We start from the raw sequence: 128,360 nt of genomic DNA, 5'->3' as shown, positions 1-128,360 counted from the left end.
TCACAAGTGCTGGAATTAGCAGGTATGAGCCGCCTCACCTGCCCTTGCCTTTTATAACTTACTAGAGGCCAACTTTTGTAAAAATAAATAAATAAAATAAAATAAAACCCAGGGCCTGCTCAAGGACCTGGTGCAAATGTTTGGCTTGGGCTCTAATGGACAGGGTCGCAGGGTTGTTACTGTTGCAATCCTGCTCTACAGATGGCTTTTGTAAAAGGAAGCATTGGCGCAATCGCTGCAGAAAGATTTGCAAGGACAGGCATCCAGGAAGGATCACGTTGAAAGAAAGAAAGAAAGAAAGAAAGAAAGAAAGAAAGAAAGAAAGAAAGAAAGAAAGAAAGGGAAGGAAAAAAAAAAAAAAAGCAGGTCCCAGAGGGATGTTTCCAGGAAGCAGATCGATCACTCTGGGATTTCTGCAGTTCAGTTGAACTATTCCCATGTGTCTACACCTGCCTGGACCCTTTCTTAGCTGAAAGACCTGGACATAAGACGCTAAGGCTGCAGGGTGTTCACAGCCTAGGTGGCTGCTCTGAGAACCTGAACTGATTAGTCTGATGGTATTGTTTCTGGAGGAGAGAGAAATGACCACAGCCGCTGCTGAGATTCCCACAGAGGCCAGGCTCCTTCCCCTCCCCCTCAACAAACCTCGGGACCTCCTCACTGCGTTCCCTTCTGTTGAAGCTGGCTGGGTTGATCTTTGGCTTTAGCAATCCAAGGTTTATAAACATTTAGTGACTAGACATGGAGGCACACCGGTAATCCTAGTACTTCTGCAGTCTCTGAGGCTGCATAAGGCCTTGTCTCAAAAGCCAGGTAAAGAGATTCTGAATAGTGTGGAAGGAATCTTGATGTACTGTGACCTGAGAAATCAGGGCTAAGGTTAGAGCAGTTCAGCCTTTGCTGCCCGATTGTAAAATTCAGGGGATGGGGTTATACATGGTACCTGCCCATAACACAGCTCTCTAGAGCTGAGGGGAGGAGAATGAGCTCTGAGCCAGCCTGAGGGCCATACTGAAGTCCTGCCTAAAAAAAAGGAAGGAAGGAAGGAAGGAAGGAAGGAAGGAAGGAAGGAAGGAAGGAGGGAAGGAGGGAGGGAGGGAGGGAGGGAGGGAGGGAGAGAGAGAGAGAGAGGAAGGAGAGAGAGAGGAAGGAAGGAAGGAAGGAAGGAAGGAAGGAAGGAAGGAAGGAAACTCGGCAAGCAGTCTCATGGCAGAGCACTTGCTTACCATGATTCAAGGGAGGAACAAGTCCCATCCACCTCTGATTCAGATTGTCACCCTGAACAGGATCACAGCCTGCCACTGCAGAAGCAGTGACTGAAGGTTACAGTGTAAGACAAATATGCGTGCACTCTCAAGAGGGCTCTAAGGCTTAGTATCAAATTTTATATAAATAAAATCAGAATAGTCATTCCTAACCTTGCTCGTGTCCGGTTTCCATCCTTGAGTTGTATTTCTCTCAGCCCTTGGGAGGCAGGGGCCTATATGAACTTGAACCAGCCTGGCAAACCTAGTAAGACCCTATCTCAAAGTTAACAACAACAGAAGGATGATTTTCATTATTTGGGGGGATTGCTTTTTTTTTTTTTTTTTGAAACAGTTCCTGGTCTGGTTTGGAACTCCCTGTGTAGACAAGGCTGGCCTCAAATTGGTGGGCAATCCTCCTGAGAGCATGTGAGAGGCAGAAGCGGGTGGAGCTCTGTGAATTTGAGGCCAACTTAGTCTACATAATGAATTTAAGGACATTCAGGACTACATAGAGAGACCCTGTCTCAGAAAATATATTTAAGATATATATATATATATTTAAAATGTTTAATGTAGGTGGGCATTGCCTGTACGAATGCCTGTGCACCCTATGGATGCCTGGTGCCTGCAGAGGCCAGAAGTGGACATCGGAGCAACGAAAGACTGTAAGCCACCTCGTGGGTGCTAGGAGTAGAACCTGGGGCCTCTAGAAGAACAGGTAGTACTCTTTTTTTTTTTTTTAGAAAAGATGTTTTATTTATTTATTTTATTTATATGAGTGCTCTACTGTATGTACACCTACGTGCCAGAAGAGGGCATTTGGATCACATTACATACAGTTGTGAGCTACCGTGTGGTTTCTGGGGATTGAATTCTGGAAGAGCAGTCAGTGCTCTTAACGCTGGGCCACCTCTCCAGTCCCAGGTAGTACTCTTAACGACTGAGCCATCTCTGTCACCACAAAAACAAACAAACAAACAAACAAAAAACACCTGAGAAAATAACCCAGAAGGAAGGATTTCTTTGACTCACAGGTTCACAGGTTCGAGTCCATGGATGCTTGGCTCCATGGTTTCTGGGTGTGTGCTGAGGCAGACCATCACAGTGGGGAGTACATGATAGAATGGGGCTTTTCACCTTCTGGTTGACCACTGGCAGAGGAAGCAAGAGAGAACTTTAAGGTCACACCTTCAGTGATCAGCCTCCTCCAGCCACCTTCCATCTTCCCAAGCGTCCACCACCCCTGGAACTCATCAAGCTGTGCATGAATCCACCTGTGGATAAACCCCAGTGCATGCGATCCACTCACCTCCCAGAGTGCTGCCTCTAAAAACTGCAACATGGCAGCCCAAGCCTTCAGCACGTGAGCCTTTGAGGGCCCTTCTATCCCAACCTATCCAATGCTTTCTGGTTCAAAGATAGCTCAGCCCAGGATCTTAGTCAGTGTCCTTGGGACTCTGCTTCCCTGTCAGGGACTTCCTTCACACATTCGCAGAGTGACCCTATCTATCTACGACACAATGTCCTACTGCCCTCCACCTGCCCCCTTCATCCCTCATCACTTTGGTTGAGACTGATGAGTCAAGCTGAGACATCGCAGTCCACAAGCATCAAGCCTTCTTCATCGTGCAGACCCAAAGGAAGGGCTTGTAACTTGGCTGGGCCCAGCTAAGCTATGGCATTGTCAGGGTCTCCTAGTTCCCAGTACCTGAGGTCCCGAAAGGAGTTGGCAGAGCATTCAGATTGACCCAAGCAGCTGAATGAAAGCAAAGATCTTTGGGGCTGGAGAGTTAGCTCAGCAGTTAAGAACACTTGCTGCTCTTGCAGAGGCCATCGTTAGATTCCCAGCACCCGGCAGGCAGCTCACAGCTGTCTGTAACTCCAATCCCAGCGGATCCAACATCCTCTCCTGACCTCCTCAAACAGCAGGCATGTGTGGAGTGCACATGTACACTTGCAGACAAAGCTCTCATATACATAAAAATAATAAAATAAATGAATCTAAAAAAAAAATAAGAATTTTTAAAGTCCTCAATGACAGCTCAGAGGTGATTGGCTGGCCCCTTCCTTAGCCATCTACAGCAGACACAGTAGAAACAGTGCGGAGAGTGAAGCTCAGGACAGTGTCTGTGGCTCTGAGTTATCCCGATACCCTTATTTCTCCAGGAAAAATCAAGCTTTGAAATGGAAACACGTAGGAAGTCAGAGTCAGAATCTTCCCCTTCCAGCATGACCTGGACTCCTGGATATGCAACAGCCACAGATCCAACAGTGCCTGCATGCTGTCTCTCTGCATGCTGCCTCTGCAGCTCACCCCACACCCCACCCCAATAGGGGCTTTTGAGGCTCAAAGGGAAAACTGCCAGCAACCTTCACTCCCCCAGCCTGAGAGGCACAGATGTTCTATGTGGAGCCTGCCAAACTCAGGCTCTGTGTAGACTCTGCCTCTTCTCACCTGAGAAGCCTCATTTGGGACTGATGCCCCCAGAGACCCTATGCCTCTGCTCTCCACAGCCTCCAGTCTCTTATCAGCCATGACACTCTTCCACTTTTCTCCTCTGCCCTGCCTCCTCTCTTCCTCCCTTGTGTCTGCCCTCCCTTCTCTCAGTGCCCCCTCTCCTTTTACCCTCCCCCACTCCATTTCTACCTCTCTCTCTTTGCCTCCTCCCCTCCAAAGCCTTGAAGCCTAATGCCTCTGCCTCCCTCTAACCATTTCCCCCATACCCCACTCTTAGAGCCATGTAACAAAGAAACAAAAATGTCCCCAATTACTTTGACTACTAGATAATAAGCTGTCAAATGAAGAAGAACAGTGTGATTACCATGGCAATTTATCAGAACACAAAATTCTATGTGCAGCCTCATTTTGGCTGCACTAGAAACACCTGCTTTGAGAACGTGCCCAGATAAAGTTTCACTGCCGTCTTCTATAATATAGGCTGCTGCTGCTGCTGCTGATGCTGCTGATGCTACGGATGATGCTGGTGGTGCTGATACTGGTAGTACTGATGCTGATAATACTGGTACTGATGTTGATGATGCTGATGATACTGGTACTGATGCTGATAATGCTGCTGCTTATGGTGATGCTGATGATGCTGATACTGATGTTGATAATCCTGGTGCCGATGCTTAGCTTGCTCCTCTTATCTTGCATTTCCTTTTTTCTTTTTTCTTATTTTTAACTGAAAATTGGTTTTCATATATACAGCATATTTTGATCATGTTCCCTCTCTCAAAAAGAAAGAAACAAAAAAAGCAGAAAAGCAAGAAACAAAGCCTCCTCAAAAACAGAAAAATAAGAATCAAAAGAAAAAAGCAAAAGACCATTAAAATATAAAATGTCAAAACAAAGCAAAACAAAACAAAAAGTCCATGAAAATGGTGCTGAGTTTGTTTTCTGTTGGCAATTACTCCTGGGCCCAGGGCTCACCCTGGAGTGTGCTGACCCTCCCCGTGATGAGTCCTTAGAGAAAACTGTTTCTCATATGTTGGAGGCGGTGACTCATTCACCTGTCGCTGTGTGGATGTGAGTTCTTACATTTCCATGAGGAGACAAGCACCCCCTGCCCAGTGACTGCTCACAGCTTGGTATACCCATACTCCAACTCCTCTGCTGCCCAGAAAGTTGGCCCCCAGAGCTACTGGGAACAGGAGAACCCTTTTCAGGGATTACTAATGAACACTGTCTGCTCTGCTGCCATGGGTTTCCCTTGAACCAAAGCTGAGAATGTTCCAGCTGAGTTGTCCTTGGTTTAGAACCCTGGGTCCCCAAAAAATAGTCCACGAGCAACCATCATTCTTGGTCCACAGTCCCCTTTGTGAAGACCTTAGAAGACATTTATCTTCATCCTTTTTTTTAAAGATTTATTTATTTATTTATTTATTTATTTATTTATTTATTTATTTATTATATGTAAGTACACTGTAGCTGTCTTCAGACACTCCAGAAGAGGGCGTCAGATCTCATTACGGATGGTTGTGAGCCACCATGTGGTTGCTGGGATTTGAACTCAGGACCTTTGGAAGAGGTGCTCTTAACCACTGAGCCATCTCACCAGCCCCCTCTTCATCCTTGATTAATAAACTGACTTCCTTTCTACCTCTCAAGGAAAGCTTTTCTCTGTCCATCTGTCTGTCTGTCTGTCTGCCTGCCTGCCTGTTTGTCTATCTGTAGGTTCTAGTTATGGTTGGGCCTGGAGAAGAGCAAGACAAAAATACAAATAGAAAGCATCTGCATGGTGTGGTGGCACATGCCTGTCCTCCCAGCTCCTCAGGAGGTGACTCAGGACAGATCACAAGCCCTAAGGCCCGAACTACAGCGTGAGTCTAAGGTCAGCCAGAACAACTCTGTGAGAGCCACCTCAAAATAAACAATAGAAAAGGCTTGAGGACAGAGCTGAATCAGAGAGGTCTTGCCTAGCATGCACCAATCCCTGAGTTCGATCCCGCAGCGTATGGTGGTGCACACCTGTAATCCCAGCTCTGAGCAGGTGTAGACAGAAGGATCAGAAATGTAACGTCATCTTCAGTTACACAGTGGGTCTGAGACCCTGTCTCAAACACTAAGCACACACACACACACACACACACTCACACACACACACACACCCCAACAATTGTGATTATTTCTTGGGGCAGAAAGGAGGGAAGGGTATTAATTTTGAGTGTCCCATTAATCAAAGCAAATAGATAGATAGATAGATAGATAGAGATATAGACAGATGTATATATGTGTGTGTATATGTATATACATATATATGTGCATCTGTATATATGTGATTATATATTTATATGGATATATACACATATATGTGCATGAATAATCAAATAAAGTTTTCTTTGTCAGACTCATCTAAAAGTAAATGTTCTAGATGTTAGACAAGGATTTTAATCTTCGTAAGGGGAGGTCTGTCTTTACTCTAACCACTCCTAAGGAACAATTGCTGAACCTTTGGCATGTTCCTTCTCATAACAGGAAAACAGCCTGAGAGTAGCCATTGACCTTGAATCAGTAGACAACACATTCCTGCAACCCTCCTGGGACACATGCTTCTTTTAATTTTTAAAATTTTCATTTTTAAATGTACGTGCGCGTGCACGACACACACACACACACTGACACACAGACACAAACACGTGTGCATGAGTGTGTGTGTGCGTGTGAGTGTGCATGTGTGTGCGTGTGTGTGTGTGTGCGTGTGAGTGTGCATGTGTGAGTGTGCAAGTGTGTGCGTGTGTGTGTGTGTGTGTGTGTGTGTGTGCAGTTGCCCATGGATTCCAGAAGATGGTGTTGAATTCTGTGGAGTTAGCAGCAGTTGTGATCAGCCTTGTGCTGGTGCTAGGGACTGAACCCCAGTCCTCTACAAAAGCAGTATTTGCTCTTAATGTCTGAGGCATTTTTCCAGCTCCTCCCCCTCCTTCTCTCCCTCCCCCACCCATGCCCCCTCCTCCCCCTCATGAGATGAGCTCTCACTGTGTAGGCTAGTCTAGTCTAAACTATATGACAACCCTCCTGCCTTTCCAGGGCCTCCAAGCTCTGCCTGTAAGCGTGAGTCACTCTAGTGAGCTAATGCGTATTCTTCCATCCTCACTGCTCCAGGCTGCTGTCCGAATCGGCTTTGGAAACTCTGTAGGAGACAGCTCGCTAGACCTTTCCTCTAACAGTACAGCTCTTGTCCTCTTAAAATGGAAGCACACATGAATAATAGAGGATCAGAGGCTGGAGGAGGAGGGGAGGCAGCATCTGCCTCAGAATAGAGCACTTTCTGGTAGACTGGGATGATTGCAGCTGTGAAGGGCTTCGAGGATCTCTCTAAGGTACCAGGTTGACTGAAACAGACAAGTGACTCCATAGCAGAGAGCTTGCTTGGTACCTGACCTATGGAGACTGAGTGCTGTTACTTGGTACCTAACTTGTGGAGGTGGAGTACTGTTACTTAGTACCTGACCCATGGAGGTGAAGTGCTATTACTTGGTTCACTAACTTGGTTCACTCGGGCAGACCGAGACCACTGTCTTCCCAAATCTGGAACAGCACGAAACACCCTGCATCCTTCAGGCCTTTGAAGCCTCTGTTTGGAGACAGAGGCATTCATTAGCAAGCCATTTTCTTTGAATGTTAGAGGTTCCAGGACGATTAAGTGAAGTCCCTCTCCCTAGTGAAGAGGGAACAGTTGAAGAGCCATGCCAGGCCTAAGCCCCTCTTTCCCCTCTCCACAGTATACACGCCCCCACATGGGCGTCAGGATACGTCCTTACATATGGTGCATTCATTGTTGGCTTTTGTCTTGTTCTTTCTGTTGTTTGGACAGGGTCTTACTGTGTAGCTTTTGCTGACTTGGAACTAGGTGAGGATACCTTGGAACTCACGGAGATCTGTCTGTCTGTCTGCCTCTAGAGTTTTGAGGCTAAAGGGATGTGACACTGTAGGGATGTGACACCGTGCCCCAGTGCATTTGTTACTTTTTAAATAAAAGAGTTAAAATTGCATGTGTGCATTAAACATTGAAGTTTAGCATGCTCAGCATGAGATGCTCCAAGACCCCTACCTGTTCTTCTGGCCCTTGGTATCCTTAGGCCGGGCACTGTTCTTGGATCTTCAAATGCAGGTGGCTCAGCAGGCAGGGGAAGGAAAGTCACTTTCTTCTATAGTGGCCAGTGGTGATCTAGTTGGTGCCTTCAGAAAGCAGGTCGGGACTGGGGGCAACTTTAGACAGCTGTGACACAGTGTGGGTCTGTCTGTCTGACTCTCTAGTGCTCTTTAACAGAGATTGCCAAGAAGTCTTCCCATCTCACTAGATCTCCGTGCAGAGCTGAGGATGTGACTCAGTTGGTAGAATGCTTGCCTAACACAAACAGTCTGGTTTGATCTCACCCATACCACATAAACCTGGCACGATGGCCCAGCCTGCAATACTAGCACTCAGGAAGCAGAGGCAGGAGGATCAGAAGTTCAAGATCACCCTTGGCTGTATAGGACATTCAAAGGTAGCCTGGGCTACGTAAGACCCTGTTTAAATAAATAAAGAGCCTTAGTGCAAATCTGGAAATTATATTGGCTGATATTTTATTTTACCTGTACATATGTATATGTGTATGTGTATGTGTGTATGTGTATGTGTGTATGTGTGTGTGTGTATGTGTGTGTATGTGTGTATGTGTATGTATGTGTGTATATGTATGTATGTATGTATGTGTGTAGGTATGTGTATGTATATTTATGTGTGTGTGTATGTATGTGTGTGTGTGTATATGTATGTATGTATGAGTACACAGATGCCACAACAAGAGTGTGGAGGTCAGAGATGATTTGTCCTCTCTACCATGTGGGGCCCAGGCATAGACTATAAGTTGCCAGGCTTGGCAGCAAGCACCGTTGCCATCAGAGCATCCCAATGGCTCTGAACCACCATTTTGTTGGTTAACCTGAGCCCACAGTTGGAGGCTGTTGAATTTGAGATACGGGTTTGGCCGTTGTCTAGAAATTTCCCAAAAATTTGGCAGGTTTTCTACTTTCAAACATTGAGGGCCAAGAACACAGCATTAGCAATATCGTTTTTAGAATGTAATTGTTCAATCACCTGATCTTTTGACTGACAAATTTTGCTAACACATAGCCCACAATATAGTATACACAGGTGCCTTATGGATTTCTCTTTTTTTTTTTTTTTTTTTTTTTTTGGTTTTTCGAGACAGGGTTTCTCTGTGTAGCCCTGGCTGTCCTGGAACTCACTCTGTAGACCAGGCTGGCCTCGAACTCAGAAATCCGCCTGCCTCTGCCTCCCGAGTGCTGGGACTAAAGGCGTGCGCCACCACGCCCGGCGGATTTCTCTTTCTTAACTTTATTATTATTTTATTATTTGTGAGAGGCCATGCATGTATAAAAATCAGAAGACAGCTTTGTGGTTCAGTCCTCCCTTCGCATGGGTTCTGTGGTTAATTTTTTTAAAAAAGATTTTTATTTATTATTATAGATAAGTACACTGTTGCTGTCTTCAGACACACCAGAAGAGGGTGTGTCTCATTACAGATGGTTGTGAGCCACCATGTGGTTGCTGGGATTTGAACTCAGGACCTTCGGAAGAGCAGTCAGTGTTCTTACCTGCTGAGCCATCTCACCAGCCCCTCAAATTTTTACCATGCAGTTCAGTAGCCAGCACCTTCACTACTGAGTCACACTGCCATATCAACAACAACTTGTGGGTTGATCGATTTGTTTGTTTGGTTTGGTTTTTTGAGACAGGATTTCTCTGTGTGGCCCTGGATGTCCTAGAACTTGCTTTGTAGACGAGGCTGGCCTCGAACTCAGGGATCTACCTGCCTTTGCCTCAAGATCGCAGGGATTAAAGGTGTGCGCCACCTTGTTTATGAATTTCTTTGCTGCTCTCTGCCAGGTTCCTTTGAGTGATAGCTGAGAATGGCATGCATTTAACTTGATGGACTCGTTGGGAGTGAACACAATGTGAGGTCTGAATGGATCCCATAGTTTCTTATGTGTGAATGCTTGGCCACCACTTAATGGAACTGTTTGGGAAGGATTAAGAGGTGTGGCCTTAGTCAGGCAGTGGTGGCACACGCCTTTAATCCCAGCACTCGCACCAGAAGAGGGCATCAGATCTCATTATGGGTGGTTGTGAGCTACCATGTGGTTGCTGGGATTTGAACTCAGTACCTTCAGAAGAGCAGTCAGTGCTCTTACCTGCTGAGCCATCTTGCCAGCCCCTGTATAGCTCTTAATAGGCTGAAACTTGATATATAGATTGGGCTGACCTCAAACTTGCAGCAATTTTCCTTTTTTTCCTGCCTATGTCATTCGGAGATTACAGGCTTGAGCCACCAAACACGGCTTCTGTCTGGTACTTGCCTGAGCCCGGTGTGGTAGCACAGTTTTAATCCAAGAGCAATGAGTTTGAGACCAGGCAGAACTATACCATCTCAAATAAATACAAACATTTGTCTCAAAATAAATGGATAAATAACACACACACAAACCTTAAACGGTCTCAATTATTCCCGGTAGCATAGAGTATGCCCTAAAGGCCTATCTGAGGTCCCTGGTCAGAAGCTACAGCCAGTCACAATGTCTCATCCTGCCTGAGTGAATGTGGTATCCATTATGAGTAGTGAAACTCCCTTGGTGACACAAACAGACACAGAAATTCAAACTGCTTCCTTTTCCATGTTCAGCACATGCGACAGGCCCAGACTTTTCCAAACCCACTAGCTGGGGCCCTCAGGGACTGCACCTTCTGTTAGGCATCTCCTGGGTAGGAGCCACGGTGGATTAGGTGGTAAGTGATACCATGGCCAGGTCCACATGCCCAGACATCCAGCCTTATGCAAGCGTTCATCAAAGCCTGCGCAGTGTGTCCGAGCTATAAATGGCTCTCCAGCCCCTGCGCTAGGTTCAAGGTGTTCCTGAGAGTAAAGGGCACCGTTAGGGTGAGGGGAAAGAATGTCTTTATAATCTCAAGAACATCAAGCCAAGCCTATATAGAATCCAGGATTTTCAGGTTAATTTCCTGTAGGATTAGTTTTAGATTGGGTTTTAGACCAGATAGCAGAAAGCCAGAAACCTTAAAGGTTGGGGCACTGACTGGGTGAATGGATGGAGGAGGAAGGGACCCGAGACTTAAGTTTTCAAATAGCTAAATGATCTAATTTACTGAGAAGCAGATAAATGCCACTATGCAACCCAGCAGGGCCTCAGCAATCCAGCCTCTGTAAGGAAGGGCTCACAGGCTGAGCCTACCTCCGGTCTGTCCACTGGAGGGCTCAGGGAGAGAGGTAAGCCTTGTCTCTGCTTAAAGAGTTGCCTGGAGGTGGGCAGTGCTGAGCAGTGCCTCAGGCCCGAGGGAAGGGTCGTAAGGATGCTAATAGTCCAGACTGTGGCCCTCTGAGGACAGCCTAGCTCAAAGAGAACACTCGCTCACTCTTTTTTTTTTTTTTTTTTTAAAGATTTATTTATTTATTATATGTAAGTACACTGTAGCTGTCTTCAGACACTCCAGAAGAGGGCGCCAGATCTCATTACGGATGGTTGTGAGCCACCATGTGGTTGCTGGGATTTGAACTCTGGACCTTCGGAAGAGCAGTCGGGTGCTCTTACCCACTGAGCCATCTCACCAGCCCTCGCTCACTCTTAAGAGGAAGAACATGTATTCAGGACTTTGTTTGGCTGGTTGGTTTTTGTTTGTTGTTGTTGTTGTTATTCTTTTGGGTTTTTTTTTTTTTTTGCTTGTTTGTTTTTATTTTTGAGGCAAGGTTTCTTAAGGTCCAGGTTGGCCTCAAATTCTTGATCCTCTTGCCTCTATGTCCTGGGTGCTGGAATTCTACCACACCCAGCTGGGACAGTGGATTCTAAAGAAGTGTCTGCAACTGCTCTCTGTCCAGTGGCTAATAAGACATCCAACCACGGACAGAGGTTTCTGCCGGGCAGTGTGAGAACACAGGCCAGCATCCTGTGTGGTGAGCTGGCTGTGCACAGCGTGGTCACACCAGGGTGACCGCTCACACCGGGGTCTTCATACTCCTCCCAACCCAGAACCAAGTCTGGTGTCTAGTCAGAGTCCCGGAAGCCACCTCAGTTACACGCTGATCACCTCTCCATTTCTCTCACATCGCCACATTCTCCAGGAAAGGGAATTACACACTCACTCTCCATGCTTCAGAGCCTTGTGGTGATGACAACCTCTGTGAACATGGAATAGAGACCAGGACTGGCTCCCAGCTCCAAGCGACACTCAAGCCCTACTCGGCTCTGAGTAGTATCGGCAGCCTTTTGAGGCTGCACTTAGCCCTTGGCTGGCTTGATTTCTCTCTCTCTCTCTCTCTCTCTTTTTTTTTTTTTTCTTTTTTCTTTTTTGGTTTTTCGAGACAGGGTTTCTCTGTGTAGTCCTGGCTGTCCTGGAACTCACTTTGTAGACCAGGCTGGCCTCGAACTCAGAAATCCACCTGCCTCTGCCTCCCTCCCAAGTGCTGGGATTAAAGGCGTGCACCACTACGCCCGGCTTGCTTGCTTGCTTGCTTTTCTTTTCTTTTCTTTTCTTTCTTTCTTTTCTTCCTTCCTTCCTTCCTTCCTTCCTTCCTTCCTTCCTTCCTTCCCTCCCTCCCTCTTTTCATTTGTTTCTTTCTCCCTCCCTTCCTTCCTTCTCTCTCTCTCTCTCTCTCTTTCTTTCTTTCTCTCTCTCTCTCTATCTCTCTTTCTTTCTTTCTAAGATGGGGTCTTACTATGTAGCCTTATCTGGCCTGATACTTAGTAACCAAAATGAAACCCTGTTAGGCCTCAAATTTGTCATTCTGTCCCAGCTTCTCAAGAGATGGGATTAGCAAACCTACCTCATCATAGCTGGCTCTGTTTCTGTATTTAATAGGATCTAGGTACGTAGCCCAGGCTGGGCAGGAACTTATGATTCTCCTGCCTTAGCCTCCCGTTGCTGAGATTATAGGCATACACCGTGACGCTGGGCCTACTTCTCCCTTTCCTGATAGGAAAATATGGACTCCTCCCATCATTATCATTCAGAGTGCTGAGTTACCCATCAGTCGCGAGCCCTGTCCCTTGGGAATGGGCTCCATCCGGCTAGAGAGCTATATTTACAGGAAATGCTTAAGATTTTGCTTCTGGAAGGCCCAAGCCAGACAGAACGCATGCTATTTTTGTTGTTATGTAAAGATGCAAACTGTTCTCCGTGGCTCTTGGAGATGATCTTCCTGCACACAGGAGGAGGGAGGGCCGAGCTGCGCATCACTGAGATGAATCATCTGTAGCATTGTTATCCATTTTTCTCCCCGTGGCTGCCTCACTTCAAGTCCTGTGAGCCATCAGACTCGGCGTCACACTCCTGAAAGCACAGGGTCTTTTGTTCAGATCAGAAGGTCACAGGGACCCACAGATGCAATGACAGGATTTCACGCTGAAGGTAAGAGGCCATGATGTTAAGGTTATTCCTGTGTGAGTGTGCACGGAGATGCTCTTGGGCTACATGGAGGTCAGAGGACAGGTTGTGGAAGATTCCAGCGGTTACACTCAGGTTTGTCAGGCCTGCTGGCGAGAGCCTTTACTGCTCCATCTCACTAGCCCTCAGCGCTGGTGTCCCATACTTCTTTCCGGAATTCCTTTTAGGACACACGGGTTGGGCTGGAGAGATGGCTCAGCGGTGAAGAGCACTGACTGCTCTTTCAGAGGTCCTGAGTTCAAATCCCAGCAACCACATGGTGACTCACAACCATCTGTAATGGGATCCAATGCCTTCTTCTGATGTGTCTGAAGATAGTGACAGTGTACTCACATATATAAAATAAACAATCTTAGAAAAAAAAAAAGACAGCCGGGCGTGGTGGCGCACGCCTTTAATCCCGGCACTCGGGAGGCAGAGGCAGGCGGATTTCTGAGTTCGAGGCCAGCCTGGTCTACAAAGTGAGTTCCAGGACAGCCAGGGCTACACAGAGAAACCCTGTCTCGAAAAACCAAAAAAAAAAAAAAAGAAAAAGAAAAAAAAAGACGGGCTAGTGAGATGGCTCAGTGGGTAAGAGCACCCGACTGCTCTTCCAAAGGTCCAGAGTTCAAATCCCAGCAACCACATGGTGGCTCACAACCATCCGTAATGAGATCTGGCGCCCTCTTCTGGAGTGTCTGAAGACAGCTACAGTGTACTTACATATAATAAATAAATAAATCTTTAAAAAAAAAAAAAGAAAGAAAAGAAAAGAAAAAAAAAGACACACAGATCATGACACCTGCTGACCTAGAAGCGGGAGAACATTTGTGGACATCATTATTCTCAACATGACTTTCTCACTGCAGTGGTGGCATGCCCCTGCCTTGGCTTCAGTTTGTAAGACGGGGTCTTAAGACACACACCAGAGGCAATTTCTAAAGCCAACACTTTTGTGGGCAAGCATCTGCCTTTCTGAAAACGTTGTGTGTGATATCCTCTGAGCCTAGCAACCTCCATCATGGGGGCAGGGGGGTCAGCTGTGCATTCGTGCCAAAGGTTTATCCCAGCTGGGCATTGACTGTTCACACCCACTCTTGGAGGGCCGGGGAGACTCATACAACCCTCATCTGTGGCTCTTGCCTCTCAGTACCCCCCAACATCTTCCATTCTACTTTGCTTTAATTGCAGTGTGGCCTGGGGCAGGGGGGTAGGGGGATGGGGTGTCAAGTATGAACCAGAGAAGACTAGAGGGAGGGGCTCCATCTAGGTAGCTATGGAGAAGCCCTCATCCCTGTTAGAGATGAGGTAAAGGCTTTCCAGGAATAGCTTTTGGGGGAAGGAACACCCCATTGTATTGTATGTAACCTTATGCTCTATAAATGAACCCAATAAACTCTTTGCTTCCCCAGGGTGAACTTTGTGAAATCGTGCCTTGGTTTGTCATTGAGACCTTAGAGGAGACCTCCCCTAGGGAAGGACTTTCAGAAAAGGACACTAATGGAGCCGTTGCATTCCATTAAGACTCGGGGCTGGGACTGTATAGCCGCATCAACACGCGCATGCACACTGGTACACGTGTACACATACATTCTTGTGCACATAAACTTACAAACATGGACAGACAATGTCTGACAGGACTCCTCCATCTCCCTTCCACTCCAAATGAAGAAGCCTTTTCAGGAGGGAGCTGGGCCTCTCTGTCCAGACCCACCCTCATTCCTGTCCCTCTTGCCCTCAGCTCTGCCTTTGCCCACATCCACTGAACAAGCAATCGCTCCTGTCCACTCACCCCTTCCAACACAGACTGTTAACATGGAATTCCTGGCCCACAAGGAAAGTTCCAGAAAGAATCTGAGTGTATCTGTGTGTCAGGCCGATGGGAATGCCCACTCTGCTCTGTTTCTTCATTGTTGAGACAAAGTATCTAACAGGAAGCTCCATAAAGAGAGGGGCTGGAAAGATGGCTCAGCAGTTAAGATTAAGAGCACTGACTGCTCTTCCAAAGGTCCTGGGTTCAAATCCCAGCAACCACATGGTGGCTCACAACCATCTGTAATGGGATCCAATGCCCTCTTCTGGTGTATCTGTAGACAGCAACAGTGGACTCTCAATAAAAAAAAAATCTTTAAAAAGAAAGAAACAATGCCGGGCGTGGTGGTGCACGCTTTTAATCCCAGCACTCGGGAGGCAGAGGCAGGCAGATTTCTGAGTTCGAGGCCAGCCTGGTCTACAAAGTGAGTTCCAGGACAGCCAGGGCTACACAGAGAAACCCTGTCTCGAAAAACCAAAAAAAAAAAAAAAAAAGAGACAAAGGAAGGAAGGAAGGAAGGAAGGAAGGAAGGAAGGAAGGAAGAAAGAAAGAAAGAAAGAAAGAAAGAAAGAAAGAAAGAAAGAAAGAAAGAAAGAAAGAAAGAAAGAAAGAAAGACTCACTGGGTGTGTGGGTTCAGGGCAGCAAGGCCTGTGGTGGGAGTTCTTGGTTTGTGGCAGCAAGAAGCTGCTTGCTTATATCTGAGCAAATCAAAAAGCAGCGGTGAGATGGAAAGTGAGGCTTGCCCGTGATTGCTTCCTCCACTAAGGCTGCTGAAACAGCACCCAATCCAGGGAACAAGTATTCCGCACAGTCCACAGTCACCTGTCGGAGGTTGCACTTCATATTCAAACCATAACACCCTCAGTTAAGCCAGCCAGGGGGGAGGGGGACCAGAGGAGAGAGCTCTAAGCTGCCTGTGTTCCTCTAAACCAGTCCTAAGCCTAGATCTCAGAAAGTGACCTTATTTGGGAAGAGGGTCTTAAATGTAATAAAATTAAAGAGTTGCTAGGGAGAGGGCTAATTTATGAGTCCTGTGTTCTTACAAACCATGCAATCGGAATTAGATACAGGGGTAAGGAGAACACCGTTAGAAAGGAAGATGCTATTTAAAAGTCAAGGCTCAAAAGAAACCCCTCCGCCGCCATGTCTAATAGCTGCACCTATTTGTACTGGAAATAGAAACATCTGGCTCTCAACACAGTAAGTAACAATCATGGCAGTACAGCCCTGTGATCCCAGTACTCAGGAGAGTTAGACAAGCCTGGGCTGCATAGTGAAACGTGACATGAAAAGTTATCAAAATCAGATTTCGAAATACTTTTTCTTTATTCTCCTTTATCATCAACAACAAAAATCCTATATTCACCTGTCTCAAAAAGTGGGGGGACTATACTCTTTAATAGGGTACTTGTGGCACTCACTTGTAGTTCCAGCACTCAGAAGGCTGAGGCAGGAGAATTGCCATGACTTTGAACCCAGTCTGGGCTATACTGTAGGTAACAGGCCAACCAGGGCTACATAGCAAGACCCTGGGTCAAAAAATAAGGAGGATATACCCAGAAGATGTCCCAACTGGTAAGAAGGACACATGTTCCACTATGTTCATAGCAGCCCTATTTATAATAGCCAGAAGCTGGAAAGAACCCAGATGCCCCTCAACAGAGGAATGGATACAGAAATTATGGTACATTTACACAATGGAGTACTACTCAGCTATTAAAAAGAATGAATTTATGAAATTCCTAGCCAAATGGATGGACCTGGAGGGCATCATCTTGAGTGAGGTAACACAATCACAAAGGAAATCACACAATATGTATTCACTGATAAGTGGATATTAGCCCAAAACTTAGGATACCCAAGATATAAGATACAATTTGCTAAACGCATGAAACTCAAGAAGAATGAAGACCAAAGTGTGGACAATATGCCCCTTCTTAGAATTGGGAACAAAACACCTATGGAAGGAGTTACAGAGACAAAGTTTCGAGCTGTGATGAAAGGATGGACCATCTAGAGACTGCCATATCCAGGGATCCTTCCCATAATCAGCTTCCAAATGCTGACACCATTGCATACACTAGCAAGATTTTGCTGAAAGGACCCAAATATAGCTGTCTCTTGTGAGACTATGCCGGGGCCTAGCAAACACAGGAGTGGATGCTCACAGTCAGCTATTGGATGTATCACAGGGCTCCCAATGGAGAAGCTAGAGAAAGTACCCAAGGAGCTAAAGGGATCTGCAACCCTATAGGTGGAACAACATGATGAACTAACCAGTACCCCGGAGCTCTTGTCTCTAGCTGCATATGTATCAAAAGATGGCCTAGTAGGCCATCACTGGAAAGAGAGGCCCATTGGACTTGCAAACTTTATATGCCCCAATACAGGGGAATGCCAGGGCCAAAAGAATGGGAATGGGTGGGTAGGGAAGTGGGGGGCGGTATGGGGGAATGTTGGGATAGCATTGGAAATGTAATTGAGGAAAATATGTAATAAAAAATATTAAAAATTTAAAAGAAAAAATAAGGAGGAGAAGATGGACAGTGGCGCACACCTTTAATCCCAGCACTCAGGAGGGAGAGGCAGGCGGATCTCTGTGAGTTCGAGGCCAGCCTGGTCTACACAGTGAGTTCCAGGGCAACCAGGGCTACATAATAGAGAGACCTCATCTCAAAAACCAAGATGATGATGATGAGTCCAGATTTGTTTTTGGTTTTGAGGCAGGGCTTCTCTGTGTAGTCTGACTGTCCTGCAACTCACTCTGTGAACTAGGCTGGCCTTGAACTCCTGCCTCTGCCTTTTGAGTGCTGGGATTAAAGCCATCTACCACCACTGCCTGGTGCAATGTTTAGATTTCTAAATATTGAAAGATGACAGCAGCAAAGTCCAGTCCTTGCCCCTTCCTGCTCCCTCAGCCCTTATTTTAACTCTTCTATTTTTTTGCAGCCAGCAGCTGGCAGCCCATCTGGCTTCTGTCCCTATTTTCTCTGGCCCCAGAAGTTACTTGTGGTTCCACAGCTGAGAATTTATCTATGTTTGGGGAAATGCCAGGGACACATTAGACCTGTCTAGAGAATGACATGGGCAGGAGGTTGGTTCTGCAGGAATTAGCACAAGCATCACGTCCAGGTAGAGACCTGGTCCAGAAAAACCTGGTGGATAAATAGCATCCTCTAGTGAAAGCACAGCCTTCCCTCTGCTGTGACTCCTTCACAGCAAAATGTGCCTACTGGGGGAGGGGGACGAGGAGGAGGAGGGGGGGGGAAGGAAGAGGAGGGGGAGAGGGAGGGGGAGAAGGAGGAGGGGAGAAGGAGGAGGGAGAGGAAGGAGAAGGGGGAGGAGGAGGAAGCGGAGGAGGGGAAGGAGAAGGAGGAGGGAGGAAGGGGGAGGAGGAAGGGGAGGAGAAGGGGGAGGAGGAAGGGGAGGGGAAGGGGGAGGAGGAAGGGGAGGAGAAGGAGGAGGAGGAGGAAGCAGAGGAGGGGAAGGAGGAGGAGGGAAGAAGAGGAGGAAGGGGGAGGAGGAAGGGGGAGGAGGAAGGGGGAGGAGGGAGAGGAAGAGGAGGAAAGCATGGTTATATCTTTCCCCTCAGGACCCCGGTAGCCTTCGAGTTGGCACTGTCTTAAAGTCTGTGACTCCAAGACGCAGCCATTCAGACTCACGCAGAATGTGGCCCTTGACTCCAGCGGCTGTGATAAGCTTCTTGCACTGCCACAGCTGTGGGAAGGCTCTGCAGCCTTCACCCCTAGGGGATAAAGCCGAATCTCCTGCCACCTGCACTCTGACACATGAGATAATGTCCTGAGCCTCTGTGGACATGACCTGGGGGGGATGAGCAGGCTGAGAGCATGAGGTGACACTGTAGAAGTCTCTCCGAGATGACACACTCTTGCCTCTGTCCTCTGGTCAAAAAAAAAAAAAAAAAAAAAAGTCCCCTCAAATCTATTCCCTGCTGAGCTCTTCATCAGGGCTCAGCAGGGAGCAACCCGAAGCCTCAGCCACGATGCAGAAGCTTTCTGTGGGCATCAGGGCTCCCCTGACTCAAATGTTCATGGTGGGACCAAGACAAGCTCCCCCTCTTCCTGCCCCATATGGATGGAATCCAGGACCTCAAGAATGCCTTGCCTCGGGGCTGGAGAGATGGCTCAGTGGTTAAGAGCACTGACTGCTCTGCCAGAGGTCCTGAGTTCAATTCCCAGCAACCACATGGTGGCTCACAACCATCTGTAATGGGGTCTGATGCCCTCTTCTGGTGTGTCTGAAGACAGCTACAGTGAACTCACATACATAAAATAAATAAGTCCAAAAGAAAAGAAAAAAGACTGCCTTGCCTCTACGGGTACTGCATGGCTGTGATGCACAGATACACAGAGGTGAAACACCATACACATAAGTGGTTTTGTACTAAAAAGCAAACAAAACTGGCCAAGGCTACAGAGTAAGTTCAAGGATAGCCTGGTCATTAAATAAAGAGGAGCTGGGATTATAGCTCAGCAACTGAAAGCTTTCTCAGCAAGCACAAGGCTCTGGGTTCCATCCCCACTACCACTGAAGAGTCCAGTTTTGTACTTCGGCATGTAGAGATCCAGCTACCCTCAACCCATTTGTTGAAAACGCCGTTCCTCCTTTCTCTGAATCACCTTTTTGCAGATGATTAGTTGACCATCAGCCAGCAGACTCAGGCGACTGTAAGCAAGATACTGACTTGAACACGAGTTGCTAGCCAAGTACCAGATGTAAACCTTCCAGGCAGTCACGTGGGCTCATGTATATCCCAGCAACTTTGGAGCATCTTATTCTGTGGTATTCAGTAGGACTGTAGTTTTCTCTTACAAAAGGAGAACTAAGCTTTAGAGAGATCATGAAATGTAGGAATGGCCCTGTCAAGCTCTCAGAAAAGAAATGACAGTGGCTGACCTCAGTTGGCCAAGTGCTTGCTTTAGCACTGCCTGGATCCCCAGCACTAAGTACAACAGGGTGTGGTAATAGAAGTTCCAGGCCTGCTGCAGAGTGAGACATCCTTGGTCTATGTAGTGAGTTCAAGGCCAGCTTGAGATACGTAACAGCTGCATACCGAGGAAGAGAAGGGGAAAGAAGGAGAAACAAGCACTGTTGTTTGTAAACAGAATAATGACTTCTGCCCTGCAGGTCTCCAGTGGCAATGTTCAGGGCTGCCTGGTTCACTCCAAAGGCAGCATCCCAGACTCTGGGGAGCTCAGCCTGGCCTGCAGGGTTCAGCATAGCATTTGCCTGCTCCTGGCCATGTCTGCAGCCTCCAGGGCCTCCTGGAGGGCAAGAGGGCCTGTGTCCAAGACTACTTCTGGCTCAATCTTGCACAAGCCACGGTGCACAAGAACTGCTAAGGCTTTGGGTTTGGTTATTTTGGTTGTGTGTGGGTTTTTTTGTGGGGGAGGGGGAAGGGTTTCGCTTCCCCAATCCTGCTGAAGATTTAGCTGTCTATTTCTGGTTAGATTTGGAACACACACACACACACACACACACACGGAGTGTACACGCTCACAGACACGTGCACATGAGAGCTGGACTGCAGTTCAGCCCCAGAGAAGCTGCTTCCCTGGAGACAGATTCTCAAAAAGGAAAAGCCCACGTGTGAATGCAAATCATTAGGTTGCCTAGAGCCCGTCTATCCGTCACAGGATGCCGCAGCCACCTGATATTTAGGAAACGAAGATGCTCCAAATGGCCACACGGAGAGGTTCTTCCTTCAAAGGAGAACTCACAGGGACTCCAGAGATAGAAGAGCGAGTCTGCTTCCTCCCAAAGGGGCCAAGAAGCCCACTAGTGACTTTGACAGGCGAGTGGTAGAAGTGCAGCATAATCTATATGCTAACTACCCCGGGGTTGATGTGTGTCTGCTACACCAACCTCAAGGAAACACGCCCTCCTTCCTGCAGGACCCTATTGCTTTGTAGATTTGGTCCATGCTAGGATGGGGGGTGGGGCAGAAGGGATACATCTTCCCATAACCAAATACTTCTGTGTCAGTCTACACAATATGAACGGTGACTGGTTAAGTCCATAAGTGGCTGAGATGGTAGCTCCTGGTCCAAGGTTCTGATTGACACGGGTGACCACTTCCTCCTCCAGCAGGTGGAGCCTATTCCCAAAGTGCCTGGGCTCCAGAGGAAACTGCAGGAGAGACCCAGCAGACGATGTGCACATGCACCACATAGTGAGGGTGACCTCCCAGACATGCCTATTTTATTCTACAGGAAGTCACTCTGTCACTTCCATGTCTGTTCTTAGAAGGTAATGTCAGGGAATTGAAGACCACCCTGTAAACTATGTGACCGGAGCCAGGCATCCTACGCCTGTGATCCTAGCCCTGTGAGGCAATGGTGGGAGGAGCCTGAGTCCTTAAGGGTATCCTCAGCTATATATTGAATTGGAAGCTAGCCCAGGCAACATGAGATTATGCCTTAAAAATAAATGAAACCAAATCAAGATGAAAGCATTTGACCAAGGACTTCAGTACTGTCAAAATCATTGAAGAACAAGAAGAGGTTGGGATGCTGTCACAGCTCAGAGGAACATCAGCAAGCATGCTAATTCCATGGAGCCCTGCATGGGTTCCCGGAGTGGGGCGCTTTGGTGTGCGCAGCACATATCTTTGGATATGGGAAGAACTGGAACATTGTGACAGAATGGGACCCAGGCTTCATAGTATCCTCTGCCTGCACCCTTCCTCTGCCTCCTCAACCCAGACCATGGCAACCCTGACACCAAGGGCTCAACCTCTTTTACGACTGTCTCCTGTCCAGTTCAAGGATGGTGAAATTGTCTCCATAGAGACTCTATTGCAGTGTGTGTCCGTGGCCAGAGGCTGGAGTCTCCCCACTACGAAATTCGTGGGAAAAACCCCAGCTGCAAAAGGCACCTCCTGGTGTTTTCACATCTGCCAAGACCAACAAGGGCAGACAGCTTTAGGGTGCAGATGGCAGAATCCTGGGTGGTCACTGTGGACAGAATTTCAGGCCAGATGGAAGCCATCTTGGAGACGACAATGCTTGTTTGCTGCATACACTGCAGATGAGCCATACGGGAGTAACTCTGGAGGACAGGCAGCATCACACCACAGTAAAGAGAACATTAAAAGGCTGGTAAAATGGCTCAGTGGGTAAGAGCAATGACTGCTCTTCTGAAGGTCCTGAGTTCAAATCCCAGAAACCACATGTTGGCTCACAACCACCCATAATGAAATTGGATGCCCTCTTCTGGTGTGTCTGAAGACTATAGAGTACTTATTTATAATAATAAATCTTTGGGCCTGAGGGGTTGGGTCTGACTGGAGTGAGTGGGGTTGACCAGAGCGAGCGGAGGTCCTAAATTCAATTACCAATATGAAGGCTCACAACCATCTGTACAGCTACAGTGTGTTCATATACATAAATAAATAAAGCTTTAAAAAAAAAAGAAGAAAGAAAGAAAACACTAGAGAGGCTGCCTAATAGCTGTAGGCTCCAGGGTAACTCACTGAGAAGGGTATGTGGTCTCACAAGAGGCCACAAATCTTTGCCAGACTGCCTGGGATTGACAGAACCAAGGGCCCCACACTCCCCACTGCTTTGCACCAGCTCCCCAACTGCTTCCTGCAGTATTCCACCTGGGCCAAGAACCACAAACCCAACCAGACACTCTAAGGCAGTGAGGGCTGCAGTCTCTCACTCAACACCACCTTTGAGGCCCCTGTTCACGGGGCTGGCTCTGGAGCCCAGGCCTGCCGTGGACTCTTCTTGCTTATGTGAGTGAAGGGAGACAGGTGTGCTTGGGAAGATGCCTGGCATATTCTGTCACCCCCTCCTCATTCCTCCAAATAGTAAAGTGGAATACAGCATACATTCCTCCCAGCCCAAACTCAGCTGGCTGACAAGCCCTTGGCATGGAGCAAGGTGGGGCCTGCCCTACCCAGACCCCACTGAATTACCTCCCGTTTCCAAAACTAACCCCTCTAGTTGAGTTACATTGATGACCCTGGTAAACACATTCGCATAACCACATGGGGGAAGTAAGAAGGCCCTGGCCAGGCTCCCACCAAGCTAATTTACAGAACAGAAAGAGTTACCAGGAGCTGGAAACAGTCAGGTAAGCAAGGCTGAGTCTTGTGGGAGTCAGAAAAAATTGAAAACAAAAAATCAGGTATCCCTCTTTCTGGAGGCCTTGCATCTGGCTTCCTGCAGTACTTGAGGACCCTGGGCAAGCTCAGGTTCTGAGATAGTGCCTATAGTGAACACCCCACCCCACCCTACCATACCCTACCCTACCCCCATGCTTCTGGGCTCTCCAAGCTGTGGAGTTCCTAAGACCTAATAATACACACAAATCAGAAGGCAGGCCACAGTCCCTAGCCATGCAAGGGCAGGAAGAAAGTTGATGCCTGCCCTGGCCTGTCCCCTGGCTTTGCCCTCAGGCAGCACGGCTGCCCAGGGCCAGCCGGGCCTATATTGAGAGCATGAGCCTGCTGGTGGGAATGGCCGGCATGCATGCAGCTGTCACAGCAGCCCTGCCCAGCCACCCAGCAGAGCTGAGCTCACAGGGACACTACTGCCATGACAGTCACTATTGCTGTCTTCCAGCTAGAACCAAGTACTGCACATGGGGAGGGGGATGCCACTTAGGGCATGACAATATGTACAAAGGAGGTCATATGAACTCAGAAGACCTGCCCAGTTTGAAGTGGCACCCTGCACCTCTCATGGGAAAGGAACCACCTGAAGCCCCACCATCCCTGCAGTCACCCCAAGATCTCCTGACTCAGGGGGAAGCTGCAGGCAGAGACAATGATTTGATACAATAGTATCCCAGCAGTCACCTCAAGATCTCCTGAATGGGAGGAGGGGTGTCTTGATACAATAGTATCCCAGCAGTCACCTCAAGATCTCCAAACTCAGGGGTGGAAGCTACAGGCAGAGACAATGGATGTCTTGATACAATAGTATCTGTGATCATGCTCCACTTGCTCTCTGTAGCCACTAAGTAGGACTCCTGGAAACTCTCTTCCCCAGGGGGCAGCTTCCAAGATAGTCCCTTTACCCCAGGTCACACAGAGATACCTCCCTGAGCTGAGCCTGGTCTCTACTTTCCCAAAGCAGGTCAGAGAATGGTGTCTCAAGGAGAGTGTGTAGAAGCTTAAAGCAGGGTCACTTGCTTCAGGTCAGAACCTGAACCCTGGATATCTGGACTGGTGAGAAGTGTCTATCAAAGCTGCTCTCAGTCCGGAGCTTACATTTTAGGCTGTGCTCACTGGCCTAAGGTAAGCCACGAAGCCAGAGCAGGCTTGTCAGTGTCCTCTGCTTCCTGCTGGGGACAGGCAGTGTTGAAGAGAGGTCAGCTGCTGCCCGAAGCCTCCCTCCAGAAGGAGGACCTGTGCCAGGGAGAGAGCACTCTTAGGAAGCTTCAGTGTGCTCGGAGCCATTTTTCTGAATGTGGGGTTCTTCTTGAAGACAGACCAACAGGCTTTTGACTCTTCCCTACTAGCTCCACAAGCTGGCAGCCAGTGTCTAGCCTGAGGACATGGGACACGCACTCACTTCAACCGTCCACCTCCCGGAGCATGGCGAGGAGGTGGTTGTTGCTCCTATCTCCCCTGGGATCCCTCTTCTGGGGTGGACAAAGCTCCACTCAGTGTGGTCTTTACAGATGGGATAGTGGAAGCTTAAAGACAAGGACTTATCTGCCTAAGCTGCCATCCTTCCCAGGAAGGCAGCCCTGGGGCTTCTGTCTGTGGTACCCCAGCCTGTTGCTGCGCTTGTAAATTCTCTACTCTGTTCCCAGAGCCTCTAATGCAGCCAAGGGCCTATAGCTCTTTGGCCCTGCAGGGTAGGGGCCTAAAGCACTGACTAAGGAGCTCCTAATAACAGGAATTGCTCTGAAATTCCTGCACAGACTTCCAAATGACTCCCTCAGTCCTTGCCCTCCGCCATCAGATTCCCCTCCACCAACTGGAAGGCTGATTTCACGCAAGATGTGAGCAGGCGATGGTATAAAAATAGAAGCAGGCAGTGGGCGCTGCTCAGTGACTCACTGAGGATGGCTCTGTCGACAGCTGCTGCCCAGCTCCTCCTCCCCACCTCACCCCCGCCCCTCTTCAAGCTCCCCTCCCAACCAGCACCCCCCTTTCCCTCTGCTGTCCCTCTCCTGCATCTTGAGCTCTCCTCTCCTCACTCACTCACTCCCTTTCCTTCCCTCTCCTTCCTCTGCCCCTACCCCTACCCCACTAAGGATCAGGCAGGACTATTAGCTGATGCACAGGATAGGAGGGGACTAAGAGAGCAGGGGCTCTCCCACTCCGGTTGTCTTGGATTTTCTGCACAGCACATTTTAATTCCAGTTTCACTTGAACTTCTCCACTAGCCCCCAAGGCTTCAGTGGACTGAAGGGAAATGAAAAGCCTTAAAGCCAAGCCAAGTCACATGTCTCCCAAGGAACCCAAGCTGCACCCCTCCCCACACCCGACACAAGGCAGTGATTTCCCTTTGTGTTTATTTATTGTTTACTTGTCTATTTCATGCAGGTGAGTGTCCTGGCAGATGATTGGATGTGGAAACCAAACCCCAGTCCTCTGGAAGAGCAGCCGTGCTCTTAAAGGAAGTGCCATCTCTCCAGCTAGCGCTCTCTCTCTCTCTCTCTCTCTCTCTCTCATGGTTCTTATAATGTAGATGTGCACACCAATGAGGTTTACACAATGGGGTGGCCACCCTCAGCACCTTCCTAAACCTCACACCTTCCCCAGCCACAACCTTCCTCGAAGGCCAGCCACAGCCTTGCAAGAGCCTCCCCTCCCAACACATCAACTCCTCCTGCCTCTGAGAACCCCTTCCCCAGCATTTGCCTGGGTCTAACCCTTTCTCCTTTGCAGCCTGTGTAGAATCTTCAAGCTAATGAACACATCTCCTTGCTAGGCCCATCAACAGGAGGAGAGCATTCTCTGGTCCCTATTATTTCTCCTGCACACGGCAGGTGCTCTGCAACATTTATCATCTCTGGTTGCATCCATTTTCTTGTAAATAGTGCAACTTCATTCTTCTTTATGGCTTAAACTCCACTTGTGTATATACCCTGCTTCCCTTGTCTTTTCCTGACGATGGATACCAGAGTTGGTTCCATAATTTAGCTATTGTGGATAGTGTGGCAAAGCATTGATGTTCAGGGAGTCCCTGTGGTTTGGAGCCCTTTGATGAATCCTCAAAAGTGGAAGTGTGACCATCTGCCAGAGCACAGGGGACTAACCAGAGTAGGGAGAAGAGAGAAGGGAGAGAGGAAGGGCGGGTGGGTGGAGGGGATACTCAATGTCTGTTATATGTGCAAATGTCCTTATGTAACCCTATTCCCCGTGCAATGAACATAATGCCAATTGGAAAACCAAAACAGCCCATTATTCCCCCCAGAGCCTGGCTGATCCTTTGAAAGTGTCACCTCAATACAACAGGAAGAGGACAACCTCACCTGGAACTGAATAGAAAGGTAGTGACAGCCGGGCGTGGTGGCACACGCCTTTAATCCCAGCACTCGGGAGGCAGAGGCAGGCGGATTTCTGAGTTCGAGGTCAGCCTGGTCTACAAAGTGAGTTCCAGGACAGCCAGGGCTACACAGAAAAACCCTGCCTCGAAAAAACAAAACAAAACAACAAAAAAAAGAAAGGTAGTGACACTCAGGCTTCACCTTCCCTGGCATATGAGTGACCTTATGGGATTTCTTTCTTTTTCTTATATATTTATTTGTTTGTTTGCTTGCTTGCTTGCTTGCTTGCTTATTTATTTTGAGGCAAGCTCTTACTCTGTAGCTCTAGATGGTCTAGAATGCTCTATGTAGACCAGGGTAGCCTTGAACTCCCAAAGATCTGCCTGCCTTCTTGTGGGGAGCGGGTGTGGCGGCAGTCCCAAAATCAGGAACCTTATCATTACTTTGTGCCTGCTTCCTGGCAACTTTATATTTGCCTCTAAAACAACAAAACAAAAACAAACACGAATTGACAGACATATGGACAATTTGGTGCACCAAAAACAGATAATAGACAGGCAGGGAATAGAACTTGGTGTCTCAAAGGGACCCAGGTATCCTAACCAGAGCTAAGAATATCTCCATAGGAGCCAGAGAGGAAACAGGACGTCTCCCGTTTTCCTTCTGTCCCTAGGAGAGCTCTGAAATGGCTTATTTTCATTTTCTCTTATATTTCTTATTTTACTTATATTTCTGCGCATGCCTTCTTTTTCATTTCTCTGTTTCTGATATGCTTCCCTGGTGCTCCTGCAAAAGTTGCTACCCTTATCAAGGCAAGCGACAATTACCGGACCTACTGTGTAAGAAAGCATACCTCTCAGAGACTCACATTAATTTCTTTTTACTTACCGGTACCACTGTTCCCCAGCTGAAGAGTTCTGAATCCACACAGTTGAATCCTTCTCAACAGTCTGTGTTGCGGGAACACTTCATTAACCGCTCCTTCCCCATGATGCAGTTCTGAATCCTCCCTGTAACAGGGGGTCTTCGCTCATGCCTGAAGATGTTACTTCCTGGGTTTCGGCACCATTATGCCTGACTCACCAGCAAGAAAGACACCACAGTAGGATCCTTCTGTATACGTTTATTGGGAGAGCATTGACTGTGTAGGCAAAAGACCCCGAGCCCTGGGCCTCTCACTCTTATATACTATCAGTTCCCATCCACTCACAGCAGGCCACATCACCTCACCAGGTACGCAGCTTCAGCTAATCAGGGCAGCAGGGGCATATCTCCACCAAAATGGCTTCGCCAGTAACCTGGTACACCTGCGCAGCTCTCATGATGTTTGTGGTTTATATGAGGAAGTCAGGTGCAAGTCATACAACTTAGCTGCAGTCCCTGGCGCCTTTGGGACCTCCGCCACACCCGCTCCCCACACCTTCTGCTTCCTGGGATTACAGGTGGTTATCACCACACATACTTTATGTGATTTCTGAGGGACTGTGGTCCTTCTCCCAAATTCCTTCTTTGTAGGGCAGGGCCAGCACAGTTGGGACAGAACATGGCCCTCTCCCCCTGTTGTCTCCTTGGCCTGTCTGGGAACTCCTAGGGACTCAGCCAACCCTGCCTGGACCTTGAGGAACCCGAGTCCTGGGTTCCCTGCCTGTCCTGGGCTGAGCACTAGAAGCTGGAATGAAGATTAGAAAGCTCGGGGCCGGAGTGATGGCTCAGTGGTTAAGAGCACTGAAAGGGGCGTCAGATCTCATTACAGATGGTTGTGAGCCACCATGTGGTTGCTGAGAATTGAACTCAGGACCTCTGGAAGGGCAGCCATTGCGCTTAACCTCTGAGCCATCTCTCCAGCCCAATGTGTATAGATTTAACTTTTATTCTCCAGATGTAATTGTCATCTCAGAGGCCTACTGCTGAATAACCTCAACCTTTCTAGCTCTTTCTGAACTGTGGCTGGCTGGTTCAGTTCAGCTGTTCTGGTCCAAACTCCTCTCCGAGCTGACTGATTCAAACTGGCTTCTCTCTCTAGTCCTCTCCCAAAATGCTATGCTTTGGCCTCATGCTAACTCTAGCAATATGTTCTAGTCTTCTGGCTCATTCTCACTCTCTGGCTTCAACTGCCTCTGCATGAACTCGCGAATAAACTCAACTCCACTGCACTGCACACACTCAACTGAACTGCCTTGCCTGAACTCAAACTCCACTCTCCCCGTGCGGCTCTTTAGTAGCCTCTCTCTCCTATCCTCATGAGAGTTAGGTTATGTCCTCTTTCTGACTCATTCTAGCACATATTTCTCTGATTCATCACTTTGTCTGCCCCTCAGTTCGACATTACTTCCTTCTATAACCTTTGTTGTTTGGGATTAAAGGTTTGTACTAAGGTCCTGTCTGTATCCCAGCCAGATCACATAGAAGGTCTTTGGATGTGATCTCATTCCAGAGCAGCCGTGTTGCTGGATTAAAATTCTTCTACAGAGGTGGAAAGACCTACCCTGATTGTGTGCAGCTTCTTCTTCTTCTTCTTCTTCTTCTTCTTCTTCTTCTTCTTCTTCTTCTCCTTCTCCTTCTCCTTCTCCTTTTTGGTTTTTTGAGACAGGATTTCTCTGTGTAGCCCTGGCTGTCCTGGAACTCACTTTGTAGACCAGGCTGGCCTTGAACTCAGAAATCCGCCTGCCTCTGCCTCCTGAGTGCTGGGATTAAAGGTGTGTGTCACCACTCCAGCTAGCTCACCTTATTTTTTAAACATTTGTCTTCAAATCATTAAAAACGAGTTTGATGTTTTCTTTTCCTATCATATCTTATAGTGAGAAACTCCTCTAGGGAGGGAGGGAGTGCCCCTTGAGTGTCTGGCTCAGTAAGCCCTGAGTTAGGCTCTACCATAAGGGATTAATTATTCCATTCATTCATTGGCCTGGTTTACAGGAAACCTGCTTTCCTAGGGGTGGTTCCTTGGCCAGGAAACTGACCTGACCCCATTGGAATGTCTGCAGTCTGCACCCAGGCCAGAGATTCTATTCTCTTGACTAGGAGTTTTCTCTTAACATGCTGTTTTAGTCAGGGTTTGTATTCCTGCACAAATCATCATAACCAAAGCAAGTTGGGGAGGAAAGGGTTTATTCAGCTTACACTTCCACATTGCTGTCTTATCACCAAAGGAAGTCAGGACTGGAACTCAAGCAGGTCAGGAAGCAGGAGTTGATGCAGAGGTCATGGAGGAATGTTACTGGCTTGCTTTCTTATAGAACCCAAGACTACCAGCCCAGGGATGGCACCACCTACAATGGGCCCCCCCCCACCCTTGATCACTAATTGAGAAAATGGATCTCAAGGAGGCATTTCTTCGAGGGAGGCTCTTTTCTCTGTGATAACTCCAGCGTGTGTCAAGTTGACACAAAACCAGCCAGTACACAGGTCTTCCTTGTTACTTTAATCTCCTGCTCCTCCCCCTACCTCCATCTTTTGGGCTCCTCCTCCTCTAGTCACTAAGGCTGTTCTCCAGAGTGACAAACCCAGGACCTGCTTTCAGGCCCTTTGATCGCTGTTGAAGTGTCTACAATCAAGAGTGTGAGGTACCTCTCGTAAGGCTTTCAGACATGGAGAGGAGAGATATTTAGCCATCGTTTAATGTTTAGGTTGAAACAGGAGCCATCTCTCCAGCCCTACTCAGACCTTTTTTTGTTTTGTTTTGTTTTGTTTTGTTGTTGTTGTTGTTTTGAGACAAGGTTTCTCTGTATAACCCTGGTTATCCTGGAATTCACTCTGTAGACCAGGCTGGCCTCGAACTCAGAAATCCACCTGCCTCTGCCTCCCAAGAGCTGGGATTAAAGGCATGCGCCACCACTGCCTGGCCTTCTCAGAGTATGGATGAGGGGTTCTTGACTAGAATGTTGGATACTCAAAGAGCAGCCACACTGGAAAGTCTTCACCCTGTACATGAGGGCTTCCCCAAAGCTTCATAGATGGTGCCCTCTCCCTAGTCTTTCCCAACTATGTCCTTACTGTGACAGCTCTTCCTCTCAACTGTAAGGCCACATCTAATTAGGGCAGAATTACACACCACTGGCTGGGAGGAAAGGCTGGCTGCTCAGATGAGCATCCAGTGACACGCCCTAGCCACTACAAAGGACCATTTACAGTCACCAAGCCTAGCAGCCATGACCTGTTGTGACAATCCTCTGCTGGCTTTAAGAGGACGTCAGCTGTTTGACTTACAAAGTAGTGTTATGTAGTTCCATATCTGTGAAGAGAGCTGGCTCCAAACTATATACATAAGGTAGAGTAATAAGTTAGTGCTGTGTACACGCCATTAAGCTAGGAGGCTTTGTAAGTCCCCAGATAACTCTCGTAGAAAACACATGACAATCTTTGTATGTCTGTTCATCCCACTGGTCTGTTTCTTTGGAGAACCCTGACCAACACATCCTCCTGGCCCCTGAACTGGAACCCCCGCAGCTGGGGGGAGCGTGGTCTCTTTCTTTGCCCACTTACTTGCTTTCCATTTCACTTTAATATTTTAATACTAACATGACATACATATGCAGGGAATATTAAGTTGGATGGAACATGGAAGAATTTGGGGGGGGGGTCAGAAAAGGAAAAAACCCCCACAAACCCAGCCCTTGTGCTCCCCATAGAAGCTTTGTGGTGATTTGTTACTTTGACCTAATTTCTTTGTCCATTTTGCCCTTCATTTTGTTCTTTTTTTATGGCTCAGATGGTCCATGGACATGTTATGTGTCAGCTTTAGTCTGCAGGGCCTCCAGGCCCCCTGGCCTTCCAGCTGGTGTTGTCCTCTGGGGACTTGTGCAGGACAGCAGCTTGGAACAGAGCACCAGGGCTGGGACTGGGCCTCGGCTGGTGGGGTGCTTGCATAACATATGATGTGCAAAGCATTGGTCCCACCCCCCAGCTCTATAAACTAGGCATGCAGGATATCAACAACTTTCTCCAAGGGCGTGAAAAGATGCAGAACACTTAACAAAATGTATGACATTTGCTCCTTTTCAAAGAAATATCAGGAAAAGAAGGGAAACTTTAGGCTTGGTACACATCTTGAGTGAAATTATACAGCTCATAATTTTTGTCCCCTTCTCGGTGGTAAACTGAGTCTGAGACTCTGACCGGTGCTCAGGGAAGCGATTCTATTTCAGAGTTCAAACTTCTGTCAGCTTCAACATATCTTGAGCTGCTTGGTGATTGCCACTGCAGGAGAAATGGGTCGTTACTCCGCTATGTTCATATTTAAGTCCCTGGCCCCAACATGCTTAATACGGCAGCTAACTTAGAGAATACTGATCGTTTCCTGGGTGATTTGCTGTGCAAATTACTCAGGCTGTGGATGAGGTTTGTCCAGCATTGGGTCTCAGCAGGCCAGACATCTTTATTTATAGTTAATATTATCAATGCAATCGGAGTTCCTATATAAGGCTAGAAATTGGTCTATCTTAAACTCTCCTCCGTGCTGAGTAGGACAGACATGTGGCTTTCAGTAAGTCTGGCACCGTGTGCTCATTGTAATAAAGTCGGAAGCTGTATGTAGAAGCCAGATCTTCTGAACAGTACCCTGGGGTCCTCAGACATTTCTGGAGTCTGTCAATAGGAAAGGAAGAGAGAATAAGCCCTCAGCTTTGTGGCTAGCCTATCTGCGAACATGCTTCTAAGTGAGCTGGTTTCCTTTCTTAAGTTGGCACCTGTTTTATTTAGACCACTGCCCTTGGAAATAGTGACTGGGAATAGTAAGATACTTTTAACAGCAAGTTGAGACTGGTGATATTAGTGGGGTGCCAACTATAGAGAGGCCGGGGAGGAAACGTGCCTGAGAGTTCAAGGCCAGCCTCTGCTACATATGAGATCATGTCTAAGAAATAGATGAAAACAGGTGTGGTTCTCTCCTGGGGAATCTCAAACTGTCGTGGTTTGTATCTTTAAAACGTTTGGTGGTGGCTGGGATGTAGCTCAGTGGTTGTGTGTTGTCCTAGCATGCTTAAGGCTCTGGGTTGGGTTTTTAAGACGGTAAGAGGTGACCAGTTCTTGGGCTTATGTCTTCTATGAGCCTGGCTGCCAGCCTTGGACTTTGTGAGGTGCTTCCATTCGGGATTGACCGGATTCTTCTTTGTCCTCCCTCCCTGGTAGCTTCTCCACAGCCCTGCAAGAAGAGCGTTTCTCTGTGCCACCAGCATTTGATTGAAAGGAAGAGATGGTGACTGTTCTCATTACACACTTGTTAGGCTAAAGGATCCAATTTCCAGCCCTGGCAAGAGGCGCTTCGGGCAGCACCACGGCCAGCGCCCGCCAATTCGCAGCGGGCAGTGGCCATCTCTTAAAGGGGAAGATACTTTGCCAAGCATCCAGGGACCAGGCAAGCCACTTAGATCCCCTATAAGGGAACTGGCTATGATTAAGAAGGGAAAACCACGGAGTTTGGGTGAGAAGACCGAACTTTCTAACTTCGTTTCCTAAGGAGTTCACCCAGTCTGTGAACAGTGAGAGGTGGAGACGGGTCCTTCGCCTGCCCACTGCCTACTCCCAGTAAATAAAGACGACACACAGTTTATTGGAGCAAAACAGAATGGCTGGCTTTAATGCTTCAAGTTTTCCATTTCCTTCCACAGGGCTTTGTTTGAAAAATAACAAAATGAGGTAAAACGAGTCAATCTATGTACACGTCAAAAACAGGCGCAGGCTGCAGTGGCGGCGATGGAGCCACGGCAGAGGACAGGGCCACCCTGCAACCACAGCACGATTGTCGATTGTTGTCCTGAGGAGAGAGAGCGCGAACGCAGACGCGGGTGCGCCTAGAAGCATTTGCGGTGCACAATGGAGGGGCCAGCCTCGTCGTACTCCTGCTTGGTGATCCACATCTGCTGGAAGGTGGACAGCGAGGCCAGGATGGAGCCACCGATCCACACTGAGTACTTGCGCTCAGGGGGGGCGATGATCTGCAAGACAAGAGTGTCACGTGCCTGCGTGTTCCCCCCGCCCCTGGGCTCCACCCACACCAGGCACGACATCCACCTTGATCTTCATGGTGCTGGGAGCCAGAGCTGTGATCTCCTTCTGCATGCGGTCAGCGATACCAGGGTACATGGTGGTGCCCCCTGACATGACGTTGTTGGCGTACAGGTCCTTCCTGATGTCGATGTCGCACTTCATGATGCTGTTGTAGGTGGTCTCATGGATCCCCGCAGACTCCATACCTGGTGTCCGGGGGAGAGGCAGTGTGAGCAACCGCAGAGTCGGGCTAAGGGACCGGTGGGTGGAGACCCCGTACTCTGTGGCATGGGACGAGGGAAAATTGATCTCCGCACACCAGCGGATCGGGCGGCTCACCGATAAAGGAAGGCTGGAAGAGCGTCTCCGGGCAACGGAAACGCTCATTGCCGATGGTGATGACCTGCCCGTCGGGCAGCTCATAGCTCTTCTCCAGGGAGGAGGAAGAGGCAGCGGTGGCCATCTCATTCTCGAAGTCCAGGGCCACATAGCACAGCTTCTCTTTGATGTCGCGCACAATCTCACGTTCAGCTGCAGGAGCAAAAGCAGTGGGAGGCTTCAGGGCAAGGCCTGGGGCGTGTGCTCACCCTCTGCCCGCCCACCCTCAGCGGGCATTGGGAGCACGCACCTGTGGTCACGAAGGAATAGCCACGCTCAGTGAGGATTTTCATCAGGTAGTCAGTGAGGTCGCGACCGGCCAGGTCCAGACGCATGATGGCGTGTGGCAGGGCATAGCCCTCATAGATGGGCACGTTGTGGGTGACACCGTCCCCAGAATCCAACACGATGCCTGTGCAGGGGAGAGGCAGTATGTGAGTGGAGGGGACCAGCAGGCGGCGCAGATCGGGAGACTGCAGAGGATTAAAAAGCTGGACTGGAATGTTGGAGCAATCCTACCAGGGCCAGTGTGGGCCACGTGTGAGCGCTTACCGGTGGTACGGCCGGAGGCATAGAGGGACAGCACCGCCTGGATAGCCACATACATGGCAGGCACGTTGAAGGTCTCAAACATGATTTGAGTCATCTTCTCCCGGTTAGCTTTGGGGTTCAGGGGGGCCTCGGTGAGCAGAGTCGGGTGCTCCTCAGGGGCCACACGCAGCTCATTGTAGAAGGTGTGGTGCCAGATCTTCTCCATGTCGTCCCAGTTGGTGATGATGCCATGTTCAATGGGGTACTTCAGGGTCAGGATACCTCGCTTGCTCTGGGCCTCATCACCCACGTAGGAGTCCTTCTGACCCATACCTACCATGACACCCTGCAGATGGAGACATCAGACACTTGTTACTACGGCCGGGGGCGAGGAGAACATTAGCTGGATTCAGAGAGCCTATCTTTCCCTGCCAGCAGCCTGACCTGGTGACGGGGTCGGCCCACGATGGATGGGAACACAGCCCTGGGGGCATCATCCCCGGCAAAGCCAGCTTTCACCAGGCCAGAGCCGTTGTCACACACAAGAGCGGTGGTCTCATCTTCGTCACACATGGTGAATAGTTTCTGCAAAGACAAGGTGTTGAGTGTGGTGTATATGGCTCCGCTTAACCCATCTTCACTTTAGAGGTCCAAAAACTCCTTTCCCCCTTCCCCTTCCTTGCACAGGGCCAGAGGATGTTCTTTCAGCTTAAGGCCGTGCTTTCGCTATGGGGAGCTGTCTGTGGATCACACTAAGTCCTCCAACTAGGCATGCAGGGGATATCCTGAGACCCTCTACATTCACTGTAGGCCACCACACACACCACAGCTAGCACTAGTCCTATCCTCTCTGCTCACAATTTCATCTGTGAAGTAGGTATTAAGGCACGCTGCCCACCACCTGCCTGTCCTGTGAGAGGGTCAAGGATTCTGCCCGGGGAAGGGTGATATTGTCCCAACTATGGGAAAGCTGTTGGATTGAACACTCACAGCATTCCAAACTCAGAAGAAACCCTTTCCACCTGCCTCCCATTTCAGAGAAGACTAGCCAGGGTTGCTGCCCTTTAGAAAAGCCTTGAGCTCAAAGGGAGTCGCCCCAAGGCTAAGACCAGGCTTGACTCTCTTCAAGCTCATCTTCAAATCAGTCTCCCAGGAGCTGGGGTGTAGCTCAGTGGGAGATCCAGCCAACCTCTTGCATCACAAGAGCCCAGATTTGATTCCAGCAGAGAAAGGGGGGAAAGGAAGGAGAGGGGAATGAAAAGCCGGAAAGAAATCTCAACCAACCAGAGGCTGGTGTGTGGCTCACTAGGAGAGCACCGGCTTGTTCACTTGCAGGACTTGGATTTAGTCCCCAGTAAGAGGGGAGGGAGGAGTCTGCGGGTGGTAATGGATAGATGTCAGATCCCCCAGGCATATCCTAAATGCCCAGTAAGCAGTCCAAATGGGCTGGATATGAGTTTGGAGAAATTTCCAGAACTCGGTGCTAAATACAAGCCCAAGGCTCAATAGCTTTCTCTGCTGGGTCTCCAGGTCACCCTCCCCACCTCCACCCTACCTGCTGCTCTGACTCTGGCCCTGGGTGCCGAGGGTAGGAAGTGAGGCTTCACGTCCGTGTGACCGCCTGTCCCCTTGCTCAGGTTTTTATATAGTCCCAGGAGCTCTCCCCACACCGCCCCGAAGGAATGTTGCTGCCCTTCCCAAGCCATATTTGGGTGTCGGGCACTAGAGTCCCTTCCTTCGGCTGGTTCTCAGCCTGGGTCCCCGCCCGGGTCTCCTGCACTGACCAAAGAAGGAGAGGACTGGCCCTGGCCCAGGTAGCTAGGACCGGACCAGGCCGTATATGGAGAGTATCCCCAGCTGTCTGCCCCTCCCAACTGACTCCAAGGCTCACTGAAGGGCTGTGCTGGGCAAAAGGTCACTGCTTTGCAGACCGCTGGTCTGTACTTCCCAAGATTTACCTGTTTGAAAGGTCTCCCCAGATCTGCCCACCTGGACACACGATTGCTGACCTGCCACAATGCACCCCATTTATGGGTTCTTAACTCAGACTACCAAGCCTTGATGCTTGGAGGAGGGAGCCCTGTGGTCAGGTGAGCCGGGAGGGGTCATGGGCTCCAGGTAGGGATGGAAAATAAGCCCCACATTTGAACTTCATTTTCTTTCCCATTTTGAAGCTCCCCCAATCCAGAGATCTGACACACATCGCCCCCACTCACCCCCACAAGGCTGTCAGTCAGTGTAGGATACGCAGCTGTCACTGGGCAGACAACTGGTGGGAGAGAGGGGAGGAGGTAGTGAGAGGAGGCATGGGGACTATGTGGCCCTGGCACACAGAATGGGAGGCCAGGGCATTAGAGCTGTCCCGGCATTCTGCAGTGTACTCTTGAAAGGAATGGAAGGGTCAGTGTGTGTGTGTAAATCCCAAACTCGGGATTGACCGTCATCGAGTTGGCTAGGCTGAGCAAATGCTACCCCATTCTTTGGTGGCACTAAGCTTCCCTCCCCTGGGTCTGAAAGAAGGATCATACCTGGAACTGTTGGGACCTAGAGGGGGCTGAGGCAGAGAGAGGTGCTGGTGAATATATACCTTCTAAGGAGCACTAAGACCTTACACTGGTGCCCAGGAGCGGCCCCTCCCAGGCAGGCTCATCTTTATATTTAGAGGATGATGCCCGTCAGCCCGGCTGCTTCCCATGCACCTTGGGGCCACCACCTGCCAGGCCTGTGTGGGTTCTATTTATACCGCTGATAGATAGGAATCTGCCTTTGGGTTTCTAGAAGGAGCAACTTATGGAAGCTGGGGTGGGGGTGGGGGTGAGTAGAGGTCATCTCTTGGCGCCTGTCTCAATTTGGGCAGGGAGAGGGATAAGAAAGCCCAAAGGAAAAGCGTTCTGTGACCAACCAGGCTTTGAGGGGTGTGCATCAGAGCCAAGCCACCATGGAGCCATTCACTTTTCTGATGGCTTAAGCGCTCCCAAAATAGCTGTTCCCATTTGGAGTGGAACTTAGCAGCTGGGACAGGTGCAGAGCCTCTGAGAGCAGAGGCTCCATGAAGCGATTCCAGGATCCCACACAGCTCTTCCTAAACCTGAGCTGCACTGCCTAACCGGCATCAGCTCTGTGGCTTTGCCTATGGCCTGTGTCAGGACCCGGAACTGTTAAAAAGAAGCAAGCAGCAAATGCATACTATGGTCAGCTTTGGGGGTGTTACATTTGGGGCATGGATGTAGGGAGAATTGTCCAGGTGACTGGACCTCATCGGGCCAGGCTGTACATAGCGCAGCCCCAGACTCGGAAAGCTCTTGCTTATCCCACTATGCAGATTTCTCAGCTTTGCATGACAGCACATTCAAAGTGGACCGTGACCGAAGTGGTCTGCGAACTACAGGAAACCTGCGGCCCCACACCTGGCGCAGCAGCAGGCAGGTGAACTCTAGGCTCAGCTGCACCCTTTCCTTTCCTGACAGTTTTTCTCTGGAATCCTGGCTAGGCTCTCGCCGGCTGTCTTCTTGCTGGCCCCTTAAATGCTTGTGTGCAGGGCACTTATGCCACCATGCGACACACCCACACCTCTTCTCAATCTCTCTCTCTCTCCTTTGCCCCTTCACCCCTCACATTCTGTTAGCCCTTGCAGTATCTACCAGAAGCAAACAGGACAACTAACAGGCAGCACGGCAATCCCTTAGTCCTGTTGTAGCCTAGGCTTGTATTAGCATCAGTCTGTCTTTCCCCAGTGAGCAGCAGCACAGGTCGGCTCTACCCTTTCAACCCTTGCAGCAGTTCTGGAACCACAGAGCCTGACAGGGAGGGCACAGGTGTCACAGGACAGGACAGGGAGCTGGTCCCCTCTCCACTCACACTGGGGACTGAATTCGGGCTGCGCAGCCTGCAGTGCTTCCCGGCCGAGTGTAAGGAGCTGGTTCTTACAAGTGAAAAGCAGACAAAAAGAAAACCTCGTTTTTATTAAGGCAATGCAGATGCATGCAAGGACCTGCCATCCCAGCAGGAGAAGGAAAACTGGAGAAGCTCCTCTGAGAACAGAAGTCCAAAGGTGTGCCAAGTACTCACCACTCCCCACACAATACAAAAGGTGGTCGGACGAAGCTCATTTCAAAACAGAAGCCCAGCTTCTAGGTCCACCAGTTATTTGTGTTTATTTTGGATATGAGCTCAATGTCAGGCTTCACACACCTTAAAAAAATTGTTCTAGCCAGGGCTGGTGTGTACACTTGCAGTTTTAGGACCTGGGAAGCTGAGGCACAGGGGCTGAGAGTTTGAGGCCAGCCAGAGTTTGTTTATATGTACATATCATACACATATGATAAATATATACAACATATATACACACATTGTTTTTCAGCATATATTGTATTTTACACATGAATATTGTGCCATTCTGAGGACAGACTGGAAGTGGTGGGGGAGGCCACACTGGGAACACCCAGAATGTGGGACTGACCATGACAGCCCGAAACACCATGAGTTTGTCTTGCAGACCTCTGGATCTCCCCATAGCATTCAGTCAAGAGAACGAAGCAATAAAACCTTTCCCCCTGTGCTCCGTACAGGTTGCCAGGGCCCTTTCAGGTCCTGACTGACTCACACATCCTCAGAATACAGCACACTCACCTAAGGGACAAGGGTGGCTGCTGCCATTCACAGTCCTAACTAGTTCATGCTGAACTAACGGATAGGCTAACAAGGGAAGGATCCCAAGAATGTACACTGGGTACCAGGAGACAGTCTTTTTTTTTTTTTTTTTGGTTTTTCGAGACAGGGTTTCTCTGTATAGCCCTGGCTGTCCTGGAACTCACTTTGTAGACCAGGCTGGCCTCGAACTCAGAAATCCACCTGCCTCTGCCTCCCGAGTGCTGGGATTAAAGGCGTGCGCCACCACGCCCGGCTCGCCAGGAGACAGTCTTAGCTACCTGACTTAGAAACAAACAATTCATTCTTCAGAGATGGATTATGTGACCAGTTTTTAAAACTTAGGAGGGAAAGATATTCAAAACTGAAAGTCTTAATTTCATTTTTACTGCTGGGGTAAGTTTACATGCCAACCATTCTAGAGCTGCGGTAGTTGCTATAAAGGTTTAGCCCCCTTCTTCAGACAGGGAGGCCATGGCCAGAGCTCTCAGAGCAGCATCTCTGGGTAGACCAGCCTTGGCTTACGATGCTTAGGAAGGGACCGTCTACGGTGAGACTAGAAAACCATCCTAGGTTGATGGGTCAATACTGGGATTACAGACAATGCTAGTGCCATATCTGCTAGCAGTGACAACTTACTGACAGCTCAGAAGCCACACAAACATCTTACTAAAACACTTTCACTCAGACTCATCCATTATTGATGGGTGCAGTGGCCCACACCTTTAATCCTTTAATCATATATATATATATATATATATATATATATATATATACACACACACATACATACACATATATACATATATATACACACACACATATATATATATATATGGCTTTTTTTGGCTTTTAAGCTTTATCTTTTTTTTAAAAAAAGATTTTATGTGAGTACACTGTCACTGTCTTCAGACACACCAGAAGAGGGCCCTGGGTCCCATTACAGATGGCTGTGAGCCACCATGTGGTTGCTGGGAATTGAATTCAAGTCCTCTGGAAGAGTAGACAGCGCTCTTAACCACTGAGCCATCTCTCCAGCCCCACCCCCTGCTTGTAATTTTTAAATCATGTAGGAAGTGAGGAACATTCCCAGTGAATTACCAGCTGCCAACCCTCCTGAGTTAGACCCAGTGTTTCGGTTTCTAGGTCACAGTATAAATCAGTGAAATCTCATCTTCATTTTGCTAAGTAGGAACTTCCCTTTGGCTCTGAGACTCCCAGAGTACCACATGCAGAGGGCAGTCTCTGTTTTCTCCTTCCCCTGCCATCTCCAACACCTCCTCACTCCCACTGCCCTGCTCTCCAACCCATAGCCTCTTTTAATTGCTGACCCAAATAAACAGACACAACTTGCTCAGCCCATAAAACGTTACTTGCATGTATATTCATGTATACTATTATACACATCCTTATATTTTCCAGGGCTGGTACTGGACAACCTGTTTTGTTTTGCTGCCTCTTTGGACCAAGGGAGGCTGGAGAAGGGCAGCTACACAGAAGCAAGGGTGACTTCAGGTGCAAGAGGAGGAGGAAAAACCTTACAGCTCAAAGAGCATCAGGGTCCCCCCTCCTTTTATATCATGGCTCCCACATAAAGCATAGAAAACCTGCCTGCTGCAGACAAAACAGACTTCAGGCTGATCCAGACCTAAGTTTTTTGGCCTCAATATTTTTTTTAATAAGCAAATATTTACACAAATTTTAGAAACAACCATTTCTACAAATGTCACATCTGTCCTTGAACATAATACTCATAATTTGCTTTCAGAACAAACTCAAAGTAAGAGTTGGACTTGAGGCTTCCCAGCTGCTCTGCTCGCAGTAGGTCCGTCACCTCTGGCAAGTACTCGCTGAGCTGGATGCCTGCAAACAGAAGACACGGTCACTTCTGACGGCCATTCCGAGCCTTGCAGGTCCCTATTGGTCAGAGCAGATGCTCCAGAGCAAATTTTCAGTAGAATATGAAATGTTTCCCCTACAGTTTAAGACATTTCTTCAATGTGTAAGTTTTCAACTAATAGTCATTTCTATGTTGCCCTATTGGGGGAATAATTTAATAGAAACACTGTCACAAAGCTGGCCACAGGCCTGCAAAGGTGTTAAAACTTAACCAGGGTCCCTGTCCTTCCAGCACTCGGGATGCTGACAGAGAAGGGTGCCTTGAACCTGACAGCCAGCCAAGAGCAGCCTGGGCAGCACAGGAAGCCTTTGTCCCAAAGAAATGAATACACGGGCTGGAGAGATGGCTCAGTGGTTCTTCCAGAGGTCCTGAGTTCAAATCCCAGCAACCACTTGGTGGCTCACAACCATCTATAATGAGACCCAATGCCCTCTTCTGGAGTGTCTGAAGACAGCTATAGTGTACTTACATATGCATTTTAAAATCATTATGCTTGAGTATTTTGCCTGCAAGTCTCTCCCTGTGTGCACCTCACATGTGCCTGCTGTTGGCAGAGGCCAGGGGTTCTACCGTGTGGAAATGGAGGTAGAGATGGTTGTGAGCCACTGTGTGGCTGCTGGGAATCAAACCCCGCTTCTTGGGAAGCTAACTAACTGTCCAGCCACCTCTCCAGCCCCAATTTTTAAATTATATTTTCTTTAAAATCTATTCATTTAGTTATTTGGATTTACTGTGTATGTCTGGGTGTTCATGTGCCTGCAGCCTGTAAAGGCAAGGACTTCAGAGTCCCTGAGACTGGAGTTACAGATGGCTGTGAGTTCCCTGTGGGGGCTGGGAGAGAACAAGAGTTCTTAGCTGAAGAACCAACTCGCCAACCCTGTCCCATGTCATCTTGGTGTGTGTGGCGGTCAGAAGACGACTGCCGGGAGTTGGCTGTTTCCTTCCACCCTGTGGACTGTGGTGGGGATTGAACTCAAGCCCTCATAGGTCTGGCGTCTCTACTTGCTGAGGTAGCCCAGCAGCCCTTGCTCTTTTCACACACCATGGTGTGACTATGGAGGCCAGAGTGGGTGCTGCTTACTAAGGAGCCGCCTGGCACAGGACCTAGGAGCCGAACAACCGTCCTCTGAGGAGCAGGAAGCACTGTTAGCTGCCAAGCCATTTCTCCAGCCCTCTTGTCATTTATTCTTGAGCAGCTCAAGAAAGACTACACCAGAAAGTCTGCCTCTCAGAGGAGATAATTACTTCAGTCACAGCCTTGTGCTGTTACAGCCAGAGTCTGTGTCATGGGGTGGAGGACTTCACCTGAACCTTGTTTGTTAACCCTGGGTCTCCAGGGCCAAGAGCACAGAAGCAGCTTCACTGAGATCAACGCTAATCTGCACATCATCTCGAGTCACCTGAGCCCCTGGCACAGGTCGTGTTGGCAACACACAATTCCCATGATGTCCAAAATCAGCTAGCAATATTCTCTGTGTAACAACTTTAGTTGTCCTGGAACTCACTCTGTAGACCAGGCTGGCCTCAAACTCAGAGATCTGCCTGCCTCTGCCTCTTGAGTGCTGGGATTAAAGATGTGCGCCACCAAGCCCGGCTGCAACATTTATCTCTAATAGTCAATAAACCACTTACCGTCTTTTATAAGTTTCTGCAAGATCTTTACAAACACACTGTCTTTAGACACTTCGATTGGATCATCTTTGCCATCCGAACCAGACCAGCTGAAAAAGAAAATCATGAGGGAAACAGAATCATCATAGCAGACAAGACACAGAGTTTTGTTTGCTACTGTGGCCTTCTCCTGATGGCCATAGGATGACGGAATCGAGTGTCAAGTTCTGTGGCACTGCTCCAAGTTTTCGATGTAACGGACTTTAAATGTGGGACCTATCTAGATCTGAATTGGCCTGAGCTACACTGGCAGCACATGCCATCAATGTCACTACCACAGAAGCTTTTAAAAGACTTTGGGGCTGGAGAGATGGCCCAGCGGTTAAGAGCACTGACTGCTCTTCCGAAGGTCCTGAGTTCAAATCCCAGCAACCACATGGGGGCTCACAACCACCCATAATGAGATCTGACGCCCTCTTCTGGCTTGTCTAAAGACAGCTACAGTGTACTTAGATATAATAGTAAATACATTTTTAAAAAAGGCTTTGTTTATTTGGACATAGCACTTTGCTATGTAGTGCAGGCTGACCTCAAACTCTTCATCCTATTGCCTCATCTCTCAAGCGCTACTAGAATACAGGCGTGTTCTCATCATAGTGGTTGTGAGGCATCTTTTTGAAGAAAATGCTTCAAGTAACACATCTAGTCAGCATCCTTAAATGCTGGCTTCCCAAGCACAGCAGTATGAACAGTTCTCAGCAGTCTCTGGTTTTCCCGACCTTGAGTGCCCTACATCACAGTTTGGCAGCAGGAGTGGCTTCCTTCCCAGTGGCTCATGAACACCACTGCTTTCTGGTGTTCCATGTACACAAGCCACAGCCAACCTAAGACTCAGACTAGAGGCTAGGACCAGGGCTGGCAAGATGGCTTAGTGTGCAAACATGTTTGCCACGCAGGTCTGATGGCCCAGGTTTGATAGCAAAGGTAGAGGCAGGGAAGGAGAGAACTATTCTAACGTTACTCTCTGACCTCTACCACGCCCACACACGATGCTGACAATTTTAAACCAGGACAGGGAGTTGTCATCAAAAATTATGCAGAGATTAAGTCTGAGAACGGGGAGCTGGTGCTGCTCCTCACTCAGGAGAGCCTGCCTTGCACTTTGCCTGGGCAGCAGAGTAGAGAGAGAGCTGGCTCTGGAGGGCATGACAGCTGACCTTGCCTCTGGCTGACTGTAGCACTGGGCGGCCTAGCTGGAGCAGTGCTGGAAAGCCTGCCTTGGTGGCTCACTGACCAGCTCAGCTACCACCCAGGCCCAGATCTAGGGCTCTGACTGGCCCACCCCAAAATCTATATAATCTTCGATCAGTTGGGATGTATGTAAGGACCAGTCCTGCTGCAGGATCCCCATGACACAGAGTAACACCAGGATAACCAGGAGGAGGTCCATTAAGGATACAATACGGATGATGTCACAGAAGCCAGAGATCTGGAACCAGACCAATGACTCACTGCAATGAACATAGCAACTGAAGATGTGCGGAAAGAGGGACATACTATGGGACACACGGTAACACACTATAGCTTCCATGAAGGGATGTTTTCTAAGCTTTTGTTTTTTGCTTGTATGTTTTTTATTTTGGGGTTGGGGAGAGGTTGCAAGGGCAGAGGGAGGCTATGAAGAGATGGGAGATGAGCAGGACTGGGGTGCATGATGGGAAACTCACAAAGAATCAATAAAAAATAAACCCATAGTGTGTTATGTGAAAAGCTGAAATACCCAGAAGCACGTAAGCCGTCTTGTGTACCATGTCACAGTTCATCTGGGATCAGTTCCTGCTGGTGGACCTGGTGCCCAAGCAAGGACTTACTCATCTCTCTGCAGTGCTCTGCACAGGATCTCCAGCTTCAGGTCATCAATGCTCACATCTTCTTCCTTCACAGCAAAACAGAAAAACTCCATTAAAGCTCGACTTTAGCCGGGCAGCGATGGCGCACGCCTTTAATCCCAGCACTTGGGAGGCAGAGGCAGGTGGATTTCTGAGGTCTACAGAGTGAGTTCCAGGACAGCCAGGGCTACACGGAGAAACCCTGTCTTGAAGAAGAAGAAGAAAAAAAAACTTGGCTTTAAAAATAAAATGTACATTAAAAATTTAATTATACCGACCCTTAATTAACAATGATTAACATTAACCCCTAATTAACACTGTAGTTATTAATTCATAACCACTACCATCTATAAACTTTATTAATGTTTATGAATATTTTGCTTCTATGGATATAAATGTACTATATGTGTGCATGATGCCCAAGGAAGAGGGCACAGGATCTCTTGAAACTGGAGTCACAGAAGGTTGTGAGCTGCCTGCCAGGCGGGTGTGAGGACACACCTGGGTTCTCTGTAAAGGTGGCAGGTGTGCTTTGCTATGCCGCTCCAGTTGGCTTCACCCTGTCTCTGAAGTCAGTTCTGCTGACGTCTGTGCTGGTTTCCGATCACCGAGTTCACAGGAACACTCAGAGGTTAAGATGGCAAAGGGTGAGGCAGGGAAACCCTAGAGTCAAGTGTTGCCTTACGTGTGAGGACCTGACCCCAGTGTGAGGGGGCATCTGTAGTCCTGCCAGGGAGGGAGAGAAAGGAGGATCCCTGGGTCTCACTGGCCGGCCAGTCTAGTTCACTTGATGAGCTCCAGGCAAACAAACGTCTTGTCCCAAAGGATGAGTGTGGACGGTGCTCCTGAGGATGGCACTCAAGGTTGCCCTCTGACCTCTGTACCCAAGTGCACAGATGTACATGCATACACAAACATGAATGCACATAGGATAAAAACCAAGATGGCTATATAGCCAGCCATGGGGGCTGTGCAACACCTGTGAGCTCAGCAGTTGGGAGGTGGGAGGCTTTTAAGTGAGAGGGTTTCTATTATACCAATACCCTACCTCAAAAACAAACACCCCCCCCCCCCAATCTTAAAATAGGCTGGAGGGATGACCCAGCAATCAACAGTACTTTCTGCTCTTACAAAAGAATGGGATTTGAGCCAGGCGTGGTGGCGCACGTCTTTAATCCCAGCACTCGGGAGGCAGAGGCAGGCGGATTTCTGAGTTCGAGGCCAGCCTGGTCTACAAAGTGAGTTCCAGGACAGCCAGGGCTATACAGAGAAACCCTGTCTCGTAAAACCAAAAAAAAAAAAAAAAAAAAAAAAAAAAAAGAATGGGATTTGGCTTCCAGCACCCACAATGAGGTCACAGCTGTCGGTAAATGCAGTTTCAGAGACTCTGACACCCTCTTCTGGCCTCTGTAGGCATTGCATACACATGGTGCACTTAAAACGCATGCAGACAAACATACACACACATAAAAAAAGGAGTTTCCCCCACCCCCCAAAGTGAGAAAGTTATCACCATGACTCTAAAACCTATCGAGAAACTTTTCATGACACAGCCAGGGAACAACTTGGAGTCTACTGAATGTGCATTCTGACCTTTGAAAGCTGAAAGGCAGCTGCTATTAGGTGGCTACTCAAGACCTTGAAAAGCTCCATTAACGTTTGTCTTGAAGACCAGTGCTCAGCAGGTAAGGGTACTTGCAACAAAACCAAATGGCCTGAATTTGCTCTGGGTAAGGAAGAGAGCACTCTGGCAAGTTGCCCTCCACACAGAAACACATAAATAACCCATCCCTAATTTTTTTCCACTTGTACAGGAAAAGTCACCTGGAAATGTGTTTCCTGTCAGTCAGGTCTTAGAACAGTCTGGATGGATGACTACCTTCATAAACAACTTTAGGCTCTTTCCCAAAGATAACTCTTTCCATGAGGGCATCTTTTTATTACCTACGCAGATGCCTGAGACAGGGTGCTCTCTCTCTTGTTAACTTTTTTCTTTTTTCAGTTTTTCGAGACAGGGTGTTGCTATGTAGTTCTGCCTGTCCTGGAAATCACTCTGTAGACCAGGCTGGCCTTGAACTCAAAGATCCAGCTGCCTCTGCCCCTAGGTGCTGAGGTTAAAGGCATGGCCACTCTGCCCAACTAGAGCGATTTCTTACCTCATCAATGTACTCCAGTAAGTCCAAGGCTTTCTTGAAATCATACTCATTGGCTCTTCTGTTTTCGTCACAGATATACAGCTGCAACAAGTCCAAGGCAGATCACTCGCAACATTTTCAGGAGAAAATCAGTCATTAGTCCCTTTCACATAATCTGCATGTATTTTTGTAGCCAAGAACAATGTCACATTTGGGAGCTATATTCTGTCTATAGAAAATTGTCTAACAATGGATATTCTAAGCCAAAAGTTAATTGGTATAATGCAATACACATATATTTTCAAAAAATTCGAAAAATTTTACATTCTTAGATCAAGAATATAGCACAAGCTTTCCAGTAGGTTTTCATGTACACAAACTCCTGACACAAACTCCTGCCGGAGCTCACAGCTCAGCGTCTGGCTTCTGGAATGCTTCTCTTTCAAATGGCTTTAAAAACTCCAACCTAGCCCCCCCCCCCCCCCCCCGCTGGTTTGTGGTAAGCACCTGCCTAGCATATGAGGCCCTGGGTTCTAGTGCTTGACGCTGTAGAAGTGAACAAACACCCGTGAGATCTAGTCTCTCTGCGTTACAGATTACTATACACGTGACTCAAAATCCTGCCATCTTTTAGTCAAAACTTTTTTTTTTTTTTTACTATTGGTGGTGGCACACACCCTTAATCTCAGCACTCAGGAGGCAGATGCAGGTAGGTCTCCAAGTTCGAGGCCAGCCTTGTCTACAAAGTAAGTTCAGGATAGCCAGGACTACACAGAGAAACCCCAATCTTGAAAAACAAAAGAAAACAAATGTAAAAAAACAAAAACAAAAAACTTCTTTTGATTCAAATTACCAATATGAGTTTTTCCTATCTCCTTCTGCTAGCATTATGTCATAAGACAAATTTCATTTATAAAAACTATATATAGGGCTGGTGAGATGGCTCAGTGGGTAAGAGCACCCGACTGCTCTTCCGAAGGTCCAGAGTTCGGCTCCCAGCAACCACATGGTGGCTCACAACCATCCGTAACGAGATCTGGCGCCCTCTTCTGGAGTGTCTGAAGACAGCTACAGTGTACTTACATATAATAAATAAATCTTTAAAAAAAAAAAAACCTATATATAATTCTTTAGTAATTTCCTAGTTTTTGCTACCATGGGGGGCTTAAATCTATAATGTTTTGCAAAATCCCTTTGCCTCCTCCACCTTAGAAACTGGAGAGTTTAATGGATGGTGTCTGAGCAAGCCTGGCATCACACTTTCCATGAAATAACGGCACATACAGCCTACATCTTAGATGTCTCAACCAGATGCCCTCTCAGGAGAGTGCACCATTCAGGAGCTGTTGCTAACCAGGGCCTCTACACTCAAGGTCCTGGACTGTCTGCTTCCCTTTAACTGCAATTAGAGCAGACTGGGGAGAAATGGGAAGAGGAGGAAGAAGGCAGAGTGCACAGCATCAGCTTCTCATCTGATGCTCTGGCCTTGCCTGGATCACTGTTGCCAGGAAACAGTGCAGTACTGCAGTCTGTGCTTCTGAGCTTCTCCAGCTCAGCTCTGCTAACGAGAGACAACAAAGTATTTCTAGGGGAAATGTCTCTGGCGGGTGAGAGAAGGGAAGACACTGGGAGCTCCGGAGTATGACCTAGCAAAGGCAGGCTGTTCTGGGTGAGGACACAGGACACGGCTGTGACATCTATGACACTTACACTGATGAGCTGTGGTGCGGTCAACACAGGCATTGCACTAAGACTCAGTTGTCTCTCGGTCAGCAGCTGCTCAGGCAGGGTCTCCTGGTGTAGCAGGAAGCGCTCCTGCTCAGCCATGGCTGGTGATCAAGGACACAAAGAGATTTCACTTCTGCCATCTTCATTGAAATGCAAAATAAAGCCAACCAGCTCTAGACAGCTCTAAAGGCAAGTCACTGCTACCCTAGTCTCCAGAAGTTATGCCTCTAACTGCTTATTCTTCATTGCTGACAACAGATTTACTGTTTGATCCAAGACCACAGCAGCAGAAAGTATCTGCCAAGAAAGCAAGCTACTTCAGGAGGTGAGTGAGTGCCCCTTCTACAGGTCCCTCTTGAGGGCAGCTCAGTGAAAGAGTACGGCAGTGTTATCCAGAAACCATGTCATATCAGAAAGCCACACGCCCTTGCATTAACAGGTAAGAACACTCAGTGGATGGGTCCTAGCCCTGTCCTCCGCACTGCTCTACGCCCACCACAGTGGTCACAACCGACAGGCTAGAGCATAGCATGCCCACCCATAGCAGCAATGTTCCACTGACTTCCAGCCAGCAGAACCAACCCAAAATCACAGTAGTTCCTTCAGCAGGTGGAAACCTCCAATCCACCCCACCCCTTCCCCACAATTCAAACTTTTCCACAGAAATTACTCATAGATTGAGACTGAGATCTGCCAGGTTCTACCTCCTAGTGGGATTACACGAGTTTTCTTTTTCTTTTTTTTTTTTTAATTACGTATTTTCCTCAATTACATTTCCAATGCTGTCCCAAAAGTCCCCCATACCCTGCCCCCACTTCCCTACCCACCCATTCCCATTCCCCTGGCATTTCCCTGTACTGGGGCATATAAAGTTTGCAAGTCCAATGGGCCTCTCTTTCCAGTGATGGCCGACTAGGCCATCTTTCGATACATATGCAGCTAGAGTCAAGAGCTCCGGGGTACTGGTTAGTTCATAATGTTGTTCCACCTATAGGGTTGCAGATCCCTTTAGCTCCTTGGGTACTTTCTCTAGCTCCTCCATTGGGGGCCCTGTGTTCCATCCAATAGCTGACTGTGAGTATCCACTTACGAGTTTTCATAAACAACTTTTTTTTTTCTGAGACAGGACCTCACATAGCCCAGGCTGGCCTTCAGTTTCCTATGTAGCCAGGATTGGCCTTAAAACTTCCGTTCTTTGGCTTTAGCCTCGAAGGTGCAGGGGTCACAGGCAGGCACAGCCACCAGGCCTGGCTTTCCTCCTCCATCTCTACCCCTCCCCCTTTTCTATCACAGGGAGGCTGCAGGCTTCATGACATTTAAATTCTAAGTACTTCAGGAGGTATTCCTAAGAATAAGGACATAGTTTAATTCCAGAACTAGGGAAGCAGAGGCAGGAAGATCTCCGAGTTCAAGGCCAGCCTGGTCTACAGTGAGTTCCAGGATAGCCAGACCTACACAGAAAAACCTTGTCTCAAAACAAACAAACAAACAAACAAACAAACAAACACCAAGGTTGGAGAGATGGCTTAGCGGTTAAGAGCACTGGCTGCACTTCCAGAGGTCCTGAGTTCATTTCCCAACAACCACATGGTGGCTCACAACCATCTCATCTGTACTGGGATCTGATGCCCTCTTCTGGTGTGTCTGAAGAGAGTGACAGTATATTCGTATACATAAAATAAACAAATCTTTTTTTTTTTTTTTTGGTTTTTCGAGACAGGGTTTCTCTGTGTAGCCCTGGCTGTCCTGGCACTCACTTTGTAGACCAGGCTGGCCTCGAACTCAGAAATCCGCCTGCCTCTGCCTCCCGAGTGCTGGGATTAAAGGCGTGCGCCACCACGCCCGGCAACAAATCTTAAAGAAAAAAACCAAACAAAAAACAAAACACGGGGGGAAAAGGCCATCTAATCACAAACAGCATTGCCCAGCCTTCAGAAATTAACAAGCCTATCACAACATCATCTAATATTAAATATGTCCATTCACAGCATTCAGGGGGGCTGAAATGGGAAGACGTAAGTTCAATACTAGCCTGGGCTTCATAGTGAGACCCTATTTCAAGGAAAAAAAAGTTTAAATTTCCTAGGTCTCCCCCAAATCCTCCCCACAGTGGTCTGGCTGAGGGGAGGACCCTTCTGTCTTCCCAGTACTAACAGCTGAAGGGTGCAGGCCGGCCTGTGCACCGTGTCCTGCTCCCCGTGAAGAGATGCAGGGGCAGGCTAAGCTAAGCACTGGCTAAAGGACATGTGAGCTGACGACGTGACCATGTCACAGCACTTCAAAACTGTGAAACATGGGCCTGTCTTAGCTGAATTATCTTCTCCTCAACCGTCAACTCCACGGCTTAGCTTTTGCATGTGTAGAAAGAAGCCAGAGGCTGACATGGATGCCTTCTTCAATTGACCTCCACCTTATTTACCAGAGCTCACTAATGTGGCCAGACTGGCACTAACGGGGCCAGCAAGCCCCAGGATGTTCTTGTTTCCACCTACTCAGCAGAATGATGGGTTAATGACTCCAAGTTCATGATTGAACGGTAAAGTAAGGGCAGTCAGTAAGACAGGCCGCAGCATCCTACTGAAATGGAGCGACTGCAGGCAGACACAGTGCAACTGACTCACGTGCCTTTTCATTCGGACCCCTTACCTTCAATCTTCTCTTGCAGCCTGTCCTCTGAAATGTCTGAAGCTAAAGCTGCCAGTTTACTCAAGCCAAGAAGGGTTTTTTTCTTTGCAAAGTAACGAGTTTCCATATTTGCCAAACCTAGCAGTGTTGTATGAGCCTACGAAAAACAAAACAAGGAAGCTGTCTGAAAGGAAGACATGTTGGTGAGCAACAAACCGAGCTGGGATCAATGTCAAAGCACTAGCAACACCCCGAGAGATCTCAAGCTGACAGGGCAAGCACGAGAAGGGAGACTTAGAAAACAGGCGCTCCATCCCAACTGTGTGCTCACTCGGCACCCTGGCACCAGCACACTTTAATATGCACCATTTCCCTCCTAATGTGAGTTTTGTGTATGTGTTCTTGTTTGTGTGCATACAGGTCAGACGTGTTTGGTGTCTTTATTGGTCACTCTCCAGCTTCTTCTTCTTCTTCTTTTTTTTTTTAAAGATTTATCTATTATGTACACAGAGTTGTGCCTGCATGTATGCCTGCATGCCAGAAGTGGGCACCAGATCTCATTACAGATGGTTGTGAGCCACCGTGTGGTTGCTGGGAATTGAACTCAGGACCTCTGGAAGAGCAGTCAGTGCTCTCAACCTCTGAGTTATCTCTCCTGCCCCCAGCTTCTTTTATGAGACAGGATCTCTCACCATGGACACAGGCTGGCTGCCCAGTGAGCTCGGGATCTACCTATCTCTGCCTTTTCAGTACTGAAATCATGTGTGTGCACTGTGGGTTCTCAGGATAACTAAGACCCTTCTGTTTGTACAGCAAGCACTTTACTGACTGAGTCATCTCCACAGACCCCATGATTTGAATTTTTATTAGAAGTCTTTAGCAAGAAAAAACTAATGATTTTATATAATAAAATATCTCTCTCCAATGATGAGAGAGAACAGGAGGCATGCTGGTGCATTTCTGTCAACTGGACACAAACCTAGGCATAACTGGGAAGACACAATCTCACTGGCTTGTGGGCTGCCGTAGGAGGCCCTCAGCGGGTGGTGTCATCCCAGGCACACAGGCCGGGCTATATAACAAGGTAACTGAGTGTGAGACTGAAGACAAGCAAGCGAGCAGCTCCTCCACGGCTCCTGCCTCTGCTTCTGCCTGAGCTCCTGTCCCAGCCTCCTTCAAAGATCACTGTGATTAGGATGTGTGCCAAATAAACCTTTCCTTCCCTGCGTTGTTCTTGGTCACAGTGTTTATCACTGCAACAGAAAGCAAAAGAAGACAGAAATATATGTGCTGACAACCCATTAACAGCATGTTTTTAAAATAAATTTAAAAAGTCTATTGTAAATTGATGTATCTTAACTATATATATATTCATGGAATGCAAGATGAAGTTTAAACATATACATACAATATGAAAAGATAAAGAAGACTAATTAACATATCTATACCATAAGAACTTATATTTCAGATGGCTCATTAGATAACAGACTTGGCACCAAGACAGACCTGAGTTTAATCCCTAGAACCGACAGTGAAAAGAACTAACTTGAAGTTGCTTTCTGACCCCCTCCCCTGACAGCGCTCTTGCATATGCACACATACAAAAACGATGTAATAGAATTTTAAATCAGGTGTGGTGGCAGATGCTTTTAATCCCGGTACTCACAAGGTAGATTAATCAGGCCTCTGTGACTTTGAGGAGGCCAGTGTGGTCTACAACAGTTCTAGATCAGCTAGGGCTGCACAATAGAGATCTTGTCCCAGTGAGAAAAGTCTACACACTGACTGTTTATCAGCTGTATGGCTATAAGCAATACTTGAATTGTTAAAACAGATTAATTAACCAGCTGCTTCTCGTAAGCAAACCATCTTACCTTCTCTAACTCCTGACTATTAATTTCATGTAACCAGCTGAGATGCTCATGGGCTTGCAAAAAATTTGCCAACTGTCCATGCTGAGAAATGGGCTGAGATAGCAATTTGCCCCGCTTTCCTTTTTCCAGGTACCAACGAAAGAGAAAATCTGAAAAATTCTACAAAGAATAGACCAAGAATATATCAGTAGTTAGTAAAACAGCTTTAAAAATATAAACTACTCAGTGTCTCCATCTGCTTGTGTGTGTGAGTGTGCCCGCATGTGCCATGGCATGCATGGAAGGCAGGGGACACCTTGGGAGTGACTCTTTCCTCTCTTTCCACCACGGAGGCTCTAGAATCTGACTCAGGTCAGCAGATGCTAAGCCACCTTGCAGTTCCCCAAACAGAATCTTTTAGCAAGTAATTCCTGTATTGACAAAATACAAGTGTTGGGGCTGCAGAGACAGCTCAGCATTTAAACCACTGGCTGCCCTTACACAGGACCCAAGTTCAATTTCCAGGGCCTACATGATGGCTCACAACTATATTTAAACCAGTTCCTGGTGATCCAACACCCTCTTCTGGCTTCTTCCAGGCATGCATGTGGTGTCTAGACATACATGCAGGCAGAACATCCATATGCATTTAATTAAAAAGCAAAGCAAAACCAAACATATGCTCCATACGGTTATGGACAGTGCACTCCTACGCCTGAATCCAGCCATCTCTTGGCAAACCTACTGAGAAGCACTGGTGTGAGGGCTGGAGAGGTGACTCAGCAGTGAAGAGTACTTGCTGCTCTCCCAGAGGACCTGGTTTAGATCCCAGAACCTACACGATGGCTCACAGCTAGCAGCAGCTACAGTTCCTGGGATCTGTGGCTTCTTCTGACCTTCACAGGCATCGGGAATGCACATGCTGCACATATACACATGGGCAGGCACAACTCTCACAGACATCAAAGAAAACAACCAAAGAGAAACGCAAAGCAGCGGCCTCAGTGCTGATGACTGCAGGATTGACACCAACTCCTTATGAGCACACAGCACGCCGCCAAAAGGCAGCACTGGAACTCAGTTACATTAAAACCTGTTTTCAGCCAGGTGTGTGGTGGTGGTGCACGCCTTTAATCCCAGCACCCAGGAGGCAGAATTGGATGGATCTCCAGAGTTACAGAGAGAAACAAACAAACAAACAAACAACCACCTGTTTTCAGCTGGGCATGTGGTTTTAATCCCAGCACTTCACAAAGGGAAGGACAGGTGGATTTCGGTTGAGTTCAAGGCTTAGTCTACAAAAGGAGGTCAAGGCCAGACAGGAGACCTTATTTGGAAAACAAAACCTGTCTTCTTCCTCAAGCCATTGACAGCTACTTATAACCAAAGGTTCTGTAGTGGTGTTCTGAATTTTATACAAAATCCCTTTAATAGTAGAGGGGAAATGCTTTTATAATCTTAACTCATGGGACAAAGTAGCTATATAAGGGACAACCAAATCACCCTGGCAGCATCAGGCATCTAAACTTTGTCTAAAAACAGAAAGCTGGCATCAAAAGTGCTGACAGTAGGAGTCTGTCTGAGCTCCCCGCCTGTGAGGATGCTCTAAGTCTCTGTGCACTTTAGAGGTCTGGTTGCGCTCTAAGGAGAGAATAGATTCAAAAGTTAGCCAAGCCTGGTGCCTGTAACTCTAGCACTTAGGAGACACAGACCATGTGTTAAAAAACAAAAGCAAGCTGGGCGTGGTGGCACACGCCTTTAATCCTAGCACTTGGGAGGCAGAGGCAGGCGGATTTCTGAGTTCGAGGCCAGCCTTGGTCCAGGACAGCCAGGGCTACACAGAGAAACCCTGCCTCAAAAAAAAAACCAAAAAAAAAAAAAAAAAAAAAAAAACCAACCCCCCCCCCAAAAAAAAACCAAAAAAAAAAAAAAACAACCCAAAAGCAACCCCCTCGAAATGACAGCATTTCCCAAAGGCCAGTAAACCTCCCAGTGTTTATGTGGTGGTCTGATGAGGTGTCCCCTACAGATTTGGACCTTGGAACCTCACTCAGCCAGTGGCACTGTTTGAGTAGGTCTAGGAGGTGTGGCTTGGTGAAAAAAGTATGTCACTGGGGATTGTAAAGAGTATTTTAAAACATCCTGGCATGGGGTTCCTTCCTGCCTTAGACTATTTATATTCCTGGGTGAAGGATGCAGGCAGCCTTTACATTTTAAATATGCCTTAGGCAGCACAATAGCTGGGCTACTGCCTACCCTCCATGCTGATGGAATCTACTTTCCTAGAGAGCACTCCAAGTTGTGATGTACTAATTTCTATGTTCCGTCTGGGCTGGTCTCTAATGAGGCAGCCCCCTGGGATACACTCTCTTGGCCCCTAGCCCATGGTAGCTCTCCCTTCCCAGCCCCCACCCCGACCCCCAAACAGGGTTTCTCTGTGTAGCCCTGGCTGTCCTGGAACTCACTCTGTAGACCAGCTGGCCTTGAACTCAGAAATTCTCCTTCCTCTGCCTCCCAAGTGCTGGGGTTAAAGGGGTGCGTCACCACTGCCCGGCTTTAGCTCTTCATTTTTAACTATGCCTTAGGCAGCACAATAGCTAGGCAACTTGTGGTCTAAGGCAGGAAGGATTTTTAAAAATGTTTTTCACAACACAGGATGGCTTGAGAATATAAAAACTCACCCATTTCTGGTTTGCCCTCTCTGCTGGAGGTTAAGATGGGAGCCTCCCCTTTCTATGGCTATGCATTGCTCCACCGTGCAGACTGTAAGCCTCTGCAAATGGAAACTCAAACTCTTCTCTAAGTTGCCTTGGTGATGTTGCATCACAGCAATAGAAAGGTAACTCACAATCTATTTACATAAGGATGAGTTTGCCCGAGACAATGTCATGTGAAAATCTGTCATGTTCCCTCTCACTCCTCAACTCAAAGCCACAGCAGCTTTCTGGACAAGGAAAGCCTTAGACAGTGTGGTATGCTAACTCCACCCCTACTCCCATTACACACCAGTGTGGTTACCTGGTCAGCAAACTGGGTCATGTAGCGCTGGAGTCGGGCTTGGTTGTCTGTCTGTTCACACATCTGAACCAGGATATCAAAGTCACAATACTTCTCTGCCAGAGAAGCTGCCCATGGGTACTGACCTAGTGTGACTTCAGGAGAAAGAGATGATGTAACATAAGCTGTGCCCATTAATGATCCACCTAAACTTTCCTAAGAGGCAAACGCAGCCCTGAATCCATTACTGGCTCCCCAGAGGAGACCCCCACCACTCCCTAGCAGAACAAACCTTCCTGATCTGACTATAAAAGGAAATTGCTATCTGCTCAACAGCTGCACCGTGCACGTGTGCCCACACCGTGCACCTGGGCCCACACCGTGCACCTGTGCCCACACCGTGCACCTGTGCCCTTCACCAACAACCCTCAGGCTCTGTTCTAAAACCAGTTCATGTGAAAGCCCGAGTTCTTTTTTCTGAGCCAGCCTCTCAAGTGCTAAAAAATGCCACACAGCAGTCCAGCACGCTGAACTCCATGGCTGAGGGGATCTGCACAGCTTCATCGACTGATCTCTTTTCTCAATCAAGGGAACCTCCTGTGGTGTTTCTCTACATGTGCCTGGTTTTGTCTTGGGCACAGGCAGACTAACTGCACCTCTCCAGCTCCACCCGTTGTGCGTGCCGCCTACAGCCACTTCCGACTGGCAGACACTCACGAAGGGGCGAGAGCAGCTCGGATCTTTTCTGCAGGTACTCCACTTCCAGACTGCTGTATCGTTCTTGGTCGCTGGATTTCTCTATTGACTTCAGCTGGGACACGTAGCTGTCCAGGAAGCAGTCAATTAGTGCCACAAGCTGCTCCATGACAATGTTCCGAAGTTTGCTGTCAGCCTGAGGGTATACCATCTTCAGGATGATCCCGTGCTGGCGCATGACTGCTGTGCGGATACCGGATGGACCACTTGTGGCTGTAAAGTTCAAAGTAACGTCCTAAGAAAGGGTTCCATGGTGGGTGATAAGGGAAAAGACCAACCACCTGAAAATCAGGTTTCTTCACTGCTCTAGGAAAACACAGCCGTGTTCAGGTGATACCTGCTCTGCCCTGTGAACCCCATCTCCTTCTCAGTGAAGATTTTCTTAACCCAGGCACATGAGATCCTGCTTCCTTCTCAGTTCCTTCAAAGCTATCCCACCCCCTCTGTGATGTGAGCATGAAGTAGCACCTAGTCCTCCACCACCACCCCCTGCTTCTGTGGAGAGGTCTCGCTGCTAAACCCTGGCAGGTGCATCATAAGTCCACTCAGATACAGACACAGGAGGGAATCAACAATTACAGCCGAACTGACCAGTGGTGGCCACACATTCAATCCCAGCACTCGGGAGGGAGAGGTGGGGAATCTCTGAGATTGATGCCAGTCTGGTCTACAGAGTGAGTTTCAGGATAGCCGGGGCTACACAGAGAAACCCTGTCTCAAAACCAAAACAAAGTAACCAACCAACGCACCCACCCGAGAGACCCTTTGAGTCTAGAGATGACCGTTAACCTGTCCTTCATCTCACTCACAAGCCTGCCCTAAGGACTGACCCAGCACTAGCACGGCAGACTACGGTACCTGTCCATGGCACATACTCTGGCTCCTTCCCTAGTGCCTCTTCCTGACTGTACATAGAGCTTTTGTTTAGGCGGTAGTGAGTGGCAGCCTGTAGCATGTCCTGGGAAAATGAAATACATCATCACACCTGGGAAGCAATAAACCGTTAGTACAATCCAGTTAATCTCTTTCTGTCGTACACTGTGCCTAAGGGAGACCTCAACACCAGCCTACAAGTAAAAAAACATTCGACACTTGTGGCTCTTTCAGCTTTCAAAAATTTGTTTTACTCCACAATTTAGCTTCATTTTGGAAAAATTAAGTAACCAAAGCAGAAAAAAAATGGCACTATAGGGCTAGAGAGACCACTTAAGTGTTTAAGAGCACGGACTGCTCTTCCTGAGTTTAACTGCCAGCAATCACATGGTGACTCAACCATCTACAATGGGATGTGATGCCCTCTTCTGGTGTGTCTGAAGAGAGTGGCAGTGTACTCACAGTCATAACAAGTAAATAAATCTTAAAAAAAAAAAAAGCACTATAAAGTTGAATAGGAAAAACAGAATGATACCCCTTAGGTAATAATCTAAGTAACAAACTTTGAACAATGAAAACGCAGAAGGTAGGTAGAGGTAGTGCGCATCCACATCCATGTCCCAGTTAACTGGAAGGCAGAGGCTGGACTAGGAGTTCAAGGCCAGAGAAAGGAATGGACTCCATTAACAATACCTCTGCAATGATGTTAGAGAAAAAGGCTTCCTTAAAGAATACTTTACCAAGCTGGGCGTGGTGGCGCACGCCTTTGATCCCATCACGTGGGAGGCAGAGGCAGGTGGATTTCTGAGTTCAAGGCCAGCCTGGTCTACAGAGTGAGTTCCAGGACAGCCAGGGCTACACAGAGAAACCCTGTCTAGAAAAAAACAAAAAAAACCAAAACCAAAACCAAAAACAACTTTACCAAACACAACGTCAAAATTATAGAAACCCACCGGTGTGCACAAAGGAAACATTAAAAAAAAATGTGTTAGATCATTAAAATATAGGCTGTTGTAGCTTTTTTGAATTTAACAAACAGCTGTAATCTCACTAACTCAGGCAACACAGAGCAAGGTTAAGAAAACCAATTTCTTGTCCCAATTCTGGATTGCGGTTTGTTGACACTGCTGTCATGTACAATACCTTGAGGACAGTATTGACGTCGATCGCCACCTCTGCCCACTCCTGAGAGACCAACGCAACTTCACGCAGGACTTGTTCCTCATGCTCCAGGAGGCACTCACAGATAGTGTCCACCTGGGACACCTGAGGGCAGACAGTCACAGCATTAGGCTCTAAGGGATAATAGGTCCTACTTGGTACACTGTATCTTTCCATCATTCGACAGAAGTTATTAATGTAGTGATGAAAGTATATGTAAAGCCAAGAAAGTCAGTCTTACTTACTACAGTCACTATCACTTTAGCTACTAAGTGGAACCTAGAGATGACTTACAGCACACTAGAGGACGGGGTAGCTCTCAGTCATTTTATATACAGGACTTTTAGATTTGGGGGAGGTATTTGGGGTGGGGGATCTAACACAATTCCCAGCAGACATCAAGGATGAATGTCTAACAAAAGCCAATGAAGGCTCCATGCTCTCACCAGTCTCCAGTGGTGCAGACCCAGCCCTCTCCTGTGCCACTCAGCTGTCAGAGTGGTTGGTGCTACTTTATGAAGCCTGAGTGGTCCCGGGCTCTTCCCAAACTGAGTCAATGCCAAGGTGGGGCTCGGCTCCAAGCAGGCTCCTGCCTTTTGTCTACAAAGGCTGCCAAATCAAACATGTTCCTCTGTGCTGAGCTGAGCTGAGCAACCACCTCTTAACATTATTAGTACCCTTTAAGAATATGCCACTGTTATGTGCAAGCAGACAGGATAAAGTACCACTCCAGAAAGGAGGGTGAGGGGAAGGGAAGGTCACTGGGCTGTAGTCAGCTGCAAAGATGCTTGGTCTTGGGCCAGTGAGACAACTAACAGGTCAAGTTGTCTGCTGCCATGCTGTTTGACAAGTTTGACTCCTGGGAACCATATGATAGAAGGAGAGAACCCCTCAAAGTTGTTCTCTGACCTCCACATGGGCCATATGTGGCATACAAACCCACACATGTGTAAACACACACACACACAAATGTGTGAAAAAGTTTTGTTTGTTGTTGTTTTTTTGTTTTTAAATAAAGAGAGGCTGGTCTTTAATGAAGGGAAGCTGCCAGCAGGCTGGAGAGTAGCTGCTCCTACCTGCTATATGCACAGTGCCTCAACTCTTTACCCCAGAGCAAGCTAGAGGCCCAAGAGCCTACTGAGCAAGGACAGCTTCCTGTGCTAGTCATGAGGGAGCCCCCTTCTCAGTCAACTGTCCCCCCTTCTGGAAGGCACGCAGTGAAGAGGACACAACTAACAGCATCCATAGGCAGGGAGCCCGGGCGGACATGTCAATGAGGTCTTTTAACACCCTGCCCCACCAGGGAGGTCCACACATGGCACAGCTCAGAGAAGACACAGGAAGACGACACAAGGACACAGGAAGACGAGAACTAGGGCGCAGCTGACCTCTCGAAAGAAGACATCGGCAGGAGTCAGGCTGGCGGGAACCTCACACTCCCTCTTGTTCAGGGCGAGCAGGATAGCTGAGTTCACCAGGTCTGGCAGTCGAGAGTGGTGATTTTTTAGTGTGATGGCAGCTGACAGCTTTTCTGCATGTTCACAGAGCAGCAGTCGGGTGGTCATGGGTGTCCCTCTGATTGGATAGGAGCTCAGACGTCTAAACAAGCCGACCTCACAAAAACAAAGTAAAACAAGCACTTGTTCTCAGAAGACACTCATAGAGAATGTGACCACATTCTCCCAGGAGCTTCCCCCCTATAGGCCACCTCTGGGTGACATTGCTCCCAGTGCTCCATGCAGGATACTGATTCTATCCATGGCTGCCACACATCTCAAACCACTAGTTAAACAGCATGAGGATCACGTGGCTTTTCTTTTTTTTTTTTTTTTTTTTTGGTTTTTCGAGACAGGGTTTCTCTGTGTAGCCCTGGCTGTGCTGGAACTCACTTTGTAGACCAGGCTGGCCTTGAACTCAGAAATCCACCTACCTCTGCCTCCCGAGTGCTGGGATTAAAGGCGTGTGCCACCATGCCCATTTTCGGGCTTTTCTGGTTTATACCTGGATTACTATCTTGGATTACAGAGTGTTGGGATATGGAAACTTGGAACAACCATCTTATGGAATGATTTCCAGAGCCACGACTTTGGATGAAGGGCAGGCAGCGTCTCCTGTATGGGTGCCTGTTTCTGGTTGGTTGCCAGGACCTAGTTTATTTATCAAATATTACAGTAACAAGAACTAGAAAGCAGCCAGAACTCATGTAGCAATGATGGGCTGCTTTCCACACTTAAGTACCATTTCTTCATTAGCAAGTGACCTCATTTCTCCTTCCCTCACCTGTCTCTGTACACCCCGGCAGGCAACTTCTTAAAAACACAAAGGGGGCATGTGGGGGTGCAGCAAGATGGCTCAGGCAGTAAATGTCAGATCAGGAGTTCAAAGCTGGCACTGGTTACACATTCCAGGCTACATGAAACCCTAACCTCCAAAACAAACAAAATAACCCCTCTCAAGCAAACTGTAAGCCCCCTAAAACACAGGGCTCATGCCACTCGTGAGGCTGTGCCTTGACTTCTCACATGACAAAACACAGGGCTCATGCCACTCGTGAGGCTGTGCCTTGACTTCTCACATGACAGAACACAGGGCTCATGCCACTCGTGAGGCTGTGCCTTGACTTCTCACATGACAGACAACTTTGGCAGCTGGGGCATTTCGCAGCTGCCATCGTCTCCATTCTACTTGCTTGTTTCATGGCTTTTTCTTTTTCTTCTTTTTTTATTTTTTATTTTGAGACAGAACTCACTGTGTAGACCAGGTTGGCTTTGAACTCAAAGATCTGCCTGCCTTTGTCCCCGAGTAGGAAAATTAAAGGCGTCTTCTACCACGACTGGCTGATGATTCTTAAAATCAAAGTTACCGTTACATGGTCTGACTCCTTTTCCCAGTCTTTAGGGAAGTTAAAAGCGCAGCTCCTCTGTGAGAGCCGGCCACGGGGAGTGCTCGGGGAGCACAGAGTAAAGCGGCAGCCGTGTGCTAAGATCATCCCAGCACACACCAGGGACCACAGCCACAGTGCCAGATCACTTCCCATCCCATTCACAAGCAGAGAGAGGCCTCAAATACAGAAATACTGAGCTGGGTTGTACATGTGTCCTGGTTGTGACAGCAAATGCTTCCTGCTCAGAGACAAAGCTATGGAGATGAGCTGGGCATGATGGCTCACTCCTTTAACCTATCACTTGGGAGGCAGAGGTAGGTGGATCTCTAGGCCAGCCTGATCAATATAGTGAATTTTGGGACAGCTAGGTTTACACAGCAAGATCTTATTTTTTAAAAACAAAACAAAAAACCCCTACAAGCCACAGAAGAGAATGCAAACACAAGAGACAGCAGTGTTGGGTCTGCACACACAACTAGAGCTGTTGGCAGCTGAACCTCCATTAAGTCCTCCAAGTCACTGTGTGCCCAAACCCTGGCTGCCTGTGGCTTCTGATGAGCAGGTGTGTCCACACTTGTCATCAGCTCTCAGCACACAGTCAAGGTCCTCCTGACAATACAGAATCAGTGTACAAAATCCCATGTTTTTACATAAAAGCATCAAAAACGTTTGTATGAGATTCTGATTTTTACAAATTCCTGGTCTCGGGCGGTGAGCTAGCTCAGTGGGTAAAGGGACCATCTGATCACCAGAGAGAAAGAAATACCCGAGGGCTGTCTTCTGACATCCATGTGTGCCAAGGCCCTCAAGGATACCCAGAAAGAGGGCTAGAGTGACAGCCCAGCCCGTAACCCAGTGCTGAGGCTTACTTGGTGAAGGAAGTCCACCAAGAGGCAGTGAGCTTTCATCTTGTCCTCCAGCTGGTGCAGAATGATCAGTGAGGTGTTGCTCAGCCCAGGGGCCTCTGCAGAACACACAGCAAAATGTAGACCCAAACCACTTTCAGAACAGTAGCAGACAGAAACAAACAAGCTAGGAGGATCTAAAAGGAGCAGAGCACCAATCCTTAACAAGAGTTCCATATGTCACTCAAAGAGCTGCACAACTGGATACATAATTCACGGTGGCTCACATCAGTAACCTGACCTCTTGGTAAAGTGGAAGCAGGAGATAACAAGGCTAGACCAGGCTATAGTGAGTTCTGGGACATCTTAGACTACAAAGTGAGACCCTGTGTCAAAAGAGCTTTTAAATTCAGAGAAAAACCTAGTACTCTTGACACTGTACTTATTCAAAACAAAAAATGTGCCCTGGGTTAGTCACTGTACGGCTTGGCTCCAAGAAAGCAGCAAGGAAACTTCCTAAATCCCTTGCAAGGCTCAGCAGACATCTCTGAAGCAGACGTTGGTGTGGAGAGCGATTTGCATCTGACACACTTTCTGGTAACTAGGAATGCAGAGCAGCCTGAGTGGGTTGTCACTTGGGACAGTGGGGGAGGTGAGGTGTTCACTCCTGAATACCAAGAATTTCTCCAACACCTGGGAGATCCTACCAGCCAATGCTTAGAGTGCGCCGAAACTATTTACTTTGGAGTAAGTGAGAACCAAATGCTTACCAACTCCTCTGTGAAGGCTGTCAACTCCAGTACACGTGAATTAACTAGAAACTCAAGCCCCTGGGCACACCTGTGAGGTATTTTTATTTAACTGGATCATTTGAGATTGGTAGGAAGATCCATCTTAAATCTGGACCATTTGAGGTCAGAAGACCCATTCTAAATCTGGGCCATACCCTGTCATGGCAGCCAAGTAATGAAAACCAACACTCCCCTCAGCTCCGTTTTAATTCCTCCATCATAATAAAGACATGCTTTTGCTCTCTGCCAGCTTGGTCTTGCTCTCACTGGAAGGTCGGCTCTTTCACTGGCACAAAAGCCGGGTTCTATGAGATTCTGATGTACACTGAAGAGCAGCTGAGACATCCAGCCTTGCGGACTGAACAACTGCTAAGTGTTGAACTTTCTGACGGTAGCCGGCCTGCCATGTGGACGAGCAGGACCACAGCTTGCAGGGCGCTCTAAACTCTAATAAACTCCATTACTTACTCATTACTGTCTCTGCTCCTCTAGAGAACCTTACTAACACAACCACCAAGCTGTTTTAGATTAAAATGCTAAGAATCAGGACTCGTTCTACTCTGACACACAGGCCATGTGTTTGGGGCCCTTGTCACAATGTGCCGGAGGGAAGGCTACCTTTACCTGCTGGAGACACTAAAAGTATGGGGAGTGATCACTGAGTGCGGAAACCAACACTCCTTTCAGCTCTGTGCTCCGTTTTAATTCCTCCATCATAATGAATCAAGTCGACTTACCCTGGGGGACAGACTCTGCCCAGCGTGGGTCTGAGGCTGGGTAGTCATCTATCAGGTCCACACTGATCTGAGTCACAGCCTTGTCTAGCTCAGAGTCCGAATCCAAATCCGTGTGAGAGGAAAACAGCTCATCAGCCATCATCTGAGCGCGGCCCAAATCTTTCCTGCCGTGAACGGAACGAGAATGCATCACGAAGGCAAAACTTTCCCAAGCTCCCCTCACACACACAAACTAAGGCTAAACTCACATGTACATGCTTCAGTCCAAAGGTCTGTGAATAGCACAAGAATAAGGTTTCTGTGCAGCTGTACACTCATCAATACACTGAAGCCTCTGTCAGGCTGAGCACTAGCCAATGCTGGGACCAAGAGATCAGCCCTAGGCTTTAGAAAGTCACAATGGCATCAGTCAGACCACTAACCACGCAATGGTATATTTGCAGGTAAGTGCTTGGACACAGAGGGTCAGACAGAACTGTCACCTCCACAGGCTCTGGAGTCACCTTCAAGACAAATCTCTGGAGTTTTCGAAATTGAGGTGGGAAGACTCAGTCATCGGCTGAATAAAAAAGTGAAGTGCAATGGAACGCACTCCCCACGACCATCCCCTGTGATGACCACTCCCCAGGACCACTCCCTTTGGTCTTTCCCCATGAGGGATGACCACTGTCAGCTCTAAGCTAGAACAAAAGTCCTTCCTTCTTTTAAGCTGTCAGGTATTTGGTCACAACAATGAGGAGAGTAACTAGCACACCAGCAAGCACCAGGAAGGAAAATAAACCCTTTAGAGGGAAGGAGAGCTCTCTGGAGGAAGAGGCCAAGGGTATCCGCCATCCACAGAGCATGCTCTGTTGTCAGCAAGGACGCTGCATCAGATGTGAAAAACAGGTCACCTAGTGTCTGAGCAAGGGTTTCTAGTGCTGCAATAAAACACCGTGACCAAGAAGCAAGCTGGGAGGAAAGGATACTTCCTTCCCCATTGCTGTTTCTCAGTGAAGGAAACCATGACAGGAACTCAAAACAGGGCAAGACCTTGGTGGCAGGAGCTGATGGAGGGGCATGGAGGGATGTTACTTACTGGCTTGCTCACCTTGCTCTTTTATAGAACCCAGGACTTCCAGCCAAGGGATGGCACCACCCACAATGGGCTGGCCCCACTGATCACTAATTGAGAAAATGCCTTACAGCTGGATCTCATGGAGGCATTTCCTCAACTGAGACTCCTTCCTCTCTGATGACTCCAGCTTATGTCAAGTTGACACAAAACCAGCCAGTACACCTGGAGAGTTTGGGGGGAAAGTTCCAGAGCAACAGCATGAAGGACAGTGAGCCCCTAAAAAGAGGACTCTTCTAACGTGGGCAGAGTTATGAGAAAATACCCAGATACCAGTAAGGCCAAGAGGAAGGTAAGAACGGCCCACACTGAGAAGGCATGAAAGCGATCTGAACACGCACAGCCTGCAGACTGGGGTGTGCGGCCACACACAACCCCAGGGTCCCGAGGGTGTGCAGGCGCCACTCTAGTCCAACTGTCAAATACGGGAAGTTAGGAGGATCTGGTAGTAACTCAGAACTCTAATGGAAGAATGGTGTTTTTACTGTGAAGTGTCCACTTCCTTAAAACTCTTGGTCCTGAGCCATGCACAAGTAAAGCTCTTGGGTATAGCTATGTTGGGTATAGCTATGGGTCTAGGGTACAGCTGCGTTGGACCCAGAAACACTTCCTGAGACTATTTAGGCTGAGGCCCCTTTCTGTACCTGGTAACCCTCCCCTGGAAACACCTCAAACTGCCTGCATTAGGTGAGCAACACCCCACACTCATGTCTACCTGGAGCCTCGGTGCTCTCTCTTTGGGAAGGATGAATTAAGATAAGGATGATCTTAGGGGAGGGGAGGGCCCAAAACCCAGCCTACAGCTGCTGTAAGGTCATGTGCTGAGTGCAGGGGAACAAGCCTGACACCCTAGCACGAGGAGTGCAAGGCTGAGGGAGAATGATCTTAAGTTCTGGGCTAGCCTAGGCTACACAAGTCGCTGCCTCAAAAGAAAAGAACTAGAAGGAGGCAAACAGAAAAGAAGCATCAACAAGCTCACAAGCTTGTCAGGGGCCATGGCCCTGAGGATGAGAGCATGAACGCACTCCCCAGACCCTCCAGAGCCCTGTGACCCTGTGACCCTGTAATGTGAGCCCCATAAGCCACAGATTTTATGGTCATTTGTCTTTTTTGGTTTCTCTATGTAGCCCTGGCTGTCCTCGAACTCAGAAATCCGCCTGCCCCTGCCTCCCAAGTGCTGGGATTAAAGGCGTGCACCACCACTGCCTGGCTTGGTCATTTGTTTTGGTAGCCATAAGAAACCAAAATAAAAGCTACAGTTCCTGGCTACACCTTCATGTACAGTCTACAAGGCCATCACTAGAAATCTGTGCAAGACGAAATAACCCAAATCTCTCTAGTAAGACTGAACCATGCAATACAAGGCCATAAATACATACTCCACTATCTGGTGGTGCCCCCGTGTGGACAGGACAGGGAGACCAGCAGAGCATAAACAAGGCAGTGTTGGACTGACAAGCTTAGAGTCTCGTAAGTGAACTGCACCATCCTGCAGGTGGCAGTAGAGGCATCTTTCCAAACCAAGACATGCAAGGCAAACTACTGCTTCTTCACTCCTCTCCTCCAACTGCCAGACCAGCATCCATTCTACCTACAGCCTCACTGCTCTGGCAAGAGACAGACTTGGCAGGCAAGGCATTTTCCCAATCCTGCCTATGAAGGAAAGTACGTAACAGGCAGATAATATAATGGTAAGAAACTGAAATGTGAACCAGTGCCCATGACGGTTCCACTGTACACGTATGCCCTAAAACCTAGACGGCACAGTTCTAAGGCTACTGTGCCCCAAGCATACTCCAGTATATCAGGAACCTGCACTCCACAAACATGCCCAGCCAGCCCGTGAGAGTGGGGTCAAGTTCTAGGGACTCTATGCACGGGTGACTCATCTGCTAAAGACATGTGTGGTCAGCACCAAAGAGCTGAAATGATCTCCAGCTGTCGACAACTGGGGCTGGAGCCTGAGGCTTCCAACAGACTATAGGGATCTACTTGTACAAGACCTAATCAATAATTACAGATGCTTTGCCAAACTCTCATAAACAAAACTTTGTATTTAGAAAATTTTTTGAATAAAGAAAAATGAAAACCAAATAACATGAAGCTAAAAAAATAGACAACACTTGAAAGTTTTATCTGTTATGTTTGACTCTCAGGACTATTTGACAATGTTTGGAGATAATGTGGTTATAACAAACAGGGGGAAGGACCAGTATGGTACCAGGCTTCTAGTGGGAGAGTCAACAGATGCCCCCAACTGGTTACCTGTCTCAAATGTCAAGGCAGTAATCACACTCTACAGGAAGCAAAAAGCGGCCAGCCAAGGCCCTACAAATGTGAGAAGTCCAGGTCAGAAACGGCCACATCGGAATCTGGGCACGAGAGCACAGCTGGGACTTGCCCAACTGCCACCCAACCTGATCTCCAACAGCCAAACTGCAGAATCTGAGTGAGCCTGAAGAACACTAGGCTCTGTGGTAGCTAAACCTAAGCTACAGGAGGTGCTTCTGTAACAGCCACACAACTCAGTCTGCAATTTATCCTCTTTGATACTTTATAGGGGAGACCTTGTCCACTGTCTTCAAGACTGCCAATCTGAATGGCCACTGTTTCCCATGAAGGCCGTGTTAAGATCCGATGCTCCCGACCTACACGGGGCCTCATTGGCTGTCAGGTTCAGATAATTGTGTAGAACCTCAGCACCCAGAAAAGACTTCCTCGAAATGGCACACTCTCACCATTAGCTCTCAGTGCCCACCAGTGCACAGCGAGCATCAGCAAACTGTGTCCCACACAACCGTAAGCTGTAGCTTATACTTTTGTACATTGTGTGAAGTTTACCCTCGTGTTAATCAAATACTGATTTTTTTTTTCTGCCCCCATATCCTGTTTCAATCTGGACAGGGCATTGTAATCCTTATACCAATAATCTCTGGTCTCAAATTTGTGTGAACAATTCTTACCATTTGTTCTCTACCTTATCAATAAATGCTTATCACGCAATGGCTGGGCAGAACAGAGAACAGGGCAGGCTGTGGACCAAGCAGAGGAAGGAGAGAGGAGGCTCAGATCCTCCAGGAGAATGGAGGGGTGGAGCCATGAGGTAGGGGGTCTGAAGGAAGATCATGGAGACACACCTAAGCCCAAGGTGCAAGATCAATAATAATATCAAAGCACACTGGGATGGGGCTAAGAGGCAGCCAGATTAGCAGAGGAGGTTAAAGTAGATTATTTAACCACTCAGCTATTAAGGTGCAGTTTTAAATCTTGGTTTCTCTGTGTTGTTATTGGGGACTAAATTAGCTGCTAATACTTATATTAAGGATAATTCATTTACAACACACTGTGATTTAAAATGTGCTAAGCCAAATGAGCATAGTGGTCATGGCTACAAATCTTGCATTAGAGGAGCAAGATAGGAGGACCAGCCTGAGTTACACAGCAAGACCCATAAAGCAACAGGGAGGTGCGTGGGTGTGTGCTGGGGTGGTTAGGAGCGGCTCTTGCAGAGGACCTGTTTTGGTTCCTGTCACCCTGATCAGGTGAGTCACAATTGCCTGTAACTCCAGCTCCAAGAGATCTGATGCCCTTTTCTGGATTCTATGAACACACACACACACACACACACACAGACAGAGAAAGAGACATCTTAGGTGCCATACCTGCAGTACTGTAGAAATGCAGCCTTGAGCAGTTTTGTCTTGTCTTCATGGGCTACAGTTTCGTTTTTTGTGGTGGTCTCAAAAACCATACTCTGCAAAGAAAGAAGCTATCACTTAGAGGTGAAGGTACAGGATCATTCCTACCTGAAGGGTGATCCTGCGATAGATCACACAGCCAGAGCTGATTGCTGATGACTAATCAAAGCCCTTCGGGAAAGGCAGGTAACTCAGGACTTTCCCACCATTGGTCAGAACTGTCCCAACTGTCTCTATGCTTGTCACAATGGGCATTAGCACATGGGGACTGACACGGCTGAGCAGGACTAAGGAGAACTAGGAAGAAATGGAACAGTGCAACAGGAACTCAGGACCATGGAGCAGCGCTGCCAGCCAGCCAGCCAGCCACGCGATCGCAACAGGAGCTAAAATACACCACCTTCCGGACAAACTGCCAATCCACTCCAATTTTGTTGTTGTTGTTGTTTAAAATGCTTATTTTTATTTTATGTTTATGAGTGTTTGACTGCATGCATATATGTACACACGTGTTCTGTACCTGATGCCCTCAAAGGCCAGGAGAGAGAACAAGGTCTCCTGAGACTGGAGTTACAAATGGTTCTGAGCACTATAAGGGTGCTAGGATCACACCCAGGTCCTCTTCAAGAGCAGCAAATGCTCTAAATTGCTTAGCCATTTCTCCAGCATCCCCCTCCCTTTTTTTGAGACGGGACCTGGAACTCTCTACGTAGACCATGCTGGCCTCTAACTCACAGAGTAGCACCTGCCTTTGCCTCCCAAGTGCTGGGATTAAAGACTTGTACCACCATGACTGGCTTCATTCACTTCAACTTTTAATTATGAAAACACTCTACACACAGTTTAGACATAGGAGCACATGTCTGTTATTCCTACCTTGAGGAGAATGAGGCAAGAAGACAGTTCAATACCAGTCTGAGCTACACACACAGAAAGACACAGAGACTTATAGACAAGCCAGTGTCTTACGATGAACAAAATCAAATATGTGAATTTGCCATGTATTTCAGTGGAAAAGGAAACATTTTAAGCAAATATGAAAATATTTTTTGCAAACTTTTTGGATTTTTTTTGCAAGATAAGGCAGTATTTTCTTATTAAATCTCAGATTCTCACATACTACAAACTACACAAATATGAGTTGCTATGGAATTACTAAGTTTTCTACCACTTCTGTGATTGTTGAATTAGTAAACAAGAGTAGACAGCTTTTTAAAAATTAATTCATCAACTAATTTATTTATTTATATTAGCTTTGGAGTTTGTTGAAAGAAACACAGTTGGTTATATTAGTGTCAAAATAATATTTTTTGTCTAAAAATATTTCTATATTTCATCCTTAGATGAAAAAAAAAATCCGTAAACATTATTTTTAGCCCTTTTGTGGCTGAAATATTTTTTATTGTTTAAAACCCTCAAACTTACAGAAAAAGTTATCTCAGGTTCCAAGATAACAAAGTTGATTTTTTATTTATCTTTAATCTCATTAAGACTCTAGGAATTCATCCTCTGGTGTCACTGAGCCCTCTCAGTGCCGGAATACAGATACTTACTTGCTGTGCAAGTTTGGCTACCTGAGTTTGATTCCCCAGAACCCACGTAAGGTGGCATACAGGTCTGCCTGGCATAGGTGGGGACAGGTCCTTAGGGTCTGGACAGTCAGCAGGCTAAGCCTGGCCACTTTCCTGAGTGACCACAGGAAACTCCCCAACCAGAACCCCAAGGAGCCGCTGGATGGTATGTGCGACATTCACACTGCCAGTGCTCCGGAATCCCACGGCTACACAATGTACATGATGCCACAAGTGCCCCCTGGGCCCAGGAACCACACCAGCAGTCGCCCCGCACCCTGCTCCTAGGAAAGGTAAAGGAGAGAAGGAAGCATGAATTGTCCAAAGATACAGAGGTAAGAGCGGAAGGAATGCCTGCGACCTACAAGCAGCTGCTCTGGGAAAGAAGACCTAGAGACTGGGCACAAGATAACCAGGAGGTGATCTCCCAGACCTTGCACGCGGCCTGGTGTGAAGGTGCTGATGAAGGAAATGTTAAATGATCTTTGATCCTTACCTCACTGCCCCGTCCACCAACTGAGGAGGTCAAAGACTCTTCCAGGTCTTCTGCTAACAGGGATACATTTTCCCTTGGAGTGACAGACACCAGACCACTGTTCCTAGAGAAAAGGATAGGAACACCTGCACAGGAGCCAGCGCCCAAAATGCCATCCCCTGAGAACAGAACACACCAAGATGGCACAGATTAATTCCTCAGCTCTACCACCTCAACTGTCCTGATGGCCTGTGACCTTTGTTGCTTATGACAAGCAAATAAAGATCCTGCTCCTAGTCCATGAAGCAGACGGTCTTTCCACTTTAAAACCAAGACAAGCTGGGCAGGAGCAATGGCTCAGTCACAGCACTTGCCGCTTCTGCAGAAGACGAGTTCAGTGCGTAGTGACCTCACTGAGAGGCTGCAACATCCCGAACCCCGGCTGCAGGGACTACACCCTCTTCTGGCTTCCACTGGTTCCCCCACCCCCCCACACCCCACCCCCCCACCCCCGTTCCTGCACAGATAAAAAAATCTTGAAAAAAACAAAACAACCAACCAACCAAACCAAACCTTGTCCTTGCAAGGGAACAGTGAGCAAAGCCCCTCCTCAATTCTTCCCAATTCTTTATTCTGCAAACTCGAAATGGCAGCATCTCTGCCTTGTGGCGCCCTCTTGCTCCTTGCCTAATGGCCAATCTAGGCAGTTGGCAGGCTGCTCTGTGCCTAGGAACAGCCTACAATCTGGGACCACCACGCAGCTCTATCTGTGGCCCTGCCCAGACTCTGTCCTCTGTAGCAGTGTTGGGAGGCCGTGCCACCCGTCAGTATCTACTTGTCCCAGGATTCTTTTTGCCAGGGCTGGACAAAGTATTATGAAGAGTGTTAATGCAGAGTAAGTCCCTCTCACAAAGCAAGACGAGCACTCACTTCTCTCAGTGTCAGTACTTATCTCCTTGGTCTCTTCTAAGGAAAAGAAAAATCTTTTAAACTAATTTTGCATGTAAAGAAAACAGGAGTTCTACCCAGCTTAGGTATTCAGCATGGCTGTGAACTCAGCTGCTGCAAACAGTATTAACGTTTCTAATTGGCAGGTAGCAAACCAGAAGCAAAATGTACAATAAAAGATGAGAAACTACCAAGGATGGCTAATGAATTGGTCAAAGAGCTAGAATTTAAGAATTATTTATTGGAAGGATGGCTCAGCAGTTAAGAGCACTGACTGGGCCAGGAGGTGGTGGCTCACGCCTTTGATCCCAGCATTTGAGAGGCAGAGGCAGAGGCAGGCGGATTTCTGAGTTCAAGGCCAGTCTGGTCTGCAGAGTGGGTTCTAGGACGGCCAGGGCTACCCAGAGAAACCCTGTTTCGAGAAAGAGCACTGACTGCTCTTCTGAAGGTCCTGAGTTCAATTCCCAACAACCACAGGGTGGCTCACAAGCATCTGTAACGGGGTCTGACGGCCTCTTCTGGTGAGTCTGAGGACAGCGACAGCGCTCACAGACACGACATAGACCTTTACTTTGGTGAAGACTCACTCACTGAACCTGTAAGACGCTGGTGAGTGAATAGACGCACATAAAAGCAGAGCACGGGGGTTCAGAACGTGACACGTGCATAGGACTGACTGAATTCTGACAAAGGGGAAATATAATTCAATGAAGAAAGAAACTCATCTTGTCTTTGAAAGTACCTTGTGTATCAAAGACAATCTTTTCCTGAGGAAGAGAAAACTTCCCAGTGCCTGTGGAGCACACAAAGACTGCATTCTCCATGTACAGATAGGTCATCTGGCTTGCGAAGTTTGGCACCATCAACCGACATGCGATCAGGTCCTCAGACTGAAAGGTAAATTCAGGATTATAGTTAGGAAGAATTCAGACAAAAATATCTGTGATTTTCACAACCATGTCTATATGACACCATTCCACAGAATGTTAAAATTCTCACTCACCAATTATTCTGTCAAAGTCATACACTATATAAGATGGTTCATAGACAGGACGGGGAGGTTTATAATCCCTGCGACTGCCTGGATGCTTGTGTTCCTCTGGAGTTCAGATGCTGAACTGCTAACTGTGCTACCATGGAGTCTGAGAAAGGCTCTGCTGGGCAAGCCTGCTTACCTTAGTTTAGGTAAATGCACCCAAAAGCAGGTGCTGCCTATGACAATGGGACCATGGCTCCTGGGACCTTTACTCTGGACCTCCATCCAACCTGCGGGCCTTCCGACAGCTCCTAAGCTACCCTGCCTTATAGTTACTACATCCAACCTGCGGGCCTTCCGACAGCTCCTAAGCTACCCTGCCTTATAGTTACTACATCCAACCTGCGGGCCTTCCGGCAGCTCCTAAGCTATCCTGTCTTATAGTTACTACAAGGGCTAATGGACTAAGATACTTATCTTATAAAAATTATTTGCTGAGCTGCAATTAGCAAAATTTAAAAATTCTTCTATGAAGTTAAGATAAGCCAAGTGTGGTGGCAGGATTAAACACCTTTAATCTGGGCACTTGGGAGGCAGAGACAAGAGAATCTCTGAGTTTGAGGCCAGCTTGGTCTACAGTGTGAGTTCCAGATCAGCCAGGGCTACACAGAGAAACCCTGTCTTGAAAAGCCAACCAACTAACCAAAAACATTATAACTGAAAGTTTGCAACAAATGAAAAGTGAAAAGTATTTCACCATGCAGCTCGTCATCCAACTTCCTTTCCACTCAATACCGAGCTACAGTGAAATTGTCCAAGGACTGGCTGCGGGCTACCTTCAATATCATCTTTCTTTACTTCACACCGGGCCAGAGAGGGAGATGGAAAAACAAAACGCAATAATATCTACAACTATTTCCAAATCTTGCCAGTGAGCCTTAAAGCCACCAGTGGCTATGCAGGACTCTGGTGAGCTGTGGCCTCCCTGTGACGGACTTACCTGGAAAGGGGGATTATACTGAGTCACTTCTACGGTGACTGCGTCTGACATCTGGTTACCATTGTCTTCCACCGTGATCACAGAGTAATAGACAAGACAGGGGCTGTCTCCCAGGTGCCACGCTGCTGCCAAAATCAGGAGCCCATCGCTAGAAAAGGGGTGGGAAGAGAAAGGAGGTCTCTGTGTCTGCTGCTGCTGCTGTTGTTGGAGACAGGGTTTCACTATACACAGCCCTGGCTGTCCTGAGATTCACACAGGTCCAAAGGCAGATGCCATTACACCCTGCAGGATTCTTTGTAAACAGTAATGTCAGATTCTTACAAAATTATACACACTCACCATATAAACTAGAACCCTGAACCTAGATATTTGAATACTTAAGGGAAGAAAAAAAACCACTCTCACAATTGCCTTAGTGCAAATGTTTACCGTGGCTTCATTACAGTAGCCAACCTGAAAACAACTGAATGCCTTCAACTGCTGAGCAGATAAATCCTGATATATCTACACATACTTTCTCCTGAATGCTATCTAGCAATGGAAATGGAGACATTTCTGAATTGATTTTAAATCAACCGTGTCAAGCTGTATTACACACTTAACAGCATCTATTCAGCATTCTGAAGAAGACAGAGCTTTGAAGAACGGATCAGTAACCGTCAGGGGCACAAAGGGAGGAAAGTGATCTCTTGTCCCCACTGCCACCTATGTGAGGTTTAAACTCTGCTGAGCGTATGCAGATGCTGCTCGAGCGCTGACTGTGGTTGAGATGACTATGCTATGTGCACCTGGCTTATACAATCAGCCTGCCTTAGTCTGGAATTAGCACAGTCCATTACTAAGGTCAGGTGATGAGGCCATGAAGCAGCAGCACCTATGCTTGTTCACCCAGCGCTACTGAGGCAGTACCTGGTTACTCATCTAACAGGGTCCTTAAGACGTGGTCCTAGGGCTAGGACTCCCTGACTTTACCCATGAGCCTAATTGGAAAAACAAAACAAAACAACCCATAGTGCTAGAGAGACTGCTCAACTGCTAAGAGCATGTGTTACTCTTCAGAGGCCTGTTCCCAGCACCCACATCAGGAGGCTCACAAGCATGAAACTCCAGCTCCAAGGAATGTGATGTTTTCTGTGCTCTGCAGGTATACGTGTGTGTGTGTGTGTGTGTGTGTGTGTGTGCATTGACATATACACACACAGAGTGGGAGAAAGAGACAGAGATAGACAGAGAAGCTATACATCTTAAAACAAAACAAAAACCTCTATAAAAACCCCACATGGGAAGTAAAGACAGGCAGATCTCTGTTGAGTTCCAGGCCAGTTATACAGTGAGCCCATGTCTCAAAACAAAATAATCTCCCACAAACCAAACCTCCCAAAATCCATGAAGTTATTTTAAGCAGTGAAAACAGTAGGTAGTCAATCGCAATTCTGCAGATCAGTAAAACGTTGATAAACAGGTTATATAAAAATCTACACACCGGGGCTGGAGAGATGGTTTAGCAGCTGAGAGCACTGGCTTCTCTTCCAGAGGACCTCGGTTCAATTCCTAGTACCTACATGGCACCTGAGGGCTGTTTGTGGCTCTGGTTCCAGAAAATCTGATACCCTCACATAGACATACATGCAGGCAAAACAGCAATGCATACGAAAAAAAAATTTATATTAATTAAAAAAGAATCTGTACATTAATAAACTTAAGATGGGGAAATCCCAGCCAGGAATGAGCACATGCCTGGGGCTCCACTGCTCTAGGGACCGAGTCAGGAGAACCCCAAGGCCAAGACTAACTTGTGCTACAAAGCTGCCACAAAACAAAGCTAACCCCGTTACATCTAAAATGAAGAAAGCACAACCTTGTCAATAATAACTCAATAAAGACTCCTAAGCCTGTTCATTGAGCACGCGAGTGCAGCCTGTAGCTGTGGAAGCACAGCGAGGCATGCTCACGCACACACGTGTGTCAGTGATAACAGAACGTTCTCACACAGAAGCAGCCCATGCACCCCCATCAGGAGAGCTCACAGACCTGAGAGAGGACAGTCACTGAGACACAGAACAAGAGTCTCCCAAGCTCCTACTTTGTCACAACATGGCACAGAGGAGTGGAGTCTCAGGGCAGCAGCTCCGAAGCAAGCTTTTATCCTCATTCTCAATCAGAAAAGGCTATGCCGAGCCCATAGCAAGCTACACCCTAAATTTCCAAAAGCCGCTAAAGATAAATGGAAACAATATGGTCTTTAATAATGCTTGTAGAAATTAAGAAAGTACTCTCATTTTTACCTCTTGGGCAGCTTTTACAGGGTTTTCAGGTCCTGCTGAGAAACAAGCTAACAGACTCAATGGTGCTGGGAGATAACCACCTCTTGTGACCAGAGGCAACCGCAACACCTTCTGAGAAACAAGGACACCGGCTGTGCCACACCAAAACCAGAACATAGGGAACACATGAAACGTCTCCAATTGTTCAGGTAAGGTGGTCTCATGCGCCTTTAATTCCAACACTCTGGACGCAGAGGCAGGCAGCTCTGAGTTCTAGGCCAGCCTGGTCTACAGAGTAAGCTCCAGGACTGCCAGAGCTGTGTTATGAGACCCTGTCTCAAACAAGAACATAAAAAAAGTCTTCAACTTGGTCTGTTTTCGACAGAGTCTTGTACATGGCTCAGGCTGGCCAGGAACCACAATCCTCTTGCCTCAGAATGCCTGAGTGCTGAGACCACAAACTGATCTGCCAAGCCCTTCCTAAGAACTGCTGCTGAGAGGAAACTCAGTCCAAGCGTAACCATGCTGAGTATAGCTCGCAATGGAGGACACAGCCTCATTTTATCAGCTTAGTCACTGACTGTGGGACACAAGAGCTCCTTCACTAACGGTGACGAGAACCCAATGTCTCCATAGAGCAAAGACCACTGTTCAGGGCTCCCTTGGCAACAGAAAGGAGGGGGTGCTGGCATCACCTTAAGATGGAATAAAGACAGAGCTGGGCCAGCTGTGCAAGCCATGAAGATGTCAGTCTAACGGGGGCAGGAACACACTATTTATAGCTGAGGAATGTTTAAATTTCCCACATGAACCAGCACCACTACCTAAGAAACAGACCTCTCAGAGGCTTAGTAACCACAAGAACACCAGCACAACAGACAAAGATGTCACCCCGTTGTCCAACTTCTTTAAGACAAGTTAAGCACTTACCAGTTTTGTTTCAAGTCCAAGTACTGAATGTTGACCCCTTCTTTAATAGCTTCATAGTTACTTTCAGACCCCTAAATGGAAATACCAAAGTGTAAGCTCCCAGTAGTTACTGTGCCTTTTTTTCCACCACTGTGTGCCCAGCACCTGGCCAAGTGTTTTGCCCATGAGCAATGAACATTTAAAAACTAGCCAGGTGCACACCTTTAATCCCAACACCGAGGAGGTAGACAAAGGCAGATCTCTGTGAGACTAAAGATAGCTTGGTCTACAAAGTGAGTTCCAGGAGGCAGGGCTGTAGAGGGCCCGTCTTTAAAAGAACATTAGGTCAGCTGGGTATGGTGGCACATGCTTATATTCCTAGTGAATAAGTGGCAGAGGCAAAAGGCCAGCCTGAGCTACACAAGACTGTCTTCTATTTGCCACCTCACAAATCAACAAGTCAACCACTGAGGTCAATTATAGGTAGGAACTGAACACCTACTTATACGTAATGGCTATCTACTTATTACATGGAAATGTGTTCAAACAAATGAGGCAGACGGGCTGGCTGTGGTGAAGCTCACCTACAGCCCCAGCACTTGGGAAGCTGAGGCAGGAGGGTTCAAGAGTCCACAACCAGCCTGGGCTACACAGACTGAGTCCCTGTCTCACGCAAACAAAAGATAAAGAAGGACCGAGCAGTCACACACCATAAGTGACGTGTAAACCACAGTGGGCACTACTGCTCCTCACCCAAATAGCATCGGTGATGCTCTCCTTCAGGGTCCTGTGCACATCCCAGCTGTGAACCTGCTTCTCGGAAGAATCCTCCAGTTCCCATTTGCTGATGTTTGAACTCGTCAGGGTGTAGAAACTTGATCCTCCTCTGTCCCACAGAACACTGGCCAGCTGTGCAGAGAGAAGGGGACATGCTGAGACTGACTCCGACCTCATGTGCTTTATAGCTTTCTGACTAGAATTCTTGTCCCAGGCTCTGTAGGGAGAGGTAGGCCTTGAAACCAAGACCAACTTGTTAAAGAAGAGGCCTGGGAAGAGCAGAATTGGAAAGCAGAGTTGGGAGATGGGAAAGTTACAATTCTCAGAGAAGCAGTGCCTTATTAAAATTAGAAAAATACTTAAGAAGAAAATATGTAAGAAGCCACAACAGTGGCTTGAGTATGAAGTCTACAAACTTATAAGTCCCGGAGACATTGGCTATGCTTTTGATAAAAGAACGTGAAGAGAATCAGGCAGGGAGAAGGACATTTACCAGACATGGTCATTGTCTGTATTAGTAGACTCTTTGGTACAAAACAGATGTTTTAAGTTATGTACACAGCGGTTTTTAGTTTAAACCACCATTATCTCCATTTCTCCTATTATAGGGCAAGACAGGGCAACAGGGCAGCCATCCCTGCCTGTAAGCAGGAGTGTTAGCAGGACACTGACAGAACAGTGGCAGGAGATGCACCCAGAAGCAGCTGGGGAACCACTGCGGGACAACAGAGAGAAGCAGAGACTCTCACGGAGGTTGGAAACCCAGGTCACCTGAGAAAAGGGACAGCTTCATTAGCAGAAATAGATGAAAAGATGGTAAGTCTATGCTTACACCTGACTCAAGGGAACAAGTGTCAAGGTAGCCCGAGGTCAGGAAGTGCACTGAGTGACCGATACCTCTCAGTAGCTCACTGCCTCAGCCTCCAGCTCAGTACAGAAAAAAGGGGCTCTGCTTCACAAGAGAACAAACCTCCTTCCTCCCAGGCCAGCAGTAGGGAAAGTGGGAGACACCCACAGACTGGAGGAGGAGGAGAAGACACACAGGCCAAACTCAACCTTAACATTCTCACAATAGGGCTGGAGAGAGCTGTTGCTCTTCAAGAGGACCAAGTTGAATTCCAGCACCCTCATGGCAGCTCACAACTGGTCATAACTGCAGTTCCAGAGGAGCTGATGCTCTCTCCCTCCTCTGGCTTCTTGCAGGCACCAGGCAACCATGTGGTACCCAGAAATACATACACAGCAAACACTCACACTAAGAAACAGAAACACAACAGCTTACATTCATACGAAGGCAATTACCTGAGTGCAGGGAAATTTCAACTTAGTGTATAGGAGTTCTTTATAAACTTACCATGAGGTCACTAGTAGGGGACAGAATCCCGAAAAGGGAAGAAACCCTCCGGCCAATCCCTGAGAGCATGCCTTGGCCCTGGGGCAGGACATGCTGGTGAATCTTTCCTGAGCTTTCAGGAATCAATCGAACCAAATGGCTCCCCACGGAGGACAGGATGAAACTTCCTCCCTGTGAATAAATACCAAATCCTTTCACTAGTTAATACACAAAAATACTCTTACAGAAGAAATAAAAAATAAATAAATGTCATCTTTTTAAAATCTGAGCTTCAAATGAAGGGTTTACCATTAGTATGTTCAACAAATGTCAGGTTTCTTTTCTTTTCTTTTCTTTTCTTTTCTTTTTTTTTTTTGAGGCAGCCGCATGCATTCCAAGCTAACCATGAACTCACTATGTAGCCAAGGATGACCTAGGACTCCCCATCCTCCTGGACGCTGGGATCACGGGCATGGGCCATAACATCTGGTTTAAGTGGTTCTAGGGATGGAATCAAGGGCCCTGTGCCTGTTAAGCCAGCCTTAGATTGCTTCCATAACTGTAGAGTAGATATCAGCAAGTATTCTCCTAGCATCTAAGAGAATTAGTTTCCCTCCCCTTCCCCCTCTTTTTTTAGGGGGGGTGGGGGTGGGGAGAGACGGGCTTTTATATGTAGCCCAGGCTATCCTGGTACTCACAGAAATCTGCCTGCCTTTGCCTCCTGAGTGCTGGGATTAAAGTTATATCGCACCAGGCACAGCTTGCATGAGCCTGTCTAACAGAGCATTTGTAACTGTGCAATGAATAGCAGCCTCCCTTGCTCTAGTTCATACCGTGGCCCTCACCTTCTCTTCCTTGCCTGTCTCTGATGCCTCCCAGGTCCCTACAGCTGTTCAGAACCCACATTTCCAGCTTCAGATCTCCCTCCCTACCTTCCACGCTGCAGCTCTCCCCGTACACACCTGCACTGCTGTCAGGAACCTGCACATCTTCTCGCCTCCCAAATCCACACAGGTGTCTGAGTAGGTGTCTTCCCTGGCGAGGCTGGGCCAATAGCGGATGGACCCCTCTTTGGTAGCAACCATGACAGAAACAGCCTTGAAACAAAACCACAGTCATCAGCAACAATGCAAGAAGGCCTTATAAGCAGGAGCCTATGACACTGATGAAAATAAGAATTTATGTTTAACTTTATTATTTTATATATTTAATTATGTATTTTAGAGAAGGTCTCACTGTGTAGCCCTGTCTAGCCCTGAACTCAGAGATCTGCTTGCCTCTGCATCTCCAGTACTGGGATTACTGTTGTGTACAACCATGCCTCAAAATTCTTTAAAGAATAAGCAACAGTAAACTGTTCCCACACGTGAACCTCCCCATGTGCAGATGGTTAGCACCCATCATAAGGACACCCGACAGTTCTGTCACCCACTCCTGATGAGACCCTGACAGCTGCCCTTCCCCTTTTATCGAGGAACCAGTTTCCATCCCTGAACTTCTGGCACTTTGAGAAGGCCAGAGAGCAAACCCAACAGGCTGAGCTGCAGCTGTGCTTCTCCACCTCAGCTCCCCTGAGATTCACCTGAGTTACCGCATTCACCTGTGACTGAGCTGTCTGTCAAAGGACATCTCCAGCTCCAGAGCTGCAAATAAAACTGCTGTTAACACAAGTGACCTTTGTGTTAACTTTCCATTTCTCAATCAAAATTATAAGATTTGCAGGTGGATGGACAGAACTGGAAAATATTCTATTGAGATGTCCAGGCTCAGAGGGACAAGCACTGTTTGCTCTCACATGCAATCTTAGCTTTTCTTACATATTTTTATTTCTGTAGCGATGAGTGTGCATAGAGGCCAGGAAACTAAAGAGGGAGGAGAAAAAGCGGTGTGGAGGGCAATGAGACTGGTAATAAACACATGTGATCTGAGGGACAGGGAGCAGGGAGATGCAGGAGACTCAGCTAAAGCTAGGTTACAGATCCCAGCACTGGGAGCAGAGGCAGGTGATCTCTGAGTTCAAGGCCAGCCTGGTCTACAGAGTGAGTTCCAGGACAGCCAGAGCTATACAGAGAAACCCTGCCTTCAAGAGGGTTGGGGGAGTCATGGGGAGGAAACGACCCTGGGAACCTAGCATAAGAGCATGCAGTGGAGTTGGCAGGCAGCGTCAGGCTCTTCAGCCACTCTATAGCTGGGCAGCAGTGCCCCACTGGTGCTGTGTGCACTGTTCTAATGGCTGACAGTACCACATAGCTCCTCACGTGCTGATGGTAAAGTTGTGTCTCCTGAAGACTCTGCCCTGCTTTTTTCCCCCTTTCTTCTTTGGTTTAGGTATTTTATGTATATGAGTGTTTTGCCTGCGTGTATGTATATGCATATGTACATGCCTGGTGCCTGTGGAAGTCAGAAGGGATCCAGTTCCCTGGAACTGGAGTTCCAGATGGTTGTGAGCCACCATGTGGCTGCTACAATTAAATTGGGTTCCTCGGCAGAAGCAACAAGCTCTTAACCTCTGGGCCATCTCTGTTTTTAAGTTGGATTTATGAGTATTTCCTCAGGCTGCATCTTGCTGTTTCATATTCTTATTTTACAAAAAGTATTATTTGTCTGAGACGAGGACTTGCCTTGTCTAGCTCTACATGGCTTGGAATTTGACAAAGACCAGGCTCTGCCCGTCTCTGCCTCCCCAGTGGTGGGATTAAGTGTGTACCTCCACATCAGGCTCTCCGTTAGCTTTGTAAAAAATGTGTGTCTGCAGGTATGCCTGCTTGTCTGTACATTCACCACCTGCTTGCAGGTGCCTGCGGAGGTCAGAAAAGAGTGTTGGTTCCCTAGAACTGGAGTTGCTTGCGATCATAAGTCACCCAAAGTGGGTGCTGGGCACTGAGCCCATCTTCTCTGTATGAGCCCCACAGGCTCCCACCCGCTGAGCCTCCTCAGCAGACCCTCCAGTCATCTCCAAGTCACCTACCTGCACAGAATGGACTTCACCTGAGGTTGCAGCGTAAGACAGGGCCACCAAATCAGCGCTCCCGTGAAAATCGCTAGGGGGCAGCTGGAGTTCTTTGCAGACAGACAACTGCAAGACAAACCCAGATAGAAAAACCTTTACATTCAACCCAGTTTGTTCATTCTGGCGCCTCTAATTTTTCTGCACACTTTGAGTCCATCCTGAAACACTATTCCACCATATCCTTCTTTTCTCAGCTCTTTTTGATCAACAACAAAGTCAGGGACACACGGATGCTAAAATGGACCTCTATATGAACCAGTCTGTGCTTGCCATGCCAGGCCAAGGGCTCTACTTGTTACAAGTGGCTCCCAACCTTCCTAATGATGTGACCCTTTAATACAGTTCCTCATGTTGCAGTGACCCCTCAACCATACAATTATGTCATTGCTGCTTCATAACTGCAATTTTGCTGTTATCAATCATAATGTAAATGTGATAGGAGATGTCCATGGGGTCATGACCCACAGGTTGAGAACCACTGGGCTAGGGTAGTGGCCAAGTTTCCTGCAAAACTTTGCTAGCTGAGGTAATATTTATTTGACATGTAAAATTATTATGGTCAGAGAGAAATTACACCAAGTCTCCATCAAACTATTTCTTAGGCTTGTAGCTGTACACTCAGTTCCCTCTGCTAACTCAGTACACATGGGAATCCCCCCTTCTACTTCTAACTACACATCCTTTCTATGTAGCCAAGGAGGGCGGCAAGTCTTCAGACACCAAGATTCAGGCAGGAAGGAGCCCATGCTCCCATGGGACGTTGACCCACATTAGTGACAACAGCTAGGAGATGGTCTTGAGAGGAGGCTAAGAGGATGTTGGAAGCGTCACCGATGCTCCCACTGTTGGGAGCTGGCCACCAAGGTCAGCCTAGCAACTCATGTCATTTTACCACTATGAATCCAACTCACAAGAGAGCATGCTCAGGTCTCAGCTGTGTGGGCAGTACCAGTGCTAGACTTCTATAGGCACTGCTTAGCACTGTGGTCCCTGGACTTTCTCAAAGCCTCTAATCTAACTTTATTAAGTGCAAATAATACAGATTTTGTTTAAAAACTATTAAGTGGCCGAAGCCCTTTAGGTGGGAAAGGATAAGACAGAAGGGCTCTCTGTGTAGGGGAGGAGCCTGTTGGATTGGGTCTGGTTTCCTTTATCAAGGTAAGGAACTCAAGTCTGGCTGAGGATAAGGGCAATGAGATTTGCTGGTCTATATTTACTCTACATCGAAGGCCAACATTTAATTCCTCCCTGACATCTTAAGCCACTCGTATTTAAAGTTGATGTTAGCCAAAGGCTCGGCCCCTCTTTTCCCCACCTGCGAATCCTTTTGGAGTTTAGAGTAGGAAGAGACAGTAAGAGCTGAGTGAGAGGACACCGTGCTGATGATCCAGGATTAGCTCCTCCCCACTCCTCTCCTCCTCCTCCTCCTCCTCCTCCTCTCCCTCTCTCTCTCCACACCTTCCCTTTCCCCTTTACTCCTTCTTTCCCTGGTTGTCTTGAAATTCAGTATGTAGACTAAACTGACTTTGAATCCACAAAAACTCACCCGACCTGTCTCTGCCGCAGGAGTCTGGAACCAAAGGCATGCACTACCACACTGGGATGCTTTGTTTTAATTTTTAAAAAATTATTAATTTTATATGCATGAGTAATTTGCCTACATGCATGTATGTGCACTACAGATACGTCTGGTGCTGGTGCCTACAGGGGCCAGAAGAAGGCACTGGATCCCTTTGGAATTAGAGCTGTAAATATTTGTGAGGCACCATGTAGCTGCTGAGAACTGAGCTGGGGACTTCTGCAAGAACACCAAGTACATTAAACCACTGAGCCATCTCTATAATGCCTTCCCAGGGTGCTCCCCCAGGACTGTCAGAGTGTCTTACAGGACAGGAACCTGCATTCTCAGTATGTGAGAGAGAATATGCACACACACATGTACACACACGTGCCCACGCGCACTGTCTGTCTTTCTTGCACATGGCCTTTCCAGGGTTGAAAGTACTCTCTCAAACATGGTGCAGGTTCCTAACCCCACACTGGACTTTCACTAAAACGTAGAAAGCACTCAGATACACAGTGTGATGAGTAGATTGAGCTGGTCCTTCAGAAAAAAACTCAACTGCAAGGAAGATAATGGTGAGCAAGTTCAGGCAGCTTGCAGCCTCAAGAGAACACAGTGCGAAGGGATACCTTAGAGGAGAAGCCACCATGGCTTAGGCGAGTTCATGATAACATGGACCCAAGGGCTGGCCAACTGGAGCTAAGAGCAGGCCAGATGAAACATAGTAAGTTAAAACCTGGGGTTACCCATAGGAAAATGGATTTTTACTACCACAGAGGGTAGATATCTGCCCAGCTCTAGTGCTGATTGAGGCTCATTGTAAATATAAAGGTTGTGTGCCTCTGATCAGGAACTGAATGGTCAAAGGTGCGGGAGAAACCCTGGCTTGGGAACATTTTCTACAACAGCACATGATCCAGAGCTCAGACAGTAGTGAGTATCTCAAGCTCATGGTCATTTAGTTTGGCTGCAGTGGGTCTTTAGAGAAGGAAAAACACTAAAGACAGCAATAAAAAGAAACTATTAAAAGTTTTTTTCCAACTAACATGTACATTCAATATTTCATTATCCTGAATTCTTTTTATTTATTTATTTATTTATTTAAAAATATGGTGGTTTTCTTTAATTTATTCTCATTCTCTCTGCCTCTCTCTCCCTACATATACATCCTGAGGGCATCCGGTCCTTAGAGATGGTGAGCCACCACGCAGTTGCTGGGAATTGAACTCAGAACCTGCGGAAGAACTCTTCCCCGCTGAACCATGTCACTAGCCTCCATGTCCTGACTCCTTCACAATCTCATGGACGGACGGACTGACTGCCTCCTCAGTGAGCTTGAAAGAAGAAAAGGTGCAGATAAAGAGCCAGCCGGGACCCCTTTTCCTGACTGGGCATCTGAAGGGCCGCTACCTTAGTGACAGGCGACACAGCAATCTTCCAAATGAGGAGCTTCTCCGTGCATACCAGGCAGGCCCACCCACCTTCATCGACGTGGACAGATAGCTGCTCGTCAGCTGAGGAAATAAGACATGCAGTTAACCCCACATCCAGACCATGAAAAGTCGTTTCATCTCCTTGTAGCAACATCTTTTTACCACATTTGTCACCAAAACAGGGAGTTGCACGACTGCTCCTGCAGAGGACCTGGGCCTGATTACCAGCACGCACATAACGATATAACTCCACCTAACACTCTAGCTCTACAAGAGCCCACTGACCCTTCTGACACCACAGGCTCGTGCATACACATGGTGCATGGATATACTTAGGTGTGCAAAGATACAATTACCATAATACATTATTAAGGTAAAATTAATTTAAAAATGCAAGTCACATAACTTCCAAATATTTAAGATTAATCTATCAAAAATGAGATTTATTTATTTACCTTTAGAAACATATCCAAAGGCAAAAACTATTTGGGTATATGTCTAATATTCTTTAACTTTTGTTATAAAGAATCTTTAAAAAAAATTTTTTTTAATTTATTTCATGTATATGAGTACACTATCGCTGTCTTCAGACACACCAGAAGAATGCACTGTATCCCCATTACAGATGGCTGTGAGCTGCCATGTAGATGCTGGGAATTGAACTCAGGATCTTTGGAAGGGAGCCATCTCTCTAGCCCTGTTATAAAGAATCTTAGATAGGCTTAATGGACATACCTTTAATTCCACCACTCAGGAAGCAGAGACAGATGGATCTTTTTGAGTTTGAAGTCAGTCTGGTCTACCCCCCCTCCTGCCCCCAAAACCAAAGAGACGATTTAACTTCTGTAAGAATCACTTATAATTTGATAAACCAAACAATAACCCTCATATTAACTACTATTTTTGAAGAAATTATCACATTCCTTCAAAAGAATATAATTTTCAAACAGAGCTCCTTAGAGAGGGTAACCATTTCATCCTAAGGAAACACAAGAGCATTGCTCACTAAGGGACAAAATGAGTCAATACACCATGTCCAGGGGGCGGTGGTAAGCCTTCATGTGTTCCCAGCTTTGAGAATCTTAGTTGAGCTTTGCTCGTTGCTTTTAGACAGGGTAGCAGTGCAAAGCACACAGCACTGGAAATGAATATGCTAACTGTGGAAATGCGCCCAAGCTGTGCAGAACTTCCTGCTGACCTGGAACACCTGCTTGTGAGTGGTCAGCCCCAGCCCGTGCAGGTCTGACCCAACATCACATGTGGTCAGACCTACAATGGAGACAAGTTCTTCAAGTCTGCACTGCTCCTCAGCTTCTCGGGATTCACTCCTGAGGGGAGGCTATGCACTGTGAACACGAACGTGGCGTGACCAGAAGTATGCTCAGAATATGAATTAAAAATTTCAGGATGGCCGAGAGTGGTGGCGCACACCTTTAATCCCAGCACTCGGGAGGCAGAGGCAGGCAGATTTGTGAGTTCAAGGCCAGCCTGGTCTATAGAGTGAGTTCCAGGACAGCCAGGACTACACAGAGAAAATCCTGTCTCAGGGGCGAAAAAAAATTTCAGGATGACAAAAAGAGAATGAAGGGGGAGAAGCTAGGTAAAGAGGAGGATGCATGGCAGAGTGTAGCAGTGTGAACACCACCTTCCCTAGAGCCCAGGGACTGGCAGCCAGGGTGCCTAAGCTGAAGGACAGCAAACGGTCCTTTTACAACAGGACATTTGTATCCACTGCTACTCAAGCTTCATGATCTGAAAGCTACCCTGAGCCCCCACATGCTGTGACTGAACAGACATGAGTGACATACACAAATATCAAAGTTTTGAGTTAAAAATTATTAGTGAGGGCTGGAGAGATGCTCAGCAGTTAAGAGCACTGACTGCTCTTCCAAAGGTCCTGAGTTCAAATCCCAGTTCACAACCATCTGTAATGAGATCTAACACCCTCTTCTGGTGTGTCTGAAGACAGCTACAGTGTATTGTGTATAATAATAAATATTTTAAAAAAAAAATCACTCATCACTGATGTGACTATCTTATAAAGATTCACTCAACTTCACAGATCAATGTCTCAGGGATGGGGAGAGCTCAGCAGGCTGCCTACTTCTCTACCAGACAAAGCCAAAATGTCATCACATGTGACCTGGTTATTGACCAATATGGGAACAAATGAAAAGATGACACCTACCCTCAGCCATTGTCAGGGCTTCCATGATCTTAACAGGGAGAGATGATCCAAACACTCTCACATCGTAGTTCACAGACTCTGATATGGAATGGTGGGGGAATATCCGAGTAGGCGTTCCTCTAAAGAAAGAGACCACACAGGATTACCTGTAACTTGAAATTTCCCATTATGCTCACCTTTACAAACCTACTTGAGCTATCTCTAATGATGTGTAATGGTGAAAGACACCAGCTGGTGTGTACTATGTAACTGACTGCACTTTTCAATAGAATTTATTAAAACTGCTGTGATATAAGACCATGAGCAAAAGCAACTCGAGGAGGAAAGAGTTTATTTGATCTTATATTTCCAGGTCACTGCCCATCACCAAGGGAAGTCAAGGCAGGAAACTAGAGGCAAGAACTGAAGCAGGGGCCATGGATGAATGGTCTTTACTGGCTTGCTCAGTTTGCTTTCTTATACACTCCAGGGCCACTTGCCAATGGGTGGCACTGCCCAGTGAGTCAGGCCCTTTTACATCAATCACCAATCATGAAAATCACCCCCGAAGGCAAGCCTATGGCGGCATTTTCTTTTCTTTAAAGATTTATTTATTTTATATATATGAGTAAGCTGTTGCTGATACAATGTGGATGATGGGAATTGAACTCAGGACCTCTGAAAGAACAGTCAGTGCTCTTAACCACTGTGTCATCTCAGGAGTGGGGGTGGGGGTTTCTTAATTGGGCCCCCCCCACTCAGATGATTCTAGTTTGTGTTCACAAAAACCTAACCACCATGCCTGTATCATCTGAGTTCAGAAATTAGAAGTGAGAACACCTCTGCCTCTGAGGTCAGTACAATAAAGTCAAAGCCAGGCACAGAGAGGAGGCAGATCTCTGTGATATCTGCCTGAGGTTAGCCTGGTCTACACAGTAAGTTCCAGAACACTGTCCCAAAAACAAGCAAACAGGGCTGGTGAGACGGCTCAGTGGTTAAGAGCACCCGACTGCTCTTCCGAAGGTCTGGAGTTCAAATCCCAGCAACCACATGGTGGCTCACAACCATCCGTAATGAGATCTGACTCCCTCTTCTGGAGTGTCTGAAGACAGCTACAGCGTACTTATGTATAATAAATAAATAAATCTTTAAAAAAAAAACCAAGCAAACAAAAACAAGGGCCCCACGTGCTCTCTCAGCATCACAGTTACTCACTGAATTATCACAAGACTTGTAGGTTCATACATTTTAACCATAAGTCTCGGTCAGACTCAGTATTTCCTGTTTTCATGCAGAAAAAAATTCACTTAAGATACACACACACACACACACACACACACACATCACTGTGTGTCTCTGGTTGCTTTGGAACTATGTGGCCAAGACTAGCTCTGATCTAGGGTCCTCCTACCTTAGCTTTCCATGTGCTAGATTTTAAGTTGTGTACTACTATGTCAACAATACCTTTTAAAATAATTTTAAGGCAATAGTTGTCAGGTACTTTAGAGATTTACTGGTTTTTTTGTTGTTATTGTTTTTTTTTTTTTTAATTTTTTTTTTTTTTTGGTTTTTCGAGACAGGGTTTCTCTGTATAGCCCTGGCTGTCCTGGAACTCACTTTGTAGACCAGGCTGGCCTCGAACTCAGAAATCCGCCTGCCTCTGCCTCCCAAGTGCTGGGATTAAAGGCGTGCGCCACCACCGCCCGGCAGTTGTTGTTATTGTTTTGTTTTGAGCAAAAATGATGTATCAGAACATATATGCATCTTACTATCTTTTTAACCCATCATATATACATATATGTGCGTGTATGTATGTGTGCATATATATATATATATATATATATATATATATATGATTGTATGATAGATAGATATAGAAAAGCAAGTGCTCTTATCCCCAGAGCCACCTTTCCATCCCAGAAATTCACTTTTGAAAGATGAACAGAAGAAATTCTTCTAGAAAAAGGTAACCCAATTCTGAATTTTTGTGTTAATTACATTGAGGAGGGTAACAATTCTACTATACATGTGGACTTGGCAGCACACCAGCATCTTTAGTGAAGCTCTCTCTCTCTCTCTCTCACAAACACACACACACACACAAAGTGCTTTTATGTGACCTAGTCACAACCATCACATTCTGTGGCCCAAGTCCTTTAACTGCCAATCAGTATGTAGTAATAGCATTTGCTAGGCACTGAGAAAACATTTCTGCCAGGTTTGTAGGCTCTTACCATGACTCAGGTAGGTACACTGAATCCTGAGACTATGGTAAGGATGCTGAGATCCTGACTTAAAGGTGGAAGTGTTAAACAAAATTATGGTAGCCAGACAAGCTACTGCATGCTTGAAATATAAGAATCTTAAAAGTGGATTGAGCAAAGTCAGCCTAGGGTAGGTACATGGCATGGGCTGTCCCAAAGTGGGCAGGACTGAGTTCCGGGCTGCATTTCTACACTGTATCACAAAAAGACTACACCAGACCAAATGTTACTCGTGTCAAACGCCACAGAGTCAAACCACAACTTTAAACAAACAGCAGCCCGACACTGACCTGTGTCAACATAATAAAGAAATGTCTTTTGCTTTAATCTTTACAATAATCTGAAGTATGTTCCTACCTTGCAAGCGTAGTGCTCAAAAGGTGCTTTCATTCTTTTAAACAGCGACAATAAAACGCGAGAATGACCAGAAGTACTTTCGAACTCTGCGGCAGCTTACCCCACTGCCAGGCTCCACCTCTCCGCTGTGGAGCGGACCCCGCTGGTCCCCGAACCCCCACTTACCGTGAGCTCACCGAGCTGCGCCGGCCTGCGGGTGAGAACAGCACGGGCGAGTTAACCGCAGATCCCAGAGACAGACCCCTCCTGCTCGCTCTAGGTGTGGACGTGGGCCCGATCCCGACTAGCGGACCGCGTCGGGTCCCGGGCCCTGGGGTTCGCGGAGAGGAGACGCTCGGAAACATGTTTGCAGAGAGCGTGGAGGAAGCGGCACTCGCGGGCGAAAAGCGAGAACCTCGCGCGCCCGGAGCTTGAACACCTGAGGGGCGGGAAGGCGCCTAGAGATGACGTAAGGCGGGTCGCTCAGCGAGTAGGGAGGGGAAGGCGCGTGGCAATGACGTCAAAGACCGGCGCCGAGACTCGGGGCGGGGTCGGAACTGGGAGCGCTTGTGCTGACGTCACATCCAGTCCCGGGGAGGGGCGGGGCAGGCGATTTGGAGTCCTGCGACCTGATTCACCGCGGTCGATTCAGTGCTACGGACCGAGAGCTCGCAAGAAGCGCGGGTCTCCGGCTGGAGCTGACTCTCCGCGGCGAGCGTAGGCTGGGGAAGGAGGCGCCCGTGGGCGGAGCTGAGGAAGTCGCGCCCTGGGCGGCGGTGGTGTGCTCACAGCTTTTCCCAACTTAATTCAGATCGGTTCAGGCTTGTTCTTCGGCCGAAAGTCCGGGCTCTGCAGCGGGTCGCAGCTCTTTGCTTTCCAGGCACAGCTTGCACTTTGATGGGTCTGTCCTACTGCCGGAGATTCGGAGATGACAGTGCCCCCCAGCATGTTCACTCTCACCGCTGCCCCTGAAGTTCCAGACCTTTGAAGAAACCGATAGCAGGAGTGCACACAGTTCTGTTAGTCCTCTGCGGCTGTTTCGGAAGACCGCAGTGTGTGTATGGGGGTGTCTTTTCCATTCTGCTCCCCACATTACTAAACAGTGAACTGAGGTTAGCCCGAGGCTGTACTAGAGTTTGTAAATATTCAGGGCTGATAACTGCCCAGGGACCCTTGCTGAACTTGTAAGGTCCCTTGTAACTTAACTTCGGGTGGCCTTTCCTTTTCGGTTTTTTTCATTGTGTCCCACTTAGACAACATTGTAGCCGGACTTTTGACCGCTTTATGGGTTTCTACCACTTGTCTCCCTCTCAACCCCTCCAACACTAGGTAGGAGAAAGAAGTCTAGAGGGAAAGGGGGCTTCGATATCCGAACTGATAGAGGCATCGAGTTCCTTGGGGGCAATTTTGATCTTTGCTGACAAACGCCAAGAGCTCAGAAAGCCAGAAGGAGGGCATTGGACTCTGAAGTTAGTTACGGGGGGGTTGTGCGCCACCGAGCATGGGTGCTGGGAATTGAACTCGGAAAAAAAAAAGCATTTAGAAGTAGCTACTTGAGCCAGGTGTGGCTGCACACACCTGTAATCTCTGCAGGACCAGAAGTTGTTCAAAGCCACACTGGGCTACATGAGACACTGTCTCAAATACCAACAAACAAACCCAATTACCTGAGAGACCATTATGGACACAAGGTTGTTAGGCATATCAGAAGTAAATACAGTGGGAGGGGGCAGGGGGAGGGAGAACATGGAGGGGAGGAGTCATCTCTGCCCTCAGGATGAGAGAAGGCAGCTTTCCAGGAGAAACGTGCGCAATGGAGCCTTTAATTCTTGCAAAGTGCAGTGTAGGAGAATTTTGGTTTCTTTTTTGTTTTGTTTTGGTTTTTCGAGACAGGGTTTCTCTGTGTAGCCCTGGCTGTCCTGGAACCTACTCTGTAGACCAGTCTGGCCTCGAACTCTGAAATCCACCTGCCTCTGCCTCCTAAGCGCTAGGATTAAAGGTGTGCGCCACCACTCCCGGCTGAATTTTGGTTTCTTTAAACACAGAAATGTTATGTCTTCACTTTAATCCCAGGTGTGGGATATAGGGCTGCTTCAGATTGTCTAGAACAGCTCATTATGAGGCAGGTGGACCTCTGACTTTGAGGCTAGCCTAGTCTACAAAGTGAGTTCCAGAACAGCCAGGGCTACACAGAGAAAAACCCTGCCTCCAGAGATCCACCTACCTCTGCCTCCTGATCGCTGGGATTGAAGGTGTGCATAACTGACTGGCTTGCACAGGTATGGCACATACGCACAGACACATAATAAATGTTTTTTAAAAACCCAAAATAAGGGGCTGGAGAGATGGCTCAGACTGCTCTTCTGAAGGTCCTGAGTTCAAATCCCAGCAACCACATGGTGGCTCACAACCATCCGTAATGAGATCTGACACCCTCTTCTGGTGCATCTGAAGGTAGCTACGGTGTACTTAGATATAATAATAAATAAATCTTAAAAAAAAAAAAAAAACCAAAATAAGGGGTTGAAGAGATGCCTCAGCAATTAAGAGCACTGGCTGTTCTTCCAGAGGTCCCAAGTTCAATTCCCAGAACGCATATAGAAGCTCACAATCTGATGCCTTCTTCTGGTCTGCAGGCAGACATGCAGACAAAGCACCTGACATATTTAAAATAAAAAACTCACCAAAATAAAAGCCAAACATGTAGCATGCAGAGATAAAACTACCCGGGAGTTAGTCTAGGGCCAGCTAGCCTGATGGCAGAGGATCCAGCGTCAAACACTGAAAGATGAGGAGGGCCACTCAGTTGTCCCCTGACCCTGCGCAGTGTCCTCCCAGCCAGGAGGGACTGAATCCCTCGGGAACAGTAAGGAACTTTCTCCCTGAAGTTGCCTTTTCCATGCTATTACAGCAAAGAGAGGCTAAGACAAGTGACAAAGCTGCTTCACTGGGTACATGTGACCTAAGTGTTTGTCTACCCCGTGGGATTTACCAGAGCACCAGATGTAATGTGTGCAGAGTGCTTGAGACAAGCAGCCCCCAAACACTGCTCGCCACAGCCCTTTGCCAGATTGCTTTGTACTGACTTTGCCTGCCTCTCTCCATAAGCTAGAGAGGGTTGAAGGCAGACACTGCTGAATCCTTGGTCAAGGCCACAGCACTGTGCTCATGGTGGGCAGGAAATAAGAATGGGGCTGGAGTAGTTGGACAGACACTAACAAATAGCAAACACATGAGAGTCTCAGATAAGGAAAGGCATGGAACTCAAAGTCACTACTCTGTATATGACATGTTAGATTAAAAAGTTTTTTTTGAGTCTCTATAACAAATTTTATTAAGAAACTAGGGCTGGAGAGATGGCTCAGCGATTGAGAGCACTGACTGCTCTTCCAGAGGTCCTGAGTTCAAATCCCAGCAACCACATGGTGGCTCACAACCATCTGTAATGGGATCTGATGCCCTCTTCTGGTATGTCTGAAGACAGCTACAGTGTACTTATGTATAATAATAAATAAATCTTTTTTAAAAAAAAGAAAGAAATTAATATGTGGATGGAGGCAGCAGGGGCGGTAGTGAGTTTGAGGCCAGCCTAGTCTACAGAGTTTGAGAACAGCCAGGGCTACAAAGAGAAACCCTGTCTCAAAAACCAGTGGGGAAAAAATAAAGAAAATAAATGGCTATGTACCAAATTTTAAAAGAAGTGATAGCCACGAGGCTGAAGCATGAATGCAAGTCTGTGGTAAAGCACTTAGCATGTGTGGGGAACCTCGGGTCAACCTCTGCATCATAACACACAGACACAGATTAAGTTCACTATAAATTTTAATCTGATATAAAATGTTAACCATATTAAGAAAGAAAACGTGATGACTCAATTCAATTTTCATAGTGCTTTCTCACCAGTCTGATCTGCAACTACTCCGAGTTCTGAGGACACCCTGCAAGGAGCCGAGCAGATGTGGACAGTGGAAGGTGACCGTCACAGATGTGCTGCCTACTCACCCCAAGATCCGCACATACATCCATGGGGCCTCGTGCTCATTAGCCAGTTCCCCAGGTAACATAAGCGGTGACACTGTTTCTCATCAAGAGGCTCGGCAGGTGTGTCCATTTAACTAACTCTCAGCGTAGCTGTGCCTCAGGCTCTACATCACCAGCAAAAAAATCAAACAAAAAACCCACTTCCTCCTGAGGCAACATCCAGTTAACAGCACTGATACCAAAAAAAAAAAAAAAAAAAAAAGCAAATTCATATTCATTAGCCACTGTCATTGCTATAAGAGCTGTGACACTGTAGGTGACAAACCATAAGAACAGGGAGCAAGGGCACATTTATCCGGCAGCTCCCAGTTAAGGTTCCATGCACTCCATGGAGCAGGGCTTCCAAACTCTTCAAATCTCTGTATGAAACAGTCTCAAGCGCTGGCTGGTTTTAAAGCTCAGGTGGGTGTGAGCCACTCTACTCTTTCTTTTGGAAACCAGAGTGCTTATTTCATGACTGTTGAAATCCTCAACATGAACTGGATGCTGCAACAATTACCCTCGGGTTTAGGTTTTTCCTTCACAGGATCCATGTCTACACAATAAACAATTCAGGAGCCTCCTCCCCCCAGACCATGCAGGGTTTCATCTCCTAGCCTTGGCTCTGCAGTTAGACGTTCTCTGGGGCTTGGAAGGGCAGGCACACTTGCCACAAAGTGACTTCTGAAGGTTCCTAGGACTCAGAGTCACAGCGGCAGGACCACATGTGACTTAACTGTGATGCTTCCCAAAGGCTGATCTTCCTTCTGATGCCTCTGCAAGGCTGAAAATTATATTATTCAGATTCAGCCTTATTAATAAAAATTTAAAATATAAAACTACAATATACCTGGGAATCACATTTTTTTTTTCAAAATACATGCTTCAACAGATGTGCCATGGATTTTCATCCACCTCTGTTGATAACGCCTGGTTATCTGTACCTTGCTTCCCAAAAGGAGTCATTAAACAAGGAGGTAATTAAAAAAATAGAAGCTTTCCAGTTTACAGAACAGGACTTCTTCCTTTGGCAAAATGTGTCAGGCTCTGGTGCTCAAATGGTGAACACTGCACATTTGGACAGGTACAGCCTTGTAGTGTTCCAGAACTCTGACACCGGAAGGGAACGGAGGATGGACGTGTCAAACTTTCCCTCAGTGGCCCTAGGTAGGTGCGCCAGTGGCTTAAATTAGTTAGGCCTTTAGTTTCTAATTCCCTTTTTAAAATTGTCACCTGAGAACAACTCGACTCTGACAGCATGCACAGGAAGTGAGGTGTTCTGCTGGGCTAGCAAACACTGGAACCCTGCAGTCACTTCAGCGCTTTAGACATTTAGAGAGCTACGATTTTACAACTGAAGAAAGGTCTGGGAGAACAGGTACATCATAAAATGACATTGTGCACTCTTTGTGGAAAGAGGCATATTTCGAATAACTGAAGTATGCTCCCAGGCTTCACACAGCCTCCAGGCCCTGTTCTCTGCAATGCTGTTTGGTTTTAAGGTCTCTCAGACAGCCCACCGCTAGCTGCTGCTCTGTTTCTGTCTGTGGACAGGGTACTGATAAGTATATGATAGAGTCACAGCCCTGCTTCAGTTACCCAATACCTGCACTGCAGGCTACGCCCGTGCAGGTTCCAGGAACTGCTCTGCTCCATTATATGATAGGAAACTCTGCTTGTTCATCAGTTTTCTGTAAAGCCCATCGGGCTTCAGGAGCAGCTCTTCATGTGTCCCGTGTTCACAGATCTTTCCATGGTCAAGGACAGCAACAAAGTTGGCATTCTTAATGGTGGACAGGCGGTGGGCTATGACCAGCACGGTTCTCCCTTCCATCAGCCGGTCAAGTGCCTCCTGGACCAGGTGCTCATTTTCGGCATCCAGTGCACTGTGACAGACAAGGCCACACACAAGAGGAAGCAGAGATGACAGAGCTGCATACATGGTTGCTCACACTGCTAAGACGCCCTCCAGCCTGGACACACACACACACTAGATACACTAACACTGTCACACATGTCACAAAGATAACCTCACCTGGTTGCTTCATCAAGTAGAAGAATTTTGGGGTTCTGAAAAAGAAAGAGTGGAAGAAGCAAAATGACTTCTCAGTGCACACAGCACTGGACAGCGAGAGGACGGCTGAGGCCCAGCATGTAAAGGCGCTAACCACCAAACCTGACAGCCCGAACTCCACACCATTAGACCTGACAAGTTGTTTGCTAACCTTTGTGTACTCCGTCCCAAGAGAAATAAAGAGTAATGAAAATATTTAAAGCTAACTATTATACTTTTTAAAGAATTATTTAAAAAAAAAAAGAATTATTTATTTCATGTATATGAGTACACTGTCGCTGTCTTCAGACACCAGGAGAGGGCATGGTATCCCATTACAGGTGATTGTGAGCCACCATGTGGGTGTTGGGAACTGAACTCTCCTGGTGTGTTTGGAGACAGCGACAGTGTACTCCTATACATAAAATAAATAAACAGTTATTTAAAAAAACCACTACATCCTGAGGAGACTAACAAGGGAGATGCTGCTTCCTTAAAAGTACAGCTACTGCCCACCCACCCACACCACGGGGTTCTTCCTGCTCCTGGCTGGAGTTGCCTGCCTGAGGCATCTAATCGTTTCCTCAGCAGAACTACTGAGTAAAGGTTAGACCCGACTCTGACACTTAGTTCATCATCAGTCACCAGCCAATTGGTTCTTCTAGGTAAATGCTAGGTCCGTGTGCTAACCTCCTCCCAGACACCACTTCCACACCAGATTCTAGAGACATTTCTCAACTACGACAAATACTCGGACACTAAGCCCTCAGCAGAACTCCAGCTCAGTGTTTGACCAGACTGTCAGTCGTATATAATATATACGTTCAAACATCCATAATACATACATACAAATGCATGCGTGCAAGTGCAGGTGTGCACATGCACATATCCCCTCTTCAAAAAACAAAACTTCAGTGGGCACTGGCAAGGTGTCAGCAGGCGGCTGTCTTACCTTCAGCAGGGCTCTGGCTATTGCGATCCTCTGCTTCTGCCCACCTGACAGAAACAGAGAAGGCAAGCTGAACAAAATTGTGTAGGAAAATTTCAAATAAGACAAGTGACAATTTGGAGGGAACTTCTTCCATTTAACCACAATAGATGGGCAGGAGTTTGTCTTTAAACATACTGTCTTACTAAATTGCAAAGCAAGCAGTTACCATAGCTAACACATACTGAGGACTTCCTTCACAGAAGACTCTTCCTAATTGCATGAAGCACGTCGTTACTGGGGGCAGACTCTAGGATTGCTTTAATTTCTACAGGTGAAAACTGATGCCAGGTGTGGTTGCAAATGCCTTTAAACCCAGCACTCAGAAGTCAGAGACAAGCCAATCTCTGAGAGTGTGAGACCCTCTAGTCGATAACAGAGTGGGTTCCAGGACGCACACACACACACACACACATCAAAATCAAATCAAATCAAAACAAAAAACAAACAACTCCCTCCCAAAACTGAGGCACAACTATGCATGGTGACATATACTTCTAATCCGAGCACTCAGGAGGTAGAGGCAGGTAGATCTCTGCAAGTTCAAGGCCTGTCTGTCTACAGAGTGAGTTTTGTGCTAGCCAGGGCTGTATAATGAGACCCTGTCTCAAAAACAAAAAAACAATAAAACAACATTTCACACAAAAAACAACCTGGGGCACAGAGTGAAGTGTGGAGAGCTCTTGGTGCTGCTTCAAGGATATTGGCAAGAACAGACAAGGGAGTAAGCTCAGACAAGATTCTGACATTGGGCTAGGACAAGGCTCAAGACGAATACAGCTGAGGAAGGTGTTCTTTGTGTCTTGATCATCTCATTAAGTCCCTGAATACAGAACCATGGGACCTTTGCTTATGCTTTGTGTGATCCTTGCCTTTGACCTAGAACGGACCCTGCTCTTTGCATGTACTTAGAATGGTATAGAAGCAGACTGTTTGTTTTATGTGCACATGAAGCTGGAGGTTACAAACCAGGCACTAGTCCCCTTGTCCTTTAAGCCCAGATTCCACTCAAAGCCAGGGAACAGGTGGTGTGTTGAGATGCAGGCTTGGAGTGAGCAATCTAGCCATTCCCATCTGCCTTGCATCTGCTCCCTCCCACAACTCCATCTTCCAGCAGCCAGGACTGCCTGTCACTCACACCTCCTTATGTGGGTCGCCTAATGAGACCCCATGCAGCTGACTATGGATAGACAGCATGTCATTCATCAAGGTGTTCATTCAACAGACACTAAGGTGCTGCCCTCACAGGAAGCCACTGTGGGATGCAGGACATCCCGTGCCCGGCCCTCGACACATTCTTGGGGGAAAGGGAAGCTTGTTCTGACTGGCTGCAGAATGTGAAGTGGGACCTGTCCTCGAGCTAAAGGCAAGCACTTATTTGGTCAGACACAGACTTCTTCTTTCAATTTCTTCTAGTGGTTCTGAGCTCCCCTCCTCTGAGGAGTAGGCCTGGCAGTGCTTAGACCCCAGAGGACAAATGAAGCAATGGGATGGTGGTCGGTCATTAGCTACAAAGCAAACAATGGAGAGCAAACATCATGGAGACTCGTGCTGGGGCTCAGCCACCTGCTCCCGTGGGATGATTTCTGCATGTTCTCATATCTTAGCAGGATTCTCTCTCTCTGTCTCTCCTTTTTTTTTTTTAAAGATTTATTTATGTATGTGAGTACACTGTAGCTGTCTTCAGACACACTAGAAGATGGCATCAGATCTCATTACAGATGGTTGTGAGCCACCATGTGGTTGCTGGGAATTGAACTCAGAACCTCTGGAAGAGCAGACGGTTCTCTTATCCACTGAGCCATCTCTCCAGCCCAAGGAGTTGAGTTTTCAAAAGCCCACACAAGACCTTCTTGTGCTTGCTCCTCTCTCTCCCTCTCTCCCCTTGCTTAGGATCAGAATGTGCTCTTTCTCCGGCACCATGCCTGCCTGCTGCCATGCTCCCCACCATGATGATAATGAATTCCCTCTGAAACCAAAGCAAGCCCCCAATTAAGTGCTTTCTTTTTATAGAAGTTGCCTTGGTCGTGCGTCTCTCCACAGCAACAGAACAGTCTGAGATGACTTCCTGCACTGGGTTTCTTTGGGATAATCCTTTCCCTCGGGCAGGTCGCCACACAACCTTCTCTTTTCTGTAACTCCCTACAGCCTCAGGCTGCATAGCACATCCTTCCTCAGCCCTGCCCCAAGGCTTGCTGTCTAGCTGGCAGCAGTCCCAAGGAAGGTTCTTGGACACGGTGAAGGAAATACATCCTCTCAGAAAAGATGGGGTGGTTTCCTAGGAAACTTCATCTACAAACAACGGTGCACCGGGAACCGCGTGGGGACTTCCTGGGGTGAGTGCTTCTGCTGCAGTGCCAGGAGCGAGCTGACAGACGCAGCGTGGGGACCACTTACCGGACAGGAGGATGCCCTTCTCCCCGACCACAGTGTCGAAGCCCTGTGGGAAGCTTCGGATGAACTCGGCAGCGTTGGCCACTTCCGCGGCCCTCTCCACCTGCCGGGCTGTGACCGAGGAGAGGTTGTCAGCTCCGTAGGCAATGTTCTCAGCGATAGAGCAGGAGAACAGGACTGGCTCCTGAAAACAGAAATGGAGCACATCTGTCAGGGCCTTCAGAGGGCTCCCAAGGGCGCCCTCAGCCAGGAGTGGCGCACGCTTCTAAAGCTGTCTGGAGGTCTTGTTCCTCTACGACTTCACCCAGCTGACTTTAAAAGTTCCAGTCGAGGGGCCGGCAAATGTCTCAGGAGGTAAAGGCTCCTGCTGTGAAGTCTGATAACATGAGCTTTCCGTAAGTTCAAGCCCCAGAACCTGCTCAGTAAAAGGAGAACCAGCTCCCCTACATAGTCATCTGACCTCTACATGCACGCCAAGTTATGCATGAGTGCACACACACACACACACACACACACACACACACACAATGTAATCTTTTCAAAAAGGTCCCAGTTAGCTGGGCGTGGTGGCGCACACCCTTAATCCCAGCACTTGGGAGGCAGAGGCAGGCGGATTTCTGAGTTCGAGGCCAGCCTGGTCTACAAAGTGAGTTCCAGGACAGCCAGGGCTACACAGAGAGACCCTGTCTCAAAAAAAAAAAAAAAAAAAAAAAAAGGTCCCAGTTTACCATGAAGAAGACCAAAATGATCTGTTATCTTCACTACACTGTGGGAAGGAGTCCCCAACATGGGTGCCTACAACTGCCGGCCCATGACAACCTTATAAATCTCAGCCCCTTCCCTAAGGCTAGCAAGTCCTGGAAGACCTAAGTCCGACTACCTACCTTCCAATACAGACAAAGGGCCCAAGTCCACCCATTGCTTTCTGACAAGGAACCAGACACCACCATAACATCCTGACTGCCAGAGCCCCACATAGCACAGCTGTCTCAAGTCTCTCCTCCACCATAACATCCTGACTGCCAGAGCCCCACATAGCACAGCGGTCTCTAGTCTCTCCTCCACCATAACATCCTGACTGCCAGAGCCCCACATAGCACAGCGGTCTCTAGTCTCTCCTCTGCCCTCATGACACACATTGCTGAGTCTAATCAGTACCAGGGTTGTACCATCTATCCATCCTAGTGCAGAAGTCCCAATCAAGAGTGGGGATGGGAGGCACGGGCGTGACCACAGGGTGCACAGTGGTAAGAGAGTTGGCTGGGATACAGTTGTTGCTCCACGCAGTCTTGTGCAAGGAGCTCTGTGAAAAGGAACCACACTTGCTTCCTATGGACACACAGGGGAACTGTGAAGAACAGCAGGAGTTTCTCCCGGTCCTTCCTCCAGCCCCCCAGTGCTGCACAGGAACACCAGTCTCGGCTCTCAATAGAAAGTCAGCATTTCAACTGATTAAGTGTGTTGAGTCCCTGGGCCATAGGAAACAGTCTGTGTGTGGAGTGGTGTGTGTGGAGTGGTGTGTGTGTGGAGTGTGTGTGGAGTGTGTGTGGAGTGGTGGTGTGTGTGGAGTGGGTGTGTGTGGAGTGGTGTGTGTGGAGTGGTGTGTGTGTGGAGTGTGTGTGGAGTGGTGTGATCCTCTGTCCCACTCTGGAGAAACATGAGATGGAGGCAAAGCCAAGGGACCACAGCTCCAACAAGGTGAGCGAGCGAGCGAGAAGGAAGGAAGGGAAACCCGGCTTCCTACCTGACTCACTGTCCCAATCTTGGATCTCAGCCAGACGGGGTTTAGCTGACGAATGTCATGGCCATCAAGGCTGACTGTTCCTGATGGGAGGGAGAAGGCAGAGGTCAACACAGGTCAGGGGTGAACCCCAAAAGGAGGGGGAATCCCAGACTCACTGCTCCCTCTTCCCTCCCTTACTGAGGCAGGAGCTCATGTAGTCAGTCAACTGCAGACTCCCTGTGCAGCTGAGGATGACCTCCAACTCACCCTCCTTTCTCAGTCTACCTACCTGGGAGGACTGTGCCGTTATTTGACCCCTCTCCCACTAAGGCTGTACTGGGGAGCAAATCCAGATTTTTTTTTTTTTTGAGACAGGGTTTCTCTGTGCAGCCCTGGCTGTCCTGGAACTCACTCTGTAGACCAGGCTGGCCTCGAACTCAGAAATCTGCCTGCCTTTGCCTGCCAAGTGCTGGGATTAAAGGCGTGCGCGATCACTGCCTGGTCCAAATCCAGATTTTTTTTTTTGCATACTAAATAAACAGTAACCAGTTGATCCGCATCCCAACCCCCAGGCAACCTTTAAGGACTAAGCACACAGTCAGGACTGAGTGTAGCTAGTGGTGAAACACTCGCCTAGCATATGCAAGGGCCTGGGTTCTGTCCCAACCACCGAAGAAAACCAACTTCCATAATGTCCATATGGAACTCAAAACCAACAAGGCTGGGACTTTCAGAGCAACAGGAGCCTTCTGGAATGTCTGAGGCTAGGACCTCCCCTAGTGGATGGGAGGCTAGCCAGCCCCACCCCCCTTCCTGAGTTTGGAGGTGCTGGCAGCTAGGCTACCTGGCAGTGTTGGTGTTCCATGAATCTGAAGTCTTATGCAGAGCTTTGATTCCAAAGAGAAGTGTGTGGGACAGGGGAACACACAGTGTGCACTGGCTAGCAGTTCTGACGGCAGTCTCCTGACTGCAGTCTCCTGATCATGCTGGTATCAGAAGAGACCATGAAGGCCCAGTTCAGGGATGGAGGTCTACAATGTTCTGCAAGTTTAAACTGGAGTCTCTTCAGCAGCCCCGTCTAAGACTGCCGAACATTGCACATACATACATACCTCACGAATGGATGAGACAGTCTCATACTTGCTTTCTAAGTACATAGCCAAGGAAGAGGCTGGAGAGATAGCTCAACTGTTAAGAGCACTGACTGTCCTTCCAGAGACCTAAGTTCAATTCCCAGCAGCCACGTGGTGGCTCACAACCATCCATAATGAGGTCTGCCTAACCCTAACCCTAACCTAACCCTAACCCTCTTCTGGTCTACAGGCACACATGCAGGCAGAACATACAAAATAAATTTAAACTGTCTGGTTTGGACACAGAAGACCCTAAAAAACAGTCAAGGAACAGCCCTGAGGCAGAAGCCATTGGAAGGCCTCTTGAAATCCAGAATTGCTATGTCAGTACATGCCAGCAGAGTTCCAGTGTGGGTATGGGACAGTCCACAGCACCCGTGGCTGCTGGCACCAGAAGGCATTTGCTGGGCGCTGCTGGGCAGTCTTGCTGACCCATTTCCAAGGGCAGGAATATGGGAAAGTGTTGTCAGATGTGGTCTCTCCTAGGCATGGGGTGGGAACAGGCAGCAGGAGAAGACGCTGACAGCTCAGAGATGTCTCTGCCCAAACTGTCACTAGCCACCTACCAGAATCAGGGTCGTACAACCGCAGCAGGAGCGAAACCACTGTTGATTTCCCAGAACCACTTGGGCCAACCAGCGCTGTGACAGATCCAGACGGGATGGAAAGACTGAAATCCTGGAATATGGACACCTCTGGGCGAGCAGGGTATGTGAAGCGCACGTTTCTGAACTCCAGGGCACCCTGGAAGGTTTTCTCATCTAACACCATCCCCTCTGAAACACAAGAGGGAAGGCAGAAAGCCAAAGTGAGAATGGAGCTCAGGGCAGAATGCACCTGCCTCCCTGTGGGTGTCTCCTTTGCCTGACTGAAGTGAACAGAAACAGGCCTAGATGCTGGGCTTATCATGTAAGGTCTGTGCGACCTTAAGGACTTGAGGTGTCACCTTTTCTTGGGAGCAGTGTGAAGCACAGTGTGAAGACCGACCCTTGGGTCTGACCCACCTCAGTAATATCTCTCAGTGCCACCGTGCTCAAGTGGCTTCTGTGCCCATGGCTCCAGGGAAGGTGATGACAAGGAGATGGTCCTCCATCAGTACCAACATCCCAGCATCCCAAGGAGATGGTTCTCCATCAGTACCAACATCCCAGCATCCCAAGGAGGAGATGGTTCTCCATCAGTACCAACATCCCAGCATCCCAAGGAGGAGATGGTCTTCCATCAGTACCAACATCCCAGCATCCCAAGGAGGAGATGGTTCTCCATCAGTACCAACATCCCAGCATCCCAAGGAGGAGATGGTTCTCCATCAGTACCAGCATCCCAGCATCACCCCCCAGAGCCAAGAAATGTAAAGCCTTGTTTTCATCTCCACCTTCCCCAACCTCTTACAAAAGCCAGGATCACTAAGGAAGACTTGGGAGGGCCATCTGGGTGTCCTATGTACACCAGGCCTGCTTGCTGCTACCCTGCCCTTGGTGGTAATGAATGGATGCAGGTGTATGTGCAGCATGTCATGTCATCAGCCCCACATTTCCAGAACATCCCCTCAAGTGTACCCATTGGTTCCCATGGAAACCCTGATCTCCCTGTTTTGCAGCAGGGGCCACCTCTTGGCAGTGGCGCACTCCCTGAGGAGGGCAGAATGCCAATCTAACTGTCAAAACGATGAACAGCCCCACCACATACTCACCGTTAAAAGGCAGCCGTGGCTGTCTCTCCAGCAGCTCCCAGAGCCGCCCACCAGCACCCAGGCCTTTCATCAGCTCGGAGTAGAATGAACTCAGTCCTGAGGACAAAAAGAGTCTATCATCAGCTGACAAGAAAGGCCACGGGTCCTCCTGTCCTGGGGGATCCTGGAGACAGCAACCACAGCTGGCAACGTGAGATCTCTGCTTTCACTGAAGAAGCCGAGGCTGTCAGCTGCTCCACCTCTTACCTAGTGCTTCTGCAGCCTCTCACTCTCAGAGTCCTAACATGGAAAAGGACCACACTGCTCACCAGTGACAGTCACAGCACTGCAAGGAAAGCCACTTCCCCCTCAGACAGCACTCCAGGTGGAGCACGGGGGCTTTCCCCATGTGAACTGAAATTCCTTCAAAAAAGATCCTACAGGGTCTATGAGGACACGAGAGACAGAAGAATCTTAAATGTGCATGAGTAAGAGAGAGACACCAGCCAGGAAAGGCTTCACACTTTACTGATTCCAACCCCAGGACACTTGAAAACTTCAAAGCTATGCAGATGGGAAAACAAAACAAAACAAAAAACGATCTGTGGCCGGGCGTGGTGGCGCACGCCTTTAGTCCCAGCACTCGGGAGGCAGAGGCAGGCGGATTTCTGAGTTCGAGGCCAGCCTGGTCTACAAAGTGAGTTCCAGGACAGCCAGGGCTATACAGAGAAACCCTGTCTTGAAAAAACCGAAAAAAAAAAACCAAAAAAAAAAAAAAAAAAAAACGATCTGTGCACACCAGGGGTGGGAGAAGTAAGTGGGGGTGGTGGTGGTGGTGGAAATGTTCAGGGCGGCAATGGCAACTCTCTGGTGATGTTATAATGGTGAATTCAGGGCATGTACATTTCTCCAATCTCTCTCTCTCTCTCTCTCTCTCTCTCTCTCTCTCTCTCTCTCCTCTCTCTCTCTCTCTGTCGTGTGTGTGTGTGTGTGTGTGTGTGTGTGTGTGTGTGTGTGTGTGTCCCGAGCCCTCATGCGTGTATGTAGGGTCACCGAGTGCTAACCCTAATGTTGCGTTGGGTTGATAACAACAATGTATCAATGCCGGCTCCGCAACAGTGTAACAATCGGCCACTCTGGTGAAAAGGGCACCCATCCTGACACTGAGGTGGGGGACAATCACTGTAAATGCAACAGTGTTTCCTTCTAAAAAGAACTCTCAGGCCCATGTAAATTCCAGGCCAGCAGGATCTACATAGTGAATTCCAGGACAGCTTAAAAAAAAAAGTCCAAAGCTGAGTATGGTGTCCCACACTTGTAATCCCAGTACTCAGGACACTGAGGCAGAAGCACAGATTTCAAAGCCAGTTTGTGCTATACAATAAAACTCTCAATTAAAACAAAAAACACTATTTACATGTGTCAAAACATGTAGATATATATGTGTACACCAACGTACAAATGCTACTCTCAGCTTTTCCCAGAGAAGCATCTCCTTGTAGTGAACAGCAGTGAATAGAGACTCAGCCATGACGCTAAATATTGGCAAGATATCCAGTTGAGAACTCAGCCTGCATGCTTGGTTTTTACAGCACCTCCACTAAGGCTCAGGTATTTTTGCCAAAGACAGAATCAAAAGAATGTCAGAGCAAGAAGACAGGGGAGGGGCTGTGGAATGTTGTTGTCCAGGCACGGCATGCCTGTGCCATCAGGAACTCACCAGAACTATGGCTGCAGACACTAGACCCCCATGAGACCAGCCCAGCAATGGGCAAGAAAGGGGACTACAGGGTCCTACCACTCACTGCTGAACTTCTGGCGAGCCAGAGAGTCTGGGAAGTGGCGGGGGGGGGGGGGGGGGGGGCAGATAGTCACTGTCTTCATCTGTTACTCACTGTTACTCGGAGCCATACTGACAGTCCGGGTTAAACTCAGTGAGACACAAAACAAAAATCCATGAGCATGGGAAGAGATATCTTTAAAGAGGAGCTGACAGGGAAGAAGAAAAGAGAGGACGGGGTAGGGGCAGGAAGCGGGGAAGACAGAATGTCTTAGGTACATGGCATGAAACTGTCAAAAGAATAAAATAAAAATGATAAAAAGGTATTATTAATCTGAGGAGTAAGAGAGCAGCTGAAGGGTCTGGGCAGCACCATGAGTGAGATGAGATTCTCCCTATCCGGGCTTAGGGTCTCCACAGTGCTGCCAACCATCACACGGCCCCCCTGAAATGGGAAGACACATTCTGCAAACTCAGGCTGGGAAACACAACTCCCCTGTGGTCCTAAGCTGTGGAAGGACACAAGGTCCCAAACTTCCCAACAGGGAACCTGCTTGGCCACTCAGGAAACTTCAGTTTTGCGTAGCAGACTGGCACGGAAGGAGTGCCCGTTCAGTGGGGCCTGCTTTTCAACGTGTACCCTCAAAGCCTGTTCATATGATATACCTCCGATGCTCAATCCAACCCAGAAAGCGTACATGAGGAAGGAAGAGAGCTCGCCCACTGTCATATGGGCACTGCCCATGAGCAGGCCTCCTTTGTACAGGACAGACAGCACAATCAGGTTTCCCGAGAGCCCAGCCTACAGGAGGAAGAAAACAAAGACGTCAGTGCGACCGAAGGCCTCTCGGGACAAGAGTATAAGCTAGGTCTCGGCCTCCCTTTTAATATAAAAAACTTCTCGGAGAAAGGTTTTGAAGTATTTGCAGCCGTGAAGGGAACACTTGCATCCCCACGACCCCACGAGAGCTTAGACACGACTCCCCTCAGACTATCCACCAATCTACTCAGCTCAGAAGAAAAGAGAGCAGCACCTAGGCCTGCCTAACAGGCGTGAATCGTCTGCCATGTTTGTGGCTCTGAGGAGACATGGAGCTGCAGCCCTGATCCCCATCTCCGTGAGTTCTGGTCCCCAGTGAGGCCGTCTCTGAAGGGTGCTTCTCTAGCACTACGCAGCTTCTGAGGAGATGGGTTATACGGAGATGTCTCCATTTTCTCTTTACCTGTTTATTTTTTTCTTTTCTTTTTAAATTAATTAATTAATTACTTTATTTTATATGAGTACACTGTAGCTGTCTTCAGGGCATCAGATCTCATTAGGGGTGGTTGTGAGCCACCACGTCGTTGCTGGGATTTGAACACAGGATCTCTGGAAGAGCAGTCAGTGCTCTTAACCGCTGAGCCATCTCCCCAGCCCTCTTTATCTAGTTTTTGTTTGTGTTTGACAGTCTCACTATGCAGTCCAGGCTGCCCCAAGTTCACTACAGAGACAAGGCTGCTTCAAGCTCACTACATAGACCAGGCTGTCCCAAGCTCACTACATAGACCAGGCTGTCCCAAGCTCACTACATAGACCAGGCTGTCCCAAGCTCAATACACAGACCAGGCTGTCCCAAGCTCACTACATAGAGCAGGCTGCTCTAAGCTCACTACATAGACCAGGCTGTCCCAAGCTCACTACATAGACCAGGCTGCTCTAAGCTCACTACATAGAGCAGGCTGGCCTCAAACTTACACTAAGCTGCCCGTCTCAGGCTCCTGAGTGTGCCCAGCACACACGGTGGTTTGCCATTCAGGGTTCCTGGTTACATCTGAGGGACCAGCACCTGGTAAACACATGTTGTAGCCCAGTCCTAAGGTCCACAGAGCCCGGCTACTCCATGGCAGTGGCCCTCAAAGCTGCCTGGCACACACTGGGGACCAGCAGCAGAACTCATACGAGCTACTTTTTCTCTGATTCCACATCCTTGCTTCCTTCTCCTGCCATCAAGATAGCTTCCAGTCCAAGTTATTAGTAGGACTGAAGTAAAATCATGTCTGCTGTGTCAAGAGTCTTGGGATGAAAGTCTCTTGCAATCTCATGGCCTACAGTGATCCACTTACTGTTCCAAAGAAGCCGGCTCGTGCCAAGGCCTCCTTCTGTGCCAGCTGCAGCAACTGGTCCACTCGGCTGGTGTACTTCTCCACTTCCGTCATCTCCTTCCCAAAAGCTCGGACGGTTCTTATGTTTCCAATCCGCTCCTCAGCTAGCTGTGGGGATTCAAGTACATAGTAAGGGCTGGGAAGATGGCTTAGCAGTTAGGAACACTTGGTGCTCTTATAGAGGATCCAAGTTTTATTCCCAGCATCCACATGGAGTTACATCCATCTGTAACTCCAGTTCTAGAGGATCTGATGCCTTCTTTCCTTCACCGGCACCAAGCACACATGCGGTGCCCAGACATACATGCAGGTGAAACACACACACACACACACACACACACACACACACACACATTGAAGGGAAGAGTGCCACACGGGAATTGACAGCAAAGTTAAAATGTGGTTCTTATTCAATATTCTGCCAATGGGAGGCTCTATATGAGGCAGAGTCAAGTAAGATCACATAGCGGGGTACAAAGAAGAGTACATTTTCTGTCAGAAAATACAGACTGCAGGGCTGGAGAGAAGACTGAGAGTGTTCACTGTTCTTTGCTAAGGGACTGTGCCTGGACTCATTAAACTCACAACTGCCTGCTTCAGGGGACTAAGTGCCCTCTACTGGCCTCTGAGGGTAACTGCATTTATATATACATACTCCCCCCCCCCCGTATATTATGTAATTATAAAATAAATCTTTTTTTAAGTAATTTTTATTTTATTTATATGAGTACACTATAGCTGTTTTCAGATATCCCAGAAGAGGGCATTACAGAGGATCCCACTGCAGATGGTTGTGAGCCACCATGTGGTTGCTGGGACTTGAACGCAGGACCTCTGGGAGAGCAGTTGGTGCTCTTAACCGCTGAGCCATCTCCAGCCCATAAATCTTCTTTTAAAAAGAAGCCTTCCCTATTGAGCTCATGGAGCCACATTGTCAGACAGACACTTTCCCCAAACACATTAGCTTCCAATTGTTCTTATTTTTGTCTTTGGTTCAAAGAAAACATTTAGAGAGATAGCCTAAGCTAGTCTCAAATTCATGATCCTCCTGCCTCAGGCTCCAAAATGCTGGGCTTACAGCGTGTCCCACCACAGCCAGTCGGTCATATTAGCTTTTTGTCCTACCAGGAGTAGTGACAGAAGACAGTGAAAAATTGACATAAGCCAAGTATAGGGCTCACAACTGTAGCACTAGCCCTTGGGAGGCTGAGGCTCCGGAGAGGAGTAGCATGAATGTGAGGCCAGCCCTGGCTATATTGTGAGTTCCAGGCCAGCCTGGGAAATAGAGCAAACTGGAGGACATCTAGGGTAAGTGGCTAGCCAGGTGTAGACTGTCTCACTGTCCTGACGTCCACTGGGGGACAAGGAAGGACTTAGTTGCTTGTTTCTTTCCCTGGTGCTGAGGCTGGGAAGGAACATACCTTGCACACCATGCATTCCGCCTGTTGCTCTGAGCCCCACACCTAGATAACACACACACATGGAAGGTCAGTACCTGTGTGGCTTCTGCCAAGGAGTCCTGTGTGGCTTTGGACAGTTTCCGTAGATATCGCCCATAAATCACAGCGAGGACAGAGATGGGAGGTACCACACTCAGAACAAAGGTGGCCAGACTTGGTGACACAAAAAACTGTCAAGAACAAAAGTCAAGAGCGTTTGTTCCTTGAAGTGGCAAGGCATCCTCAGATCTGCCGTGTGCAGCCCAAGAGACTCTAGTCCCCAAGCCAAGCCTTCTGTTTGAGTTTTTATGGCATCTTTGATCCTTACAAAACCCAACACCCTCAATCCCAGCACTCAGGAGGCAGAGGCAGGTAATCTCTGAGTTAGAGGCTAGCCTGGTCTACATAGCGAGTTCCAGGACAACCAGGTCTATACTGTGATGCCCTGCATCAAAATCAAACAACCTCAAAAACCCAAGGAGGGCATGGTACCAAGGAGGCTGTGGCTAGCCTGCTGGGAAAGATGGAAGCAGCACACCCTCTGGCTAGTTCAGTATGCTCTAGTATGTCAGACCACATCTTCAACAGCAGAGAGAGGGGCAGGATGGAAGCAGGCCTACTGTGCTCTGCACTGGTCTAACCACATCATGAGCTCTAAGTTTGGGTATAATCACCTTAAAGCCCCGAGTGATTAGAATTTTCCACATAAATCAATAGGTCAGAGAAGTCACCAAAGAGCCCCATGTTATACACAGTTGAAGCGGGGCTCCTAGCATACCTACCACAGGGTTGGGGTTTGGGGAAGACTGTTTCCAGGGCTCAGTAGCCTAGGGCCAGTGGACCAGCCCTGGTCCTAACCTCAACTGGCTCAAAGAACAGAACCTTCTTGAATGAGATCAGACTTCCCCAATTCTGCACCGTGGCCATTGTTTTCAATGTTCCTAGCGATTCCTCAATGCGCTGTTAAAACCTGCCTCATCTCACATAAACAGCTAAGGCCTCCTGCAGTCCAGCAGTAAAGCTGACAGATGGACGGCCTGAGCGCTCATCTATTTCCTCCCTCAAGCCATAGTTCTGCTAAGCAACTGGCAATCCTTTTTTATGTCCTGCTCTTGGCGTTGACTTGGCTTTTGGTTGCTTTTTATCCCAATCTCATCTAGCCCAGGCTAAGCTAGCTTCAAACTGGATTGTGGAGCCAAGAATGACCTTAAATTTCTGATTCTCCTGCCTCTATCGATTGAGTTCTGGTATTACAGGCGTATGCGACTAAGCCCTGTGTACTGGACATGGAACCCAGGACTCAGTGCATACTGGGGAAGCGCTCTGCCAACTGAGTCACAACCCTGGCACTTGCTTGCCTTTTAACCTCGTCCCATGAATTTTACGATCACACTCACCAGTTATTCGGGCTAGCAGGGCTGGCTGGAGATGGGGTGAGCCGCCAGAGGTAAGAGAGATGTCTATGGCACACAGGCTGCCTTGCAGGAGCACAAAGGTGAGGTCTTCACCCCTTGAACTCACACTTGGTTCCCAAAGGCACTCCTTGGTCTGACACAATTGACTGTCTTCACACCTGCTCTTCAGGAAAAGCCACTCTCTTAATACTTACTCAAGAGAGAGGTAGGCCAGGCCAGGAGAGTGATGCCTTTGTCCCTACAGTCTGTGGCAATGTTCTTGGTTCTATATGCTTACAAAATGACAAGAACATCTCAAGCCTCTACTGCTCCTGAGAGCCCTGACAGAAAACACCAAAAGAAAAGGCTGACATACCATCATGCCAACACCAACAGAGGCCTGGGCCCCAGCTCTCAGGCCATCTGAGAGATTCTCAGTCACGGAGCGCCCCAGGAGTGCGGTATCCGAGGAGAGGCGGTTAATCAATTCGCCTGTGCGGGTCTTGTCAAAGAAAGCAACCTCTTGCCTTAGAATGGAGGAGAACAGAGAGGTGCGCAGCCTGTTCACAATGCTCTGACCTGCAAAGTAAACACAACAGCCAACGGTGACTGCAGCCACCCGCCACACAAGGGAGCAGCCACCGGCAAGCTGTTTATTTAGCCTGCTGTCAAAGTCGATTTGTAGACTGAGCACATCAGCTCTGTGGATCCTGACACGGGGTGGACTCATACAGGCCTGGCCTGTATGTATCTATATGTAACTTCCTGTTAGTAACTACAGACTGTGGGAGCAAGGACAGGAGATAGTGATGAAGGTAGTGACGTGGCCAGCAAGAAGATCCAGCAGGTGACGGTCCTTGTCATACAAACCTGATGACCTAAGGCAACACCTCGGACCCAGAAACCCACAGAGACCACCAGCTCCAGAATATTTTCCTCTGATCTCACCACATGCGCATGCATGCCTGCCCGTGTATGTAAACATATCATAACAACTATAAATACACTTCAATTCTTTAAAAGGTAACATGATCCTTGACATGTTAGGAGCATCACAGACCCGGAGCATTAATCTGTACATGACTGTCTCCCCTTACATGAATTGCACTTAGCAATAGCAGGAATGGGTTAACCACTCGGACACCATCTTACTAGCCACACAGACATGAAACGCAGTCCTGCGCTGCCAGCAGTCCTGCTGATAAACCAGGCTCTCTACAGGAAAGCCACTCAAGTTCCCACCCCAGCGGCTCCACCGCAGCACGGAGCAGACAGCTCTTGCTTTGCTACCTGCTCAACCCTGACCACGAGAGAGTAGAGAATGTTCGGAATGACCGTAACACCTTCTTGGGGGGACGTGAGAGCCGAATGCAACATTAGGAAGACAAGCGGCCTGGAGTAGCAGCACTTGGAGCCCTGACCCAACCCGGGGGTCCTTTGTCACCTCACAAGACTGACCTGAAGCCGGGCGGTGGTGGCCCAAGCCTTTAATCCCAGCACTTGGGAGGCAGAGGCAGGCGGAATTCTGAGTTCGAAAAACAACAACAACAACAACAACAAAAGAAGACTGACCTGAAGACTGCATGAGGTAGACACGAATGCCGTTGGCGGCAGCGCCGCACAGGAACACACAGGTGAGCACAGCACAGAGCCGAGTCAGGCTGTCGCCATAGCCCTCGCTTGGGTTGGTATAGATGACATCAATGATCCTCCCCAGGAAAAAGGGGGCAGACATGGTGATGACACTGGACACAGCCAGAAACCCAACTGCAGCTGAAAGACAGGAGCGACACTCGTATTCACAGCACAGCACAGCACAGCACAGGGCAGAGCCAAGTATACACGGGCCTCAGGCCCACGCTGGCCTCAGTGGCTGGGCGTTCTCCTTCACCAATGGGCCTGACTAAAGGAAGGAGCAGATGGCTTCAGGTTGAGAACAAGAAGCATGGCTGTGTGGGAATGTGTGTTCCTTCCTCACGCAGTTAGAGAGAGGATGTGTTATGGTTTGTATTCCTTCCTGTGAGCAGTACCTGCGGCCGCAGTGGCTCCCTCCTGGCTTCTGGTATTCAAACTCATTTCAGATCCTGCTTCTGCATTTCTGCTCCTCGCTCTAACTCCTTGGCATCTAACTACACCTTCATTCGAAGGGCAGACTATCCAGGGAAAGTTATCTTGTGTATATGTGAGGAAGGGGAAGCTTTTTTGCGTCAAAGTCTAACTCTGTAGCCCAGGCTTGGCTTCAGACTCAGTATGTAGCTCAGGTTGGACTTCCCACGACACTATCTCGGCTCCTTGAATGCTGGGATTCATTCATAAGTGCATGTCACTGTGCCAGGCTTAACACTTTTGACTGTGCTCAGTATTTCAAAGCTCTCGCTTTGGGGAGTAGTTCCTGGGACCCACTTGCACATGGGGTGTCCCTTCTGAGTATTATGGCTCTGGGGAATAAAGCATGAAGTGACAGTTATCAGGAGAACAATTCTCCTTGTCAGTAAACAACAGATAAGGAGGCAGAAGCTTGCTCCAAAGTTCCAGCCATGTGAGGTGATGACTGTAATCCCAGCCCTTGAGGCACAGAGGCAGATCTCTGAGTTCAAGGCCGGCCTATTCTACACAGCAAGTTTCAAGTCCCCCAGTTTTAGCTACGTAGTTGGTTAAAACAAACAACAAATCATTCTAAGCAAAGTCCAGTTAGAAAGAACACACACGGGCTGGTGAGATGGCTCAGTGGGTAAGAGCACCCGACTGCTCTTCCGAAGGTCCAGAGTTCAAATCCCAGCAACCACATGGTGGCTCACAACCATCCGCAACGAGATCTGGCGCCCTCTTCTGGAATGTCTGAAGACAGCTACAGTGTACTTACATATAATAAATAAATAAATCTTTTAAAAAAAAAAAAAAAAAAAAGAAAGGAAGAACACACACTACAGACAATCACACCTATGCTTTTTTTTTTAAAGCCATTAATTTATTTTATGTATGTGAGTACATTGTAGCTGTCTTCAGACACATCAAAAGAGGGCTTCGGATCCCATTACAGATGGTTGTGAGCCACTAATGTGGTTGCTGGGAATTGAACTCAGGACCCAGTGACCCAGGGCTGATGCTATCCAGGAGAATCACAAGTTCAAGTCTAACCCAGCTACAGAGTGAGTTCAAGTCGAGTCTAGGCAACTTAACGAGACACGGTCTCAATATAAAGAGGACTCTGGTTGTTGCCAAGTGGTAGAGCGCTTGCCGGACATGCATGAGTCCTAGGTTTAATCCCCAGTACTGCTAAAGCAGAGAAAGACAACAGACAGGCAGACAGACAGACAGACAAAGACAAGACAAACAGCTGGTTAAAGAGCAAGTCCTAGATAACAATATTAGCATCTGCAGAGTGGTTCCTCCTTTGCTCCTTCCTCAGAGTTTATAGAGTTCAAAACATTTCCGAAAGAGTGATAGGTTCAGTAGCCCAGGCTCCCAGGCTCCTTTTATGAGGGTTCTGTGATGGGTGCAGGGCAAATCTGCCTCCTCTGGGTTTCCCTGGTTTGGATAACAAATCTCTTAGGAGCCTTGCTGATTTGTGGCAGGACTGCCTGTGAATCCAGGAAGAGTTCCCTGGGCCCCTTTGCAGATGATGAGGCTTCTGTCTCCTTGGCTGAGTGATAAGGCTGGACCACTGAGCGAACAGAGAGTGGAGAGAGCATGGGGGTGGGGTCCACTCTTCAGAGAGGCCTGAACCTGCTTCCTGCCCTCCATGTATCTCCTTCTTTCTGTCCTGGCATTCTAAGTGTGCCACTGGCTCACTGTTTTGCCAGCTGCTGTAGCCCCAGGGCCCTCACCTGTGTCGCACAGCAGGCGCTCAGTCAATACTTGCTGAGTGACAACAGAAAGAGTATGGACTTTAGCAAGGGAGTGGCCAAGTGCCTGACCAGAGCAAAGTCCTTTGTCAGCTCAACAGGGAAGGTCAGACCCAGGCACTCAGGGAGCTCACATGCCAGCTGTCAAAACTCAGGGATGGCTCACAACCATCCGTGACGCCAGTTCCAGAGGATCCAATGCCCTCTCCTGACCTCTGCAAGAACCAGGCACAGGTACACACATGCAAAAAAAAAAAAAAAAAAAACTTGAAAAATTTTAAGTTAAAAAAAAAAAAAATTGAGCCGGGCGTGGTTGCACACGCCTTTAATCCCAGCACTTGGGAGGCAGAGGCAGGCGGATTTCTGAGTTGGACGCCAGCCTGGTCTACAAAGTGAGTTACAGGACAGCCAGGACTACACAGAGAAACCCTGTCTCAAACAACAACAACAACAATAATAATTTGGGCTGGAGAGATGGCTTAGTGGTTAAGAGCACCAACTACTCTTCCTAAAGGTCCTGAGTTCAAATCCCAGCAACCACATAGTAGCTCACAACCATCTGTAACAAGATCTGATGCCCCCCTTACAGTGTACTTACATATAATAATAAATTAAAAAATCAATGAAAAATAGAAAAACTCCATAATCATAAACTGGGTGCGTTGTCACACCTGGGTACCCAGTCCCACCAGACACTCAGGAGGTAGGCAGAGGAGTGCCAAGAGCTTCTGCTATTTGTGGAGTTTGAGCCCATCCTTTGCTACATATCTTAAGACAAAACAACACAACCCGTAATCTCACTCTAACCGGATAGTGTGAACCAAGACGGAAACCATTCCCTTTCAGAGTGATGCTGCTGCTCCCATGGGACAGTGACAGGGCAGGGAGAGTGGCTTGACACTGGTCTCACATAGCTCAGCTGGCCACAAGGAAGAACCTTCCCAAAGGCCAGGCTCTCCTCTAGTTTCCTTTCCTTTCCCTTTCCCTTTCTGTTTTTTTTTTTTTTTCTTTTTCTTTTTTTTTTTTTTTTAAGATTTATTTATTTATTATATGTAAGTACACTGTAGCTGTCCTCAGACACTCCAGAAGAGGGCGCCAGATCTCGTTACGGATGGTTGTGAGCCACCATGTGGTTGCTGGGATTTGAACTCTGGACCTTCGGAAGAGCAGTCGGGTGCTCTTACCCACTGAGCCATCTCACCGGCCCTTTTTTTTTTTTTTTCTTTCTTGAGACATGGTCTTGCTATACAACTCTGACTAGCCTAGAACGCTACATATATCTAGACTGCACACAGATTGAACTTCCGGTGACTTTACTGCTTCTGTCACCCGAGTGCTGGGATGTGGTGATTTGAATACGCTTGGCCCCTGGGGAGTGGCACTGTGGGGGAGGTGTGGGCTTGTTTGAAGAAGTGTGTCACTGTGTGGGTGGGTTTTGAGATCTCCTAGTGCCCAAGTTCTGCCCAGTGTAGAAGAGAGCTTCCTGGAGGCTGCCTGAATAAGAGAGTCTTTCTCTGGTTGCTTTCAGATCAAGATGTAGAACTCTTGGTTCCTCCAGCACCATGTCTGCCTGCACACTGCCATGCTTCCCGCCATGATGGTAATGGACTGAACCTCTGCTCCTGTAAGCCAGCCCCAATTAAATGTTTGCCTTTATGAGAGTTGCGTTAGTCATAGTCTCTTCACAGCTGTATAACCCGAACTAAGACAAAGGATTACAGGCATTCCTGGAACACACTATGTAGACCAGTCTGGCCTCAAACTTGCAGTGATCTTCCTGCCTCTGCCTCCCGAGTGCTGGGGTTATAGGTGTGAACTATTATGCCAGACTTCTCTAGTTTTCTAAATCACATGAAGAATCTGTACGTTGTGAACTCCATAACCCCGGTTCCAACTGAGTTCGAACACTGTAATGATACCCATACAAAGAAGAGGGGGACCTTGCTGTGGTGAAGCACACCTGGAATTCCAAGTTCAAGGCCAGCCTGGTCTACCCAGCCAATTCCAGGCCAGCCATGGTTACACAGTGAGATACAGTATGGGGGGAAAAAGGAGGCTATTTGACTAAATCTAAACTCATCCAAGTATAGTTCATGTACTTATTAATTTATTCTATTATTTAAAAACAAATTTGGCTCCCGGCAGGTCGCATGTGTACACCCACCCAGGGGCAATTTGGATTCAAAAATGAAAGACACATACGTGCGCACATGCGCGCGCACACACATACACACACACACACACACACACACACGAGTGTGCCAGCTAATTTTTGACAAGCTGTGACTTGCCTGAATGCTGAGTACTCCTAAACCTTCCCCTGCTACCCCAGGCCCAGTGGGGAAGTGGCCATTGTCCCCTTACCTGGATTCTTAGACGGCTGGCTGGCTTTCTCTCCTGCAGCGCTTATGTCCCATCCTTCTCCCCGGAGTCATGGTGACTCCCTCCTTCCTTCCATTCCTAGGCCTCGAAGATCTAAATGTCCCACCTCAGTCTATCTGCCCAGCCACTGGCCGTTAGCTCTTTATTGATTGATCAAAAACTAATTGGGAACAAGGACCTTTAACATTTGGACACACGGATTCCCGATTTGGGGGGCCAGATTAATTCAAAGGATTAGAACCAATCTTCAACATTTTAAGATTTATTTTAGTTTACATGTATGGACATTTTGCCTGCATGCATGTATGTTTAGCATGTGCATGTTGGATCTCCTAAATAGAGGGTTATGCGTATTTGTGAGCCACACATGGATGCCAGGAACCAAACCCAGGTCCTCTGCAAGAGCAACCAGGGCTAAGCCATATCTCTGGACCGGATTGATTGATTGATTGATTTTTGTTTTTTTTGTTTGTTTGTTTTTTGAGACAGGGTTTCTCTATATAGCCCTGGCTGTCCTGGAACTCACTCTGTAGACCAGGCTGGCCTCGAACTCAGAAATCCGCCTGCCTCTGCCTCCTGAGTGCTGGGATTAAAGGTGTGCGCCACCACGCCCGGCGATTGGATTGATTTTTACTTATTTATTGTAGTGGTTTGAATATAAAAGGGCTTCCATAGCCCCGTAGAGAGTAGCACTATTAGGAGGTGTGGCCTTGTTAGAGTGGGTGTGACCTTATTAGAGTGGGTGTGGCCTTGTTAGAGTGGGGGTGGCTTTGTTGGATGAAGTGTGTCACTAGGGGCAGGCTTTGGGGTCTCAGAAGCTCAAGCCTGGCTAGTGTGTCACTGTCACCCCCTGCTGCCTGAGGACCCAGAGGTAGAATTCTCAGCTCCTTCTCCAGCACCTATCTAACTGCAGGCTGAGATGCTTCTGGGCTAACCCTCTGAACTGTACACCAGCCCAAACTAAATGGTATCTCTGTACATCAATAAACACTAAGACTTTTATTGTTTTGTTTTGTTTTGTTTTGGAGTAGGAGCTCTCTGAAATTCTGGCTGTTTTAGAACTCACTCTATCAAACTCAGAGATGCATCTGCCTCTGCCTCCAGAGTGCTGGCATTAAAACTGCCCAGACGCCGGGCGTGGTGGCGCACGCCTTTAATCCCAGCACTCGGGAGGCAGAGGCAGGCGGATTTCTAAGTTCGAGGCCAGCCTGGTCTACAAAGTGTGTGCCAGGACAGCCAGGGCTACACAGAGAAACCCTGTCTCGAAAAACCAAAAAAAAAAAAAAAAAAAAAAAAAAACCTGCCCAGACAATTCATTTATTTTTAATCTAATGTATATATTAGTGTGTGGGTGTTTTCAGAGGTCAGAGGTATCAGATTCCCTCAGAGCTGGAGTTTAAGTGGCTGTGAGCTACCTGACATGGGAATTGAACTCTGGTCCTCTGGAGGGCAACGCACACCCTTAGCCACTGTCTCTTCTCCTTGGTCCCAATTTGCTTATTTATTTTTGAGACACAGCCTCACATAGCCTAGGATAACCTCAAACTAACTATGCAGCCAAGGATGGCAGTTTTCCTGCCTCTACCTCCTGCTCTCAAATGCCAGGATTAGAGTTGTGTGCCAACATGCCAGGTTTTACACAGTGCTCGGATCAGTCCCGGGGCTTTGTGTGTGCCGGGCTAACCACTCTGCCAACTGAGCGGTTGTACCCCAACCTCTGGATTATTTTACTGTTGTCACCCCTTTGTATTACAATCTGAATGTAAATAAAGATTCTGCCATACGGGGCTACGGGTCATCAGGTTCCACCCAAATCCTAGACCTCACTCTGCACACTGTAACCTGAATTCTCCACGTTCCCTCCACAGCACAGTGTAGCACCTGCCAGCCTAACGGGCCCCAGCGGTTTCAGACCGATATTCTCAATGCCCACTGTCCTTATACGACTTAGTCCTGGCGGTCTGAGGGGTCAGGGGGGTCAGAAACAGTAAATGCAGATGGCCTCAGGTCTGCACCAGGCCTGGGAGGTCCAAGGCTGAGGAGGGTCAGGAAAGCTGGTTCTAAAGAGAAGACAAACAGGACCAAAACCCAGCTCTGCCACCAACATGTCTGACCTAACACGAGTCACTCATCTCCTCTGTGCCTCAAATTTTCCTACAATAAACAGACAACAACAACAGAACCTTTTCCTGGAGCTGCCTTGAGCAGATCAGATCCAGGCACAGTGCCTGGTCGCTGTCATTTCAGAAAACGGGCTGTGCATTGGCTCAGTCCAGATTTAACTCAGCTGTCCTATCTCAGAGACCAGGGACTGAAAGGAAAAAGACAAAACGGCCGCTTCCTCAGGAGGGCGAGAGCTGTTTGTAAGCATGCTGGGATATGCAGGGATTGGGAGAGGTTTTCAGAGATGATGTGGATCTGACAGGGAATGGGGGAGAGGACACAGCGGGATGAGGGGGATCAACTCTAAGCTGAGGGAAGGAAGTGAGGATGGGGGCTGAGAGCCTAGACTAAAGCTAAGCAGGAAGTGGGTTCAGGAGATCGTCAGATCCCCACAGTAGCCCCACATCACAGGCTGTGCCTCTTGCCCCTCAGACCTTCATCTGAGTATCAGAAAGCAGTCGCTGTAGGTGGTCCCATCCCTTTCTCGCTGTACTTAACTATGGCCCCTCCAAGGACATAGGTACAAAGGTCAGCCTTGAGCTGGACCAGTTCCAGTTCCAGGCAGGCACCAGCTTTTAAGAACAGTCATTATTGCGCATCATCAGCCCTTACCAGGAAACAGGAGGGCAGGTGATCTGAATCCTGTGGATCTGCACTTGTGAAGGGAACAGAGTACACTGATAGTATAGCTAGGAGCCCGCCCTGTGAACCAGGAGACCCGGCTCTCCAGCTATCATCTCATCTTGGGGCTGCTGCTCACTGGGAGAGCCGAGCCCTGGCCTGCTATCTGCCAAACACACAGGAAGCCTGAGTAAATACACCCCTGTCCCCTCCTGCTCCCCCCACCCCACCCCACCCCCGTCTGCTCCGTGCACGTTCCTGATGGCCCTAGGCTCAGCACCTTCTGAGGCTCCTGGTGACCACAGTGATAAGAGTAGCACTCAGTGCTGAAAGGCTCTGGGTAGCACTGCAGACTTAGTGATACCAAGATAGCTGAAATCCTGAAGGAGTGGGCTGCCCAGAGGAGTGACCGCTCCACTTCTGCTCTGGGCGAGCATCTGCAGACATCTCCAATGGGAGGCCCTGCTTTCCAAGTTTTGGATCTGTAACTTTAAAGTCTTCTGGGGAACAAACTGCTGAAGAGGAGGGAAGATAGGATTAGTACTGAAACACAACCTCCAGTCTTGGGAGTGTATTTTCTCTAAAACTAGAAAACTAACATCCGAAGCCAGGAGTGATGGGGCAGGCCTTTAGTTCCAGCACTCAGGAGGCAGAGGCAGGTGGACCTCTGAGTTTGGAGCCAGCCTGGTCTACAGAGTGAGTTCCAAAACAGTCAAGGCTACACAGAGAAACCCTGTCTCAAAAAAAATGAGGGTGGAGAAGGAAAGGGTCGTGCTAGAATGGCGGTCGCGTCTCAACAGCACACTAGGCCAAGACTGTTCCATGTGGAAGAAGTTTTATTGGGTGAGACAAGGTGGAGACAGAAAGAGAGGAGGGGGAGGAGAAAGAGAAAGAGAAAGAGAGAGAGAGAGAGAGAGAGAGAGAGAGAGAGAGAGAAGAAGAAGAAGAAGAAGAAGAAGAAGAAGAGGAGGAAGAGGAGGAGGAGGAGGAGGAGGAAGAGGAGAAGGAGGAGGAGGAGGAAGAGGAGGAGGAGAAGGAGGAGGAGGAGGTGGTGGCAGAAAGAGAAAGGGGAAAAAGAGAGAGGGAGGGGTGTTCCCCTTATTTATATGGAAAATGATATAACACAGGTAAAGGTGTGAGGCAAGCCAAGTGGATTCTGGGAATATAGTAGCTATTGTCTTGGTAACAGGTCTGTAGGTCACGCTGTTGCCTGTGATGTCTTATGTTTGGGAGGTCCTGATGCCAACCGAAAGAGAAAGAGGAGAGGGAGAGAGAGGGAGATGGGGAGGGGGAGGGAGAGAAGGGAACAGAGAGAGAGGGGGAGGGAGGGAGGGAGAGAAAGAGAGAGAGAGAGAGATCTGCTGCTTTTGGGGGATCTTTAAAGAAATGATAACAGGCATGGTGGCTCCTGCTCTGACGAGGGAATAATGCTATGAGTTTGTGGTCAGTCTAAGCTGCAAAGTGATCTCCCGTCTCAAGAACCAGACAGACAGACAGACGAAAACCTATGCAATGGCTCTGTTTCCCCAGCATTTCAAAGATGTGCCAACCCTTAGCATGATCTATTACAAATTAACGGCCCTACCACTTCCTTTTACTCCCACCAGGGCCAACATCCAGACCAGCTTTGCCATGACTTCTGAAGAAGCTATCTAAGAGCTCTTCTTCAGCTTTCCTGGAGACAGAATACATTTACTACTTCCTTAGGAAGCCTTAAGAATTCCTAGCACTTGGGAGGTTGAGGCATAGATTTCAAGCTGGAGGCCTACCTGGACTATAGAGCAAGACCCTGACTCAGAAACAAAACCCTCACTGTCGGCGGCAGTGTGTCTGTCCCTCAGGTCACACATCTGATGGTTCAGTGAGGCAGACTGACAGCTCGGATGATGGAAGCCGGTTCCTGTTCTGACTGACTTAATGCAGATTCCACAGCATGCTGGCAGGGCAGGACAAGTGGGGCCAGATGGCAGGTCACAGTCATGACAGGTACAGGCAGACAAGGAAGGGCTAGGTGGCATCAGCAAAGCCTGATTCTCCACGACTTTGAGATCTTAAGTTTCAGAAGCAGAAGCCTAGGTGCCTGCCTCAGCCCCTCACAGCCTGCACACAGTTGCTCAGAGTCTCAGGCTCCTCTGGGCACGCTGTCTGCTCCTCCCTGTGCCCTCCCCCCACTTCCCATGGACATCTTTTAAACCTGGGTTTGGTGGCTCACACTTATAATTCCAGCACTTGGGAGATGGTCAAGAGGGTCAGGAGTTCATGGACATCCTCGGCTACATAATGAGTTTGAGGCTAGCCTGGACTACATGACACCTGTCTCAATAAAACACAGAGGAGGGGGCTGAAGAGATGGTCCAGTGGTTAAGAGCAGTGGCTGCTCTTCCAGAGGACCTAGGGTTCAGGGTTCAATCCCTACCACTCTCACATGGCAGCTCACAACTGTCTATAACTCCAGTTCCAGGGGATCTGACATCCTCACACAGACATACATGCAGGCACATAGTATAAAACAAAATAAAGGTTCATCTGATGAAAGTAAATGATTCATTTAAAGAGATTAAGGAAAACACAGAGGGGAAAAGCTTACAGGATGGCAAAGAAGACAAGGCCTTTTTCCATTGAAATCCACAACCAACGTGAAATCTGTCTTCCTCTACTAAGGTCACAACAACTTCCTGATTCTCGTAGATGGCGGACCCCTGTGCCCTTGCTCCACAGGCAGCCTGCTCCATGCCCAATCGCCCCCAAAGAGAGTAATTTGTACAGCAAGGGACCCAACAACCTATTTGAAGTCCTGCCTGTTTCAAGAATTGTGTGGCAAGCCGGGCAGTGGAGGCGCACACCTTTAATCCCAGCACTCGGGAGGCAGAGGCAGGCGGATTTCTGAGTTCGAGGCCAGCCTGGTCTACAGAGTGAGTTCCAGGACAGCCAGGGCTATACAGAGAAACCCTGTCTCAAAAAACCAAAAAAAAAAAAAAAATGAATTGTGTGGCAAAGTCTTTCCTTTTTGCAAAACCCTCGCGCCTATCCCATTTCATCTCCGATCCAAACACTTCCCTGCCTGCTAAGCAGGGATTCCCAGGAGCAGGACTCCATGTCAGCTTCCCAAGGTAAAACCACAGGAGGGGGGCACAGTCCATATTCACAGAAGGAATGGAGATTTAGAGCTCTAGCTCTCAGGATGGCTCTGCTCCAACCAGCCTTGCCTGCAACGACTGCCAGACATGTGGGAGTTACAGAATATTGTCACTTAGACCCAGCCGATTCTGATTTCTTTTTAAAAGCCATTTGTCAATCCGGCTGAGTTACTGTCTAGTTTTTTTATGCTGTGGCCAGTGCCTGGTCCTGACCAAGTCACCACTTAGGGAGGTGACAAACAGCACGAAGCTCACAGTGCTCCACTTCATTCTGAGAAATTTTGGTGGTTGCTTGATACTGTGTAACCCTAGCGATGTTGTTGTTATTATTATTATTATTATTATTATTATTATTATAAATGTATAATATAAAGTAGACATGGTTTTGGCAAAACTTCTGTTTTTTTCTTAAAGGAGGAAACTCTAACTTATTCAGAGAATGCCCCAAAGCAGATGCTGACAAGCTGATAGGGACCAATTTAAATATTCTGGTAATAGGCTCAGGTGGGGAGCGCCAGCCAGCATCCATAGCTTTCCAACAGGTGTCAGCAGACTTGATCGCCCTTGTCAAGGCCAAGGCCAGGCCGAGGCCCACCGGCCGCCCACTGGCCCACTAGTACCCCCAGGTTCTTACCTGACAGTCTCCCGCGCTCGGGGCGCACCAGCCCCAGGAGCTTCCATACTTCTGAGCGCCCGGTCGCCGCGGGACGCCGCTGCGAGTCGTTCCCAAGGTCTCGCACACCGGTGGCAGCTGCACCCTGGAGCCTGGCGAACAGGGGATGCGCGGCGCGGGGTCCTGCCAGCACCCAGCACCTGCGGGCCCCCGAGGAGGTGGCCCACCGCCCCACGCCGCCAGGCAGCCCGGATAGGGGCGCGGGAAAGCGGAGGCCCGGACCCGGCTTGTGGATCAGAGAGGTCCACGCGCGTACGAGCGGGGTCCATTCAGAAGCCAGCCATGTCCGAGAGGAGACGGCCGGGGCCCATGCTCGCACGGCAGGGCCCCGGCGCGGAATCAGCAGCAGCGCCCTAGCAGAAGGGGCGCGCATGGCGCTGCGTCTGCCCGGACAGTCTCACCAACCGGCCGGGCCGCACGCCCCGGGACCCTCCCCGCCCGGCCCGAGCACAGGGCGGGGACGCAGCAGCGGCCCGCCCCTCCCGCCCCATCGGGCGGGCGCCCGGGCCGCGCCTTCCGCCGCGTAGGGTCCACCCCTGGGCGGCGACCAGCCGGTAGCTCCCCGGCAGTGCCTTGTCCGGGAGGCAGTCGCCAGCGCCTGCGCCCGGCAGCCGCACGCGGAAGCTTTTTCGCGCTCCTGCGCCCTCCACGGCTTGTGAACCTGGAGCGTCCGAGCCCTTTCTCTCGCCGGTTACTGGCGGAGTGCGCATGCGCGGCACTCAGGTCACCCCTTACGGACAGTGCTTGAGACCTTTGGGTGCCTCCGCCTTCGTGCGGTCGGCGGACCAAGGAGTCTCCACATCTTGGAGAACTGTGCAATGCAGGAGGTGCCGCAGAGGCCCGGAGAGTAGAAGTGACCCCGAGAGCAGCGGTCTTAAGGACGGCAGGCCGGGGGTATCCTATGGAGGCCTAGGTTGAGGAAGGGGGAAGAGTTTGTGGACTCCTAGATAGTTCACTCGACCAGAACGAAGTTCAGGTGAGCCACCGGTTCCATAAGTAGTTCAGCCGCACACGCTTTTAATCCCAGCACATAAGAGATAGAGACAGGCAGATCTGAGTTCGAGGCCAGCCTAGTCTATAGAGTGAGTTCCAGGACAGCCTGGGCAAGCAGGGGGGGGGGGTGGCAGGGGGAGGTTGCAAAACAACCTCAACACCAGTATTTTAGTTCAATATATTCCTTTTTATTTTTTTATTTTTTTTTTTTTTTGGTTTTTCGAGACAGGGTTTCTCTGTGTAGCCCTGGCTGTCCTGGAACTCACTTTGTAGACCAGGCTGGCCTCGAACTCAGAAATACGCCTGCCTCTGCCTCCCGAGTGCTGGGATTAAAGGCGTGCGCCACCACGCCCGGCAATAAAAGACACCTCCTACGAGCCGGATTCGAACCAGCGACCTAAGTATATCAACACCTATACTACAGTCCTCCGCTCTACCAACTGAGCTATCGAAGGGAGTCAATATATCCCTAAAACCCAACACGAATTGGGGGGGGGGGGAATGTCAAGGGATAAAACATCAGTCTTTCAAATGCATAAGTCACCGAATTTGCAGAATTCCTCCTCTTTTTACCCCAGTTCCAACCCTGGAAAAGTCATTTATTAAAATAGGGGGGGGGGGTAGTGTAGTCTTCACTTCAGGAGCACCAGGTCACCTGAGTTCAGACAGATAAAGGAGAGAGAGAGAGAGGGAGAGAGAGAGAGAGAGAAAGAGAGAGAGAGAGAGAGAAGAAAGGAAACCAAGCAGTTAGCAGCTGGTTGTAATTTGTTTATCTGCTTTCTGTTTTGTTTTCCTCATGTGAGCACTCCTTGAATCCCAGCGCCCGCGAGGCAGAGGCAGGTAAATGTGGATCTATTTGCCTTCCAGGCCAGCCTGGTCTCATAGAGAGTCCCAGGATAGCCAGGGCTACATAGGAAAAAACCTGTCTCAAAAAGCCCAGTAAAAATAATAACATAAGAATCTTTCGGGCTGGTGAGATGGCTCAGTGGGTAAGAGCACCCGACTGCCCTTCCGAAGGTCCAGAGTTCAAATCCCAGCAACCACATGGTGGCTCACAACCACCTGAAATGAGATCTGACGCCCTCTTCTGGTGTGTCTGAAGACAGCTACAGTGTACTTACAAATAATAAATAAATAAATCTTTAAAAAAAAAAAAAAGAAAAAGGAAAAAAAAAAAGAATCTTTCATATTTGTCTGGCTCCTGAGATCTCAGCATCGTTGTATGTTTTCACACTCAGACAAGGGCCTCGCCTACAAGTGAAGTTACGAGGTGGAGGGGGTGAACAACACCGTGAGTGAGGTTAAGTCTGCCTTGAGCAAATTGGAGATGTGGGAAGCAGGCATGTCCTTCTTTAAAATCCAGCCCTGAGGCCCAAGAAGACTTGAGTTTGCTTCCCATCAGTGCAGGAATTATAAGCCCTAGGGAGTCAGTGTGAACTACACCCCAGCCACACTCAGCAGGACCCAGGTTCCTGCCCTTGTTCCAGGAGCACTTCCTGTTCCTTCCTCTTGGACCCCAGCTGAGCAGCATTAAGGAAGGAATGTCCTCCAGGCTGGCAAGAGTAACCACTTTCTGAAAATTATTGTTATTATTTTCTAGATTTATTTATTTATTATATGTAAGTACACTGTAGCTGTTTTCAGACACCTCAGAAGAAGGCATCAGATCTCATTACAGATGATTGTGAGCTACAATGTGGGTGCTGGGATTTGAACTCAGGTTTCTGTTTGTTGGGTTTTTTCTGTTTGTTTTTGTTGTTGTTTTTGTTTTGTTTTGGGTAAGGGGGTTTTTGAGTGATCCTCCTGCTTCAGTCTTCTGGGTTCAGAGATTACAGGTACTGCCACCCTGGAGGCTGAACCAGGAAGATTGCCATGAGTTCAAAGCTAATCTGGCCACAGAGAGAATGGTAGGCCACCTAAGACACATAACAAGACCCCATCTCAAAAACAAAGAATGGAATGAAGGCCTATGAACTGACTTGGTAAGTGAAGGTGTGTGCTGCTGAGCCTGAGGTGAGTCCCCAGAACCCACACAAGCAAGGAGAAGACTGACTCCAACAGCTTGCTCTTTGACCTATGCTAAGGCATACTCACACCCACACAAGTATACACACACACAAATAAATAAATAAAGATATAATGAAGAAAAAAACTATTGAACGAATAAAAAAATTAAAAACCAAGCCGGGCGTGGTGGCGCACGCCTTTAATCCCAGCACTCGGGAGGCAGAGGCAGGCGGATTTCTGAGTTCGAGGCCAGCCTGGTCTACAAAGTGAGTTCCAGGACAGCCAGGGCTACACAGAGAAACCCTGTCTCGAAAAACCAAAAAAAAAACAAACAAACAAAAATTAAAAACCAGAGAAATAACCTGAGAATAATTATCCCCACATAGGAATCTTAGACTTGAACATACACGATGAGACTGCTGTCTGAATTGCCGCAGCTCAAGCCTTATCCCAGCAGCGTCTCAGGCCGACAGGACAGGACAGTCCACGGTACCATTGCTGGATTTGATAGTCTCACCATTCCCCAGAAGGGTTGAAGTTTGGTCCCTTCAAATGGCTCTGTTGAAGTGCTAACTCCCAGTCAGGAGCCAGAGGACTGCAGATGCGGTTTTACTTAAGATGAGACAGATGGGGGTCTGGAGAGATGGCTCAGTGGCTAAGAGCACCGACTGTTCTTCCGAAGGTCCTGAGTTCAAATTCCAGCAACCACATGGTGGCTCACAACCATCTGTAGCAAGATCTAACACCCTCTTCTGGAGTGTCTGAAGACAGCTACAGTGTACTCACATATAATGAATAAATAAATCTTAAAAAAAAAAAAAAAAAAAAGATGAGACAGATGGGGGTCTGTGGCTCAGTGGTTAAGAGCACTGACTGCTCTTCCAGAGTTCAATTCTCAGCAACCATTTGATGGCTCACAACTATCTGTAATGGTCTCAGATTCCTTCTTCTGTTGTGTCTGAAGACACCTACAGTGTACTTATATACACAAAATAAATAGCTCTTTAAAGATAGCCAGATTAATCCCAGCACTTGGGAGGCAGAGACAGGTGGATTTCTGAGTTCAAGGCCAGCCTGGTCTACAGAGTGAGTTCCAGGAGTTACAGAGAAACCCTGTCTCGAAAAACAAAACAACAAAAAAAAAAAGAGTAGAAAAAAAATAAAGATAGCCAGAACATGGAGGAGTGGCACTTACTAGTTGTCAACCTGCCTGTCCTCACCTTGTGACAGTAACAGCAGAGATGGTTATGCAGCTGCAAGCCAAGGGGAAACAGACTGCCAGCAAGTCACATAAAGAAAGCTGTGAGGAGACAGGAAAGACCACCCCTGTGATGCTGTGTGCCCAACTTCTGAGACAACAGCCTTCTGTGGTAAGACACTGAGTCTGTGGAACGTCATTATGCCAAACCTAGCTGACCTACTCGAAAAACAACATACACCTGTCACCCCAACTGCTTGAGAGGCAGAACTGGAAGGACTGCCCAAGTACATGAGTTTGAGATCAACTGCGGCCCTATATATAGCAAGACCATGTCTAAACATACATGGATGAATGAGCTGGTCACAGCAGCTCACACTTGTAATTCCAGATCTTGGGAGGCTGAAGCTGGAGAAGTGTTGTGAATGTCAGCACAGCCTGGGCTACAGAAACAAAAGCCAGGCATGGTGCCACAGGCCTTGGGTCTCAGCACTCCTAGTACTCAGGCAAAGCTCTGTAAATTAAAGGCCAGCTAGGTCTACACAGTGAGACTGTGTCTCAGAAAGTAACAACAAAAACAAAACAACAATAAAGGAAAGCAATGAGACAGCATACCCACTTCTACAGGGTTACAATATTCAGGTGCAGTGTTTTTGTACTTTTGTTTTAATTATTCAGAGCTAGATAGATGGCACCCTGGATGGGTATGGTAGCATACCCCTTTAATCCTAGGACCAGGGAGGCAGAGGTGGGTAGATCTCTGTGAGTTCAAGGTCAGCCTGGTCTACATAATGAGTTCAGCCAGAGTCACACGGTGAAATGCTGTCTAAAAAAAAAGGCCCTGCTGCTCTTAAGTTTCCAGAATTCACATCAGGTAGCTTACAACTGCTTATAACTGCAGCTCCAGGGACTCTGATAACTCTAGTCTTTGAGGGCACCTGCATTCACGTGCACACACAAC

General features: G+C 48.0%; 3 protein-coding genes and 1 non-coding gene across 4 annotated transcripts; all 4 read right to left on the bottom strand.

The window, feature by feature from the left end:
* Positions 1–33,031: 33,031 nt before the first annotated feature.
* Positions 33,032–35,986, bottom strand: Acta1 (actin alpha 1, skeletal muscle). The gene is made up of 7 exons (XM_021169495.2): positions 35,927–35,986; positions 34,816–34,956; positions 34,393–34,717; positions 34,091–34,252; positions 33,802–33,993; positions 33,487–33,668; positions 33,032–33,410 (listed from the first exon to the last, which is right to left on the bottom strand). The coding sequence occupies exons 2-7, from the start codon at positions 34,942–34,944 to the stop codon at positions 33,267–33,269; spliced, it is 1,134 nt and encodes a 377-aa protein (XP_021025154.2). The 5' UTR covers positions 34,945–34,956; positions 35,927–35,986; the 3' UTR covers positions 33,032–33,266.
* Positions 35,987–39,976: 3,990 nt separating this feature from the next.
* Positions 39,977–90,114, bottom strand: Nup133 (nucleoporin 133). Its single transcript, XM_021170539.3, has 26 exons — positions 89,829–90,114; positions 87,064–87,182; positions 84,853–84,956; positions 81,837–81,944; positions 79,831–79,965; positions 78,890–79,060; positions 77,512–77,667; positions 76,780–76,850; positions 73,586–73,733; positions 72,352–72,499; positions 70,683–70,840; positions 68,580–68,671; positions 63,804–63,967; positions 62,300–62,394; positions 59,935–60,159; positions 58,529–58,651; positions 57,371–57,470; positions 56,474–56,725; positions 55,778–55,911; positions 52,781–52,939; positions 50,928–51,063; positions 48,264–48,382; positions 46,575–46,655; positions 44,401–44,465; positions 42,551–42,639; positions 39,977–40,881 (listed from the first exon to the last, which is right to left on the bottom strand). Exons 1-26 carry the CDS (start codon positions 90,005–90,007, stop codon positions 40,745–40,747), a joined length of 3,468 nt encoding a protein of 1,155 aa, XP_021026198.1. The 5' UTR covers positions 90,008–90,114; the 3' UTR covers positions 39,977–40,744.
* A 3,332-nt stretch (positions 90,115–93,446) lies between these two features.
* Abcb10 (ATP binding cassette subfamily B member 10) lies at positions 93,447–123,781 on the bottom strand. Its single transcript, XM_021169738.3, has 13 exons — positions 123,163–123,781; positions 111,953–112,153; positions 110,757–110,959; positions 109,043–109,177; positions 107,509–107,655; positions 106,072–106,207; positions 103,647–103,742; positions 102,520–102,729; positions 100,842–100,921; positions 99,101–99,281; positions 96,668–96,711; positions 95,698–95,732; positions 93,447–95,548 (listed from the first exon to the last, which is right to left on the bottom strand). The coding sequence occupies exons 1-13, from the start codon at positions 123,572–123,574 to the stop codon at positions 95,281–95,283; spliced, it is 2,148 nt and encodes a 715-aa protein (XP_021025397.1). The 5' UTR covers positions 123,575–123,781; the 3' UTR covers positions 93,447–95,280.
* Positions 123,782–124,563: 782 nt separating this feature from the next.
* Trnay-gua (transfer RNA tyrosine (anticodon GUA)) lies at positions 124,564–124,649 on the bottom strand. The gene is given in 2 exon segments: positions 124,564–124,599; positions 124,613–124,649. It is a non-coding gene; the product is annotated as a tRNA-Tyr (tRNA).
* Positions 124,650–128,360: the final 3,711 nt, after the last annotated feature.

This window comes from Mus caroli, unplaced genomic scaffold (genome assembly GCF_978045245.1).
Source record: "Mus caroli unplaced genomic scaffold, Mus_caroli_1 scaffold_10, whole genome shotgun sequence".
NCBI classification, from domain to species: domain Eukaryota; kingdom Metazoa; phylum Chordata; class Mammalia; order Rodentia; family Muridae; genus Mus; species Mus caroli.
Note: the sequence above shows the minus strand (reverse complement) of the source record. Positions and strands in the feature narration are given on the sequence as shown.

What these genes read in the sequence shown, in the direction of transcription:
- Acta1 (XM_021169495.2), bottom strand. Translation starts at nt 34,944, where the DNA reads ATGTGTGACGAAGATGAGACCACCGCTCTTGTGTGTGACAACGGCTCT. An exon ending in CTTCCAGCCTTCCTTTATCG is followed by an intron (nt 33,669 to 33,801) that starts GTGAGCCGCCCG and finishes CCCGGACACCAG; the next exon opens with GTATGGAGTCTGCGGGGATC. An exon ending in CCAGCACCATGAAGATCAAG is followed by an intron (nt 33,411 to 33,486) that starts GTGGATGTCGTG and finishes CTTGTCTTGCAG; the next exon opens with ATCATCGCCCCCCCTGAGCG.
- Nup133 (XM_021170539.3), bottom strand. Translation starts at nt 90,007, where the DNA reads ATGTTTCCGAGCGTCTCCTCTCCGCGAACCCCAGGGCCCGGGACCCGA. An exon ending in CTGTGTCGCCTGTCACTAAG is followed by an intron (nt 81,945 to 84,852) that starts GTAGCGGCCCTT and finishes TTTGTCTTGCAG; the next exon opens with TTGTCTGTCTGCAAAGAACT. An exon ending in GATTGTCTTTGATACACAAG is followed by an intron (nt 70,841 to 72,351) that starts GTACTTTCAAAG and finishes TTCTGTTCTCAG; the next exon opens with GGGATGGCATTTTGGGCGCT.
- Abcb10 (XM_021169738.3), bottom strand. Translation starts at nt 123,574, where the DNA reads ATGCGCGCCCCTTCTGCTAGGGCGCTGCTGCTGATTCCGCGCCGGGGC. An exon ending in GAAGGGCATCCTCCTGTCCG is followed by an intron (nt 96,712 to 99,100) that starts GTAAGTGGTCCC and finishes TGTTTCTGTCAG; the next exon opens with GTGGGCAGAAGCAGAGGATC. An exon ending in CTACTTGATGAAGCAACCAG is followed by an intron (nt 95,549 to 95,697) that starts GTGAGGTTATCT and finishes TGTCTGTCACAG; the next exon opens with TGCACTGGATGCCGAAAATG.